General features: G+C 45.3%; 2 protein-coding genes across 6 annotated transcripts; one reads left to right on the top strand and one right to left on the bottom strand.

Moving 5' to 3' along the window:
- Window positions 1-48,938: 48,938 nt before the first annotated feature.
- Window positions 48,939-111,005, top strand: ATXN2 (ataxin 2; the record flags this gene model as incomplete). 4 transcript variants are annotated; one of them, XM_084254310.1, is made up of 23 exons in its annotated part: window positions 49,367-49,414; window positions 49,888-49,959; window positions 51,518-51,668; window positions 68,462-68,586; window positions 70,976-71,067; window positions 71,560-71,757; window positions 73,155-73,333; window positions 75,186-75,395; window positions 77,998-78,180; window positions 81,586-81,783; window positions 82,454-82,561; window positions 82,820-82,890; window positions 86,678-86,982; window positions 87,984-88,047; window positions 89,263-89,415; window positions 89,770-89,830; window positions 97,761-97,945; window positions 98,264-98,396; window positions 101,935-101,988; window positions 106,736-106,881; window positions 107,516-107,743; window positions 109,971-110,139; window positions 110,977-111,005. In XM_084254310.1, exons 1-23 carry the CDS (start codon window positions 49,382-49,384, stop codon window positions 111,003-111,005), a joined length of 3,147 nt encoding a protein of 1,048 aa, XP_084110436.1. In that variant the 5' UTR covers window positions 49,367-49,381. The 4 variants fall into 4 exon arrangements, with proteins under 4 accessions (XP_084110435.1, XP_084110434.1, XP_084110436.1 ...); XM_084254307.1 differs by having other exon boundaries at window positions 89,770-89,836; XM_084254309.1 differs by lacking the exon at window positions 75,186-75,395 and having other exon boundaries at window positions 48,939-49,414; window positions 89,770-89,836.
- A 4,152-nt stretch (window positions 111,006-115,157) lies between these two features.
- Window positions 115,158-130,509, bottom strand: SH2B3 (SH2B adaptor protein 3; the record flags this gene model as incomplete). 2 transcript variants are annotated; one of them, XM_084253598.1, is made up of 7 exons in its annotated part: window positions 115,158-115,453; window positions 115,644-115,815; window positions 115,910-116,124; window positions 116,221-116,315; window positions 116,405-116,496; window positions 116,580-116,681; window positions 129,787-130,509. In XM_084253598.1, 7 exons carry the CDS (start codon window positions 130,507-130,509, stop codon window positions 115,158-115,160), a joined length of 1,695 nt encoding a protein of 564 aa, XP_084109724.1. The 2 variants fall into 2 exon arrangements, with proteins under 2 accessions (XP_084109724.1, XP_084109725.1); XM_084253599.1 differs by having other exon boundaries at window positions 115,910-116,094.
- Between the last annotated feature and the right edge of the window lie 1,291 nt (window positions 130,510-131,800).

The raw sequence follows: 131,800 nt of genomic DNA, 5'->3' as shown, positions 1-131,800 counted from the left end.
AGATGGAAGGGGCGCCTGGATTGTGCAGGTGGGTCCTGTGGGCAACCACAAGGGTCCTTACAAGAGGGGAGGTGATGACGGGGCGGCGGCAATGTCATGTGGCGTTGGAGGAATCAGAACATCGCCCAGAAGAAAGGCCAAAGAACAGGTTCTCCGCCAGAAAGACCAGCCAGGCCAACACCTGGGCATTAGCCCCACGAGCCGCCTCTCGGGAGCAGGAGCTCCGGGGCCGGTAGATGATGCTCGCGTGCAGTTTCAGTCCGCCGGGCTTGAGGCCGTTGCTTGGAGCAGCAGGAGGAAACGGATGTCGGCAGCGGGGCTCTGGGATGAGAACAGAGATCAGATGAAGGTCTGATCCGCCGCTCCGGGCAACGTGGACCTCAGGCCCCGCAGGACCGGGAACGAGAGGCTGGCACCCCGCACCGCTACACAGGGGTCTCAGTAACTCCCACAGGGCCCGGGAAGGATGGGTGGTGCGCGGCAGGGGGCCTGAACTTGGAGACCAGTGAGGCTGCTGAGAAGCTCAGGTGAGAGATGGTGGCCGGTGTCAGGCCGGAGGGAGGGAGAGGCAGAAGCAGAGAGACAGGGAAGTTGTCTCCCAGGGCCTGGATCTGGGCACCCTGCCAGGGGGGCGGTGAGGCATGGGAGGGCAAAGCCCCCAGGCAGCCTGAAGGTGGCTGGGGCTGAGCATGCCAGAGGGGGAGAAAGTGTTATTTAAATTTTTTTTTTTTAAGATTGATTTATTTATACAAGAGCTGGGGGTACAGTCAGAGGTGCGGGAGGGTAAGAGGATTCACCAGAGACAGAGCGGGGAGCAGAACAGGCAGACTGACCAGACACTGCTGAGGGGAGCAGCGGGCGTGACAGGAGAGGTCTGCCGTGCCATGTGGGTGGCTCCCTGGCTGACCGGGAATCAAACCAGTGCTGCAGAGGCTGCAGACAGCCTCATAGCGCGGCGCTCAACCCTCTGCACCACCAGGGAGGCCTTGTTATTTAAAATTTTTGTCAGTAAAACTGACACCGATGGGCAGTACACAGGCTGCTTGCCCATGTCTCTCCTGCTCCGCCGCCCTGCCTGCTACTCAGCTACTACCCACTTGTCAAGCTTTGGGTTAGGCATTCGGCAAATATCATGAAATAACGCCCTTGCTCAAATCTGCAAGGCACGTGCAGTTATCTCCATTTTATAGATGCAGAAACTGAGGCACAGAGCAGCAGAATGACCTGCCCCCGTCACATGGCCGCAAGCGGAAGTGGCCTCAGCCCCTGCCGCCCTGTCTGCGAGTTCGGCTCAGCTGGCCGGGAGGAGGGAGGTTCTGTGAACAGCTAGGTGGAGGTGACTAGGAGGCGGCTGGCAGGTTGGGCTCAGAACTCACACTAGGCAAGACTTGGGGATCTGTCACAGTGAAGGGGTGGCCGAGGCCATGGGAGTTAGAAAGAATGGCCTGAAATAGTGTAGGGGACGTGCACACAGCCTGAAGAGCAGCGGCCGTGGGGGCAGGCGTGAAAGAGACAGAAAGTGCCACTCGAGAGGTTGCCCGGGCCAGCTGGGCCGATGCCCAGACCCAGCCTTATCGAGGGAACAGGGGGCGATGGGCAGTGGTTTAGTATGGGGCGGGCGGGGCAGCCAAGCGGGGCAGAGGTGAAGGGAGGCCAGCACGCCGGGTCACCGGTGCCTGCTGCCAGGGCCCCCGGGGAGCCGGGCCCGCTGGAAGCCTGGCTGGCCTGGGCTGGGCAGGACGCACAGTCGGGGAGTGGAGCCGCCAGTGTAGACTGGAAGTTTGGCGGCAGCAGGGAGGAGAGTGATCTGCAGACGCTTAGGGAGCTGCAGAATATTCTGCTTTATGTGTAAGTCGGGGGAAACATGGCCACGTTCGCAGGAAGCAATAAAGAACAACCGGGAGGAGATCTGCTTTCTCTTTCTCGGGCTCCTAAGTGCCATTTCCTCCTCCCCTCTCCTGGGCCCACAGCCATCTGGCTGGGAGCGACCACGTGGCGCCGGCCTGGCCAATCCGCGTTCTACTCCCCTGGCCACGGGGATGGGTCAGTGAAAGAACACGCGGCCCTGTTCTGCCCAATGAGCATTGGCCCCAGGACTTTTGCTGGGACCCTGCCTTGGGGCTCACCCAGATGCTAAGAGTGGAAGCCCTGGGCTGGGAGTGCCCTGGAGAGGGAGGTCTGCCTCAACGTGAGGATCCTGGGGCTGAGGCCTGGGGAGGGCCTGGGGCCCCCTGGCAGGGCTTCCGTCTCAGGGGCCACTGGAATCTGAGAATCCTGCCTCGGGGGAGGGCAAGAGGCGCTGGTTTCTCTGGGATAGGGTGCTGGGGGTGGTGCTTGCTCTTCTCAGACACACTCGCAGGCCCAGGCTGGCCGGGCTGCTGACGGGAGGCCTTGAGCAGAGTCTTCTGTCGAGGAACCAGCAGCCATGGCTATGGCAAGACCCCAGGGAGCAAGGCGGGAAGGGCTTTCAGAGGAAGAGGCGCTAAATGCCGAAGGTAAGTCCCACCTTCTTTGAACCGGTGGGTATTTACCAGAAGAGTAAGATGCAGTTTCCCGGCCCTCTTGAACCCCTGTTTTGTTCTCTTTATCCTAGAAAGTTTGCAGTTTGCATTCTCTACTGAGACACAATCCTTCTTACCACTGAGTCTTGGAGAAAACGCTATTTCATGTAGAAAGTCAAGGTTGTGCCCATTAAAGAATCTAACCTTGAAGTCAGAACAGGGTTGTGTTTTTTTAAGCGAAATTCACCCAACATGAAATGAGCCCTTTTGAAGTGAACAGCACAGTCGCACTGAACACATTCACAGTGTGGTGCAAGTATCACCTTTGTTCAGTTCCAAGACCTGCTCATCACCTCAAGAGGAAATGTGGTGCCTATTAAGTGGTTCCTCCCAATTCTACTCCTCCCTCCCCAGCCCTACAACCACCATTTGGCTTTCTGTCTCGAAGGCATTGCTTGTTCTGGACATTTCATAAATAGCTTTTTGTGTTTGAATTCTTTCACTCAGCATCATGTGTTTGAGGTGCATTTGTGGTGGTGTGTATCAGAATGTCATTCTTTTTTGTGACTGCATAGTAGTCCGCTTATGGATGTACCATATTTTGTTTATCCATTCACCCAACTATGCACGTTTGGAATATTTCCACCCCTTATAGCTAATGTGCACAGTGCTGCTATGAACATACACTTGCATATAATATTAAGTGCCTATTTTCAATTTTGGGGATATATATAGAGGAGAGAAATTGCTGGGTCATATGGTATTTCTGTATTCATTTTCTTTTTTAAGATTTATTTATTTATGCATGCAAGACCTGGGGTACAAGCCAGAGGTTCTGGGCAGTGAGAGGATTCATCAGAGACACAGTGGGGAGCAGAACAGGCAGATCCACTGAAATACACTGCTGAGGGGAGCAGCCAGCAAGTCAGGAGAGGTCTGCTGCACCATGTGGGTCAGCTTCTGGTTGTGGACAGATTTCAGGCCGCAGTGGCTGGTGATAGCTTGACAGTGCTGAGACTTTAACCCTGGCGCCACCAGGGAGACTCATTATTTTCTTCTTCTTTTTTTTTAAAGATTGATTCATTTATGCATACAAGAACTGGGGTACAGGCCAGAGGTGTGGGAGGTGAGAGGAGTCACCAGAGAGAGAGCAGGGAGCAGAACTGGTAGATGTACTGAAATACACTGCCGAGGGGAGCAGCCAGCAAGTCAGGAAGGTCTGCTGTGCCCTGTGGGTTGCTTTCTGCCTGGGGATTGAACTCGTGCTGCCGCGGCTGGCCTGGCAATAGCTTGGCAACACTGTCTTTAACCCTTGTGCTACCAGGGAGTCCTCTCATATGGTATTTCTATGTTTAACTTCTTAAGGAACTATACTTTTAAAAAACAGCTACATCGTTTTACATTCCCACCAGCAATGAATGAAGGTTCCAATTCCTCCACATCTTTGCCAATAATTGTTATTTTCCATTATTTTGGATGTGGTCACCCTAGTGGGTGTGAAATGGCAAAATAGAGTTCAGAGGTGCCCATGAATCATGCATGACAGGCCTGGAATTTTGCTTTTGGTTTTTCTAAAAAAAAAAAAAAATTCAAGGGGGAGAAGGGTGGAAAAAGGTTTCTACCATTAAAAGACTTGGCTTTTACACAGTTTGTGGTTGGAAATACCCTCATAAGTGCCTGTAGCAGATTAAGTTCACTGAGATGTGTTTAAAAACAAAAACCAACCAAAGAAGAACATGGAAACCTACACGGACAACATGAAAGCAGCTCCTGGAGCAGCGTCCTAAAAGTAGAAGAAATTGTCATCTTTTTGCCACACGGAACAAAAGAGAAAAAGGAAAAACAAGAGGAAGCCCCCTACCCCCCCAGACAAATTTGCATTATTTTGACTAGTTTAATCGACACAGGGCCTCCCCTGGTGGTGCAGCGGTTGAGCGCTGGGCTGCGAAGCTGCCTGCAGCCTCTGCAGCGCCGGTTCGATCCCCAGCCACCGGCGAGGGTCCCACATGGTGCACAGACCTCTCCCCTCTGCAGCGCCGGTTCGATCCCCAGCCACCGGCGAGGGTCCCACATGGTGCACAGACCTCTCCTGCTGCACCCGCTGCTCCCCTCAGCAGTGTGCTTCGGTCCTTCTGCCTGCTCTGCTCCCCGCTCTGGCTCTGGTGAATTCTCTCACCCTCCCGCGCTTCTGACTGTACCCAGTGCTTGTATAACTAAATAAATAAATCTTTAAAAAAAAAAAAGAATAATCGACACAGACCCAAATGTATCTTTTATTTAAATTAAATACAAAGATCTACATTTAAATGCCGATATATCCAAATCTATATTTACATACAAATATAGGTCGGCAGGTGTAGACATACAGGTAGAGACCAATGTAGATATGCTGGGGCACCTTTTTTAATTAATTTTTTTTCCTCTCACATGGTTGCCGTCCCCATAGCTTGCCCACCACCATGTCACCCGAGAACCATCACTGTATCCCTTTGTGCTCATCCCTCCCCTGTTTTGACTGCCCCCATTTGCTGTACGCCTCAGTGCTGTGGTCAGTTAGTTTCGACATTTTCTTGACCTTTTGTTTGATTTCTCTATATTCCACATATAAATGAGACCATCTAATAGTCACCTTTTTCCTTCTGACTTATTTTGGCTGAAATAATCCCCTCCAGCTTGATCCATGTTGCTGCAAATGGCATGAGTTTGTCTTTTTGATTGCTGAGTAATATTCCATTGTATAAATATACCAAAACTTCTTGATCTGTTCATTGATTTTGGGGCATTTGGGTTGTTTCCATATTTCATATTTCAGCTATCGTAAATAGTGCTGCAGTAAACAGAGTGCAGGTTTCCTTTCAAATTAGTGTATTTTTGTCCTTTGGGTTGATTCCTCGGAATGAAATTGCTGGATCATATAGTAGAGACCATTTTTAGTATTCTGAGGAATCTCCACACAGCTTTCCATATTGGCTGGACCAGGTTGCATTCCCACCTGCCTGGGCCCACTTTTGATTAAACTGTTGCTGTGCTGTACTTACACAGATAGGCAGGTAGATGTAGTAATGGATAAATATCTTTTTTTCCCAGGCCTCCCTGGTGGTGCAAGGGGTTAAGCACCGCACTATGAAGCAATCCGCGGCCTCTGCAGAATGAGTTCGATCCCCGGCCAGCCAAGGAGCAACCCACATGACCTCTCCTGTCTCCCCCGCTGCTCCCCTCAGCAGTGGATTTCAGTCAATCTGCCTGTTCTGTTCCCCATTCTGTCTCTCGTGAATCCTCTCCCCCACCCCACATCATTTAGAAGCAATTAAGGTGAGGCTAAAACCTGATTGAAGTGAAGAACTGAGCCAGGTGGATACCTGGGCGAGGGCATGCCAAGCAGAGGGCGCAGCGGGGCAAAGGCCCTGAGGCAGGTGTGCTTGGCATTTTGGAAGACTCCCAAGGAAGGTGGTATGTCTGGGCTGGAGCGGATGGAGGACTGAGGAGGCGAGAAGGGCTGGATATTTATGACCTTGGCAAGCAAGCTCGCCGTGTGGCATTTACTCTGACATGGGGGTCCTTGGAAGACTTGTGTCTGTAGAGGATTATTCTGGATATTATTTTGGAAAATCAACTCAATCAGGATAACAGCGGAAGCAACAGAACTCATCGGGAAGGCCCAGCAACCATGAGGCAAGGATATTATGGTGGCTGGGACTAGGCTAGGAGTGATGGAGGGGCGATAAATAGAAGCTTCTGGATATACCTGTGATACCGGAATTGTCAGGCCTAGTCTCCCAGGCAGGAACGGATCTCAGGCTGCAGGGCAGCGCTGAGTCCCAGCCACTAGACCCCCCAGGGTTGGTGTCTCAGGAAGCCGCAGCAGGAACTTCGCAGACGCTCAGGCAAGCAAGCGAGAAGAGGCAGGTTCGTTTATAGAAAGAAAAAGTTTATTGAGGAGGAAAAGAGCAGAAATAAAGTGGGACTCCCAGGCCAGGGAACCAGGCCTGGGAGGGGCAAGGAAGCCAAAGTGGAGTCGTGTCTTAGGGAATATAGACCTTTTTTTCCTCATTATTTTAAAGCTGCCCCAGTCTCTTTGTGATTGGTTAGTTTTCGGCTGTCTCACTTAATTTGCTACTGAGTAGGGGGATTTTTACGTTCCTTATCTAACAGCTTTTTCTTTCCCCATTTGTTGCATCTTTAAAGTTATGGCCCAGTCCTCTGGATGGACATCCCTGTATTGAAGTTAAACAGCTGCCCTTCTAATGTGACCATAAATTAAACCACTCTTCATTTCTCCAATTTCCACCTCCCTTTACCACCTGAAGGAAACCAGGACCAGCATTAACAATGTTGTCCTTGGTCCTGGCATGTTTGTTTTTCCTAATGGAATGGGTTACTTTCCCTTGCTTGTCCTTATCTCTGAAGCCTCCCTAAATTTTTCAGAGGTCCCCTCCTGCACTATCCCTAAAACTGCCTAATAACCCTAGCTTGCCCTGTCTCACCTGGAAGTCGAGGCAACAGGATTTGCTGATGTACTGAGGTGGGGAGTGATGAAAAGCAGAGCTGAGGACAGTGGCGGCAGTGGCTGTCTCTGAGCACCTGGAGGCTGGAGTCGTTTTCTGAGGTGGGGGAACTGGGGGGAGCAGAGCTGAACTCCGCTCTGGCAAAGGGCCTGGAGGTCCCCAGGGGCAGGGGCTGGGGGAAACCCTGAGGCATCCTCTGGGGAGGGTGGATGGGCCGGGCCACAGTGAGGGCTGTGCCCTAGTGGAGACTAAACTAGGTGGCGTGACCAGTGAGGGAGGGGGTGAACCCCAGAAGGTCAGGGTCAGGGAGCCAGGAGAAGCAAGTGTCTCAGGAGGAGGCCGGGATCAGCGGGGACAGACTGCTGACAATCCAGGAGGCTGACACTGGGGTTGTGCAGATCTTGATGAGAGTATTTCTTGAAGTGGTGGGGCTCATGGTTGCTGGGGGACAACTGTCCGCTCGGTGGTGGGCGGCACGGGGGTAGGTTGCCCGAGTGGGAGGCGAGCGTCGGGAGAGGATAACTTTTGTGAAGATGAGCGAGGTTACAGCACGTGGGTGTGCTGGAAAGAGTGAGTCAGGAGCCAGCAGGGCCCTGGGGGTGTCCTTCAGGGGGAGAAAGGCCGACGGGACCTAGAGAGAACACGACAGACGGTCGGTCGGCGCCGGCCGAGCACCCTGTGACGAATGTGAACACTTTCCCCGGGGATGAGCTGCTCGACTCAGCTTGGCATTGGAGCCTCTCAGTGTCGATCTCCTAACCTAAGCGCCTCTCCCGTGTTCTCTTAGCGCCGAAGCTAGCTGACAGCGGCGTGGCTTACTGCAACTTCGCCTTTGATTGGGGTACAGGGTCTATACATCACACAAACCATCCTCACCGCCCTTCAGTGTGCAGGTCATTGGCACAAATGGCACCCACGACACCCTGCAACATCACGACTACTTCTGAGATTTCTTCACCAACCCACTAAACAGGAGCGCATATTTGCCAGTGGCGTCTGCTACCTCAGCCCCCTTATCACTTACAGATCAGCAGGGAGCAGATAAAGGCCCTGGGGGTGTGGCAAGCCCAGAGGAAGGGAGCTAGGATGTCAGCATGACAAAGAACAATGGACAGCGTGTGGGCCTCCTTGCGTCTTCCACAGGTGGGGTCAGCGAGAATAATTCATGAACAGTGTTTGGGTTGAGAGTTTTTGAACCTCGCTCCTCAGTTCCTGGCCACCTAGTGCTTTCCCAGCAGACCAGCTGACCCCAGCCATTCCTGGGGTTGGCTCTAGTGGGCAGGTCCCTTGCCTCGGTTGCTTCTTGTCTGTCTGAAGCACCTTGAACAAAACACTAAGAATGCTGACTGCCAGGAGAAACATGGCCACACCAGGCCTGGGGTGGAAAAGGCCAGAAGAGCATGGCCCTGACGGAAACATAGGCACAGCCTGCCTTCCACACAGCCTCTTGCCTCTCTTGCCCCAGTGGTGCCGTAGAATTTAGAGGGATAAGCTCAGCCTAACTCATTTTCCATTTGGGAGGGGATAGAGCTGAATAAGTCCAGGATTCAATTACTAGAGGTCAAGGTGTTACGGAGCAGCCCCGATATTAAACGGGTTGCCTGGCTGTGGGTCCTCACCCGCGCGCTTAAAAGGGACTTATGAATACTCCACTACAGGCACATACAAAAGGTTAATAAAAGGTTTATTTACAAGGGAAAAGGAAAGAAGGAAAATGTACAACTCAGGGAGAAAATAGGGAAATAATGTCTTTAATGTGTCCTACCCGATCCGCCGACCTGGAAACCCAAAGTCACTCTCAGAGCTGGCCGGACGCTGCGAGCTGGCGGAGAGCCAAAATGGGGGGCCCCCAAAGCCCACGTGTCTGCCTTTTATATCCACCTGGCTGCTGAACCCCACCCTCAGGTCCCAGCCACCTTCCTTTGGTGATGATGGGATTTGGAGTTCCCAGTGTCTTTGGCTTTGACCTGGGGTGGGGGTGGAGTCCACAAAGCCTGTATGGAATTAGCTTTGGGACATCCTTTTCCCCCTAACAAAGGTACAAAAAACAAGTCCTGAAGCTTGGTATCTATTACCTTGAGTTAAGTGTGATATATCAATATGATGGAACATTACTCAGCCTTAAAAAAGGAAGGAAGGGAATTCTTTACTATGCTACAACATGCATGAATCTTGAAGACATCATGCTAAGAGAACAGTCAGTCACAAAAGGATAAATGCTGTATGATTGCATGTATGTGGGCCTACAGTGATCAAGTTATAGAGACAGAAATTAGAGAGGGCCTCCCTGGTGGCACAGGGGTTAAAGACAGTGCTGTCAAGCTATTGCCAGCCACTGTAGCATAAGTTGGAGCCCCTGCCGGCCAGGGAGCTACCCACATGGCACAGCAGACCTCTCCTGTCTCTCCGCTGCTCCCCTCAGCAGTGTATTTCAGTCAGTCTGCCAGTTCTGCTCCCCACTCTGTCTCTGGTGAATCCTCTCACCCTCTGTACCTCTGGCCTGTACCCCAGCTCTTGTATGCATAAATAAATAAATCTTTAAAAAAAAATTAGAGCAGTGGCTGCAGGGGCTGGAAAGAGAAGAAATGGGCCGTGAGTGCTTAGTGGGGACAGAGTTTGGGTTTGGGATGAGGAGAAAAGTCTGGAGATGATGGACAGAATAGCTGCGCCATGATGAGGGTGTGCTTGATGCCATGGGAACGCACACTTATGAATGGGCAGAATGCTGCATTTGATGTTATGTTATGTAGTGCGGAAGAACTGGGGTGCAGGGGTGACAGTGGGGAACAGAATAGTTGGATTTTACTAAAATACACCACTGAAGGGAGCTACGGGTGAGACAGGAGAGGTGTGGGTGAGCGCCCTGGCCGGGGGTTGAACTTAGGCCTTAGCAGTGGCAGCGCTGAGACTTAACCTCTAGGCCACGAGGGAGGCCCTGATATTATGTATGTTTTACCACAATAAAAAGAAATGGCACAAAGCAGGTGAGGGATGGCAGGGGCTGGAAGAAGTAGGGGGCAAGGGAGACAGCAGATGGGGACGGGGTTCCCTTCTGGAACGATGAAGCATTCTCAAATTATAGCGCGTGGTGTTTGCACAACTCTGTAAATACACTCACCACCTTTGCATTGTCTGTATTTTGAAAGGGTGAATTATATAGGTTGTGAATTATAGCTTAACAAAGCTGTTAAAAGCATAGTCTGAGACATCTTAGGAAATGGGCTAAATAAAGACATTCTCTCCATTCATTTGCCTTCCCTTCCTGGCCTTCATTTCTGTGAACATGTCCAGGCACCTACTACAGTGCTGCCCTCTGCTTCTGCAGCTCGTGTTGCGTGTTCTGCTCACTATGAATGCCCTTCACGGCGTGGGGGAGAGGACAGGCTTTTAAGGTCAGCCTGGAATAAACAGTGCATTTGTGAAAGTCGTGTAATGATATTGCTCAATAAAATGAGATCAAAAGGTTTAAACAGACCTATCAGGAGAAGGTGAAAATCATAGACTCACAAACCATGCCAAAAACCTAGGTGAAAACTGAAAATTTCAGCCCCAGCCGGGCTGTCTTATCGCCACACGTGGCCTGCTCTTGCATTTCCCTGCAGCACAACTTCTGAAAGTTCCCTGCAACTTGAGAATATGTGGTGCAGCCCTCATTGTTGCTGAAGGACAAAGAGGGTGACCTTTCCAAGGTCATGCATCTGCGCTTGTGGAGAACCAGAGAGCTCAGTAGGGCTCTCCGGGAAAGAGAACCAGTGGAGACACACTTTGAGGACCTGGCTCACATGATCACTGGGCTGAGGCCGGGATGCCCCACAATCTACCACCTGCAGGCTGGGGTCCAAGTCCAAAGGCCTCAGTCCCAGAGAGTCAATGGTATAAATTTGAGCCCAAGTTCAAAGATCTGCGAACCAGGAGCCCGGATGGTGTAAGTCCCAGCCTTGAGGGCAGGAAAAGATCAGTGTCAAGCAGAGAACATTTTCCCTTCCTCAGGGGTGTGTCCTCAGCAGGCCGGAAGGTGCTCACACAGGAAAGAGGGCCAGCGGCTTTCCTCAGTCTGCTAATTTAGATGGTAGTCTTTTCTGGAAACACCCTTGCAGACACACCCAGAAATACCGTTTAACCGGATGGCTGGGCATCCCGTGGCTCAGTCTGGTTGAGGAAACTATTTGCAGAAACACCTGCTGCCATTTTCACCAGGACGACTCTAGCATCCTGAGTGAGATGACTGAGAACCTGGAGGCTGGGAAGTTACAAGCAGGCTTCTCAGTTGCCTTCTGAATACAGGGAGGCATCATGTTAAGAATTTTTTTGGCATTGGGCCTCCCCTGGTGGCGCAGCGATTGAGCGCTGGGCTGCGAGGCTGCCCGCAGCCTCTGCAGCGCCGGTTCATTTCCTGGCTGCCAGTGAGGGTCCCACAAAAAAAAAAAAAATAATTTGGCATTGATTTTAAATATCCCTTCTCACTGTGATTGGTTACTGAAAAGGGGTCACAATTCTTTTCTCCATGCATGCCAAGCCTTTAAAAAATGATTTTATTTTGCAGCTTAATCTATCCAGGGATGGGGTCTATTCCCCCGCCCCTCAGCCCTGACCTTGGCCGTATGTCTTTCTTGGGCTGATGTGATGTGACGTTGGGAAATGTGACACAAGAAGAAATCTGGAACGTGCCTATGCCTTTGAGGCTTGTTATTTCTTGCTGCCTTTGGAAAGCTTGTGACCCCCCCTAACCTGTGAATTAGCCCAGGTGGTCTGCTGGGCCTTTAGGGACTTGTGACCAAGTTTTGCTCTTGCCCCCAGATGACACAGAGCCAGCTGCCAGGCGTGGGGGCAATGAGGCCGTCCACCCCAACTGAGCCAGCCCAGAAGGCTTGATCAGCCAACACGCAGAATTTTAAGAAATGAAAACAAGCTTTGGGTTCCTTCACTGGGGGAGGGTTGTTACACAGCAGATACTGACTGATACACAAATAGTCAGGACAGTCTTAGAAGATTTGTGTCACTTTTAAAAATCATGTGTGAGGATGTGAATCATCTTTGGGATAGCAGAAGCTGGCTCACTGCACATTGCTACATGAAGATTTGTCCTGAATTGAGCCTCTGGGGACAGAAATGAGTCACATGTGCAAGAGGAGAGACTAAGGTGGACCCTTAGCATCTCAGCTCAACCTTCTCCAAGCCTGCTGGCTTAGCTGCCCAGGGGGCCCCGTGGTTCATCGGTGCCAGTGCCTCCTAATGAACTGGACAGACACTTTCCCAAATGCCTACTGGGCACATCACAAGCTACTGAAAGAAGTGAGCTCTGTGCAGTGGGTGGATACAAATTCTGCCCAAACCACGTGGCAGGAACACGTGGGTAAAGAAGGCTGCTGGCCAACTGTCGCCCTTACTGCCTGGAAGTGCTGGGGTCGTTAGGGGGCCTTTGATGCTGGTCCCATCACTCTGGCCCACAGCTGGCTGCCAGTAGTGGGTCGAAATAGTAGGTACATGCCGTCTTGGGCCCAAATAAGCCAAACAAGTATAAGCTGAGAATTATTCTCTATTGATCGAATCAACTCCAGTTTATTAATGCCCGCTCTGTATAGACTGACCTCGTAGGTGGTGGGAGCAAGGGGTCAGTCGCTGCCTCAGCCCCTGTATTCAGCCAGGATGACATTTCAGCAGCAAACAATACAAAGGGGCAGGAAAGTATGAGGGTGTCTAATTCCGGAAACAGGCCCTGCTTTCTCTATTTCTTTGTGACCCAGGAGTTAGGCCCAAAGTGAGAATGGCCAAGTTTGTGGTCGGATGAAACAAAATGAAAGTGGTAGAGACAGCGGTGGATTCTACGTTGGGAAATGAGAAAGGGGGGTCAGGCCTGAGTGGCTGGGGATGCATGCCATGTCCTGCCTGGTGTTGCCATCTCTGAAGTGGGTGTGTGTGCCAAAGGGAACAAGGCAAGTAAAAGTGCCGTGAACCACAAGTCACTGTACAAGTATTAGTTGCTCCCGTGATGTCCTAACATTTTATTTATTTTGGGGAAAGTTAACATGTATGTGGTAAAATTTTCAGTTTAAAGGGGATATGATAAAGGGTTTCCTCCCCCCTTGTCCCCTAATGTCAGTTTTTTGTGTCCCATCTAGAGACATTCTGTGTATGTGAACACAGTAAATTATATAAATATTGGTTTGACACAAGTAGGTATGATGCATACAAAATAGTCTACAAAGGAGGCCTCCCTGGTGGTCTAAGTCTCAATGCTATCACTGTGACAGCCTGAGTTCCATGCCTGGCCAGGAAGCTACCCACATGGTGCAGCAGACCTCTCCTGTCTCGCCCGCTGCTCCCCTCAGCAGTGTACTTCGGTCAATCTGCCTGTTCTGCTCCCCACTCTGTCTCTGGTGGATCCTCTCACTCCCCAGCCCCCTGCATTTCTGGCCTACACCCCAGTTCCTCTACATAAAAATAAATAAAATCTTAAAAAAAAATTCAATAGCCTACACATTACTATTCCTATTTTCTGTTTTTCTTAACAGCTCAATGAGGTATGGACAAATAAAATGAAACACATTTAAAGTGTACAATGGGATGATTTATATATGTAGACACTGAAATGATTATCATGGGTGAGTAACAGCTCACAGTCACCATTTTTTCTTTTTAACAGCAGGTCTTAAAGATCTCTTTGGGTCACTGCAAGGATCTACCTCTTTCACATTGAACAGCGGCGAGAATATTCCATTATTCCACTGCATTTCGGACGTCCTACAATTCATTGAACTTTCCCCTACTGGTGGAGTTCCTATTCCTTATTGCATTCATCTTTTCACCCTTGTTGGGCCAAAGGGAAGGTGAGTTTCCCTGCTGATGGGCACTGCCAGCTCATCCCCAGCAGAAGGTGGCTTTCACAATTGTTACCTCTCTAATCACCAACAGTCCTTATTGGTGCGACTGCACTAAAACCTTGCATTTGGTGAAAAAAGCCAAGAAGAGAAGTTTCTTTTTCCAAGACACTTGCTTCATATAACAAGTGGTTTGGAACCCAGGTGTTAGAGACAAGCTGCCTGGGTTCGAATCCCAGCTCCACCTTTTAATGAGTTGTGACCTCAAAGCAACTCAATTTCTCTGTGCCTCAGTCTCCCCATCTGTCCAATGGGAACAATGGACCTATCTATTTCAGGACTTGTCAACCACCCTTGGCACTACTGACATTTAGGGCTAAAGAACTCTTGTTGTGGGGAGCTGTCCCTTGCATTACTGGGGTATTTAACAGCATCCCTGCCCTCTATCTACAAGATGCCAGTAGCATTTTCCTTTAGTTGTGACAACCAAAAATATCTGCAGACAATGTCTAAAGACCCTGAGGGTGGGGGGCAAAATTCTCTTCTTCCATCCAGAATTGGTGGGTTGTTGTGAGGATTAAATGAGTGACTTTATGTAGAAAGCACTGGAAAAGAACCACACAGTGAATGCTCTATCAGGACTGACAATTGTTATCAGTATCATTCTCTAGTCCTGGCCTAGCTTCTGGAAAAGAAACAATTTTGATAACATGGGGCTTAAGCAAGACAACGAGTATTGTTAAGCCCATATCTGATTCCACTGCGGCACAGCACGAGGAACCGAGCCCCAATTCTAAGCCCATAGGCCAGCAATGTCAGCGTTAGTTATAATCTGACCCCTCTGGGCTGTCGGGTTCACCATGTCCTGTAGCGAACTCAACAAGGTCCCAAGCTAGCGGCCGCTCAGCTGGTACTGGCGTCGCACACATCCATGTTAAATCTCCTCCTGCATTCTCCAAACGCTGCCTACTTCAGATCTCTAAGTTTCTATAAATCTGCAGCCTGAAACAACAGGCTGCCCACAAAATTCACCCCCAAAAGGGGAGGGGGGAGTGAATGAAAACAAAAAGGGAGAACAAGGAAAAACAAAAGGCTGGGTTTCTTTAAATGTCTGGCTCTGCACAGCACAAACATTCCCAATGAAAAATAAAGAATTCTTTCTTCTGTGTCTATTTCAGCTGGCATCCAGCTCTTGTCTCGCGAATAATGTCACCACATCATCATTCTGTTCCACAAGGTAAAACCAAATGAACGACTTAACAAGCTGAAGTGTGCTGGTGCGCAGGAAACCGCATGCTGAAAAGCTCTTCAAAGAATGTGCAGCATTCCCCACTATTTTGCCACACCCCCATCAGGTTTTTCAAACCTGTGGGAAAGTTGTTACAAGGTGTGTAGATAATGTCTTCCTGGAAGTGCCCCCACACCATGAATTTTTTTGTAAAATTGTTTTTTATCTTTTTGGGATTCCTGGAGTATCTAAAATAGATTAGCCTCTAAGAATTCTGAGTAGCCACCGTTAGGAAAAAATCTCACTGGTTTAATTAGCCACGGTCCTATTTTTGAAATTACATCTGCCTTTTTTTTTTTTTTTTTTAAATGAAGCTTAGTCTGTGCAAAAACTTGAAGATGGTTTTTTTTTTTTTTGGGAGGGGGTGCATGTTAGTTTTGATTTGAATTAATTTTCAGGCTTTTGAAAGCAAAATCAAGAGTATTGAGTGAATAATGTATCATCATACATTAAACATGATCCAATGAAGGGAGCTGAAAAGAAATGATTGCAAAGAAATGAATTGCTGGAAATACCAGACCATCTGATGATGCGGGCTGTTGTACTGGGAGTGAGCAAATCACTCTTCACATTTCTGCTTTGCATGGCCCTTCAGTCTTCCACCTTCAAATCTTCAGGCTTGATTAATCATTGAGTGCTGAAAATGAAAAGGCCATGTGGCTTGCTGAAGGGTCATGGAAAATCAGAAAGCAAGTACAAGCTCCTTGCAAGGACTGGATTCCCGGGATTAAAGTCTTTCTCTATATGGTTTCTCACTTCCGATATATATATATATATTTAAAGATTTATTTATTTATGCATACAAGAACTGGGGTACAGGCCAGAGGTGTGGGGATAAGAGGATCCCCCCAGAGACAGAGTGGGGAGCAGAACAGGCAGACTGAAATCTGCTGAGGGGAGCAGCAGGAAATCAGGAGAGGTCTGCTATGCTGGTGGGGAGCTCCCTGGCCGGGAATCGAACTTGAGCTGCAGAGGCTGTGGGAGGCTCCCCAATATATTTTTTTATGTCTGAAATACCAGTGGAAAAGACTGCTACTATTTTTTTTTATTATTATTGGAGGGAATATGAGTTACATCACTGTGGGTGCCAGGAGTCCACTTCCTCACCACACCCACCACCAAATGCTCAGTTACCCTCCAGCACCCACAGATCGATCGGCCCCTCACCTCTCCCCTGCTGCAGCTGGCTTTGAAGTTTGCACTTTTGCTCTACATCTCGGAATGAGCACACTCTCAGGATGTTCTTCATGGCCTTTGACGACAGCTCTCCAAGGACACCTGTTGGTTTTGTTTAAATGGCTGCCGGAAGATCATCCGGGGTGAGGGGCGCATTCAGAAACTTAACTTTCCTGGAACATGCTTAGCTCCGGACTTCAGCATTTGTCTTTAAAGAATTCTGAGTAGATAAGGGAACCACAGGAAAAGGACTTTTTTGGGGTCATTTGTATTATCTATTGTTGCCTAACAAATTACCCACAACTTAATGATTAAAGAATGAAAGGGTCAGGAACCTGGCAGGGCTTGATGAAGCACCGCCACTGGTACCGCCACCGGTATCTCCAACAGGGCCCGTTGAGGTGCTGCAGCCAGGACTGCGGTCCCATCAAGGCTTGACTGGGGGATGATCTGCTCCCCCAAGCCATCAGTGGTATAGTCAGCCATCAGGGCCTTGTTTGTGTGACTAGACACATTAGTTCCAGGCCCCACGGGTCTTTCCGTAGGCGGACTTTCTTCAAAACCAGTGAGTGAGAGAGGGAACGCCAAAATGGAAGCCACAGTCTAATTTTGGAAATGAAAATTCACAATTTTTTCTCACTTTTCATTATAAGCTACTAGGTGCAGTTCATGTTCACATGGAGGGGAACTCAAAGGGGCTGAACACCAGGGGAACAGGATCAGATGGTTGGAAGGTCATCTTAAAGTGGGCCTGATATACCATTTTGGCTTAAGGTGCATTATCCTGACATTTTCATATAAAGCCAATGCCCTCTGACATCACAGTTTCTTTTTTTAAAGATTTATTTATTTATTTATACAAGCACTGGGTACAGTCAGAAGCACAGGAGGGTGAGAGAATTCACCAGAGCGGGGAGCAGAACAGGCAGACTGACGAAATACACTGCTGAGGGGAGCAGCGGGCGTGGCAGGAGAGGTCTGCTGGCCATGTGGGACCCTCGCCAGTGGCTGGGGATGGAACCGGCGCTGCAGAGGCTGCAGGCAGCTTCGCAGCCCATTGTTCAACCACTGGGCCACCAGGGGAGGCCCTAAAGATTTATTTATTTATACATACAAGAACTGGGGTACAGGCCAGAGATGTGGGGGGTGAGAGGCTTTACCAGAGACAGAGTGGGGGAGCAGAACAGGCAGACTGACCGAGATACACTGAGGGAAGCAGCGGGCGAAACAGGAGAGGTCTGCTGCGCCATGTGGGCTGCTCTCTGGCTGGGGATCAAACTTATGCTGCAGAGGCTGCGGTTAGCTTCATAGGCCACGTCTTAACCCCTTGCGCCACCAGGGAGGCCCTGATATCACAGTCTTTTAATAATATCTTCAGAGGTCTAGGATGCAGGTGAAGAGTATGCAATAGGACATGATCCTGGGTGGAGGGTCCCTGGTGGCACGGGGATTAAGTCTCAGGGCTGTCACCTCTACAGCCTGAGTTTGATCTCTGGCCAGGGAGCTGACCCACATAAGGTGCAGTAGGCCTCTCCTGTCTCGCCCACTGCTCCCCTCAGCAGTGTATTTCAGTAGACCTGCTTGTTCTGCTCCCCACTCTGTCTCTGGTGAATCCTCTCACCACCTGCACCTCTGACCTATACCCCAGTTCTTCCATGCATGAATAAATAAACAAACAAACAAACAAATAAATAAATCTTAAAAAAAAAAGATTCTGGGTCTTGGGTGGTGATCCTCCTTCCCATTGAGAAGCAGAGGGGCTCTTGGTTTCCATTTTTATGTAACATCAGAAATCAATTCTTAATCATTAACCCTCAAACATCCCAGGTGTGGATGTAAATAGACACAGACACTTAGGAAAAGAGTTTAATAGTATCTTTCAAAAATTAAATATAGATTTATTCTCCCACCCAACAATCCAATCCCAAGCTCTATTCAGGAGAAATGGAAACATATGGCCACATAAGCACATAAGCTTGTAAATGTTGATAGTGACATTCTTCAGGATAGCCAAAAACTTGAAACAACCTAAACGTCCAACAACCGGTGAGTACATGAAAAGTGGTTTATTCAGCCAATGGAATAAAACACAGTAATAATAAGGAATGGAACAGTAATAGATACTATGGCCTGGGTAAACCTCAAAAACATTATGTTAAGTGAAAAAAGAGAGAAAAGCCACCTATTGTAAGATTCCATTTATAGGAAATGCCCAGAACAGACAAATCCATCAAGATAGAAAGTAGATTTCTGGTTTCCAGGGCTGATGGGAACTTGGTATAAAGGACCTTTTTGGGGTGATGGAAATGTTCTGAAATTAGTAGTGATAGTTGCACAGCTCTAAATTTACTGAGAATCACTGACTGTACACAAAATGGGTGCATCTCAGAGGTGTACTCTACTTCAGTAAAGTCGTTGAAATACTTTTCTAATGAGAGTGGGTGAAAACTTGAATTTTTCAGAGTAAATGAATTCAAGCTCAGCTCTGTCAACAGCAGGTCTTCTTATTCTACTCCCCCCTTTTTATTTTTAAAGATTTATTTATGCATACAAGAATTGTGATACAGGCCAGAAGTGCGTATGTGGGGGGTGGGGGTGGTGAGAGGATTCACCAGAGACAGAGTGGGAACAGAACAGGTAGATGTACTGAAATACACTGCCGAGGGGAGCAGCGGGGGAGACAGGAGAGGTCTGCTGCGCCATGTGCGTGACCTCCCAGGCTGGGGATCAAACTCGTGCTGCAGAGGCTGTGGATTGCTTCATAGTGCGGTGCTTAACTCCTTGCGCCACCAGGGAGGGCTCTGTGGGTGTGTGTGTGTGAATATTTTATTTACTTTTCTTAAAATATCTGGGGTGTAGGCCAGAGGTGCAGGAGGGAAGAGGATTCAGTAGAGACAGAGGTGGGGAGCAGAACAGGTGGATCTACTGAAATGCACTGTTGTGGGCAGCAGCAGGTGAGACGGCAGAGGATCATGTGCCTTATGTGGATTAGCAAACTGGCTGGGGATCAAACTCCACAGAGGAGATAGCACTGAGACTTAACCCCAGGCCACAGGGGAGGCCCCCTGATTGTATTTCTATTCTGGTCCTTTTTTTTTTTCCTCCCCTCACGAGGGTTTTTTTTTTTTTTTTTTTTTTGTATCAATTTCCTTTGGGTTAATTTTTAAAGGATTTTGTAACCATTGGTTTAAAAAAAAAAAAAAGCTCTCCCCCACCTCCTTTTTTTTTTTTTTTAACCTTAGATAGGAGATAGAACTGATTTTCTACTTTGTAAATGTTTGCAGAATATAACAATCATTTTTGCCTAGCTATGAGATTAATATCATTTCAGTTTGGCTACTGGAGACTCTAGCTTAGTTATTCTCCAAGTTCTTCTGTCTTTATCTGTCAATTCTAGGGGCTTGAGGGGAATCTTGGTTTCCCCCATCATCTCCAGAGGTGATTTCACTTAAAAAAAAAAAAAAAAAAGCAAAACAACTAGGTTCATTTTTAAAAAGTTACTGATCTACTTGCTTCCAGATTCATTGCGACACATGTTAAAGCCGGGACTACTGTGCTGGTTTGCAAGCGAAGTTAAAGCAAAACTTCCAAAGGGACCAAGGTCTAAAGTTCGCACATTCTTGGGAGGTCTGGCGGGCCTCGCCGAGGGAGACCCCCATTATCCGCAGCTCCACCAATCCCGGGCCCGTCCCTTTGAGTCTCCTGAATGAGGAAAAGAAGTTCAAGTGGGGGAGACAGGTTCAAATGAAGGTCAGAGACCCAAAAGGGCTTTCTGGTTCCTGCGTTGCCGGGGTGGAAAAGTGGGGAAAAGGTAACCAGCCGCGGGGGGCCCGGGGGGCTGCGAGCCCCCCGCGGCCCCCTCGCCGGGGCAGGAACGGCGAGGCCGACGCGCCCCGAGGCGCCGGGCGCGCTGCGGGCCTACTGTGCGCCGGGCGCCGCAGCCACAAAGGGCCCCGGGGCGCGCCCGCGTCCCCGCGCCGAGCCCCAGTCCCCGCCCCGAGGCGCGCGGCGCCCGCTCCCCGGTTGCATCAGGTGGGGAGCCGCGGGCTCCGCCGGGCGGGGAGGGACGGTGCAGGGATATCGGCGGGGCCGGTGGGAGGGGCGGGAGGGACGCTCCCCGCGGCCCGCCGCGCAGGCGAAGACGGACACGCCCTCCCCGAAGGGCAGGCCCGCCTCGCGGAGGGCGGACCCGGGCCGGGCCGGCCGCCGGGCCCTCGCTCGACCCCCGCGAGCGCGGCCCAGCGCGGCGCCCGCTCCTCACGTGTCCCTCCCGGCCGGGCCGCCGCGCGCCCCACTTCCGCCCGGCCCTTCCGACTTCCGGTAAAGAGTCCCCGTCCCGCGCCTCCGCGCCCCCCGGCCTCGCCACGCGGCGCCTCCGTGGGCCCCGCACCCGATGCGCTCGGCGGCCGCCGCTCCCCGGGGCCCCGCCGCGGCCGTCGCGCCCGGCCGCTGGGCCGCAGCCCGCTGGCCCGGGCGGCGCTCGCTCCCGCGCCGGGGCGGGCGGGGCGGCGGCGGCGGCGGCGGCGGCGGCGCGCCCGGGCCCGTATCCCTCCGCCGCCCCTCCCCCGCCCGGCCCCGGCCCCCCGCCCTCCGGGCCGCGCTCGCCTCCCTCCTCCTCAGACTGTTTTGGTAGCAACGGCCACGGCGGCGGCGCGTCCCGGCCCGGCTCCCGGCGGCTCCTCGGTCTCGGCGGGCGCCCCCGCCCCTTCGTCGTGCTCCTGCTCCCCCTCGCCGGCCCGGGCGTGCCCCCGGCCGCGCCGCCCCGCGCCGCCCCGCTCGGCGCCCGCGCGTCCCCGCCGCGCTCCGGCGTCCCCTCGGCGCGCCCGGCTCCCGGCCGTCCCCGCCCGGCGCGCGGGCCGGTGTATGGGCCGCTCGCCATGTCGCTGAAGCCCCAGCAGCAGCCGCAGCCGCAGCCGCAGCCGCCGCCCGCGGCCGCCGGCGCCCGCAAGCCCGGCGGCGGCCTCCTCGCGTCGCCCGCCGCCGCGCCGCCCTCCGCCTCGTCGGCCCCGGCCCCGGCCCCGGCGGCGGCCTCCTCGACGGCGGCGGCGAGCCCGGGCGGCGGGCGGCCCGGCCTGGGCAGGTGGGTGTCCGCCCCAGCCCCCTCCGCGCCGGCCCGGCCCGGCCCGGCCGCCGCGTCCCCTCCCCCGCGGCCGCGCCGCCTCCCGCCGCGGCCGCGGCCTGGGTTCGGGCCCGCCGGGTGGGCGCCCCGGGGCGCGGGGCCGGCCGGGAGCCCCGGGGTGTCGGGCGGGCCCAGCGCCCGCGGCGTCCCCACCCCCTCCCCGGGCGGTCAAGATGGAAGGACCGGGCAGCTCCCTCGCCCCGAAGTGCTCGGGCGGCGCGCGGGGCTCGCGGCTGTCAGCCCCGCTCCCGCGGCCTCGGCCCCCGCCCGCGTGGGGTCCGCGGGGCCCCGCCCCCGGGTTGAGCCCTGAGGCGGGGGGTCTTCTGGTTTTGGGTCCGACTCCCGAAACTTGCCAGGTCCCCTCTCGGGGAATGGCGAGGGAGGGGGAAAGTTGGGGCCGCGTCCCTCCTCCCGGTTACGGGGCGGCCGCGGGGTTCCCCCGAAATCGGCGGGGTCTCCCGAACCAGCCCCTCCGGCCTGGGGCCGGGTGGGGGGCCCGGCCGAGGGTGGCTGTGGCCCCCGCGCCCCGCGCTGGCCTGGGCGGCTGCGGCGGCCCCGGCGCCGTCCCCGCAGCGCCGCCCCCCACCTGGGCCCGGGCGGGTGCCGGCCCCCCGGCCCCGGCCCCCGGCCCCGGCCCCCGGCGCGGCCGAGCCGCAGCGCCGCTCCAGGCCCGGGCGCGGCGTGCTGCAGAGGCCGGGCGGGCGGGCGGGGGCCGGGGCTGGGCGGCGGCGGGGCGCTGCGCATTGCACCTCAGTCCCCCGCCCCAATTTTGGAAATTTCCGGGGGCGAGGGGTCGCCGCGGGGGGCACGGCGGGGTGCCCGAGCGCAGAAATGCGGGTGCTGACTCGGCCGCGGCTCCCCCCGGCCCCTCGCCCCCGGGGGGCGGCGGGGACGGGCCCTCGCGGCGCGGGGGGCGCCGGGCGGGGGGCGCCGTGGGGGAGGGGCCGGCTGTCAGCCGCGGCCGCGGCGGGGGAGACGCGGCGCCCCGCGGGCAGATGTCAGCGGGCGCCGCTCCTTTGTGGCCGCGTCCTCCGCCGGGGAGGCCGCCGGCGCCCGCCAAGGGCACGCGGGGCCGCTCCGGGCCGGCCTGCCGGGGCCTGAGGCCCGCGCGCGGGGGTGACCGGGCCCCCGGCCGGCCGCGCCGGGCTCTCCCGGGCGGCGTCGGGGTGTTTCCCACGCAGAGTTTTCTTTTTGGAAATAGGTGTCGGCGGCCGTCCTCGCCCGTGGCGGGGTCCCCGGCCAGGCAGGCAGGGATGATTTTTAAGGAATTCTGTTGCCTGGGAGGGGGGGGAGGGGAAACATTTTTTTTTGGACTTCTACCCCGTTCCCGCCCCCCCCCCCCCCCAGTTTTCCCTTCTCTGAAGCATCCCCAAAGCCACTTAGTGAAACTAACAGAAACGAGGTGCTCAGTTTCCTAGTTGTGGCCACTGAGGATTCTGTTGCTTCAGTTTCCCTTTTCAGTGGCCTCCAAGGTGAAAAATGGGAAATTTTTAAATATAATATTTATAGAAAAGACTGCTCTGTTTTTCCCTTCTCTTAGGTATCCCATAAAAATCTGGCAGATATATTTAACAAGCTAAAATAACCGAAAGTTAAAACTAAGACTTTTAAAGTTGCATGGCTCTCCTTAGGCTTTAAAAATTATTACAAAGAATTTTGTCATGAAAAATATTTGGGATGTTAATATCCCAGCTCTTCCTCTGTTTCAGAGAGTTTGCAAACATGGTTGAATTAGATTCGTTAAGTTCGTTTACTTAAGTTCGTTTACTTATTTTAGCCCGTATTTTTAAATAAATACAAAGTTTTATTCATGTATTGAATTCATGTAATGTGAAATTTTATTCTTGTGCAGACCTTTAAATGTACTTGTAGAGTTACTTTCAATTTTAGATCACTGTCACTAGGTTCTTTGTAAACCAATTCAAATTTCTAGCGTCCTAACTGCTGTGTGTTTCAGCAGTTAAGTTTTTGGGACCAGGGGTGACCAAAGAAAATACAGCACGGGTTTGACATGTTCAGAGAGAGGAAAAAACTCTTCAAAGTCTAGAAATTTATCTCTTTTAAATATATTTCATCGTGCTTCACTTTTGGTGAAAGTGGATTTTCTTGACTTTCAAAAATTCTTTGTTACATTTTGGAGTGTTCTCTTAGGATAGTGCAATTAACAGTGTTACTGTTTTAACATAATTTTAGCTTAACTCTGAGTTTTTTCCTGGTTTCCTTTTTAGTTTTTATGTAGTTGTAGTGATTGTGTGCTTTGTGTTCAGCTTTTTTCTCAACATTGTATTACAATTTTTTTTTTAGTTTTCTGCTTAATTCTATTGTTGAGATTCATGTTTGCACATTCTGCTCTTATTGATAGTGAGTGGTGCAGTAAACATTTTTATACTACCAACTTTTTGCCTCGGTGTATTTCCTTAGAGAAAGTTCCCAGGAGTGGTTTTACTGGGTCAAAGGGCTTCAAGATCTTTATGGCTCTTGTTGGTTGTGCCATATTACTCCTCAGAAGATTTGTATTAGTTTTCAGTTCCCAGAAGGTGGCTTTTCTATAGAATGTTATCTTTGTAGTTTGTCAAACATGGTGGGGGATTTTCAAGGGAAAAGTCGCATTTACTTTCGAGTGCATTCATTATTGAGTGCTTTGAAAAATGAATTTATTACTACTGCGGATACGCGGTGCATCTGTTGTGCTAATACTTCTGAGTTAGCAGAGGAATGGAAGTCCTGAGGACTTGCTTTCAGGCTTTCTGGTGTTTCTGTTGTTGTTGACCTTTCTCTTTCATCTAAAAGTGTTTTTTATTACATACTAGCCTATGTCCATGTTATTTTTGGTAAATTTTTTTGTAATTTCGTGGCACATTTGAGAATTATCACTGGTTAAACCATGTCTCTTCCTCGTCCACATTCCCTTCCCCGTTTTAAAAAATGAGTTCTGCCCTTCAGAGTCTTTGCCAGTGAGACTGAATCTGTTCGGGATTTAAATGTCAGTTTGTATAAGTAGAGCAAAGAAACATGTTCAGCTCCAATTTATAATGTCACTAAGCTATACATTTGCTGCATGTGTTTTTTATTTTACAATAACAAACAAAAATTTAAAAAAAAAAATTGGGTTTACAATCCTATTACCCTTTCCCAGACCTGAAGAACTTAACAGTAGAATTTCTTTGAATACAGGATTTGGTATGAATAAAACCTTTTTATGCCAGTAGATTTTATTTTAGTAGTTTTACTGCTGCTTTTGAGGTGTTGTGATTTAGAAATTATGCTGCAATTTAGTGTAGTTCATCATGCTTCCATTTAAATGTCAGGCGTTCATTTTTTACAGCTGCGTTTAGTGAACACATTGAAAATGCTGGTACAAAACAGGTGTAAGTGCTTGGGCTGTATCACTGACTATAACCAAGCTGCCCTCCTGGTGCTTCCATTTTATTTGAAACAGCCAGTAAATACTAAAAAGCCACAATGTTAGGTAAGAACTGTGGGATTAGAGGAGAGCAGATTACAGTACACCGAATTGGGGGGGGGGAGTGGGCTGCAGTTTTAAATGGGCTTCGTTGAGGTGGTTAACTTCTGAACACAGTTTTGAAGGTGAGATAGCCATTTGCTTTTTACCTAGCTTCATTAATCATATGGTCTCATTTGTAATTTATAAGGTTTAAAATGTATCATCTTTTGTTAACGTATTTTATGTAAGCGTTGATAACCAAATTTGAAGGTGGACCAAGTTGACCAATATTTAGGTCGTTAAGGTAAATCACAGATGGTTGTTAAAAGACAAAGCATTTTTGTTTCTCTGTTCGTTTTATTTATTTTATCTAATCAGTTTGTTTTTCATCCCAATATCTGGAGAAAATATACTTTTTAAGACTGGGCAAAAACCTGCATTTCCTTATCTGTTTTTTTATCAAAGCAAAAAAAGCAACCGATTGTTGCTTTAAAATTTTGCATTCTGAAAAAAAGCATTTTGGTATCAGTCATGGCTTTTCTTTTTTGGTTAAAAGTAAACTTGTATTTTCTGTGTTTCTGTAATTAGAGAGACAGTTATAATCTTACACACAGGGGATGTTACCTCATATCATAGCTATTTAATAGCCATATGTTTCTACTTAAAGGAGGATCTGATTTTTTTTGGTCCTAAATAGCTACAGTTGTGTTACAACCGATTTTCACCTTAGCAACGTGTTTTCATACCTTGAAAAATTTGAGTTTTTAGAAGGTTTTCCCCTAAAAATTTTTCTATTTGGCTAGATAATAAAAATATTTTGATATTGCATAAAGGGTTGAACCTCAGCAAAACCTTATCTTTGTAGCTGTTTCAAATGATGTGATAACTTCAATGGAGATGTAAGGAGATGTAAATAGCTTATTCACAGGCCTACCTGCTACTATATTTTTGTAAGTGAAAGTAATTTTTTTTAAGCATGTCTGGGTTATCTATGATTTTTACCATGCCAAGGTTTTTAGGGGTCGATACAGTGGTCTTTGAGCAAGAGTCTTGCTAGCGTTAGAATGCTCTTTCCTCTGTCTTTTTGCTTGCTTAGATGTTAGAGACAGACTTAAAAAAATAGGTGTGTTTTCATTAACAAAATTGTGTGATAGAGGTACAATGAGGAAGAAAGGAGGTGTTATAGGAACATTGAATTCCCCAAGTTTGGAATTGAAAAGCCAACAGTTCTGTCAGTTGGCAAATCAAGAAATTGAAGGATATAAAGCATATATTCTTGAAGATACAACTATCAGAAAAAGATTAAAGTGAAGAAAATTTACTCACCAGAGAATGTGACACGCATATAGAATTTGTAATGTAGACATTTTGAACCTCACATTACTTTCCATTGGAAATAGGTTGAGCTGTATGTTAAATGTTGAAATATCCTTTTAAGTTTTTGTATTCAAAAATATTTTGCTTTTGAAGATGAGTATGTAGAACAGTATAGTATATTCCATTAAGATGCTTGTCAAAGATTTGCAATTTTGTAGGCAGTTGTATCATCATTGACTTTCCTGTTATTTATTTAAAGATTTATTTATGCATACTAGAGCTGGGCGTAGCCAGAGATGCAGGGGGTTGAGAGGATTCACTATAGATAGAGTGGGGAGCAGAACAGGAGGATTGACTGAAATACACAGCTGAGAGGAGCGGCAGGCTATACAGGAAAGGTCTGCTGCACCTTGGACAATGTGGGTTAGCTCCCTGGCCAGGGATCGAACTCATGCTGCAGTGACTGCTGATAGCTTCGTAGTGCTGAGACTTAAGCCCTTGCACCACGAGGAAGGCACCCCTGTTATTTAAAACATCAAATAATTAAGGATATTTTAAGTCATATATATGATTTTGTGCTTTGGGGCATATAGATATGTGTGGAATGTGGTCTCTAATCTTAAATTGCTTCTAGTGATCTCGAGATATGAGATGTACCTGAACCAGTCCAGGACAGATTTATTCTTGAAATTAATATTGAATACATTGAGGAACAGTCTAAAGACAAACATTTATATATGAAACTTCTTATCATTTGAGAAAACAGTAAGTTTTAAATGTTCACTGTAGAAGTGTCAGAGCACAACCAGAAAAAGTTTAAAAGCCCAAATTCCTTTAAAATTAAAATCATCTGCAATCTCCTGAGATAACTTTTCACTGTTAGGAATTTGCTATCTTTTCAGACTCTTATATAATATGCACATACATACATACATATATACATACGTTAGACAAAGTGGTTTTATTACATGGTGTAAATTAGTTGGATTCAGCAGTATATCTATTTTCTCTTCATATATACTTTTTCCTCTTAAAACTATGGTAGCGTTTTTTAGAGCATGAAGAAACAACAGATCTCTCTAACAGGAGGCAAGAAAACCCAAAACTTTGAGAGGTTAAAGGACTTGCGCAAAGCAACATATTTGTAGAATTTTGTTACATACTTCCCTTTAAATAAATGCAGGCATAGACATAACCAAATTGGGCTGTGTATTTTAAAAGAATACACAGTCACACAGTGCTTGCCCTTCAGGATGTCTATTTGTAACCTTGAGTTTGACTCACCACTTCAAAAAAAAAAGATGTAATTTTGTTCCTATGTGGTGTGAAAACTTCTTAAATGCTAAGTCCTTGGTTTTGTTATTTTTAATGGTTTTGGTATTGTTGTGGATCTGGATTTATGACAGTTTGCCACAATATTAACCTTAGGTTTTATTTGCAGAAAGTTATTAGTAGCTTATTCATATGAATATTTGACATTACCTTTAATTAAATTCCTATTTAGATTGTTTTGAATTTAAGCCTTGAAGTTGAGTCAAGTGACTATAAAATACCAATTTCATGCCATGTTTAATAGCTAACTGCTTTGGAAACTGGATAAAATGGCATTCTGTAGTGGAGTTTTTGCAAATCCCATCAGTTTGTGGTATGAAGTTTGTCTTTGAAGTAATTATAATGAATGTGACTTATTTTTTTTATGTGTTTCAGAACTTTAGAATGTTTTTGAAAGTATTGCCTTGAGAGGCTTTATTTGTTAACTGTCATATATGTTGATTGCTGCTTTATATTACATTTTTATAAAGCATTAAACATATTTTTGTGTTAGCAATCTATAATAAAAGATATGTAAAATAGATAACTTTTGTAGCACAATGTAGTTAATTAATGTGCTCATAATGGTGACTCAAGACAAACTTAAATTGTTTTTCATATCTTTCAAAGAAGTATTTTTCAAACCGCAGGCTATGACCCTTTAGTAGATTATAAAATCACTTTAATGGGTTATGACAGCATTTTAGAAAAGAGCAAAAGAATAGATACGGGCCTCCTTGGTGGCACACGGGGTTGAGCGCAGCGCTGTGAAGCTGTCCACGGCCTTTGCAGCGCGAGTTCCATCCCTGGCCAGGGAGCTACCCACATGGTGCAGCAGACCTCTCCTGACTTGCCCGCTGCTCCCCTCAGCAGTGTACTTAGGTTTGTGTGCCTGTTCTGTTCCCTACTCTGTCTCTGGTGAATCCTCTCACCTCCCACACCTCAGGCCTGTACCCCAGTTCTTGTATGCATAAAAAGAATAAATCTTAAAAAAAGAATAGGAGATACTAGAATGCACTGCACTGTTAAGGGTAAAACTTGTTTTAAAGACCTTCTGTTTCACTTAATGTATATATACTTGTGCTGAAATGTAAACTAATTTTGATTGGTGTAGTCCAGTTGATTTAGATGCAGTAAAAGAATTGAAGAATGGCTTTGTACTAGAAAGGTGTTCCAGGTTGCATTGAACAAAATTATTCTAAGGCTTATTAAGTTCAGATTCAACTGAGCATCCTTTTATTTATTTTATCTGCTAACCCCAGTCTAGGCTAGAATTGGGTTCACCCCTTGGTAATCAAGACTTAAGCTCTGTGAGGACAGGGACTTAATTTTATTTTGGTCACTGTTACATCTCAGTGTAACATCTCAGAATGATGCTGGGCATATCATAAGCGATCAGATGTTTGAATCAATGAATGGCCGGCCAGTCACGCTCAGGTTTACCTAGTATCTGTTAAAAGGAGAAAAGAATGCCTTCTTCAAAAGTATGATACTGAATTTGTATCACATCCCGTTCTTGGCATGCAGAGGCACTCAATGTTTAGAACCGTACATATTTGGAGTTGCAAGTGGCCCTGGTGTGTTTTAGTTTAGGTTCCCTCTTTGCAGGCAAGGAGGGTAAGGCCACAGAGATGGTGTGGCTGTGCTCTCCCGTAGTTAGCTGCATGATTGGCTTAAGAACCTTGTTTGCTGTTCCTTTTAATATGTCTTAAGACTTGTTTTCAAAATTTGATGGTTATTAATTTAAGAAAAGATTCACCTATCCAGAAAAAACAAACCATTTAAATGTTCCACTTAGCAAAGGTTCTACTTTGCGATATTTTGTTTTCTGTCAGAAATATATTGAACATTTGAAAGAGTATCTCTTTATTCCTTTTAATTTAGGAACTTGAATCTAAAATCAAGATCTCTGAAATGTTTCTGTTAGGCATTCCTTGCCTTTAGGACTCCTGTTCTGATCCTTGACCTACATGGCAAATAAGTTTTGCCTTTTGCCAATTCTAGTTGATTAGAATACATTGTAGAGGTTTCTGAGATTTCCTTTGAATAGAGGATGGGGTGGAGTGACTCTGTCTTGGGCATCAGAGGGCATTCCTAGCTTAGCATACCGACTGACCGGTCTCTGTGTCCAGATACTTCTGTATTCTTTTGCCACAACAATCTTCCCAAAACGTTGTTCTTTGTGTCCCCTTCCTATTCAGAAACTTTTAGTGACTCTAATTAGTAGCTCAGTCAAATGTAGACTATTCAGCCTGGTAGTCTAGTCCCTCCAAGGATTGCACACATTATATTTATCCTCCAGCATAAATCAAACTCTCCCAATTTAGTTATGTCCTCTTATACATAGCTCTTGAAAGGGTTATCTCAGATCCTTTCTTGAATAGCTTCTTACCATATCTATCTTGGGAAAATGGGACTCCTCCTTCTTCTGTGCTGCTGTAGCTTTGGGCAGCTATCATTTCTGTGGCCTTTAATACACAGTGCCTTCTCTTTAAGCGCAGCAGCTCCTCCACATGCAGATTTTCCTTAAAATGAACTATGAGATAGGAGCTAAGCTATTCCCCAGAACAAAAGTGGGTAAACTCTACCAACAGATGGCTTCTTATTGGAGGGTTGTTTATGGTCATCTTGGTACTCCATCCCAGGTACTTCAAAATTCTGTTTTTACAAATGTGTTTGGACTTTTAGTTAAAACTGTCTTTTCCAGCAAGTTATGCAGCAGTGAATAAGGATAGTGCCATTCAGAGAAAGGATTTAATTATGGTAGAAATGAGCAATTAGAAAAAAATGTAAGTATTAGGAAAATGATTTGGGACTGAAAGAATTATTCTGAAGGACAAAGCCAAAAGTACTATGTTTAGTCAGTCAGTCAGTAGTAATCAGCAAACAGTAAAGAGAATTAACAGATGAAATGGAAAAGTGTGGTCATTTGCAGTTAAAGGTGTTAATTTGGGAAAAGGCTAAAGTAGTTTAAAAGTGTAACTGCTGAAACTTTGTCTTACAAGCAGGACTACAGGTTTGCAATCCATTGAAAATTGCCTAGGGAATCTCCAGTGTTACTTAAGATTAAGAGAGGGGCTTCCCTGGTGGTACAGGGGGTTAAGATGCAACCTATGAGGCTCACCGTGGCCACTACAGCACAAGTTCGATCCCATGCCAGGGAGGTGACCCACATGGTGCAGCAGACCTCTCCTGACTCGCCCGCTGCTCCCCTCAGCAGTGTATTTCAGTAGATCTGCCTGTTCTGTTCCCCGCTCTGTCTCTGGGGGATCTTCTCACCCCCCACAACTCTGACCTGTACCATAGTTGTTGCATGTGTAAATAAATAAATCTTTTTTAAAAAAAGATTATTAAGAGAAGGTTGTCTTTTAGGAGAAGATGCGCAACAAAATGTTTATATACTGGGTGTGCAAGCTTCAAAACCTTTCTGACCACTTTTTTTTTTTAAGATTTATTTATGCATACAAGAACTGATGTACAGGCCTGAGGTGCAGGGGGTGAGAGGATTCACCAGAGAGAGTGGGGAACAGGCTGATTGACCGAAGTACACTGCTGAGGGGAGCAGTGAGGACAGGTTCATAGGTTGTGTCTTAACCCCTTGCGCCACCAGGGAGGCCCTCTTTCTGACCACTTTGGATTTAGGAACACATTTTTACAAATGTGTTTGGGCTTTAGTTAGAACTCAGCTCTTGTCTAGACCACTGCTTCCCTAAGAAGTGTATTTCAGTAGATCTGCCTGTTCTGTTCCCCACTGTCTCTGGTGAGCCCTCTCACCACTGTACCCCAATTTTTGTATGCAAAGATAAAAATCTTAAAAAAAAATTCTTTGCTCACGGCTCTGTGATAAAGCTCAAATCCTAGACAGTTACTCCTTATGGTAGATTGTATTTTAATTACTTATACTGAGATGTAATTTACATAAAGCTCACCCTTCTTAGTGGACAATTCTGAGTATTCACTGTCATGTAGCCACCACTACAATCACTGTCACCTCATGGTGTCTTTTTGTCTCTTTTCAGGCAGTCCCCTGTATCTAGCCTGGCAATCACTGTCCTATTTCCTATGGGTATAGTTTGTTTTTTTCCTCGAATGTCATGTACTTGGATTATACAATGTACAACCTTTTGTGATTGGCTTCTCATGTAGCATAATGCTTTGAGCTTCATTGGTATTACTGCATGTAACAATAGTTCTGTTCTTTTTTCCTGCTAGTAGTTTTTATATATGTATTATCAAGTGATGAACATTTAACTAATGTTTCTGACTACTATGAATATTTCTGTACAAGTTTTGTATGGTCTTAACCGTTTCACTTGGTTAAATACATAGAATGGTATTTCTGAGTTCTATGGCAAGTGTTTATTGTAAAAGTGATTGCCAAACTGCTATAGTGACCATTTTTTATTTCTCGCAATTAGATTTCTAATTCTTCCAATTCCTTGGCAACTTGGTGTGTTAATCATTCATTTTAGCCTTTCTAGTGACTGTGTAGTGGCAGTTCATTGTGGTTTGAATTTTCATTTCCTTAATTCCATAGCTTTTCTTTCATATGCTTGTCATTTGTATATGTCATAACTGACAAAGTATTTGGAATCTAACTTGTTTGAAAGTAAAGGAGCGTCTGTATTTGTATTGCATTTTATTTTATTTTATTTATTTTTCTTCTGTAACTTTTGACCTTTTAATTATTTGTATATATTGTCTATTCAAAAACAATTAAAACTTGAGAACAAATAGCCTGTGAATTTCCAGGAATTATAGAAGGGAATGCAATCCACAAAATATGTAGAGAGATTGACCTTGAATATTTTTTTTGTTTCATATTTTTTATTATAAATTTTATTTTTATATTCCCCATACAATTGCAACCCCCTTATTTTGACCCCAATCCCTCCCCTCCCCACCCTCCACCCCCCTGCATTGCATTTTAGATTTAGAACATTTGGAGGAACAGGGACAAGTGCTTTGTACAGCCTTATGTTTAGCGAGTGGTAAATTATTTATTGACATTATGAGAGCATTGGTTTCATTATTAAGCAGACTAGTTTACCTAAACTGCCAAAGAATAGCTCTTCCAAAAGGAACATGGTATTTATTTTATAGGCATGCCATAGTTGAACTTTTTTCTTTTAAGTACCTCCCGCTTTACAGGCTCTGGGGATAGAGGAGTGAACAAGCCAGATGAGGGCTCTGTCCTCCTGGAGCTGACTTGCTAGTTAGACAAAGCAAGCTGCCCCTGTAACTCATGAGCTGTTCAAGTATCTTATCTAATGCTTCGTATCTGTCTTATAAAATATTGGAAGTAGAGTCTTTTAGTCGAGGAGGGGAGACCTTCCCGCTTCCATTGGAAGAGAATCCGTCCTGTGGGTAGTCTGGTATGTTGCTGTGGGTCTTATTCCTTATCATGTGCTCTCATGACAGCCTCTAGGTAGTTTCAGAGTCAGTGTTTGCAAACCCTCCTGGTCCAAGCATGTGAAAACTGACTTTGGGTCATAATTCAAAGGGAGGAGAAAAAGTTGTTGAGCAGATCCTACTGTGATCTTCCTGTTTTGCTATGTGTGTATATACACATGCATGTAATAGGTATTATAATATATATATATATATTTATCATAGCTGATAATCTGTTGCCCTGGCTTTCAGGAAACCAAGGCTTTAGAGAGGCTTAAGTGACCTGTTTAAATTTAGTCAGCTTATATGTAGAATTTCTGAAAAGGTATGTGCAAATGAGAACAGGAAAAGAAAACTGGTGCTAGATTTAAGGAAAGTTATCATTAATTTCTTTAATGGACCAGGAATGTTAGTCACTAGCTTTACTGGCCAAGGAATGTGCTTCGGCAGACTCCTTAGGGTGAAAAGCAGAGAAAGGAGTGAGACATTTGCTTTTGTGACAGATGTGAAATTTAGTTATTCAGTCTTTGAATGTTATGAGAATTCTGCATATTTTATTTTTTTGAATTCTGCATATTTTAAATTCAATCTAAAAGGTAAGAATAAGAGCTATTTATTATGAAGCTTTTTTCCTTCTATAAAATATACTAGAAAGAAACTAGTATTTTCGGAGCCAAGATGGTAGGATTATCCATTTTTCTGATGGGAAAAAAGTTAGATATCTGTGATGTGAAAAGAGTTTGTGAAGAATTTTCTTTTCATAGAATGGTAATTACCATTTTTGTGTGTGCCTGTTATCTGTCAGGAACTGCCAAGTGCATTACTTATCGTTAACCCTGTAACAGCCCAACCTGTAGGCTTGGTAGTGCCATATCCATCTTATAGATGCAGAAGTGGTGGTTCAGAGAAATTAAGAACTTGTCCAAGGTCAAAGAACTAGGACGTGATGAAGCTGAGATTTTTTTAATTTATGCATGCAAGAACTGGGGTACAGGCCCGGGGTGCAGGGGGCTGAGAGGACTCACCAGAGATGGAGTGGGGAGCAGAACAGGCGGATCCACAGAGATACACTACAGAGGGGCACAGCGGGTGCAACAGGAGAGGTCTGTCTGCTGCACCATGTGGGTCACCTCCCTGGTTGGGGATTGAACGCCTGCTGCAGCAGCTGTGGATTGCTTCACAGTGCTGACGCCCAATCCCTTGTGCCATCAGGGAGGCCCATGAAGCTGAGATTATAACCCTGTGAGACCTCAGAGCTTTTGCTTTTAATAACTGCTCTACTGCTTCTAGTGTAGATCTAAGACAAAACCAAAGTTGATAGAAATCAATGAAGAAAACAATTCAGTCTTTATTGTTATTCATAAAATGGCTCATTTACCCATGTTTTAGTGCTGGCAGTTCTCAATTTATGATGAGTCTGGATCAAAAGTTAGATTTTTGTTTTAAAACTTGGAAACAATGTTAAAAATGTGGTTAGTTTTCTGCACCTCTCACAGGCCTATGCTATCAGATGTCAACTGTAACCCATAGTTAATTTGAACTAAGCGATATTGTACCACATCACAGGTTAAGATGGCTTTGTGGCTTGATCTAACAATTCCAACACCACATAACGATGTTTCTGTAGGAAAATTAAGAGTATAGAGCCCACTTTTCCACTCTCCCTGTCTTAGGACACAGTGAACGAGACTTCAGCAGCAAACATTAATCCTCCAAAAAGAATCCTTCAAAAATAATTGAAGAAATGATTTCTGTCCTCTGTGTCTTTAGGGGCAGTCCTGTCTGTGCTGAAGGTTATTTGTATAGGCCTTAAAATCTTGTTAGGTGATAATGTATTTTATTCTTAATTACAGCAACATATATTTTTTTATAAAGATTTATTTATTTTTTATACAAGAACTGGATACAGGCCAGAGGCATGGGAGGGTGAGAGGATTCACCAGAGACAGAGCGGGGAGCAGAGCAGGCAGACGGACCGAAGACACTGCTGAGGGGGAGCAGTGAGTGAGGCAGGAGAGGTCTGCCGCTCCATGTGGGTATCCCCCTGGCCGGCCGAGAATTGAACCCGCGCTGCGGAGGCTGCAGACAGCTTCATAGCACAGCGCTCAACCCACTACGCCACCGGGGAGGCCCATTACTGCAACATATTAATTGCCATAAGTTTTAACCTAGCTTATCTTTTTTTTTTTTTTTTAATAGAGGCATGTTTTTTTATTTATTTATTTGTTTGTTTGTTTGTTTGTTTTGTTTATACATGCACTGGGTACAGTCAGAAGCACGGGAGGGTGAGAGAATTCACCAGAGCCAGAGCGGGGAGCAGACCAGGCAGAAGGACCGAAGTACACTGCTGAGGGGAGCAGCGGGCGGCAGGAGAGGTCTGCGCGCCATGTGGGACCCTCCTCCAGTGGCCGGGGAGCAGCCGGGGATCGAACCGGCGCCGCAGAGGCCACGGGCAGCTTCGCAACCCAGCGCTCAACCTCTGTGCCACCGGGGAGGCCCTAGCTTATCTTTTGATATTAGACTTAATCTATACTTTTGTTGGGGCATGCCTCTGCCCAAAAGTCACTCTATTCCCAAACCTGAGTTTGTCTTTGCTTTTTTTTTAAAAAAAGATTTATTTATGCATACAAGAACTAGGGTACAGGCCAGGGGTGTGGGGGGTGAGAGGATTCACCAGAGATAGAGTGGGGAACAGAACAGGTTGATTGACTGAAATCCACTGCTGAGTGGAGCAGCGGACGAGACGGGAGGTCTGCTGCACCATGTGGGTCAGCTCCCTGGCCGGGGATCGAACTCGTGCTGCAGTGGCTGTGGGTTGCTTCATAGTGCTGCTGCTTAACCCCTTGCGCCACCAGGGAGGCCCCTATCTTCACCTTTAAAACCTTTTGTGATCTAACCTAGAAGTTGGTAACCTTAATGTAAAGAGCCAGATAGTAAATACTTTAGATTTTGCAGACCACAGATTTGTGTGTGTTTGCATGTTCTATTTTTTTTTTAAATTCTCTATAAAAAGCAGGATTTTTTTGTTTAGATTTATTTATTTATACAAGCACTCTGGGTACAGTCAGAAGCACGGGAGGGTAAGAGAATTCACCAGAGCAGGGAGCAGAGCAGGCAGACTGACAAAATACACTGCTGAGGGGAGCAGCGGGCGGCAGGAGAGGTCTGCGCGCCATGTGAGACCCTCCCCCGGTGGCGGGGATTGAACTGGTGCTGCAGAGGCTGTGGGCAGTGTAGCAACCCAGCGCTCAACTGCTGCGCCATGGGGGGAGGCCCTATAAAAATCACTCTTAACTCCTGGGCCCTATGAAAACAGTTCAAAGGATCATAGGCATTTGCCAGCCTTTTATAAAATCCCATTTTACCTTTGTGCCATGTTTTCTCTCAACTATTCAAAATATGACCTCTATTTATTATTTAGTTTTTAAAGATTTATTTTTGATTTATTTTTTGAAGATTTATTTATGCATACAAGAGCTGGGGTACAGGCCAGAGATACAGGGGGTGGCAGGATTCACCAGAGACAGAGTAGGGAACAGAACAGGCAGAGTGACTGAATTGCACTGCTGAGGGGAGCAGCGGGCGAGACAGGAGAGGTCTGCATTGCCACGTGGGTTTCTCCCTGGCCTGGCCGGCCGGGGATCGAACTCGTGCTGCAGAGGCTGCAGATTGCTTCATAGTGTGGTGCTTAACCCCTTGCGCCACCAGGGAGCACCCGTGACCTGTCTTTAAATACAGATGATCTCCTTTCTCATCACCTGCAGGTACCGAGCTCAGCCTCCACTGCTTGCCTGCTCTTCCATCATTATTCTGCCTTTTCCAGTCCTTCATTCTTAATCCTCTAATCTAGCCCAAATCTTCCATGAAACCAATTCTCATTTTTTCATTAACCCCTGTAGAACTCAGATTTCCCATGCAAGTTATGTTTCTTGAGAACATGTTTTTTCATAGTTGTTAGCTATAAACTAAGAATAAAAAGATTCGTGTTTTTCCTCTCACTTTTGTGGAAGAATACTAAAGTAACTTTCTTTTTTACAAATCATTGTTCCTTCTATTCGGCATCACCCACTCTCTGAATTGTAGAATTGGAAGCTTGCCCCTGAGGTCAGTATGATTCATCCTCTTTATTTTACAGGAACTTTATTTTACAGCAACAGGAACTTTAAATGATTTACCCAAAGTTGCACAATTCATTTAGCAGCCTCTCTCCTTATATTGTAACATAAGGCATTAATTCATTTGTGTGTGTTTCTTCCTCTGGTGGAAAGGGGTTGATGAGGATTAAACAAGTGACATATGTGAGGTGCTTAAATCTTTGCCTGGCATGTACTAAATGCTCAATAACTAAACTGTTGATATGTAAACCGTATACATGTTTGGAAGCCAGAAAAATACATGAGCATGTTAAGGCTGAAAAGTGAGTTTGGTGGATTTGAGGGAATACTGTATGAATAGAGGCAGTTAAGCATTTCATTGAGATTGTATGTATACTGTTCATTAATTCAGTAAAAGTTTGAAGCCATCAGACTGCATCAGTTAAAAGTTGAAAGAAACAGGGCCTCCCCTGGTGGCGCAGCGGTTGAGCGCTGGGTTGCAAGGCTGCCCGCAGCAGGAAACACCCCTGCTTCCATGTTACCCAGTGGAGTGGTAAAGGCAGGCATGGAAATTGTATAAACTGGTAGCACTGAGGAGCAAGTGACTGCCTGCCTTAGGTGGGTGGTGAAGACAAAAGTTTCAGAGAAGCAGTGAGGGTTGAGATGGGTCTTTGAAGAATAATAAGCAGTTTCCAGTAAGAAGAAAGTTCAGGCAGGGAAAATTTGTGTTAAATCACAGAGACCCTACACATCCTATAGGTATGTGCAGGAAACTGTGGTTGACAGTATCATAAAAGAATTGGAGGAAGTGTGTCTTGAAGGAGGATTTGGAGCCCTTGTTTTTGTTTTTTTAAGATTGCTTTATCTATGCATACAAGAACTGGGGAGCAAGCCAGAGGTGCCGGAGTGAGAGGATTCACCAGAGACAGAGTGGAGAGCAGAACAGGCGGATTAACTTTGAAATCCACTGCTGAGGGGAGCAGCAGGCGAGGCAGGAGAGGTCTGCTGCGCCATGTGGGTTGCTCCCTGGCCAGCCTGGGATCGAATTTGCTGAACTCTTGCTGCAGTGGCTGGCAGTAGCTTGATAGTGCTGTCTTTAACCCCTGTGCCACCAGGGAGGCCTTGGAGCCATTGTATTTAGAGAAGAAATGAAGTGAACTTTGAGGGAAAAATGATTAAGAATTTATTCATTAGAAAATTTTAAGATGTGTTAAAGAAGTATACCTTTGTATATCACGCAGCTCCAGCAGTTATAAATTAATGGTTCGTCTTATTTCACCTATATTTCCTTTTTCCCTGTTATAACTTGTAAGACTTAAAGAGTTTTAAAGTTATTTTGAGGCCCCAGAGTAAGATCACTGGGAGAGAGATTGTAGTTCACTATAAGGGAATACTCTTGGGGTATAAGTCTGAGGGTATGAATGCTTTGGAAGGTAGATGGCATCTGAGAGAACAGAAACTGCCCTGTCTAAATATGGTGGCTGCTAGCCACATATGCTTATTTAAATTTTAAATTAAAATACATTTCTCGGTTACACTAGCCATATTTCAGGTGCTCAGGCAGCCTCTGTGTCCATTGATTTCTATATTGGGCAGTATGCATATAGAACTTTGTTTTTTGATCATTACAGAAGGTTCTGTTGGATAACCCTAGACTTGAGTCCTGAGATCCTTTGTTATCACGCCTTTGGAACTTTGAGTTATCTAATTGTTCCTGGCTTTATGTCAACCCCTTTTCCCTTGCTCTGAGTACAACTTTATATGATGAAGAGTTTTTTTTTTTAATTCTAGTGTATGCTGAAATAGGAGGAAATAAGTTTATTAGCTGAGAATTATTAAGCACTTAGCCAAACTGCTATATGGAATATCATTTAATTTTCCCAACCTTATGAAAGATACTAAGTTTTTGAATAAACCTGGTCTGAATAGTCACAGTCCTTACTTTTGGGTGAATTACTTGGGAGTGGGCTTGCTAGGTAGTATAAGGACGTTTAACTTTATAAAACTGCCAAAATCTTTGCCAAAATGACTGTACCATTTGCATTCCGTTGCTTAGCATCCTCACTGGCACTGGTGTTGTTAGTCTTTATTTTATCAAATACATTTTGTTAAATGATTGTCTTTTGTCCACATATTGGTCTTCTTGTCTTATTAATAGGTTGTGTTTTCTGTATTTTCTCAGTGTAAGTTCATTATTAGACATGTATTTTGCAAAAATTTCTTCCCTGCCTGTGGACTGACTTTTCATTTTCATTTTTTTTAAAGACTTATTTATTTATGCATACAAGAGCTGGGGTACAGGCCAGAGGTGGGGGCGGAGTGAGGGGAGAGGACTCACCAGAGACAGAGTGGGGAACGAAGCAGGCAGGCTGACTGAAACACACCGCTGAGGGGAGTAGCATGTAAGACAGGAGAGGCCTGTTGCGCCATGTGGGTTGCTCATTGGCTGGCCAGGGATTGAACTTGTGCCGCAGAGGCTGTAGACTTCTTCATAGTGCTGTGCTCAACCCCTTGCACCACCAGGGAGGCCCTGACTTTTCATTTTCTTAAGTGTCTAAAGAACAGGACATTTTAAAATTTGAAGTATTGTTTATCAGTTGTTTACTTTTATAGGTTTTTGCTGTTCAGTCTGAAGCCTCTGTTTAGCCCAAGGTCACAAAGATTCTCTCCCATGTTTTCTTTTAAAAAAGTTCCATTGAGGGCCTCCCCGGTGGCGCAGCAGTTGAGCGCTGGGTTGCGAAGCTGCCCACGGCCTCTGCAGCGCCGGTTCGATCCCCGGCTGCTCCCCGGCCACCAGAGGAGGGTCCCGCATGGCGCGCAGACCTCTCCTGCCGCCCGCTGCTCCCCTCAGCAGTGTACTTCGGTCCTTCTGCCTGCTCTGCTCCCTGCTCTGGCTCTGGTGAATTCTCTCACCCTCCCGCGCTTCTGACTGTACCCAGTGCTTGTATAAATAAATTAAAAAAATAAATTAAAAAAAAAATCTTAAAAAAAATAAAAAAATTCCATTGAAACGTTTGCGATTAGGGCCTCCCCTGGTGGCGCAGGCGGTTGAGCACCATGCTGTGAAGCGGTCCGCAGTCTCTGCAGCGCCGGTTTGATCTGGCCAGTTGGTGAGGGTCCCACATGGCGCAGCAGACCTCTCCTGTCTCACCCTCTGCTCCCCTCAGCAGTGTATTTTGTCAATCTGCATGTTCTGTTCTCCCCCTCTGTCTCTGGTGAATCCTCTCACCCTCCTGTGCATCTGGCCTGTACCCTGCTTCTTGCATAAATAAATTTTTTTTTTAAAAAGAAAAACTTTTATGATTAAATTATTGGCCCAAGAACTGGGGTACAGTCCAGAGATGCAGGGGGGCAGGTGTGAGAGGATTCACCAGAGAGTGGGGAGCAGAACAGGCAGGCTGACTGAAATACACTGCTGACGGGAGCAGCGGGCGAGACAGGAGAGAGGTCTACTGCGCCATGTGGGTTTCTCCCTGGCTGGCCGGGGATCGAACTTGTGTTGCAGAGGCTGCAGGTTGCTTCCTAGTGTGGTGCTTAACCCCTTGTGCCACCAGGGAGGCCCGATAGTGCTGAGTCTTTAGCCCATATGCTACCAGGGAGGCCCTCTACCTCTTTCTTTTAATCTTTGATATGTTTTGAGTTGTTATTGATATGTAATATGAGATAGGGGTCTACTTTATTCTTTGCATGTGGATATCCAGTTGTCCCAGCACTATTTGTTGAAAAGATAGACTGCTCCTTTGCTATTAAAGTGTTCTGGCATTCTTTTAGAAAATCAATGGACTGTCAATGTAAGTTTATTTATGGACTGCCAGATCTGTATGTCTTTATTGCCAGTACCAAATGTCTTGATTGTATAGTCTCCAGATTATTTTGACGGAATTCAATGACATCAGGTCATTTCTTAATATTTCAAACATGTCTAAGAAAATTGAAGTTTAAAAAAATACCATTATCACATGTAAAGAGTTAAGATTATTTGTTTAATATCTAGTCAATATAGATTTTCTAAATTGGGGCCTCCCTGGTGGTCTAGGGGTCAAAGCTCAGCACTATCACCCCTATGGCTAGAGAGCTAATCCATATCCTGTCTCGCCGGCTGTTCCCCTCAGCAGTGTATTTCAGTAGATTGATCTGTTCTGTTCTTCACTCTGTCTCTGGTGAATCCTCTCAGCCCCCACACCTCTGGCCTACACGCCAGTTCTTCTACACAACAATAATAAATTTTCTATATCAACTATCTAAAATCAACTTTACTGAGGTATAATACATATATAGTAAAATTCACCAATTTTAAGTATACAATATGAGTTTTTAACATCAGATTTATTCAGTTATATAACAAATTTTTAGGCTACATTTTAGTGATTTGGATCTGTGTTTTTAGAGAGTGGCAGGCTTATTGAGATAATCTACAGACAGTAAACTCACCCTATTATAATGTAAAATTTCATGAGTTGTAACAAATGTTTGTAGTCATATCACTACCACAATTAAAATGCCACCCTACAAAGTTCCCTCTTAAGTTTTATAAAATCTCGTCCTTTCACACTCAGCCCCAGGCAATCATTGGTCTGATTTCAGTTATCTTTATGGTCTTGCCTATCTGGAATGCCACATGGAATCATGCATTATGTAATCTGTAGTGTGGTTGTGTCTGCTTTCACTTAGCACAATGTTTTTGAAATTCATCCCTTTTATATGTAGCATGTGTCAGTAATTTGTGGCTTTATTATTGGGTTAGCATTCCATTAATAAGGATGTATGTACTACAGTGGCTAGTCTAGTCTTTTGCACAAAAATTTAATTTTAATCAAGCCCTGTTTTTTTAAAACATGCCCTATACTTTTGTGTCAATTAAATCATTGTCAAATTCAAGGTCATAAAGTTATTGTTTTTGCTCTCAAATTTAGATCTCTGGCCCATTTTGAGTTAGTTCTTATGTACAAGTATCTATTTTTCTCCCCAGAATTATTGTTGAAAAGACTGCTCTTCACTGAGTGGTCTTGAGCCCTTTGCTGAAAATCATCTGATCACATACATGAGCCTCTCCATTTTATTCCTTTATTTTTTATGTCTTATACCAATGCCATACTGTTTTGATTACTGTAGTTTTATAGTAAATTTTGAAATTGAGAAACCACTCTTTTGACTTTGTGTCTTTAAATTTTTTGTTTTCCTGCCCTCATTTTTTTTTAATCACATACCATTTATTTGTTGAAAAAACTGTCATTTATTATGTAGTTTGCCACATTCTAGATTTAATTGTTATGAAACCCTATGGTATCAATTTATATACTTCTACCCCATGTGTCCAACAAATTGATAGACTGTAGGTGTGATTAAATCTGGGCACTGATTGTATTATATCAGAAGACACTTTTTTTTTTTTAATTTTCTAGAGGCATGTCTTATTTATTTATTTATTATTTGTTTGTTTGTTTGGTTTATACATGCACTGGGTACAGTCAGAAGCGCGGGAGGGTGAGAGAATTCACCAGAGCCAGAGCAGGCAGAAGGACCGAAGTACACTGCTGAGGGGCGCAGCGGGCGGCAGGAGAGGTCTGCTCGCCATGCAGCCGGGGATCGAACCGGCTGCAGAGGCTGTGGGTAGCTTCGCAACCCAGCGCTCAACCGCTGCGCCACCGGGGAGGCCCCAGAAGACACTTTTTTTTGCCTTGGGGAAATTGTGAAAAGCAGGCAGAATGCTGTAATGAACCCCTGCACATTGACTACTTGGTTTCAACAGTCTTGTTTCATTTATAACCCTTCTATTTCCTATCTCCTGTGTTATTTTGAAGTAATATAAGCTATTATTTTAGTAAATTTCTTATTAATTTGATAGGCTTTTTTTAAAAAAAAAGATTTATTTATGCATACAAGAACTGGGGTACAGGCCAGAGGTGCAGGGAGTGAGAGGATTCACCAGAGACAGTAGGGAACAGAACAGGTGGATCGGCTGAGGTACACTGCTGAGGGGAGCAGTGGGCCAGTCAGGAGAGGTCTGCTGCACCATGTGGGTAAGCTCCCTGGCCGGGGATCGAACTCGTGCTGCAGTGGCTGTGGGTTGCTTCATAGTGCTGCTGCTTAACCCCTTGCGCCACCAGGGAGGCCCTGACTGTTTTTTTTAATCACACTTTAACATATTCAGCAACCATTAGAAGCTTAGGATAGTGGCTGTTGTTTTGTTAAACCTGAAGCATCTAATCCTAAGTATACTTAGGACTAGACTGTGATGGCTATTTTTGAAATTCCTTTTTTTTTTTTTTTTTTTTTTTTTTTTTACTATGTGAAATAGTCGAACACTGTGCTAAACCACTAAAGGGAAAAAAAAAAAGTTAAGTCTAATCTAAGTAGAGTGGATTCAAAAAGAAAAACCAGGAAAAGATTTGGGCTTTTGTCAGTTTTAGATAGTGCCTCTGTAGTATGTGAACATTCCCCTTGGGCCTTCAACCACCTACCAAAGCAGTGGAACTTGGTGCTTTCTACATGTTGTATACTTTATACCACTGTTAATCTTTTATTTTCCCTGTTAACTATATAATGTCTAAATAATTGCTCTTTATTAGTCAAAAATATAGCTAATCAATAAAGAAACTAGTTTGACTTGTATAAAAGAATTTCGTGTTTTAAACTTTTAAGTGGCTTTGTGGGAAGGCCACATGAGTCTAAGGACACTTAATTGATATTTGTTCAAGTTGTAACTGACATCTCAGCAACCAGTAGGATAAGATAATTTTTCTAAACAGGATTTACTCTTTGGTTACTGAATAAATAGAAAAATCCAATGAAAAATTTGGAAAAAAATGTAGAAATTGGGGCCTCTCTGGTGCCTCAGGGATTAAAGTCTCAGTGCTATCAAGCTATCACCAGCCACTGCAGCATGAGTTCGATCCCAGGCCAGGGAGCTGAGCCACATGGTAAAGCAGACCTCTCCTATTTTGCTGGCTGCTCCTCTCAGCAGTGTATTTCAGTAGATCTGCTTATTCGGCTCCCCACTCTGTCTCTGGTGAATCCTCTCCCCTCCTGCACCTCTGGCCTACACCCCAGTTCTTGTATGCATAAATAAATAAATCTTTTAAAGAATGTAGAAATTGACTTAATTGTGAAGTTAATTTATTCCTTGTGATGCAGTTGCAGAGAGGCAACATAACCTAGAAGAGAATGGACTTTGGATCAGATATACCTGGTTTTAATACCAGTTCTGCTCATAAACTGGATAATTTTGTCAAGATTTAACTGCTAAGGTTCAGTTTTCTTACCTGTAAAGTAAGGGTAGGAGATTTGAATGCATGTGAAGTATTTCTCATGGTGTCTGGTATGTAGTAGGATCTGTAAATGATAAATTATTGGTCATATTCCTGAGACTTTAGGACTTTTTCTTTCTCACTGTATGTGAGGCAGAGATCTACAGAATCAGAGAGTTAGAAGTGGATGGAATCTTAGCTCATTTGGTCCAAGACATTTGCTAGATGAGCAAAGGTGACAGAGTTGGAAACCAAACCAGCCTTGGCCTTGGAGTGTTAAGATCATGCTACACTGCTGGGAATTGGCCCCATTCATGCTGCTACACTTTTCTGGACCTGAATTGTGTGTCTTGTTGAATGTTTTAAGTTTGTGGCTTAGTTTGAGTGTAATGATTATTTTATAAAAAGGAGATTCTAGTCCTGTTATTCCAGAGTAATTAATATTTAAGAAGAATATAAAATTTCACTTTATTAACAATGTTTTTATCATTGCACAAGGGCCTAATCTTTTCCAGTGGCTCAAACCTTAAGGTGTATTATATTCTATAATTAAATTCGTTTGAAAATAGAGTCTGTTATTGGGAATTACTTGACAGCCAAATTTGGTTTTCTGCATTTTTTTCAGGGGGAGGGGTTGACAGGGGTTGACACTTGTTATATAGATCTCGACTGATGGAGGCACTTAGTTGTTAGAAGTGAAAATCTTTTGGATGATTTAACTTACTTTGAAATATTTTTTCTGCAGTTGTAAACACAACTAAAAGAAAACACAATTTTTAGAGGCAAGGGGGAAATATAGGAGGTGACATGATGTCACTCAAATATGTCAGTTAAATCAGGAATAGAATCTATATTTTGCTCCTGAGAAGCTTTTATTCACACAGTAATATGAAGACATAACTGACATGTAACGCTGTACACGTTTAAGGGTTATAGAAAGATGGTGTAAGTATATTGTGACATGATTACCACAACAGGTTCAGGTAATATTTATCTTCATATAGATACAATAAAAAGGGGGAAAAAGGAAAACTTTTTCCTGTGTTGGAACTCTTAGGATTTATTCCATTGACAACTTTCCTGTATATACATACAGCGGTATTAGCTGTCATCATCCTGTCATACATCATGTGTCTAGTATTTATCTGAGAAATGACAGTTTGTGCCTTTGGATCACCTTTCTTCAGTTCTCTCACACACACTCTATGGAGTTTGGTCTTTTTTTTTTTTTTTAAGATTCCATTTATAGGTGAGATCATACAATATTTGTCTTTCTCTGTGACTTGTTTCACTTAGCATAATGTTTTCAGGTCTATCCAATGTTGTCACAAGTGGTAGGATTTCCTTGTGGTGGTGGTGGTGTTTTTTTTAATGCCTGAGTAATAAACAATCGCACATACCTGTGAGCCCTGAATAATGTGGGAGTGAGGGGTGCCAACACCTCTACAGTCAAAAACACACATATAACTTTGGACTTGCCAAAAACTTATTGCTGATGTAGCTGAAAGTTGTCTGTTAGTTGTCTGACGCTGGCTTACTGATAACATACTCAGTTAACACATCTTGTGTATGTATTATATCCTGTGTTCTTAGAATGTAAGCTAGAGAAACAATGTTAAAATAGATGTACAGTACTACACGGTATTTATCATATTTTTGTATTATCTGTTAACAAGAGAGTCTACTGTAAATGGACCTGTGTAGTTCAAACCTGTGTTGTTCAAGAGTCAACTGTAAATGCACCACAGTTTCTTTATCCATTTTTGCATTGTCTGTTATAAATAATGCTACAAGGAACATGGGCGCATATATCTTTTCAAGTTAGTGTTTTCATTTCCTCTGGATATATTCCCAGAAGTAAAATTGCTGGCTCATATGGTATTTTTATTTTTAATATTCTGAGGATCCTCCATACTTTTTTTAGTGGCTGTACCAATTTTATTATCCCAACAACAGTACACAAGTGTTTCCTTTTATCCACATCCGCACCAGCGTTTGTCTTTTTTTCTGATGGCCATTCTAACAGGCATGAAGTGATAATCTCATTGTAGTTTTATTTATTTATTTTGCGTAGAAGAACTGGGGTGTAGGCCAGAGGTGCTGGGGGGGTGAGGATTTACCAGATACAGAGTGGGGAGCAGAACTAGTAGATTGACTGAAATAACACTGCTGAGGGGAGCAGAGGGCAAGACAGAAGAGGTCTGCTACCCCATATGTGGGTTAGCTCCCTGGCTGGGGATCAAACTCAGGTTGGCCATAGCAGTAACAGCACTGAGAGTTAACCCCTAGGCCACCATGGAGGCCCAGATTAAAACCACAATGGGGTTTTTGTCTATAATGACTGGTGATGTTGAACATCTTTTCATGTACCTGTAGGCTGATTCATTTTGTTCTTTGGAGAAATATGTTTAGATCCTTTTTCCCTTTTAGGGTTTTGCTTTGTTTTTGCTATTGAGTTATGAGATCTTTATATATTTTGGCTAATAACCCCTTCTCAGATACTGGTTTGCAAATTTTTTTTTCCATTCCATACATTTTCTTTGCACATTTATTCTTGTTTTCTCAGGATTTCTTTGGCTTTTCAGGGTCTTTTTTGGTTCCCTATAAATTTGGGGAATGTTTCTTCTACTTCTGTGGAAAATTACATTGATACCTTTAATAGAGATTTCATTGAATCTATAGATGAGCTTTGGTAGTGTTGACAACAGTATTCCTCCAGTCCTTACACACAGGGTACCTTTCCATTTATTTGTATCTTCAGTTTCTTTCATCAATGTCTTGCAGTTTTCAGTATAGAGATGTTGCATGACCTTAGTTATATTTATTCCTCAGAATTTTTTGTTCCTGATGCTGTTGTAAATGGGGTCTATTTCTTTTTTTTTCCAGCAATTTTGTTCTTAGGGTTAAACTACTGATTTTTATGTTTATTTTGTGTCCTGCATCTTGACTGAATTTGCTGATTACATCTCAATTTTTTTAGTTGAGTCTTTAGGATTTTCTATATATAAAATCAGGCATCTGCAGTACACACAGTTTTTCTTCTTCCTTTCCAATTCTGGTGTTTTTTATTTCTTTTTCTTGCCTGGTTGCCCTTGTTGGGACTTAAAGCATTATGTTGAGTAGGTGTGGTGAGAGTGGGCACCCTTGTCTTGTTTCTGATGTTACAGGAAAAGTTTAACCATGGCTGAGTATGTTAGCTGTGGGCTTGCTAATATATAGCCTTTATTATGTTAAGCTATATTCCTTCAATGCCTAATTTGTTATACATTTTTAATCATGAATAGATGTTGAATTTAGTCAAACTTCTTTCCATATCTATTGAAATATGATTTTTAGTCTATTAATGTGTAGTGCATTGATTAGTTTACATGTGTTAAACCATCTTGCCACCACAGAGAAAAATCCCAATTGATTTTGGTGAATGATTCTTTTAATGTGCTGCGTAGTTTGGTTTGTTAGTATTTTATTGCATCTCTAATCATCAGGGATATATTGGCCTGCCTGCAGTTTGCTTTTCTAGAAGTGTCCTTTTTTGGACACATATATCTAGGCTATTTCTTTCAATAAGCTATTATTTTTAAGACTTATTTAATTATGCATACGAGAACTGGGGTACAGGGCAGAGGTGTGGGGATGAGAGGATTCACCAGAGACAGAGTGGGGAACAGAACAGGCAGACTGACTGAAATACACTGCTGAGGGAAGCAGCAGGTAAGACAGGAGAGGTCTGCTGCGCCATGTGGGTTACCTTCCTGGCCAGGGGTAGAACTTGTGCTGCAGTGGCTGTGGATAGCTTCATAGTGCTGCGTCTTAACCCCTTGTGCCACAAGGGAGTCCCCCAGTAGGCTATTTTTTATTTTTATTGCATTTATTTGATTTTCATCACATTCACATCCTTTCCACCTTTCTCCTTCATGACCATTACCGGTTTGGGTCCTCTGAGCCAGCTGAGAGAACCATACTTCAGATAGCGTTATACTTAATAGTTAATGAGCCTTCCTCGCAGATAACTAATGCTTTAATTGGATGGAAATATAAAATATTTTTAAATATGCAAAATTGTTAGCTTGTTTAGCCTGTTGAATTTAATAAGGGCATTGTTTAATTTTTTCCAGAGGTCGAAATAGTAGCAAAGGACTGCCTCAATCTACGGTGAGTAACTTTAATGCTATTTGTTTGCAAACTAAAATATGTTTCTAAACCATAGGCCAAAAACTAAGACAAAGACAAAGTCCCTTTTCTTGAATTTTGTGTCTCAACTAACCTGTACAGATCAGTTCTGTTTGGTATAAAAAGATCGACTATATATGTTACTTTTTGATGATGACAATGTAAGATCTGCAAATAGTGTTTTTCATAATAATAAGTCATTTGTTTTACAAATGGCCTCTACTGGAGTTTGTGGAGTTCTTTGAGTTTTTGATTTTGAATTAATGTACTGCCTTTTTCCTGTCATTTTTCCTCCTTGGAAAGAATCTCCTGGTCTTAAATTTTGGAACTTTATCAGTAAAACTAAACTGGGCATGAAGGTCATAGGTACCACATGATGGAAGGAATGATGAGAAGCTGTTGTAGTTTTTGAGACTTTGCCTTTATTAGACAGATTTTCTTCATTAGTATTAGGAAGACAGGTGCTTTTATAGTATGTAATAAGTAGTGATGTAGTCAGTTAGACCTTAGAGCACCATCATTGATTCAGATACGTAGAGAAGGTAGTCAAGGTGCCTCTTAGCCCTATTTAGTGTACACATTTGTGCGTTTCGATGCTTGCAGTTGTTTTAACCACAACAGTCAAGCTGAAAGAATAATTTCATCACCTCAAGCCACTTGGTAGTGTGTATCCTCTACCTTTGCCGCCCAATCATTGATCTCTTCCTGTAGCTTTGTCTTTCCTTGTAGATGGAAGTTGACTTTTGCTTTTGCATATCGTGTGTAGTGAGAACATTCTTACTCATTTTCATTTTGAAAATTTAGAATTTTATTCCCTAAGGAAGCAAAACATAACAGCAAGCCACATCTTTTTTTTTTTTTTTTAATGCATGTAAGGTATTGTAAAAGCTAATCTAACACAATTATAGAGAGATAAGTAATAAATTTAATGTGCAGGGATACTGATTGCTAATTTTTTTTTTAACATTGCAGATTTCTTTTGATGGAATCTATGCAAATATGAGGATGGTTCATATACTTACATCAGTTGTTGTAAGTTATCAAGATTATTGGGGAGAAGCTACCTTGGAAATGGAATAAAGTAATTTCATGAAGTTAAATGTAGATGAATGATTCTCAAAGTAGCATCCTCTGAATCAGGATGATTTAGAAAAAAGTATTAGAACTTGAAGTAATAAACTCTCAACACATTCTTGTTAACTCTCCTATGTAGAAAATAATATTAGTAGTTGTTTGTCTTTAGCACATTGTTTGACACCTAAAAAAACTAGGGTCAGAAATATGTACTTAGAGAATTTAAGTTATCACTCAAAATCTCTTGAGCAGGGCTGCCTGAAGAATTTTTAGAATTCAACATACTGTTAATGTTTTAAAATTATTATCTGTCAGTGAACACTGCTATTTTGCATGAAGCCTGATAAGCTGTAACAAGTGAAATGAAAACAGTTATCCCTCAGGACTGGGTCGCACACTATTTCTTTGATAAATTGCTTATATCATTTTAGGGATCCAAATGTGAAGTACAAGTGAAAAACGGAGGTGTATATGAAGGAGTTTTTAAAACATACAGTCCTAAGGTAATTTTTATCTCATCTTTTCTATTGTAAAATGTAAAACCCCATGAGTTGTCAACTACTGTATTTTTGTCTAGTTTCCTGACTTGTGTGTGTTAGTTTCTGATTTAGTGATTTATAGTTAATGAGGTGGGTATGATTGTCACATATTCATGCTCAGTACTTTGTGAGTAAAGCACTTTTTAAAACCACTTTGAGGGCCTCCCCTGGTGGTGCAGTTGTTGAGCGCTGGGCTGCGAAGCTGCCCGCAGCCTCTGCAGCACCGGTTCAATCCCCGGCCACCTTTGAGGATCCCACATGGTGCACAGACCTCTCTTGCCCTGCCCGCTGCTCCCCTCAGCGGTGTATTTCGTGAGTCTGCCTGTTCTGTTCCCCGCTCTGTCTCTGGTGAATCCTCTCACGCTCCTGCGCTTCTGACTGTACCCAGTGCTTGTATAAATAAATAAATAAATAAATCTTTAAAAAAAACAAAACAAAACAAACTTTGAGTGATGTTGCTTTCTGGTTTCAAGCACTATTTATTTTATAAATTGGTTTGAGTAATTAAAGAGATTTCTTTAAAAAATTTTATTATAATTAGTGAAGTAGTATTGTTTTACATTCTTGGTAATTTTTTTGACAGTATAGGATTTCTCCCCCAAAAGATTTCTTGATCCATATGCTTAATTAAAATATTTTGGCCCTAATTTTTAAAGATTATTTATGCATACAAGATCTGGGGTACAGGCCAGAGGTGTGGGAGGTGAGAAGATCCACCAGAGACAGCGGGGAACACAACAGGCAGGCAGACTGAAATACACTGCTGAAGGGAGCAGTGGGCGAGTCAGGAGAGGTCTGCTGCTCCATGTAGGTTGCTCCCCGTCCAGGGATCGAACTCTTGCTGTAGTGGCTGCAAAAGGCTTCATAGGTTGCTTCTTAATCCCTTGCGCTACCAAGGAGGCCCATTTTGGCCCTTTTAAGCATAATGGACCAGAAGAGGGATAGCGTGACTCTGTTTTTTCCTCTTTGTCACTATTTTGTGCCCAAGACAGACCACAATAACAAGGAACAACTTTTTTTTTTTTAAATGTTGATCGAGTTTTTGTTTTTTTTTTTTTAAGATTTTATTTATTTATTTATTTATTTATACAAGCACTGGGTACAGTCAGAAGCACGGGAGGGTGAGAGAATTCACCAGAGTCAGAGCGGAGAGCAGAGCAGGCAGAGTGACGAAGTACACTGCTGAGGGGAGCAGCGGGCGGCAGGAGAGGTCTGCACGCCATGTGGGACCCTCACCCGATGGCCGGGGATGGAACCGGTGCTGCAGAGGGTGCCGACAGCTTCGCAACCCAGTGCTCAACCGCTGCGCCACTGGGGAGGCCCGGAACAACTTTTAAATGCAAAGATTTTTGAATGACAACATCAGTCTAGATCTCATTTCTGAGAAAAATAGGATTATATCTTGAGGTAGATTATTTTTTGCCCAGTACATGCAAGAAATTATACCTTAATGTGTTGAAGAATTCCTGCCAAATTTGATGTTACAAATGTTGTAAATATTTGCTCATGTTTTTCATTTTAGTGTGACTTGGTACTTGATGCAGCACATGAGAAAAGTACTGAATCTAGTTCGGGGCCAAAACGTGAAGAAATAATGGAGAGTATTTTGTTCAAGTGTTCTGACTTTGTTGTGGTACAGTTTAAAGATATGGATTCCAGTTATGCAAGAAGAGGTGAGTTTTGATTTCCTAAATATGCTTCATGATTTATTAGATTTATTCACGCAAAGACTTCTTAACACTGATTAGACTTTTTCTGTTTTTCTTTCAAAGAGAAATGGGCATTTTAGAATAATTTGATTAAGTGGGAATTTTAATGCATTTTTGTTGGAAAATATTTAAAACTTAAAGAGATGATTCTTTGGTACTTTTTGTAGAATTAATGACAGTATTCTACTAAAAACTAATTTGTAGGGAATTTTCTAGCATTTCATGGTCAAGAATACTACTGACGATAAGTAGTTGAAAATTTCTTGTCTCATTTGACCTTACAATGTTTTATTTCATCAATTTTTGGTTTCATAATGTTTCTAAACAATGCTAATGTGGTTTAATTATGTGTATAGTTTTATAATGCTTTAGATTTATCATTTGGGAAAAAATCAAACATAGGACTCAGGACACAGACAGCTGTGATGATTAATGAAGTTGTAAAAAGTATGTAGAATATTTGGTTTTTGAGAAACAGTATGGTACTGTGCTTTGAGAATATAAAAGTGATGATATAGTTACATTGAAATTTAGTCTGTTTCAAGTGTCCATTGAGGAGGAAAATAGGAGAATTGCTATCCTTTGAAGAGTGCACTCTGCAGTGCTGAGTGTTTACTAACACATTAAATGTTTGTGGACATTTTTGACTTTCATTCTAAAATTAATTTTGGGGGGTCAAATTCTATAGTCATTTCTAAAATCTTACTCTTGGACCTCTTAACAAGATTCTCACCTTTAGTTAGCATGGTTTCTCAGCGGCTGGCTGTGCAAGATTCACTGACACTGCTGTGCAGTGCTGATAAGAGTGTCGTGTTCTGTTCTTGTAAACTCAAATGTCTGTCTTTGACTCACAACTCTTTGTCTAAGATTCCTTCACTGGTCCATACAAGGAAGCAGGTATTTTAGATGCTACCTTTGGAGTTGATCTTTTTTATGTCTAGGAGCACAATTGCTACTCTATTTATACTTTAAATGTTGAAGTATTCCACTGTTATAAATTTTAAAATTGATGTTGGATCATAAGCCATAAGGGAAAATAAAATTTTGGTTGAATAAAATTTCTGGCACTCTTAGAGAAAGTATTCACCACCTACCACAATGAAAGGATACCAGTTCTGTTGGGTAGCAGATCATGTAACTCATAGCTATTCACAGTATGCTCTTCATTTTTTTCTTTTCAAAGTAAATGGGCATTTCTCAAATTTAGGAAGGTAAATATTAGTTTTAGATAATTTATGGTGTCTCATTCATTGATCCTCTTCAAAATTAATTTTTATTTATCTCCTTATGATCTATTTCTCAGGTAATTTGTGTTTCTTTGTAAACCCCCCCCCCCCGAAAAAAAATACAGATCAGAGCAACAGCTTTCACAATGTTCAGTACACTCATAAGGGAATGGATATATTTTGCTGTATACATAAAAAGCTAGTTTATTTGATGAAGACACCTAATAGTGGAGTTCTTTCAGATATTTTATTTAAAGACTGGTGGTTTAGTGAATTACACAATGGTGTCCAGTACATAGTATCTTGATAATAGTATTAAGTCATGTGTTTAGGATTTCAGGCTCTTAAGCCAGATTCTTAACACTATTCTGGCAGCAGAAGTTGCCTTGTGTAAAAGAAAAGTAGTATTTTGGAGATATGATTAGTATAGACAAAAGTTTTTTAGAGGAGTTGATTGGCATGGTTGATTGATTACAGAAATTAAGGTATTTAGTACTGCTTTTAGATTAAGTTTAAATTAAAGACTTATTCAGATTTTTAGTCCCCCTGAGTAAAGGAAGGTAGGGTTTAACAGGTAGATTCGTAAGGCTATATTCACATTTTTGTCACTCTTGGTTTTTGGAATCTTTGGTTCTCACTCCTAGAAACTTTGGTTTAATTATAATTAGACTGGGTGAGGCTCTGGGCATGTGCTTCTGAGATGCAGCCATGAGTGAACAGGTGATGAGATCCTAGATGTGACTTGTGTAAATCTCAAGAAGAATTTTTACTTTCTTTGCTTCATAGTATCCTTTCTGTCTCTTAAGTAGAGATTATTTCAATTAATAGTCTCCACTGTTGTCAGTTTGATACCACTTTCTACATCTTATCTGGGTGTATGGATTGAGGTTTCCTTTAAGCATTGATAGACTGAGTGATAAGAACAGTATTACATTTTAGCTTCTTAAAAGAAGAGGGAGGGCCTCCCCGGTGGCGCAGTGGTTGAGCGCTGGGTTGCGAAGCTGCCCGCGGCCTCTGCGGCGCTGGTTCGATCCCCGGCTGCTCTCCGGCCACTGGAGGAGGATCCCACATGGCGCGCAGACCTCTCCTGCCGCCCGCTGCTCCCCTTAGCAGTGTACTTCGGTCCTTCTGCCTGCTCTGCTCCCCGCTCTGGCTCTGGTGAATTCTCTCACCCTCCCGCGCTTCTGACTGTACCCAGTGCATGTATAAACAAAACAAACAAATAAATAAATAAAACATGCCTCTATAAAAAAAAAAAATTAAAAAAAAAAAGAAGAGGGAAATAAACTTTCTTAGGTTTTATCTTAGGGTTTGCTTTTATAATATTATCAGATTCTTAGTTGAAAATATTAACTGAATTTGAATGCATATTCTGTGTCACACAGTGCTGTTTTATCTATATTTCATTTAACCATCACATTTTCTTTCTTTATTATTCACATGTTGTAGATGAGGAATCTGCCAACCAGTTTGGTAAATTGGTAAAGTGAGAACACCAACCAAGTGCTCGCTAAATCCCAAGTCATATGCTATAATGACATAAATTGTGGTGATCTGATTTATTGTTTAATTAAGCTGTACAGAATAAGTCTGATTTACCTTGAAGAATTTCAAGATTCTTCTTTAATTCTGAAATTATTTTTTGGGGGAAACTTTTAAAATTAATAAGGTCAGTATGGCTTTAAGTTCTTAATGCTAACTTTATTGATTCAAAAAAATACTAAATTTGTCTTCATGTATACACATGTACATGATAAAATCCTAGAAATAATTGATACAATTTAAGATATGGTGAATAAGTTTTTTGATCTCTTGAATGTTACACATGTACCAATTTGATTTATGATGAAAATAGGCAAAATGTAAAATTAGCTTTATATATTATAAGGTGTGAATTCCTTTTACATACAATTAGAAGAGACCATCAGATTATCACTGAAAATTAGCATGTGGTTTATCCTTTATTTGAGTTACAGTGTAGACAGATCTACAGTGCTGTTATTTTTTTCCCTTTTCATTTCGCCATCCATTTTTTTTAGGACGGTCAGCTGCCTTTGTCTCTTATCTCTATTCACCTTTTATTTGGTTTCCTCTCTCTTTCCAGTGTCCCTTTCTTACCTACTTTTCTCTTTTGTTCTCTTTCTTTACTCTTCATATTGCTCCTTGAATCATATTTTGCTCTTTGATTTAATACCCTAATTAAGCTATATTTTAGCTCTGTGACTTTTCTTCTTCCTTATTCCATTCTCCCTCATGCTTCTTTCTACTGCTTTATTTCCTATTGTAGTATTCTCAGCATGGTGGGTGGAGGTGAGCAGAAGTAAGGCCTGAGGACCAGATCCACTTACTAGTAAATAAAGTTTTATTGTAGCACAGGCCCAGTTCATTTATGTGTTGTCTGTGACTGTTTGCATGCTATAGCGATAAAGTTGAATGGTTGTACAGGGACTGTATGGTTTGCAAAACCAGATATATCTGTTTGCCATTTTGCAAAAAGTATTTGTCATTTCCAGGCCTAGATCATTTTTCCTACTGAATTTGGGCTTTTACGGCTGATCATAAATACTGGCTTTGGTAGAATAATACAGAACATACTTTCTTTAACCTCAGGCTTTGACTCTAATACTGTGTAATTTCATGTAATTATTTATGACTATTCCAGTTGGATTTAGTCTGAAGAATCATTTTTGCTTACCAATTCTTTTGTCACAATAAGTACACAAATCATGTGTGAGAAAATTTGTAATTGGGAACCCTTTCCATCATCAACAGTCTGCTCCCTGCACTACCTGGAAATTTATCTTTCCCCATCGTCATCATTATTCTCTTTCCTTTGGTTTGAGTAAAAGGCATGCCTCACTTCTGTTCAGGTCCATCTTCTCTCATCATGCCATTGGTGGTGTGCATTGTGCCAGTCTTGGGCTCTTGCTTTTTTATATCAACTGTTTCCACACTCTCACTTTCTCCATTTGCTTCTTCCTTTTAGCCTGAAAGCCTGTTCAAGTCCCTCTCATTTTAAAAAGAGTCTTTTTTTTTCATGCTGACTTATTCTAGTTACTATCCTGTCTTTCTCCCTCTCTTATCCAACCAAACTTTTTAACTCTCATCTTCTGTGGCCTCCAAGGCCCATTGTAATCTGCCTTTTCTACTCACCCTGGGAACCTGGAGATTCTGAGGTTACCAGTTAACCTCTCTTTGTTGGGTCTTTTTTTTTTTTTTATTTATTTATACAAGATCTGGGGTACAGGCCAGAGGCACGGGAGGGTGAAGGAGTCACCGGAGGATGAACGGAGTCACCAGAGACAGAGCGGGGAACAGAACAGGCAGATGGACCGAAAACACTGCTGAGGGGCGCCTCATCACTGCTGTATATGAGACTGTTGATTCCACCCTCCTTCAGAAGCTCTGCTGCCTTTTTTCACATCTTCTTAATCATTCCTTCCCTAGCTTATACTCGGCTTCATTTCCATGACGTGGCCATTAAATGTGTTTCGATTCCTAGTTTGTTTCTTTTCCCACACATCAGTTGTTTCTGTACTCCTCATTTCAGCTACCACAACAGGCACCTCTCCCAACACTGCTGTATCGTTGCTCTTATACAACATGCTTTACTGTGACTGCATGTTTCTGTCTCCACCATTATGCTTAGAGCTCCTTGTGTGCGGGTACTGTCATTATTTTTATTGTCCTGAGCCTGGCATAGTGTTTTGTCACATAGTATGGGGTCAATGTAAATGTCTGAATAAATGAAGACCCTTTGAATTAGGGCCTTTTCATACTTAAAGAAGCTCTATTTTGGGACTCCCTGGTGGCTCAGGTGGTTGAGCACCTCACTGTGAAGCTGTCCACAGCCTCTGCAGCGCGGTTCGATCCCGGCCTTCTGGCAAGAATCCCACATGGCACAGCAGACCTCTCCTGTCTCTCCCGCTGCTCCCCTCAGCAGTGTATTTCATCAGTCTGCCTGTTCTGTTCCCCACTCTGTCTCTGGTGAATTCTCTCACCTTCCCGTGCATCTGGCCTATACCCCGGTTCTTGTATAAATAAATAAATCTTTTTTTTTTTTTTTTTAAGAAGCTCTATATTTATGTAAAGAATGAGAAAGCTGTAAGTGGTTTTATGTATACAAGCAGTCAGCAAATACCTAGTGAGCGCTGGAATGTATTCATTGCTGTGCTTGTTGCTATGGACAGTACAGAGAAATTTAAGACAATCTATTTTGGTTCCTTTTTGAGAACTTACTGAAACAATATACACTCACCCTAGTCACATAGACTTACATTTAATTTCATGGAGTTGATGCACTCTATGTTAAGAAGCTCTCTTCTAGGCATTTTCAGAATTGGAGATACCAAGGCATATGAAAGAATTCAAGAAAAATAGAATACTGAAATTGGTGGCATTGAATTCTAAATGGATGTCAAAGAAATGAAGAATTGTACTGATTGTAGTAGATGGAGGAAGTTGGGGGGTGTGTGTTTAGAAAACAATGAGAAAATCACAGAGATTACCTTATTCTGGTTTTATACTACTATGCTCTATGTAATGTGGTTGGCCAGTAGGTCTGAGAGGGCAAGGTCCTGCAAGTAATAGAAGGGGCTCTCTTCTGAAAGGTGTGACTGTGGGAACGCCATTTTAGCATCTAGAAAGAAGCACATTCCAGAACAGGAGATGACCTGGGAAACCTTGAATGCTGAGGAGTTAACTGTGTTCCAAATCCGTTCATGGGTAGTGCTTTAGTAGAGCAGGCAGCTGAGCAGGCACTTTGTTGCAGCTAAGGGTGTATTAGGCTCTGTAGGTGAGCAGTAAGTGATAAAGTTGGAGAGGAGGGCAGCTCTGAAGCTCAACAAGCAATCAGGACCTGCAGTCTGGGCAGGTGCGAGGGAAGAATAGGCTTAGGCTGTCTGTTCTCCTCAGAATAATCTTGGAAGGTAATAATCCCTTTTTTTATAGAAATTGACAAAATGATTCTAAAGTTTATGAGATTATATATAAAATTTTTGGTAATTTTTTCCTCCAAGAGTCATGAGGGATGACTTGCCGTACTAAAAATTTGAAATGTATTAGAATTAAAACAGTTGCCAAATAGACTAAACTTCCATTAATATTGTGTTAATCTGGGCCTCCCCGGTGGCGCAGCGGTTGAGCGCTGGGTTGCGAAGCTGCCCGCGGCCTCTGCGGCGCCGGTTCGATCCCCGGCTGCTTCCCGGCCACCGGAGGAGGGTCCCACATGGCGCGCAGACCTCTCCTGCCGCCCGCTGCTCCCCTCAGCAGTGTACTTCGGTCCTTCTGCCTGTTCTGCTCCCCGCTCTGGCTCTGGTGAATTCTCTCACCCTCCCGCGCTTCTGACTGTACCCAGTGCATGTATAAACAAAACAAACAAACAAACAAACAAACAAATAAATAAATAAATAAAACATGAAAAAAAAATATTGTGTTAATCTATAGTAACAATAACACTTTAAATCTGGAGTAATGGTGACTTACTCGGTAAATGGTGTTGAGATGATCTTTGGGGTCTTAGATTGCTATTTTACACTTTTCACCAAAATAAAACCTAAATGAGAGGCCTCCCTGGTGGTGCAGGGGTTGAGACGCAACCTATGAAGCTATCTGCAGCCACTGCAGCATGGGTTCGATCCCCGGCCAGGGAGCTGCCCACATGGCGCAGCAGACCTCTCCTGACTTGCCAGCTGCTCCCCTCAGCAGTGTATTTCAGTCCTTCTGCCTGTTCTGTTCCCTACTCTGTCTCTGGTGAATCCTCTCACCTCCCACACCTCTTGCCTGTACCCCAGTTCTTATATATATAAATAAATCTTAAAAAAAAAAAAAAGCCTAAATGGTGAGAGAGAGTAGTATCTTAAAAACGTGATTTTTCATGTATCAGCTTGCTGAAAGGTAAAAATGAGGATTAATATTATCCGGCAATAGTGAAGGAATCAGAAAATGACACACTGCTTACTCCTGGGGTGGTTTAAGTAAAGTTCTTTTTTTTTTTTTTTTTTTAAGATTTATTTTTTATTTATACAATAGCTGGGGGGTACAGGCCAGAGCGCATGGGAGGGTGAGAGGATTCACCAGAGACAGAATGGGGAACAGAACAGGCAGACAGACCGAAAGCATTGCTGAGGGGAGCTGTGGGTGCGACAGGAGAGGTCTGCGCCTTGTAGGAATCTCCCTGGCCGGCCAGTAATTGAACCTGCACTGCAGAGGCTGCAAACAGCGTCATAGCGCTGTACTCAACCTGCTGCACCACTGGGGAGGCCCACAAGTAGCGTTCTTGAATGCAATAGTAGGTAAGTAATTCAGTTGACTCCGTGACATTTTCAGTAAGGTAATTTACCTGGAAGTATCAATAATATGTAACTAGTGTACCACTAACTGGCTTTAGTTTTATTATCTCTCTTGCTCTGCTGTTTCAGTGGAGTCATATGAATAGCAAATACATTAAAAGTAGTAATGCCGGGCAATGAAGGACTATAGATAAATTGTCCCAATTTTAATTCTTAGTCCATTTAACTGTAACTAGAAATTGATTGCCTACAACCTGTGGCCAAGAGTTTTCACTTAGTCTTAGCCAAAAGGCTGAGAAGTGATCTGACAAACAGTTGTAAGTGAGCATGTGCTCTTGAATAGTTGTTCTTCTAATTTATATTAGAAAAGAACAGTCTGAATCTGATCTGTACTATACATTTGCTAAGGAACAAAACAGTATTTGTGCAGCTGTAAGAATGGGAATGAACTTCATTTTACTGTTTCATGATCTGTTTCTGAACACTTTTACTGTAGGTTTGAGATTAAGTTGTTATAGAAGACAATAGTAGTTAGCTAATAGTATGTGCTGTATAATTCCTAATTGTGTTTTTTGATTCCTAGTTGCTGAATTCTGTTTTTTGATTCCTGTATGTTTATGAATTGTTTTCAGCCCACAGCTTCTACTTAATCACTCTCCATTTCCTTTCTAACTTTGAGTTGAAAACAGTACCTTTATTTAAAAAAACAAAAAAAAAGCTTAATCAGTGATTGGAGCCCACATCATTTTTTCCAGATGACACAGACTAAAGGCTTGTCCTCTTCCCTCAAAATGAGGTTGTAAATTATGAGTTTAATGGAGAAAGATGACAATGGAGATTGTTCATCTCCTGATACCCCAGCTCACAAAGTCTTTCTGTTGGCATCTTTGAATTTATTTTGATTTCTTTTAGAGATAATGTCGGAATTAGAATTCTAATTTTGTATCATCTTTTTTAAAAAAAGTTCAGCAAACCTCAAAAGTAGGCTTCCACTTTTTCCCCCACTTGTTCTTCTCTGTGTTACACTTATCTGGCATTGCTGTAGAATTTGGTGTTCTTTTGATTCTGTAGTTTCGACTGTTGATCTTCATTCTAATCTTTCAAAGCAATCTGATGGTTTTAAATATTTTCCCCTAGTGTTTAGTTGATTTTATTTATTTATTTATTTATTTTAAAGATTTATTTGTACAAGCACTGGGTACAGTCAGAAGCACGGGAGGGTGAGAGAATTCACCAGAGCGGTGAACAAAACAGTCAGACTGACGAAATACACTGCCGAGGGGAGCAGCGGGCGTGGCAGGAGAGGTCTGTGCGCCATGTGGGACCCTCGCCAGCAACGGGGAATCGAACTGGCGCTGCAGAGGCTGCTGGTAGCTTCGCAGTCCAGTGCTCAACCGCTGTGCCACCAGGGGAGGCCCCTGTTTAGCTGATTTTAAATGATACCATTTCGTCTCAGATTTTCATTTAGCTAATTTAGATGTTAAGAAAATTGTTAATTTACTAACTCTAGCACCTTTTATATTATGTAGTGGGCTTAGTAAAGCTAAGATGAAATAGTTTGTCTTAAAATTATTTTGCCTGAAGTTTTTACTAGAGAATCTCACCGAGTTTATTAGTAGGGAAAATAAGAACTGCTTTTTAACATTTAAGTAGAATATATTTTTCTATTAGGGGTATTTTTTCCATTCTTACCTAATTTTGTCATAGTACTGTGAAATTTATCATTTGTTTTATATAGGAAGAAAATGATGTTTCTTCATTATTAAGGCATTCTGATACAAATTAGTGCTGCCTAAATAAAGCTTTTGGCTCCAAGTACTTAAACTTTTGATCAAATAATTGTGTGTTCTAATTCTAACTTCAAACAAGGCATTGTGCAAAGATGTTATGTAGATAACTTTATTTTACCTCAGTATGAAGCAGGTGATTTTTTTTTTAAGATTTATTTATGCATATAAGAACTGGGGTACAGGCCAGGGGTGCAGGGGGGTGAGAAGATTCACCAGAGACAGAGTGGGGAACAGAACAGGCAGGCTGACTGAAATACACTGCTGAGGGGAGCAGTGGGCGAGACAGGAGAGAGGTGTGCTGGGCCATGTGGATCACCTCTCTGGCCGGGGTGCTGCAGTGGCTTCAGATAGCTTCATAGTGCTGCCCCTGAAGCAGGTGGTTCGGTAGGGTTTTATTTCTCATCAGTCACATTACATATGTATCAGTCTGGATGCTCAGCAGTGTGCATCACGGGAGCAGCCATGTGTATTGTGACCTTTGTGACTTGAAAGTTGTCAGAGGAAAGCTGCCCACATGGCGCAGCAGACCTCTCCTGTCTCCCCGCTGCTGTCCTCAGCAGTGTATTTCAGTAGAGTTGCCTGTTCTGCTCCCCACTCTGTCTTTGGTGAATCCTCTTAGCCCCACACCTCTGGCCTGTACCCCAGTTCTTGTATGCATAAATAAACAAATCTTTAAAAAAAAAAAGTTAGAGATTTATTTTTGTGCTGATGAGAGTATAAACAACCCCCGTTCTCTCCTCATGGGTCACAGGAATTTTCCTTGTTCAAGTGCCCTAGAGGAAATGCTATGATTAGGAGGTGCTTCTCTGGAATAATTACATCCTTTTCTAGTAAATTATTTAAAATTTTGTATAAACCGTGGACATTCAGTTGGTTGGCCTGTTCTTAATTTGTTGTGTAGGTCTGCCCTGTGCTGCGGAATGCGGTGTTAGGTGTTGCATCACTTCCAGCAACAGTGCTCTCATTTGCAGTAACATCTCCATCTACTGGAAAGTGATGGTTTTGCCGCCACTGGCTTTTATTTACACAAAAGTCTTTGAGAATTTCAGCTGCTGGGGCAAGAGGAGATTACAGGCTGGGAAGGAAGGCTCTGTTCCCGGTTTGGCAGGTGTGGCGGGGTGGGGGTACATGCACTGCAGAGAGATGTTGGTTTCCTGTCCTGACCCAGAATGACGTATGTTTTGTTGCTAATACTTTACACAATCTTTTTTTTATTCTTTTTTTTTTTTAGTGTTTTTTTTTTTTTTTAGAGGCATGTTTTATTTATTTATTTTGTTTGTTTATACAAGCACTGGGTACAGTCAGAAGCGCGGGAGGGTGAGAGAATTCACCAGAGCCAGAGCAGGGAGCAGAGCAGGCAGAAGGACTGAAGTACACTGCTGAGGGGAGCAGCGGGCAGCAGGAGAGGTCTGCCCTCCATGTGGGACCTTCGCCTGGTGGCCGGGGAGCACCCGGGGATTGAACCGGCGCCGCAGGGGCCGCGGGCAGCTTCGCAACCCAGCGCTCAACCGCTGCGCCACCGGGGAGGCCCTTTACACAATCTTTTTTTCTGATTCATTCTCCTAAAAATTTTCCAGTTGAAGGAAAACCTTTGGGACTAACTTTTGTGGCTCTAACCTCAGAATTGAATTTTGAGGTTATGTAAGTGTCATCTCCGTGATGTAGTAAATAAACTACTTCCAGTATTGTAAGCATTAAGTAATTCTGCCTGGTATGCCCAGAATTACAATGAGAAAAGAATTGTCATTCAAAATGGACAGTATCCACTCCTGCAGTTTTTAATTGACAGGTGGTGTCTGGTATATTTTGTGGTGCAGTTGTAATGTCTTGGTATTTAGAATAGGAGGGCGTATGTCTTTGGGATGCATTCGAATTTGTCATTGTTTAATGGCTAGAACCCTGATACCTTCAGATGTTATTGATAATTTGCAAATGGTAAATGCTGCAAAATTTTATTTTCATGTTGATCTTTTGGAAATAAGCGTATTCTTGTGGAACCGTAGTCTTCTAAGCTCTGTTACTTCGATACCTGTCATTTTAGCAGTCTGCTTCCAGGACTTGTCATCACTGCAGCTGCTTCTCTTCCAGAATACCTTACAAACCCTACGAAGACCATTACAATGACCCAACCTAACCTTCCTTTACTCTAGTTCTACCTTCTTTCTTCTTTGCCCCCGCGAGTCCTTTCCAATTTGTTTAAGTGGAAAATTGTGGTCATTTGTTTGATCCTCCTCTGGCTGTCCGATTTTTAAATTCTTCTGTTTACTCCTGTAGCCTACTTGCAGGGAATGCTGGGGGAAGTCTCATTGTGGTGCTTAGTTATGAATTTAAGGTTTCTCATTTTTACTGGAGCTTCAGATCACAGCGGAGCTTTTTCTAAAAACCTGTTTCTGCAATCTTGATGACTCCCGCCTCTGATTCATACTCATCTATTTCCTTTCTCCGCAGCAAAATGTTCTTTCTTCTGCTTTTTGGAACATAGAGACAGAGTCCTTCGCCTGGATTTGTGGATTCCCAACTGGCTCATGGAGAATATTTAGGGCATTGATGAACTTGAATGGAAAAAAAAAAAAAAAAGACATCTTTATATTCATTACCTTTGATTAAAAATTAGCATCTCTTGCCATTATTAATGTAGGCAACAAACAGCTAGTATTAACAATATCTGATTTCACTTGTCAAGCTCAGTTAATTTCGTATCACTTGTATAGATATGGATATCTTAAAATATTTATATTCATCCTCTCTTCAAAATGTTACTAGACTTGCTGTGAGATCTTAATTGCTTAGTGCATCAATAAAGAAGCATAAGTATTACTATGGCACAGATTTAACTCTAGCTTTTGATACTGCATTTCATTGTTATTTATCTTTTTTTGACTTCCTGTGTATTTTATGCATTTAAACACATCCTGAGAATGGATCCATAGGCTTCCCTAAAATACCAGAGAGGTCAGCGGGGCAAAGAAAAATGGTTAATAATCCCCAATCTGCAAGCTCTTTGTACCCCTTCTCTCTGTGGTTCTCCTTTCCTCCTTTTTTATCCCTTCCTACTTGAGGACAGTGTCTCCATTTCTCCTTTGGGTTTGGTGTTCCTGGCCACACTCCTTGGCCCGTTACTACAGTCATTATCCCTGCCTTGTTTCTTTGTTATTCTCTAATTTCATCTGTAGGACATGGTTTAGAATATGCTAATAGCAGAAAAATCCAAGTAAAATCAGTATAAAATCTCCCTTCTAGGTCCAAATTCTGTTTCCCCAGGGGAGCCTAGATGGTACAATTCAGAAAAAAATCTCATTTTTATTGCTCCTCTAGTCCGTTTTAGAGCCCCTTTACTTCTCCCTTACTTGATGGCTGATTTAGGCCTTCAGAAACACAAGCAGCAGTCACTTTTAAAGCCACAGCCTTTTTTGTTCCCTAGAACTTTGCGGGTAGCTCCCTGGCCCGTCAGGGATTGAACTCATGCTGCAGAGGCTGCGGATAGCTTCATAGCTCTGTGCTTAACCCCTTGTACCACCAGGGAGACCCTAAAAACAATATTATTGAAATAAATTTTCTTAAAGTTTCAATGTTGGGCCTCCCTGGTGTAGGGGTCAAGAGCTGTCAAACTGTCACCAGTGCATGAGTTCCATCCCCAGCCAGGGAGCTAACCCACATGGTATAGCAGACCTTTGCTGTTTCACCTGCTGCTCCCCTCACGAGTGTATTTCAGTATATTTGCCGGTTCTGCTCCCTGGTCTGTCCCTGGTGAATCCGCTCACTCCCCGCACCTCTGGCCTACACCCCAGTTCTTGTATACATACATAAATAAAAATCTTTAAAAAAATAAAGTTTCTGTGTTCAAGAATAAAAGCAGATTTAATAGAGCAATCAAAAGAGTACCTGAGGATTTGAGTAAAAGCTTGTCGAAGCACATTTGAGGGTTTCTGATTTTAAGTCTGTTAGCAATTTCAAAATTTTGTCTAGTTTTATGTCATTTGTAGTTTCAATAAACTTGTATTAGTTATGGTGGCATTGGAAACAGTTTTATTTCTGTCACCACTATTCTGATCCTCTAAAAAATTCTTAGACAGTTTTGAGTGAGTTTTCAGTCATAATTGATTAAAGGGTGATAGAGCAAATGTTGAGCAGAGCACAGGTCCAGTTTTCTGGATTTTGAGACTGAGGAGTGTTTCAGAGAAAGTGCCTATTTATTTTTGATCACCACCAGGTGGCACTACCGGTGCAGAACCATTGGTTTCTGCCCTGAATCAGAAGGAAGAGATTTTGAGTGTTCACTGGTGTGAGGTGTCACAGGAGGGCTAGCTGGGGCAGTGGTGATATAATCTCGTACCTTTTTTTCCTCTAATTTAGGGGTTTTTATAAGTTGGATATAAGGCAGGGAAGGAATAACAAAGATTTTAAATCTTCCATCTGTTAAATTGTACTGGTTTTCTTTTTTTCTTCCTATAATGGTTCTTTCAGAAAAAGATAACATTTTCCAACAGCCACTTTGTATTCTTGTATTTTGCTTTTATAGTGCCTTTTCTTCTTACCATAGAGGATAATATGCACTGGGATATTAATAGGCACTGACTTATGGCATTAGAAAAGTTGCATGCACAGTCCCACAATTACAATGAGATTATAGCCAATTCATTTTTTAAACTTTGCTGAAATTCCTGCTACAACATTGTACCATTTAATACCAATAGTGGGTTTTTAAATCCAAACATGATTGTTAATAAAATAGCTACTAGCGTTTTCAGAATTTGCAGTAGTGGGTGATGGTAGCAGTGTAGGAGGAGTATCCAGGTCAGCCTGTCTTCTTGCCAGTGATACAGTCTTGATCTGAAACACAGTGTTTATGACCAGGCTTTCCCCTAGCATCTTGATGCTATAGCCTCATTTTGTGCTGACTCCATTTCTGCACATTTTTCACAGGTAAAGTAACTCTTTACTTACCTTTTACAAGAGCTTTTCTTTTGTGGAAATTTTAAGATCAGGGAATATCATTCCTTATTAATAGAAACATATTTTAGTGTATTCCTTTCCCTCATTTCTTCTTTGAAAGAAAACCATAGGACCTACCTGGTGGCGCAGGCGGTTGAGCACCACACTGTGAAGCAGTCCGCAGCCTCTGCAGCACGGGGTTCCATCCCAGCTGGCCAGCGAGAATCCCACACAATGCAGCAGACCTCTCCTGTCTCGCCCACTGCTCCCCTCAGCAGTGTGCTTAGTCATTCTGCCTGTTCTGCTCCCCACTCTGTCTCTGGTGAATCCTCTCACCCTCCCGCGCATCTGGCCTATACCCTGGTTCTTGTATAAATAAATAAATCTTAAAAAAAAAGAAAACCATAAGGCTACGTAGCAATATGTGAATAGTTGACTCCTTTATAAGGTTGGTCTTGTTAATATAAGGTTTAAAATTAATATAGAAGTATTGAAAAGAATAGACTGCTTAATAATGACCTTTTAATGCAACCAAAATGGTATAGGAAAACCGGTTTCAGTGAAGTTGTAGATGCTTGCTTTTTTACATTGGCTCCTGTTTGGAGCTTCTTTTTAAGTTTTGCTTAATAACCAAATTAATACTCATTAATAATACTATACTAATTGCTTTACTGCTAAGCCCATAGGTGCAATTATGCTTTTATTCCCTAGTGTGCGTGCACATGCACATGCACACCTATCCACACCTAGTTTGGGATGAAAGGAAGCAAGTTCTGGCTAAGCTTCTGGTGCCATGTATTTATTTGCTGGCTTGAATTTCTTGTTTTGTCATCACCTTGACAACTAGGGAGAGGATGACTGTCACAGAAGCAGTACCAAATAAAAAATCCTGTAGAGTTGTCTCTTTTGAAGAAGACACAGCTGTTCATGTTTCTCTTCCTCGTCCTTTTTTGTGGCTGCTTGCAGTGAGGCTGAGGCATGGTGGCAAGGAGCCTGTACTCTAGCAGAACCAGATCAGCAGAGGCATTCCTTCCTAGTCTCGTGTAAGGTGCTAGCCCATGAGTCCAGCTACTTACTGCAAGCCTGTATATCTCCAGAGCATTTCCTAACACTATCATTGCCTAAGTGGGCCTTTATTTAGCTGGATTCTAACTCCCAATTATAGAAAAATTTCCTTTGCTGGATGAAAACTATGAGCTAGTTTCTGAATGTTAACTGATGCTGTGTTGCTCTCCCTAACATTAGTAGAGGAGGAAAGGACACAAATGAGTGACAAAGTGTTAATAGGATATCCAGGTTGTACTGCCACCTGAAGTTTCTGTGGGCAGGTAACACTGTAAGGTCTGAACTTTGTAACAAAATGGCTGTAGGAAAGAGTGTGTTGTAAAGGAGTAGGTCATTCGGAATGACTTCTGGTACTAATGGCAAGAGTGTTAAGATACCCCTGCACATAGAAGTGATTCAGAAAATTTAAAGACGGGCCTCCCTGGTGGCACAAGGGGTTAAAAGCACAGCACTGTAAAGCTGTCTGCTGCGGCCTCTGCAGCACAAGTTTGATCCCCAGCTGGCCAGGGAGCACCCCACATGGCGCAGCAGACCTCTCCTGACTCGTCCACTGCTCCCCTCAGTAGTATATTTCGGTAGATCTGCCTGTTCTGCTCCCCACTCTGTGTCTTTTGAGTCCTCTCACCCCCTCCCTGCACCTCTGGCCTGCACCCCAGTTCTCGTATGCATAAATAAATAAATCTTTTTTTTTTTTTTTTTAAGAAAATTTAAAGAGGGGCCTCCCCGGTGGTGCAGCGGTTGAGCGCTGGGTTGCGAAACTGCCCGCAGCCTCTGAGGCGCCGGTTCGATCCCCGGCTGCTCCCCGGCCACCGGATGAGGGTCCCACATGGTGCGCAGACCTCTCCTGCCGCCTGCTGCTCCCCTCAGCAGTGTACTTCGGTCCTTCTACCTGCTCTGCTCCCCGCTCTGGCTCTGGTGAATTCTCTCACCCTCCCGCGCTTCTGACTGTACCCAGTGCATGTATAAACAAAACAAATGAATAAATAAAAACACATGCCTCTAAAAAAAAAAAAAAAAATTTAAAGAGGTCTGCATACGTTTGACTGTGCGAACCCTGAGGGCACATCTAGTTAGTGGGTCCATTAAACAACAAATCTTGTTTCAGATGAATCAATAGACATTTTCTGGGTCATTTCTGAAGCACAACATAATTGTTCTCAGTATAATTCAATGAATTGTGTGAATATTTTAAACTACATTTTATGTAGCTTAAAATTACTTGGGAAGGACATATCTATTAATAATCATATGATGCCATTTACTAAAATTTTTTGAAGGTTAGTGTATCAAGTGATACACATCTGAAAGCATACTATTAATGGATGTTATTCTATTTTCGAAATTCCCTTTTCATAATTCTTTTTTAGCATACATCTTTGTTGATGATTGATATGCGTGTTAGTGTAGTCCATTGTCTGGTTGTATGATCTTTTCACCAAAACCATTCTCTGCAGATGCTTTTACTGACTCTGCTATTAGTGCTAAAGTGAATGGTGAACACAAAGAGAAGGACCTGGAGCCGTGGGATTCAGGTGAACTGACTGCCAACGAGGAGCTGGAGGCTTTAGAAAATGATGTAGTAAGTAAAATCTTATTAATTAGTATCAGACTGTAAAGTCATGTGTTAGAACATCCTATCACTTGGTTTTAAGTATGTTTTTGTTATTGTAAATACATTGGCACGCAGACCTCTCCTGCTGCCCGCTGCTCCCCTCAGCAGTGTACTTCGGTCCTTCTGCCTGCTCTGCTCCCCACTCTGGCTCTGGTGAATTCTCTCACCCTCCCATGCTTCTGACTGTACCCAGTGCTTGTATAAATAAATAAATACTGTAAATACATTTAAAGCAAATTTCATTGTGTAAGTAGAGACTTCGTATTGGTAAGGAAAGTATTTCTCTAGGATGCTTCTGAACTGTTTCTGTGCTTTAAGAACTAAGTCATAATAAGCAACTTACTGAAATTGGAAACTGGGATGCCAGCATGTTTTGCTTTGAATGCGCTGCAGAATGCTGCGATGGCCCAGGGAAGGCTGCTTGCGCTCTGTTGACTTCACCTGGAGATGAACCAAAGTGTTACTTCTAGGCTTAGGGCCTGAAGAGACTCACTGTTAAGATACATGGTTAGGTTGCATTAGAGCTCTTGGCGTCTGTTACATTTTCGCTCTCCCTAGAATACATCTTCTATAAATTAAGTCCTTACTACTGTTAGGATTCTATAAATTAATGTTTCTGAAATGTAGAGGTATAAAAAGCAAAATCTTGTGTCAAAAATGAGCGCTTTCATTGCAAATTTTAAATGGATAAGGAATTTTCCATTGACTATTACAGGAAAATCTTTATAACAAGTCTGCATTTGATGTATAAGTCATTGTCCAATTAAACTAGAAATACATAGGTAAATTATCATTCTTAGATTTCAAAGAGTCATATGTAACCCAGTGTGGAGATTGTCAGGTCTATACCACACTGTGTATAGGATATGGAAAGGTGAGCATTCATTTTTCACTGATAGTGAGGTGGATATATTGATATGTCTTATAAAAAGAATTCTGGCAATGTTTATCAAAATTTAAAACACTTTGATTCAGCATTTCTACCTCTGAAAATTTACTTTGTCCTGATGTAGCCACAGGACATGCAGATAATTATGTGTGAAGATATTTGTTACAACGTTTTTCTGATAGTTGGAAGCATCTTAACTGTCCATCAGTAGGCCAAGTACAATTAAATAGATTTATTGTACTTGCATTCAGTGGAAATACTATGTGTCTACTAAAAAGAACAGTGTTCTAATATGGGAAGATGTCCATAAAAGAAAAAGCAAGGTGCAGAACAAGACCCTATTTGAGAACTGATCATAATGATCATATTATTATATATGCATGGACACTGTCTGGAGCTGTGCTGAAGGAGATTTTAATAGTGGTTATCTTTGCACACTTGATTTGGAAGACTGACTTTTTGCTAGATATCTTTCTGCATGATTATGACTTTTTACATAATGAGTGTAAAGCCTGCATAGGTAACTGATTTCTTGTGGAGTTAAGTCTGTGGAGTTGCTTTACTGGTGGAATTACGTTATAGTCTTATCTAGCTCTCAGAAGGACCCAAAGTTGATGACTGACACCTTAGAAGTAAGGTTCATTGTATGGTGGACAGGAGATGATGCAGTGTCAGGATGACAATAATGCGCTGATTTTTGCCTCATTCCACAAGTCATGCTTTAAAAGAGAGAGGATTAGAGAAATTACACAGACATTTATACTCACTGGTGAAGATTCTTCCAGCCTATGCCCCAATTGATTATTACAGATTAAGGAATGCAGGGTAGTTTTAGAGAGTAGTAATTTTCTCACAGATTTGTGGAGCTATCTACATTAAGTTACATGTTAGGGCACCCAGAATTGTTCTTGCAGAGGACCCACAACTGTTAATGGAAAAACCAGTTCTAAACCCCAGCTCTTGTGACCTTGTCCAGTAATTGTTACACTCATGCTGCCTTCTCTTTGGGGGTGCCCAGGAGGAAGGGCAGGTGGCAGGGATCTAGTACCAAGCTCGCACCTGACATGGCCATGAAGCAGGGAATGCTTTAGCACCTTCTTTCCTCTTTTCCCCTCAAACATGGAAGACATGTTTGACTGCAGGATGCACCCTTGTTGCACGCAGGCCTAATGATCAGTCAAAGGTTTTAGGTAAATACCCTGTGGAAAGGTGTCTGTTAGGGAGAAAAAATGCACATCTAAAGGTTTTTATTTTATGAAGTAAACTAAAATAATTGAATTTTTACTAAAAACCTCGTTATAATTATTTTGTGTTATTTACCAAATACATGGAAGAAAAACTTTTCCTTAAAACATTTTTAAAGGACTTTTGTTCACTAGTATAGTATGATGTCGTTAATATGTTTTGCGTGAATTAAAGAAGATAAGTACTTTGCCATTTTGAAAAATGAACTTCATTTTCTTCTAGTCGAATGGATGGGATCCTAATGATATGTTTCGATATAATGAAGAAAATTATGGTGTAGTGTCTACATATGATAGCAGTTTATCTTCATATACGTAAGTTTTGAAAGTTTGCTTTTATTTTAGTGTATTCATCTTGATTTTTATCAACTTAAATTGTGATGCTGGAAAAGTGTTTCTGTTGGATTTTTAAGTCAAACAGTGATGGGAAAGTAATTCTGTTACTACTTAGGGAATAAATACAGTTTACCTATACCCTAATTTTATGCTCTAAATTTAGACATTCTGTTTTTAAGTTGTAAAAACTAAATTTGCAAGTGTAGTGATTATGGGGAAATAGTCATTTTAACTGTTTTAGGAAATGTATTCCCTCAGGGAAAAGGTCACGGGAAAAAAAGTCAAATGTTGATCCATAAATAAAAAGATCAATTGTAACTCTTTACAGTTTTACTAGATTTCAGATTCTAAAGTCTCTTAATAATTGGTCGTGACACATACGTGTCTTTTAGAATACTTTCAGAATGTGTGTTTAAGAATAATGTGACTTTCAGAATACTTAATCTGCTTTTTGTTTTCGTCATGTTTCAGGGTGCCCTTAGAGAAGGATAACTCAGAAGAATTTTTAAAACGAGAAGCAAGAGCAAATCAGTTAGCCGAAGAAATTGAATCAAGTGCCCAGTACAAAGCCAGGGTGGCCCTGGAAAATGATGATAGGACCGAAGAAGAAAAATATACAGCAGTTCAGAGAAATTCCAGTGAACGTGAGGGCCACAGCATAAACACTAGGTATTTAAAGGAAATCATGATGCAGTATTTTGGATACACAACTCAAGGTCTGTGCGAGAAAGTGTATTGTTATATTTCATCTTTTAATGTAGCTAGGAAGAGAATGCAGATGGAACTGATTTAGGAGTGTGTTAGAGAAAGGAAACTTAGAAAATATTTTTTGCATGTGAACAGTTAGGGAGCCAAGCGTTAGATACACAGGGATGAACAAGTGAAGGTCTGGAAGAGTTTCTTAAAATGTAATGATCAGATGGAGAATGCATACAACACCCTAAGCGCACTCTGATTTATTGCATTAGAAGTATGTTCAGAGTACTAGGAACTCCAGAGTGAGGAGGATCTAGCATACTCTGGGGTTAGAAAAAGCATCCCAGAGGAGATGTTGTTTTGTGATAGAATAATAGGTCTATCTGCTACTCAAGGAGAAGAATTCTTCATGTGGAGAAAGGACCTCACGTGGTAAAAAGAGCCCAACCAACTCAGGCTGCATGTTTCATATGCCTTGAATAAAGGGTGTGTTGGGGAGCAGTGGATGGCAGTAAGGTGTGCAGCGAAGGACTGGGCTTGCCATGTTCAAGAGCATCCTGTAGGCAGGGCATAGTATGAACAAACTTTGGGACATTGAGAGCTGACTGGAATGTGGAGATCAGTTAGTGTATTGAAATAGTTCAAATGTGAGAACTTGGTAACCAGCTAGACCTGGTTTAGAAAAACCAGGGGTTACTCAGGTTTAATTGATAACTAACTGGATTGATGATTGTACCAGTAATGGAGACAGAAAACATGGAGCAAGTTTAAGGGGGATACAGTGAGTTCATTTGTGCAATTGCTTTGGAGGACTTGGAGGGCTTTCATTTATTCACACAGTGAGAAACACCTACATATCTGGAAGGGTAAGATTTACAACCTCTCTCTAAGGCACTTACCACTTAGGGTCTGGTTATCTGAATGACAGTGCTAACTAAGAGATACTGAGATGGACTGGCTGGGGGGATTAGGGTTTTGTCAGTATTGATGATAATGAAGCCATGACAAAGCAGTGACTAGCCACCGAGAGAAAATAAGAGCACAGATAAAGTAGGGAAAGTCAAGGAAGAAGGAAGTTTCAGGAAAACAGACCATGGCTGATAGAATTAGGTAGGATGAGCCTGAACATACACATTTGTCAAACTTTTGGGTTTATGAGGAGAATCTGAGGGAAGGGAAAATCCAGAGACTGGAACGCAGAGTAAAATGGAAGAATTGGGAGTACCTGAGAGCGAGGCTGAGGCAATTTGGTTTAGTGTTTGACCTTTTTCCAGCAAGAATTCCCTTATGCCTAAACTACTTTTAGGTATGTTTCATAGATCTGGTTCCTCTATTAGAATAAAGTGATTTATGGTATCTCTCATTTTCAGGGAAAATAAATATATTCCTCCTGGACAAAGAAATAGAGAAGTCATATCCTGGGGAAGTGGGAGACAGAATTCACCACGTATGGGCCAGCCTGGATCAGGCTCCATGCCATCAAGATCCACCTCTCACACTTCAGATTTCAACCCGAATTCTGGTTCAGACCAAAGAGTAGTTAATGGAGGCAAGTATTTTGACCAAATTTGTCAGTGTCATCCATCAGATAGATAGTTTTCTAAATATTTGCATGTTTACTGAATTGTTAATAATGTAGACACCTTTAATGATTTCTGGGAAGTAGTTTTCAGGCAAAATTACTTACAGTTTGCCTTTGTGGGAATCAAATTTAAAAAATGATTAAAAATCAGCATAAACTGTTTGCATATACATTATCTAGCATGATGAAATATTCATGTATTAAGATAAAGTGGTAAATTTAACCAAAGACCTTCACTTAGCCAAAAACATTCCACATATAAAGAAATTGGAAACTTGGGGTAGGTTCTCAGTATTAAAAGCACTGAATGATAAAAATTATTTAGACTTAGTTATAAGGAAAATTGTAATTTGTGTGAAATAATAAGTGGTTAATGCAGATTTATTTTCATTAAATGTATATTTAAATATTTTCTGCTTACTTCAAGAGAGGATTGAGGTAATTCGCAATATAAACATGACCAACAACCATGCTAAGAAGGTGAAGAAAGAAGTGTGCCTCAAGAAAAGAAAATAGCTCTTTGTATGGGTAGATATTGTAGGTTAGCAAGTTAAGTAAAAGAAACTTGCATCTTTGGTAGGAAGGTATTTTTCTACTTTGCCTCTAATTCAGGTTGAATATAGATCGCACACATCATGGGTCTTTCATTTGTAAGTCAGGGATATTAGTCCACAGTGTGGTAGATAGTATGGAGACATTATTATGTTACCCATGTAGAGAAAAGATAGATTCCATTTGAGGTATTTGGAAAGCTAGAAAGAAAAATAGAGAACACTGAGTTTCCAATTTCATTTGTTTTCATTGAGTCTTTCTCCAGAATTCCTCTCCAAATGAACACTCTTGAGTATTTTCTATACTTAGTATTGGGGGTAAAATTTCTTTGCTCACTGAGTAAAGAATTTAGTTGTTCATGAGCAGAAATTTCAAAGCAAAAAACCTAAAGGGGACTGGGACATGTATGATACTCAAGTGTGTGGAATCCTGTGGAGAGGAGACCTGGACTGTTTCCTAAGGTGAAGGTGAGTGATCTGTCATGTTACATGTTAGCTGTGTTTTGACCTGTGCATATCCAGCAGTGTCAGTTTTACTTGGCGATGACTGCTATGTAGTTGCATCATTTATTAAGCAGTCATTTAGATAAAGTGTTTAATTGCATAAATTATTTAGAAGGTTCCCCCTTTTCTAATTTGATCAGATTAAAATGTTTTTTCAAAAGGCAATTAATACTAACTTTTGTCACTCCTGTGACTCCAGGTAACAGTAGAAGTAATGTTTTGTATTTAATTGACTTGCCTAATGAGATTTCAGACTGAACCTTCTGTTCAAGTATAAAGTAGATGAAAGTCATGGATGGTTATAAGAAATCAGCATTTTTATTGGGATCTAATTGCTGCTTATTTTCATTATGTTTCAAAAGCTAAAACTAATAAATATTTCATTCCTGAGTTTGTGATTTATTATGTAAAATTATCTAGTGTATATTGTCCTCCTTTTAATAATTGATTACTGAGAAGTAGTTATAGAAGCAGGGTTAGTAGGCAGTCTTAACTGTCTTCTTCAGTAGTATGTGTAGATCCTAATTAACCCTTTGGGAACGTGTATTCATTTAAACAGACTTAATTTTAAGGAGGCTAAAGTAAAATGGGAATTAATGTCAGTTAAGTTATGATAAAACTTATCACAAATCAAATGACTGTCCTCAAAGGGTTAAAATGTACAAGAAATCATTTTTGTCATTTTACTTTTTTTTCTGTTTACTTTTTTCCCTCATTTTTTTCTTTAGTTTTTATACTTTCCTTCATATCATTTGTTCTGTCAGGTGTTCCCTGGCCATCGCCTTGCCCATCTCCTTCCTCTCGCCCACCTTCTCGCTACCAGTCAGGTCCCAACTCTCTTCCACCTCGGGCAGCCACCCCTACACGGCCGCCCTCCAGGCCCCCCTCGCGGCCATCCAGACCCCCGTCTCACCCCTCTGCTCATGGTTCTCCAGCTCCTGTCTCTACTATGCCTAAACGCATGTCTTCAGAAGGTACAATACCACAATTTGTTCATGTTTTTGTCTTTGTTTAACTCCTATGTGAGTTTATAATTACAAAATAGTTTCCTCTTCATTATTTTATAACCTAGAATTTCCGTGTTTTAACTTTAGTTTGTTAAAACTATTTCTATTAACCTTTTTGTTCGTAAGAGAGAAATTTTTAAATGCTGTGTGAAGCTATATAAACGATCCTGAATTGTGAAAGTGGGGATTTATCTCTACCTGGTAATGATGCTCTGTTGTAGCCCCAGAAAGTCTTCCCAAGGGCCTTCTTCCTCCCAGTTTACACTGTATATTATGGTGATTAATGGTAAAAAAAAATTTCTTCACCTAGATTTATACTTACTGTAGAACCTATCATTTTACAGTTTCTGGCCAAGGTATAGCGAACCCACCTGTTGGTAGTGGTTTCGGGGTCCTTTCTGAGAGGGACACTCTGTGTACTTCCCTGGTGTGTCTATCCTTAGATCACATTACAGGGTTTGGTTTATGGTTGGAGAATTAGAAAAAAAATTAGTTTCACGTTTTTATACACTAGAAGTCTACTTTAATCTCGAATTTTTTCATCTAAGATAAAATTAATAGAAACCATGTTATAAAGTTGAGTCTTTTTAGAGTTTTTTTTTTTGCTCTTGTCAAATATAAGAACAAAATTCTGTAATTCTCATTCAGTGATTAATGCTAAATCTAACATTAACATATCAGCTACATATCAGCTACATGGATGTGTTATAAAAAGGTCACAGTTCAATTCAACTGCAGTATACGATTAAAAATCTGTCTTCTGAATGATAATGTCCTTTGATGCTATTTCAGAGTACTTGTGTTAAATTTCTTCATTAAAGTTGCAGTTTTTATAGCTTATGTTGAGACTAATAACAGTTTTCTGGCATAAAATTCATACATGGAGAAAAAAAACTATGTTGACTGCTTTTAAATAAATTGTTGCCTTCCAGGCAGAGAGGTCATGTGATCTTGATTGCTGGCTAACCTTGAACAGCAATTTGCACTGATTTTCAAGGTGACTTCCTTTTTCAAAAGTACCTGTAATGGTGGCCACTAAATAAAAAGTTAAATTCCATTGTTTGAATTAAGTGGTGTTCATTTCATCAGACTATGCTAAATAAAATTCAATTTGTTAAAAATTGTGGATATCTTTACTGCAGTAAGACATAAGGACTCCTTATGGTCGGATTTGACTGTTCATGCAGAAGAATGCCTTTTGCAAATTTAGGGATGCTACATTTTTACCTTTTTAGACAATTTGAGTTAAAATGTTTTCTGGTCATGTAATTAGGTGATGTGGAGGCATTTTTTTAAATGTGAACTTAAAAAATTTGTTTCTCCAAAAGTTTGTTTTTGACAGTGTATTTTGCTTCCATAAGTATTTTATATTAACAGAAAGAAAGAATTTTCTAAAGTTATAATTTGATTTCTGTTATGCCAACTAGCTTTGTTTTCATTATTCGTGTCAAGGGATAAAAATTGTATATGTATTTATGTGTGTGTATATAAATATACAGATATTCGATTCTTAAACCATTCTTTGATAATGAATGGTTTGTGTTAAATTTTTAATTTCATTTGCTCATTAAAGTTGCATTTTTATAGCTTGAAAATTATATATAATGAGTGTTCTTTCTAAAATCATATCCATGATTAAATTCCTGCTGAGGACACACATTAATTTGATGTTCTAAAGAGTTTGGCAGCAAGGTGAGAGTGGGGAGCCTTAGTTTTGACCTGAACATTTTTTTCCTGAGTGGTTAGCATCATCAGGCTTCTGTAGTGAGAACCATTTTTGTCCACTGTTTTCATTTGATTGTTTTGTTTGAATACACAACAGACTTCCTTAGAAATAGAAATTGCTAATGGGGTGACAGGATTATTGATGTAGTATTTTGATTATTTATATAGTGCAAATTTCTTCCCCAAATGTCACTTATTCTAGTCTTACAAGTTAGGCCTTAACAATGGGATTTTCAACTCAGTCTGTTAACTCTGAGAAACTGCTTACAGGTGAGGACTGTTTTAAACCATGGGTTGTAAATTTGATCACCATGGCAGAAAAGTTAGATAAACTAAGATTCTGGAGAAACTTAAGAAGGGTATGTACATATATTTTCAACAATATAATGGTAAATAGAGGTTTATAGTCTTGTTTAAAAAATATTTTCCTTTATTTTAGAAGTAACATTGTAGAAAATTTGAGGAGAAAAGCATGTGGTAGAATAAAAATTATGTAGCTATAATGTCTAAAAACATTGATTATAAATAATGGATATATTAAATAAATTGCTAAGAACCTTTTAGGAGTTGATGACATCTTATTGTTTGATTTTTTTTTTTTCCCCACCAGCTTCATCCCTCCTTGTCTTTAAAAATAAAACAATATTTATGAAACTTTATAGCATTCCACAAAATAATTCTGAAAGAATACAGCCAAAAATATATATTACCTTTTTTAAGCCAAGGATAAACAGAGGGAGTCTGTGAATGGAGGGTGTGTGTGTGTGTGTGTGTGTGTTTTAGCAGGACAGTAGTACTGGTGTACACTGTGGCATTTATGTGGTGTTCCCTATTCCTTTTTTAGGACCTCCAAGGATGTCCCCAAAGGCCCAGCGACACCCTCGAAATCACAGAGTTTCTGCTGGTAGGGGTTCCATTTCCAGTGGCCTAGAGTTTGTATCCCACACCCCACCAAGTGAAGCAGCTGCTCCTCCAGCAGCAAGAACCAGTCCTGCTGGTGGCACATGGTCATCAGTGGTCAGTGGGGGTAGGTAATGCTTGTCTTGGAACATAATGATAGTGTTCATTTTATAATTGTACTAGATGTCAGAAGAACTGAGCTCAAGCTCTATTGAGGAAAGTGTCCAGAAATTTAAAAACCTATATTCTGGGCTACATTTATTCACCATATATTGCAACAAATCAGGTGATTACTCTTAATTTCCATTTTCTCAGTGAATAAGTAGTTTTTGCCTGTTCTACTTTGTGGACTTATGGTGAGATTCATAAGTATGACTTTATTGTTTTATAAGTAAAATGAGCACAGAACACCATTTGGAGGGATTGTATTTCCTATCTTAAGTACTTTATTTATTGATTCATTTTACAGTTTTATTTTATTTTATTTTTTTTTATTTATTTTTTGTTTTTGTATTTATACAAGCACTGGGTACAGTCAGAAGCGCGGGAGGGTGAGAGAATTCACCAGAGCCAGAGCGGGGAGCAGAGCAGGCAGAAAGACCGAGTACACTGCTGAGGGGAGCAGCGGGCGGCAGGAGAGGTCTGCGCGCCATGTGGGACCCTCCTCCGGTGGCCGGGGAGCAGCCGGGGATCGAACCGGCGCTGCAGAGGCTGCGGGCAGCTTCGCAACCCAGCGCTCAACCGCTGCGCCACCGGGGAGACCCCATTTTACAGTTTTATTTTGTGTTTCTCTAGCATCTGTATATGGCACTGGTTCTTGACTAGATTTCCATTATAAAGAATATCAAACACACATTGGGGTTGGGAGTTTATCTGTCACTAGATTGAGGAATGTGCAGCCAGCAGCTGTAAAAGTGTAAAAAATACACTCTGACAGGATTTTACAATTAGACTAAGTCTGTTTTTGCTACTTAATGTTTTCCTTCTATGATAACTGTAAGAGCACACAGTGACTGAGTTTTTACATACAGTGATTGAGTTTTTTGGATCATGGATCTGTCTTAATTCATAGAACCATTAAAAGAAAAGGAATCTTTAAACAAACAAAAAACATACCCAGCTATATTAAATGTTTTTAATTGATATCTACTGCTCAGCTTCATGTAACGTGTAATTTTCTAAATTCCTTTGCATTTTCTATTTTCTTCTTTGGATTTTAATTACAAGGATATAATAATTCAATGAGGGCCTCCCTGGTGGTGCAGGGGTAAAAGGCTCAGCACTGTCAAGTTATCACCACCCACTGCAGTATGAGTTCAATTCCTAGCCAGGGAGCTAGCCCAAAGGGCACAGCAGACCTCTCTGTATTGCTTGCTATTCCCCTAAGCAGTATATTTCAGTAGATCCATCTATTCTGCTCCCCACTCTGTCTCTGGTGAATCCTCTCAACCCCTGCACCTCTGGCCTACACCCCAGTTCTTGTATGCATAAATAAATAAAATCTTTTTTAAAAAAATTCACGAACCAAGGAAATACAATTTCCAAGTCTTTATTTCTTCAGTTGATGCTACATTAGTCATTTGATTAGTCAGTTGTACTATTAATCTCAGGTGATCTGAAAATGAATTTTGAGAGTAAAAACATGACTTTAGATATGAAAAATAAAAACATAGTTGTAGAGGTACACATAATACATTAGTTTTATTCTTTATACTAATTAGAAAAATGATAGTTGTTGAAGAGTAGTTTCCTTCCATGACCCTTATGACTTAAAAAGTGAAGAACCACTAAAGTAAACCAAATTAAACTAGTTTCTCTCAATCTTTGAACCTCAGGTTTACAAATAGGTTTATGGACTGTTAAACCTATTGGATGCTTACTTTGAAATTGTGAAATATAAACCCCTCCTTTCTTCGCTTTTTGCTAAATTGGTCCCCAAATGTTTTTTTTAAGAGGCATGTATTTTTATTTTATTTATTTGTTTGTACATGCACTGGGTATAGTCAGAAGCACGGGAGGGTGAGAGAATTCACCAGAGCCAGAGCGGGGAGCAGAGCAGGCAGAAGGACCGAAGTACACTGCTGAGGGGAGCAGCGGGTGGCAGGAGAGGTCTGTGCGCCATGTGGGACCCTCCTCCGGTGGCCGGGGAGCAGCCGGGATCGAACCAGCGCCGCAGAGGCCGCGGGCAGCTTCGCAACCCAGCGCTCAACCGCTGCGCCACCGGGGAGGCCCGGTCCCCAAATGTTTGTAATTACTGGAGAATGGATCTTGATATTCCAAGAAAGATTAGTAGGATTGATTACAAACTGTTAAAAGTGTTTTGAATTTATTATTTGGAGGAGCAAATAGATCTCTTCTTAGGGATTCCTCCCCTCACCTTTTTTAAAAGAAACAGAATCACTTTCTAGTAGAGAATGTTATCTTTTAAAGTGACATTTATTCTGCTTTAGAAATATAGTTTCTTAACTTCATTTAAAATATAGTTGAGGGCCTCCCCTGGTGGCGCAGCGGTTGAGCGCTGGGCTGAGAAGCTGCCTGCAGCCTCTGCAGCCCCGGTTCGATCCACAGCCGCCAGCGAGGGTCCCACATGGCGCGACAGACCTCCTGCCGCGCCCGCTGCTTCCCTCAGCAGTGTATTTCGTCGGTCTGCCTGTTCTGTTCCCACTCTGGCTCTGGTGAATTCTTTCACCTTCCCATGCTTCTGGCTGTACCCAGTGCTTGTATAAATAAATAAATAAATCTTTTAAAAAAAGAAATAAAAAAATAAAATACAGTTGACCCCTGAACAGTGTAGGGAGTGGAGTAGTTAAGAGTACAACAAACTCTCCCCTCCACCCCCCACCCCAACCAACAGCACACAGTCAGAAATTGACTTGTAGTTGGTTCTCAACAAGCATGGGTTCCACATCCATGGCCTCAATTATCTGATTTCCCTGGTTGGTTGAATCTGTATGCAAAACCCTCTGACAGGGGGAAAAAAAAGAATCTGAGTATAAGTTCACTTTGCAGGCCAAACTTGTGTTTACAAAGTCAGCTGTACTGCTTTTTATAATTAATCATTTAGTTAGGAAGAAAACCTACGTGGAATTGTAGGTATTAGTAATTGCTGTCATTCTTCGGATATTTATATTCGTAATCACCACTATTATTTCTAAGGCTTTAGAAAAGAAAACAGCGGGGCCTCCTGGTGGCACAAGGGGTTAAGTCTCTGCACTATGAAGCTATCAGCAGGCATGGCTCAAAAGACCTCTCCTGTTTTGCCCACTGCTCCCCTCAGCAGTGTGTTTCAGTAGATCCACCTTTTCTGCTCCTCACTATGTCTCTGGTGAATCCTCTCACCTAGACCTCTGGCCTATACCCCAGCTCTTGTATGCATAAATAAATAAAATAAATCTTTAAAGAAAAAGGAAAAGAAAACAGGGTCATGGGCTAAAGAGTAATTGTGATTTTACTTAGTTCTTCAGAGAAGCCTCTTTGAGGAAGTGACATTTGAGCTGACAATGTAAGGGATAACTTTTCTCTTTCTTCCTAGTTCCGAGATTATCCCCTAAAACTCACAGACCCAGGTCGCCCAGACAGAACAGTATTGGAAATTCTCCTAGTGGGCCAGTTCTTGCTTCTCCCCAAGCTGGTATTATTCCAACTGAAGCTGTTGCCATGCCTGTCCCAGCTGCATCTCCTACACCTGCCAGTCCTGCATCCAACAGAGCTGTTACCCCATCTATTGAGGGTATGTAAGAAAGGGTTTCCAGATTCATAATGCTGTTTGTGAAGTTTAACATTATATGGAAATACTGTGTTGTTTTTATTCATCGGTTTGTATTTGAGTGCATGTTTAAAATTTGACATAAATGGACCTCCCAGGTGGCGCAGCGGGTTGAATGCCTTGCTTTGAAGCTGTCCTCAGCTTCTGTAGCTCGGGTTCGATTCCTGGCTGACCAGATTCCCACATGCGGGTTCAATTCCCATGGCAGACCTCTTGTCGTGCCTGCTGCTCCCCTCAGCAGTGCTTTCGGTCCGTCTGCCTGTTCTGCTCCCCGCTCTGTCTCTGGTGAATCCTCTCACCCTCCAGTGCCTCTGGCCTGTACCCCCAGCTATTGTATAAATAAAAAATAAATGCCCCCCCAAATAAATAAATAAAATAAAATTTTACATAAATGTAGCTATTTAATACTAATTTCATTTACATTGTCTTGAATTTCTCATTCAGATGGTTAATGTTCCTGGGTAGTAATATTAATATAAATAAAATTGGTGTTGCATATATCTGCAAAGGAGAAGAACCTCTCTTTAATGGAAATGTTTTTCCATGAACATAGAAAATCAAAGTTGTTGAATAATTTCCCCTTTTACTTTTCCACCTTCTAACATTAAATTTTTTATAAAAAATTATTTTCTAGCTAAGGATTCCAGACTTCAAGATCAGAGACAGAACTCTCCTGCAGGCAATAAAGAAAACATGAAGGCAAATGAGTCATCTCCTAGCTTCTCAAAAACTGAAAATAAAGGTTAGAACTTGCAAGTCTTTAACTGTGGAAATAGGAAAGAGTATTTCAAATCTCATGCCCAGTACAAAGTATATTTGGCCAACACTTTTTCTTAGTACTGTGCGTATTAAATGAATAATTTGACAAATATCAAAATCTGTAATTAATTGAAATTTTATTTCCATAATAGATCTTAATTTCACTTCTGAGATTCCATCCTAAAAGTCTTAGGTTAAAGATTAGAAATAAATCTGTATCTAACAGTTTTTAATTTTACAGGTATATCACCGATTGTTTCTGAACATAGAAAACAGATTGATGATTTAAAGAAATTTAAGAATGATTTTAGGGTAAGTGTTGTATTGACTAATGAATTAGAATTAAAAAAATTAGATCCTAGGAATTTATATCATTCATTTACAAAAATGCATATATGCAGAGAAATAATGAACCATGTGCATAGAAAGCTAATGTTGTCTTTTCCTACGGTGGGGTAACTAAATTCATGAGGGTTGATAAGAGTAATACATATATCAATGAAGAGAATGTGATTCTGAGATTTGAAGTTATTATAACATAAGTTACTATTTGATATTCATTTGATTACTATAATGGGCAATAGAGGAAGGCCAATGCATTAATTATCTGATGTAGTAAGTAGAAGATACATTGGTACCTGGTGTTCTAAGATGTAGTTATGGATTAACACTCTGTACATGAATGTATTGTTCTGTAAATGTCATTTCTCTGTCTTAATACTTGCTGCGTATACTGATTTTCTCCTGAATGACTCTCTTTCTTTTGTACAATGTTTAATATACTGTATAAATCAAGGTATATTTTGAGACCAGCTCAACTAATGATTCTAAAATTTAGCTTCTTAAATGGGGGGGGGGGGCCCTATAAGCCTTTGAAGAAATGGCTGGTTTAAAAGATGAATTTGAATGAATCAAAGTCAAAAGGCAGCATTTTTTCCCAGCCTGTGTTCTGGCTTCCTAAACATCAATAAGTTTGTTTTGCTAATAGTTTAGTTCTTCATTTATTGGCATTATTCAAAATACTGCATATTTTATACTTAAGCATATTTATCCTTTCAGCTTTAATACTATTAAGAATTGTGAATTTGGGCCTCCCCAGTGGCGCAGCGGTAGAGCGCTGGGTTGCGAAGCTGCCCGCGGCCTCTGCGGCGCCGGTTCGATCCCCGGCTGCTCCCCGGCCACCGGAGGAGGGTCCCACATGGCGTGCAGACCTCTCCTGCAGCCCGCTGCTCCTCTCAGCAGTGTACTTCGGTCCTTCTGCCTGCTCTGCTCCCTGCTCTGGCTCTGGTGAATTCTCTCACCCTCCCGCGCTTCTGACTGTACCCAGTGCATGTATAAAACAAAAAACAAACAAACAAATAAATAAATAAAAACCTGCCTCTAAAAAAAAAAAGAATTGTGAATTAAAATTTTTTAAAACTAAGTTTACACATCCAGTGTCACAAAGAGTAATGACTGAGTGCCAGAATGTCCAATACCCAACTTAACACTTGAAACACAGCAACACAGTTGGAGTCCTCCCTAAATATGTCCTCCTCAGCTATATCTTTCTCTTCCCTTTGGGTGGGAAGTGTTTCTTCCTGTGCACTTCTTTCAGTGTATAAGAATAGATCTCTTGGCCTCCCTGATAGTGTAGGGATTAAATTTCTTTGCTATCCCCGGCCAGGGAGCTGACCCACACATGGCACAGCAGACCTATCCTGACTCGCCTGCTGCTCCCCTCAGCAGTGTATTTCAGTAGATCTGCCTGCTCTGCTCCTGACTCAGTCTCTGGTGAATCTTCTTACCCCCTTCCCACTACACCTCTGGCCTACACCCCAGTTCTTCTTTGCATGCATAAATAAATCTTTAAAAAAAAAAGATTTCTAAAAAAATTGCTATTTTATATAATACTCAGTTTGATATAAATGATGTACCATTCTGTAGGTATTTTTGCCCATTTGCTTTTATTTCCTCAACATTTTTGTAGTTAGTCATTTGCAGGACACTTGCATTAAATTTTTACTTTGATGCTTACAACAATTTTTTTAAGTTTTGCTGATAATATTGAATCACTTAAAGTGTAAAGAAGTGGGTTTTCACATATACACAGGCGTGCCACTATTACAATGTATTTTAGGACATTTTCTTCACCCCCAAAAGAAACCTTATACTCTGGGCCTCCCCTGGTAGTGCAGCGGTTGAGCGCTGGGCTGCGAAGCTGCCTGCAGCCTCTGCAGCGCCTGTTCGATCCCCGGCTGCCAGCGAGGGTCCCACATGACACGCAGATCTCTGCTGCTGCCTGCTGCTCCCCTCAGCAGTGTATTTCGTCAGTCTGCCTGCTCTGTTCCCTGCTTTGGCTCTGGTGAATTCTGTCACCCTCCCGTGCTTCTGACTGTACCCAGTGCTTGTATAAATAAATAAATAAATCTTTAAAAAAAAAAAAAAGAGCGAGAAAGAAACCTCATACCCTGTAAGAGTCATTCCTCATTTGCTTTCACCATCCCTTCCTAAACAGCTGCTAATCTGTTTTTTGTCTATCTGAATTTGCCTACCTGGATATTTCATATGAAAGGAACCATCATATAATTTGTGACCTTTTGTGACTGACTTTTTTCTCTTAGCATAAGTTTTTCAAGATTCATCCATGATGGAGCATCAATTCTTCATTCCTTTTTATGGGCAAATAATCTGGGTTTAAACCTTGCCCCTGTAACATACATTTTCTGTATAATTGAAGTGTGTTATTTTCCCAAGCCAAAGTGAGATAATTGTAGAATATTTGTCTTAATAATGTTGCTGTTGGGCTTCCCCGGTGGTGCAGCGGTTGAGTGCTGGGTTATGAAGCTGCCTGCAGCCTCTGTGGCGCCGGTTCGATCCCCGGCTGCTCCCCGGCCACCGGAGGAGGGTCCCACATGGCGCGCAGACCTCTCCTGCCGCCCGCTGCTCCCCTCAGCAGTGTACTTCGGTCCTTCTGCCTTCTCTGCTCCCCACTCTGGCTCTGGTGAATTCTTTCACCCTCCCGTGCTTCTGACTGTACCCAGTGCTTGTATAAATAAATAAATAAATATTAAAAAAAATGTTGCTGTTAAGTAACTATTTACTTAATAGTATTCTTTTGAGAATTAAATGAGATCACTGCCTATAAAATGTTTAACATAGTGCCTGGCATATATAGTGCTTCAAAAAATATATATACTTAAGAAAATATTAACTTCCGGTAACCAAGAGAGATGACCCAAAATTGCACTGGTGATCGACATTTTCTTATTGTCTATGCTGAGTCACATAAGAATCCCAGTTTTCCCGTAAAATGTCCATACTACCCAAAGCAATGTGCAGATTCGATGCAGTCCCTATCATAATTACAAAGTATGGTAATAAAAACAGTATGATAGTGGCATAAAAATACCTAGATCATGGGAGCAGAATACAGAGCCTGTAAATTAACTCACACAAAAATGTTCAATATATGACAAAGCAGCCAAGAATGTACAATGGGGAAAGGGTGGGCTCTATAGTAAGTGGTGCTGGAAAAAGTGAGCCATTATCTAATATTGTACATGAAAGTTAACTCAGTAGTCTCCAGTGATGTCTCATTATCCTGAGAATATGTGTGTGTGTGTGTGTGTACACATATATACATATGTATGTATGGATTTTATCCTGAGGATTTAAAAGCTAGAGTCCTCAATGTAACTTTAAGGTTTCCTTCCTCTTGTCATTTCTTGACTTGGACATATATGCTCATCCTTGCTCTGTCTACTAGTGCTTTTTTGTTTCATGATAGGGCCCATCTTTTATCTTTCCATGGTCTGATATCAGATGGTAAACTTAGGGAGCATAGCAACTACTTCATATTTTCCATACCCAGCAGGTTCAATTTCTGGCCCATGGTGAGCACTCAGTAAAGATTCAGCTTTTGACATTGGGACATTTGAGTGCTTAGATGACTATGATTGGGTTGTATAGACAATCTGTTACTGTTGCTTTATGATAAGAACATTGCTTTTAAGGTATGGAAAAAGCCTTATTCTACTATTTCATGTTTACAAATATGCAGAAAATTGATTGTTAGAGTTATTTAAAATATTTAAATATAATTATTTCTTTTATTTAGTTACAGCCAAGTTCTACTTCTGACTCTATGGATCAACTGCTAAACAAAAATAGAGAAGGAGAAAAATCAAGAGATTTGATCAAAGACAAAATCGAACCAAATGTTAAGGATTCTTTCATTGAAAATAGCAGCAGCAACTGCACCAGTGGAAGCAGCAAGCCGAACAGCCCCAGCATTTCCCCTTCAATCCTCAGTAACTCGGAGCACAAGAGGGGACCTGAAGTCACATCCCAGGGGGTTCAAACTTCCAGTCCAGGATGTAAACAAGAAAAAGATGACAGAGAGGAGAAGAAAGATGCAGCTGAGTGAGTAAAGCTGAAATGTAGCAAATACTCTTACTTATTTTTATGATGTTGAGGGCCTTCCAGCTCAAGAATCAGGTATCTGGACTTTTAGACTGCTTTTAACTTAAAAGCAGTCCGTAACTTAACTACTCTAGACAAATGACAGCTTAAGTAAATTAGATCTCGTACCTGATAGTCTTTTCCCCATCTCCCCCATTTTTGCACCCCATGACATTTATACTCTAGGTATAAATTATGAGGGTTTTTTTTTTTTTTCCTGAAAATGCACAAGAGTTAGAAGTTACTGGTTCTTGGATCCGATATCCCTGGGGTCCATCTCCTGGCTGTGGTGCCAAGACGAAGATATGCCACAGCCAGGAAGAGAGAAGTGTCTGTCACTACTTGGAATTCAATGTGTTTCCATCAGAAACACTATGTTAGTTAATGGTTACATTTATTAAGATAGATTTAATTCTGCACATTAGTTTATTATCAGTTAAAAGGATTTTGTGGGCTCATCTTAGAACCTGACCTAACCACTACTTTGGCTTTCAAACAACCCAGATAAATTGAGGAATGCTTATTCTTGATCAACTTAAAAATTTTTATTAGGGTTTTTCCAAGGTATGTTTAATAGAAAACACTATCACATTAGAAATTCCTGCATGCTAGAGAATTGGTGCATTCTTTTGGAAGGATTACCTTTAAGGAGCTGCTTGTCTTTTCATTTTAAATATCTGCTGATTGACTATGAGATAAGCTTTTGTGTATATTACACTTTTTGAGAACATATGTCCTTTTTTGAACAGTCTTTATCAGATTAAGGAGTGAAAAATATGCGTGTGTTTTTATGAAGAGTATTAATAATCTTCTAATGAGACTTGTTAAATGATCTTGAATGTTTGCCAGTGTCAGGTATTTGAAAGTAGCAGCAATTGTTTTTGAAGGTATTTCATTCTCTAGAACTTTAAAGAAACATAAGTTATATGCAGATATCATTGACCTTTTTTTCTTTGTTTCAGGCAAGTGAGGAAATCAACGTTGAATCCCAATGCAAAGGAATTTAACCCTAGGTCCTTTTCTCAGGTAAGTTTTTTTCTAAAATCTAATTTCTAAATATTAAATCTAGGTATTGGTAAATATTCTTTTCCCCTACCTATCATCTAAATTTAGTTACAGTATGCTAAAGCAACTGTTGGCTTAAGTATGGGTCCTCTTTTTTTTTTTTAACTATGGTTATTTAAAATATTTTTGAGCTATTGAAAAGATTTCTTAGTCAGTGAGAGAGAGAGATCTGGGGCCAACCTTTGAAGGGGGTTGGTTGGTTGACTGTCTGGTCTCTTGTTACTCCACTGAATTTGTAAGACAATAGGATTATTTTTTAGGTGTTTTTCTTTTTTTTTTTTTTTCCAAGTGTTGGCTTACATTGTTGTTTGTGTTTTTGAGGTATAGGATCCCCCTTCAGGTGATGTCACTGTAGTGCACCCACTACCAAAGCACCACAGTCCATTGTGCTGTCTCCCTACTTTATTCTCACCCTTTCCACACTCCCTTCTCCGCTGAACTCACTGGTTCTGTAGTCAGCTTTCAAGGATTATTTTTTAAGTTTAGTTTTTTTTTTTTTTTTGACATTCTCACTTTCCTTTATTTTATTTATTTATTTATTTTTATATTTGTTATTTTCTGTTTTTTTTTTTTTTTATAAATTTAAGTTTAGTTTTATATGATCCCTTTATTTGGCTTCCCCATATTCCACATTTAAACTTCATCTCCTTAAAAATCATTACTGTTGGGGCCTCCCCGGTGGCGCAGCGGTTGAGCACTGGGTTGCGAAGCCACCCGTAGCCTCTGCGGTGCCGGTTCGATCCCCGGCTGCTCCCCGGCCACCGGAGGAGGGTCCCACATGGCGCGCGGACCTCTCCTGCCGCACGCTGCTCCCCTCAGCAGTGTATTTCGGTCCTTCTGCCTGTTCTGCTCCCCGCTCTGGCTCTGGTGAATTCTCTTGCCCTCCCACGCTTCTGACTGTACCCAGTGCTTGAATAAATAAATAAATAAAATTAAAAAAAAAATCATTACTGTTGATATTTTGAAATAGTATTGTTGACTTAATGGCAAAATTTTACTTTAAGTTTTTATCAAAGTATTTTTTTTATCTGAAACACATTAAAGGTTTTTTTTTTCCATTAAAAGGGATTAAGGAAAAATTAAAAATGAATTTTAGAAAAATGGGGAAATAAGTCTCCAAATTATAATGGTTAGCTTTTTACTGTAAGATAGTTGATTTTGATTTTGTTTTTGTAGCCAAAGCCTTCTACCACCCCAACTTCACCTCGTCCTCAAGCACAACCTAGCCCATCCATGGTGGGTCATCAGCAGCCAACTCCAGTTTATACTCAACCTGTTTGTTTTGCACCAAATATGATGTATCCAGTCCCAGTGAGCCCAGGCGTGCAAGTAAGTCATAGAATTTAATGTCATTTATCTTCAATTACTTGTATTTAACACCAGATCCACTACATATGTGCAGATACTTCAGGCAGTGGTAGTATAAGAGAAGTATTTGAAAAGGGAAGGCAGTACTGCTGTGGGGTATTATTAGTATGTGGACCTAAATCTGAGAATATTTTCTGGTGAGAAAGGTTGTTTAGATTTCCCTAGGTTGTCCTTTTAGTTGTGGTGTGATTTTATTTTTTTAATGACTCAGAGAATCGGGAAACCTCAGCTAGCGCTCTATCAATACACGTCTAAGAGTTGTAGAATGTATTATTACCTTGAAAGTCTAATTTTTTTTTTTTTAATTCCCTCAAGCCTTTATACCCTATACCTATGACGCCTATGCCAGTGAATCAAGCCAAGACTTATAGAGCAGGTAAAGGTGAGAATAATCCTGCCTGTGTTTGCTTGTAGTCTGCATGCTGCATGAGTTAAGTAACTCAGTTGATAATGAAGATATACTTTTGGTTCAGTTTTGACTTTTGATGAGGTTGTTTGTTGACTTTTTTTTTTTAAGAAGTATTTATTTTATGCATACAAGAACTGGGGTACAGGCCAGAGGTGGGTTGTGTGAGAAGATTCACCAGAGACAGATCTACTGAAACACTGCTACAGGCGGATCTACTAAAACACACTGCTGAGGGGAGTTAGGAGAGGTCTGCTGCGCCATGTTGGTAGCTCCCTGGCCAGGATTTGAACTTGTGCTTCAGTGGCTGCAGATAGCTTCATAGGTTGCGTCCAACCCTTGCGCCACGAGGAAGGCCCTGTTCGTTGACTTGCATAAGGTATTTACATGCATTTTTATGGGAGAAATGGTCATCAGTTTTGATTGGTCAGGATCCTCTTAAGAAAGGATAATTGAGTTCTGAAGTTTTGGTGTTAAATTTGAAAAGTTTGGTGTTAAATTAATTTACCAGATTGTTGACCCTCTTATTTTATGCTGACTTACATTTTTCCCTCTAACTCCTGAGTTTATTTTTAAGCAGCGCTTAACTCACTTCAGAAACCTTTAAGATCTTACTAGAGGAATGTTTCTTCATCTTTAAAATGAGAATGTTACATAATCTAGAATTTTATGATTGTGTGGTTAAACAACCTTCATAGAAAAAACATATTTACTTTAATTGAAAATCATCTAATGTTGAAAAATGAGAAAAAGGTTTCCCTTTTGCCATCCAGGTAATTGAGAACAATTTGCTGTCATCTTGTTGAAAAGCAATAGAAAGTAGAATGATTTATATAAAAATGACATTTCTCAATGCCCAGTAATTTATCACTTTGGCATAAAATTTTCACTTCTGGACTTAGTAAGCTTTCCTCTGTTTAAAGTAATCATTATATTGTGGATGTTAATAATTAAAACTCTTAATGGTTTTATTTGCTTTAAAGTATTCTTTATTTTTGCCTTAGAACACTAGAACCTATTGTAAGAACTCTAGTTAATTTAAAGTTAGCGAGTTGTAGGATTAATTTTAGTTGCGGGCTTGAAAAAAAATCAAGGAAGTTGCTTTTAGATTCATTTGAATGAGGTTAATTTTAGTATGTTTATGTATTACTGGAATTAATGATTCCTTAAAACAGGGATCATTAAATGTTTTAACATTAAGGTATGAAAAATTATTTCAGTGAAAGCAAATGCCACAGCGTAGCTCACTGATGTGAGAGATGCGCTTTAGCTTCAAGAGGCAGCCTCATTTTAATAGAGGAGAAATGAGGTAGAATAAGCATAGCAAAGAGTGTCAGCTGTAAACACATGCTAAAATGGAAATTATTAGATGCTTATCAGGCTTTTGCCATATGTGCTTTGTTTCTTTGTTAAGTATTTAAGACAAATCCCACACATCATGCCGTTTCACTCCTACATACTTTCTGTCTTTTAAAAGTATAGGGAATTTTCTTAGGTAACCAGAGTGTTATTATCACTGTTTATAAAATAAGCAGCTATTCCTTTTTATCATCTAACAATTACTGGAATCAGATAAATCTGAATCAAGACTGTTTTCACAGTTGGTTTGTTTTGAATATGGATCAAAATAAGATCTGCACATTATTGCATTTACTGTATGTCTTTATAATTCCTCTGCCTTTTTCTTCCCACTGTTAGCTTATTGTGAAACTAATATGTCTTTTATTTTATTTTTTTTAAAGATTTATTTATTTATGCATATTAGAGCTGGGGTGTAGGCCAGAAGTGTGGGGTGGGGGTGAGAGGATTCACAAGAGACAGAGTGGGAAACAGAACAGGCAAACTGACTGAAATAACACTGCTAAGGGAAGGAGTGGGCGAGGCATGAGAGGTCTGCGGTGCCATGTGGGTCAGCTCCCTGGCCTGGGGTGAACTTGAGCTGCAGTGGCTGTGGATAGCTTCATAGTGTTAAGAAACCCATTGCACCACCAGGGAGGCCCTGTCTCATATTTTAGAATTTTTTCTTTACTTTTTATGATATCATTGATTATATTCAGGTTTAACTTTGGGGTGGGAACAATAATACCTAATGTTTTGAGAGCTTTATATTGGATCTGTCAGGAGGCATGTAATATCTGGTCATACTCAGTTCTGGTAATGTGGTAACATTCATTAAGGGATCAGTGATACCCGATCCTTCCCTTTCCAGTTAAGTTTTCTGTATCTTTTATCTAATTCATTAATGATTGATGCTTAACATTTCTTCAGGGCTATGAGGCTTAATTTTTAGTGTGCATCAGAATTACTTGGGAAGTTTGTGATAAACACAAACTATCCCTAGGGTTTCCAGTGTAGTGGGTTTGGGGCATAGTTTAGAATTTACATTTCTAGTGCAATAAGCCAGTCACCAGGTGATGGTCCTGGACCATACTTTGAAAACCACTGCAATTAGGGATTTGAAAATGGCAATTTCTGAATTCCTAGCATTACTTCATTTATTGGCTAGAAGCATTATGGAAGGGAATTTTTTTTTTTTTCATCTAAGGATATATGGTTATCACGAAATAGTTTTTATAGGAAAGGTAGATAAATACTTAAATTCAAGTGATTAAAACTGGTGTGCCAATTTGCAGAGTAAGGAAGGAGTTGTGCTTGTATTATTTCCAGTATTGTCCAGTGGAATTGTTAATTTTTTAAAGGATGTAACTTTCTTCTCCCTCTTAAATTTTTTAATATGATGAATGCAAGGTTTTTTTAGTATATATATTGTACATACTCACTGTGCTTTGGTTTTTTTTTTTTTTTTAAGATTTATTTATTTATTTATACAAGATTGATTGATTGATTGACTTATACAAGCACTGGGTACAGTCAGAAGCGCGGGAGTGTGAGACAATTCACCAGAGCGGGGAGCAGAGCAGGCAGAAGGACTGAAGTACACTGCTGAGGGGAGCAGCGGGCGGCAGGAGAGGTCTGCGTGCCATGTGGGACCCTCCTCCAGTGGCCGGAGAGCAGCCAGGATCAAAGCGGTACTGCAGAGGCTGCGGGCAGCTTCGCAACCCAGCTCTCAACCGCTGGCCCTGCTTTGGTTGTTTTTGCCTCTCATTGCCTCACCTTTGAACGTGGAATACCTCTAAATTGACTTGTGTGCTTTTAATACCACCCATCTGCTTTTGATCACTTCCTTGGTACTGAGGAACTTAGCTAAAGAGTTTCATTGCCTCCTATTTCTGATTCTGGCACACCGTGTCTTAGGTTAATTTTTTTTTCTGACCTTAGACCCAGGTCAGTTATTCCTCCAAGGAACTCTTGATTCCTTTTGCTAGGAAATAGTATTTAGAAGCAGTTTTCTGGACATTACATGTGTTTATTGCTGCTGAGTTACTGCTACTAGATTTTTTTTTTCAGTGGACAAAACTAAGAAATACTACTTTTTTTTTTTTCAAATATTCAGAAATTTATTTTGATATCTGCAATTCAAGTTGACACTGCAAGGTTTTTACTACAGTTTTTGTATCTCTTATTCTCTTTACACTGAAAGCCTTGTAAGAGTACTGACTATATTACCTATTACATAACAAATTATCTCTACGTTTGCCATCTACAGCAACATTATTTCACACAGGGTCAGGAATCTGGTAGTGACTTATCTGGGTGATTCTGCCTCTGTCTTTTATGAAGTCGCAGACAAGATGTTGGCTGGAGCGGCTGCAGTTATCTGGAGGGTTAATTGGGACTGCAGGATTTGCTTCCAATGTCAAAGCTGTTGGCAGGATAGTGCTGGTCATGACATAGCTGTTGGCTTCTCACAAAATGAGTATTCAGAGAAAAGCCATCCTAAATGGAAGCTGCAGTGTGTTTTATAACCTAATCTTGGAAGTGACATAACTTCTGCCATATGCTGTGGGTTGCAAGAATAAACCTAGTATAGTGTGGAAGGAGGAGTACACAAGGTTGTGAATTTTCAGAGGGAGGATCTTCAGGGACTCTCTCAGAGGCTTATTTGTATATTCCTATAGTGTATATATAAAACATTTTTATAATACTTGTTTTCAGATTGTTTGACTACAGTATAAAATTTCTAAGAATTCTTTAAGTGCCAGCTTCAGCGTGAGTTGTCATCATCTTTGTTTCTTTCAAAATACCATCTTCTGTAATCAGTGTTAAGTCAGTGATTTGATAAACAAGTAGGTTAGTCCAGTTGAGTTTGTTATCATTTGTGGGGATAGCTTTTTAAAATTATTGTAATTGGGCCTCCATGGTGGCACAAGGGGTTAAGCACAGCACTGTGAAGTTATCCACAGCTTCTGCAGCATGAGTTCGATCCCCAGCTGGCCAGGGAGAAACCAAAATGGCGAGGCAGACCTCTCCTATCTCACCCGCTGCTCCCCTCAGCAGTGTACTTCAGTCAATCTGCCTGTTCTGTTCCCCACTCTGTCTCTGGTGAATCCTCTCACCCCCCGCACTCCTGGCCTGTACCCCAGTTCTTGAATGCATAAATAAATCTTTTCTAAAAATTCTTGTAATTTGTGTATTTTTTACACAAAGTGGAAAAAACTACATAAAAAGAGATGCTCAGAGGAATCTGCTTCCATTCCACTTGTAGTTAACCATCATCACTTCCATCATCAACTGGAGATCATTTAAAGTTATTTTGTATTTATCTTTATGGTGTTTATTTTTGCAGATATACTTTTTTTTTGCAAATTACATTATTTTTAAAATAGCTTTGTTTAGATATAATTGACATGCCATAAAATTCATCCACTACAAATGCAAAGTTCAGTGTTTTTTAGTATATTCCTACCGCAGTCTAATGATCACCTGTCCGTTTCAGAACATCTTATTAGTCCAAGAGAAACCCTGTACCAGTTAGCAACACCATGCCCCCTTGCACCTATACCCACATCTCTATCTCCTGCTCTGAATATTTCATATAGATGAAATGCTGTGTTTGTCTTTTGTTTCTGGCTTCTTTGACTTAGCATAACGTTTTCAAGCTTCATCTGTATTGTGGCCAGTATTAGTATCTCATTCTTTTTAATACCAAATAATAGTTGTGTATATGCCACATTTTGGAAATCTATCAGTTGATGAATGTTTTTTCTATCTTTTTGGCTATGAATAATGCTGTGTAAATATTCATGTGCTTGTTTTTAATGGATTAGAGTGATAGGTAGAAATGCAAAAATCTTTAAGTTTCTATCAAAAGGTGACTCAATTCCAACCACTTCCATTCATTCACTTAATAGTCATTCAGCCTGCCTGTTCTGCCCCCCACTCTGTCTCTGGGGAATCCTCTCACCCCTCACACCTCTGGCCTACAACCCAGTTCTTTATGCATAAATAAATAAAAATAAATCTTTAAATTTTTTTTGTTACATTCAAGCATTATTTTGTAATTGGAATTTTTTAAACTCTGAGAAGATAGTGAACTTGACTAACTTGTTGGGTTTTGTTTTTTTTTTTAAAGATTTATTTTTATTTATTTATTACACAAGCACTGGGTACAGTCAGAAGCGCAGGAGGGTGAGAGAATTCACAAGAGCCAGAGCGGGGAGCAGAGCAGGCAGAAGGACCAAGGTACACTGCTGAGGGGTGCAGCGGGCGGCAGGAGAGGTCTGCGCGCCATGTGGGACCCTCCTCCAGTGGCCGGGGAGCAGCCGGGAATCAAACCGGCGCCGCAGAGGCTGCGGGCAGCTTCGCAACCCGGTGCTCAACCGCTGCGCCACCGGGGAAGCCCCTGTTGGGATTTTTTTTTTAATGAGGCTCATAATCAGATATCAAAAGAAATAGTGATAATAGATTAATTAAGCTCAGTTTTATGAGTTTATTCAATAAAAATGATATGATTTAGGGATGCATTTTTCTTTACTAAAAGGATATGCTTTTTTAATATGTGGAATCTCAAGGTTAATTTTAGAAAAACTTCCGTTGATTTCTTCTATTTTCAAGTTTGCTTTTCCAGGTTCTTTTTTCCAAGTTTTCTTTTCTAAATTGATGAAACAGTATTCTGTAACTCTCCTAAATTTCATCAAGTCTTTAAATTTTTAGCAAAAAAAAAAAAAAAACCCAAATATTTAAAAAGAAAACTATCTCTAAATTAGCTATTGCTTGGGCCTCCCCTGTGGCGCAGCGGTTGAGCGCTGGGTTGCGAAGCTGCCCGCGGCCTCTGCAGCGCCGGTTCGATCCCCGGCTGCTCCCCGGCCACCAGAGAAGGGTCCCACATGGCGCGCAGACCTCTCCTGCCTCCCGCTGCTCCCCTCATCAGTGTCCTTCGGTCCTTCTGCCTGCTCTGCTCTCCGCTCTGGCTCTGGTGAATTCTCTCACCCTCCCGCGCTTCTGACTGTACCCAGTGCATGTATAAACAAAACAAACAAACAAATAAAATAAATAAAACATGCCTCTATAAAATAAAAAAAAATGATCAATATAAAAAAAAATTAGCTATTGCTTGTATAATTAGTTGTGATGAATTTATGGGCATTCCAGCTTACCTAGCATTTGTGATTCATGCCTTCTTTATAAGTTGTGGTTCATGATTCCTTCCCTCAAGTGGCTTGGTTAACACTGAACCACAAACCCATCATAGGCAACAGTCAATGCTGTCATAGACATGTGAAGAAAAGGCACACAGAGCATGTAACCAGCTTTTTGGGGGGGGGTATTGGGAAAGACATTACAGTTAAATTCTTAGATAGAGCTTTAATAGGGGGAGGAGGATAAGCAAAAATTTGTGTGCAGTAATAAGTAACTTTTTTTTCTCTTTAAGATTTATTTTTATTTATGGGCCTCCCCGGTGGCGCAGCGGTTGAGCGCTGGGTTGCGAAGCTGCCCGCAGCCTCTGCCTCGCCGGTTTGATCCCCGGCTGCTCCTCGGCCACCAGAGGAGGGTCCCACAAGGCGGCACAGACCTCTCCTGCCGCCCGCTGCTCCCCTCAGCAGTGTACTTCGGTCCTTCTGCCTGCTCTGCTCCCCGCTCTGGCTCGGTGAATTGTCTCACACTCCCGCGCTTCTGACTGTACCCAGTGCTTGTATAAATAAAAATCTTTTTTTTTAAATTAAAAAAAAGATTTTTATTTATGCATAGAGGAACTGGGGTATAGGCTAGTGGGGGGGAGGTGAGAGGATTCTACAGAGACAGAGTGGGGAGCAGAACAAGCTGATCTACTGAAATACATTGCTGAGGGGAGCAGCCGGCAAGTAGGGAGAGGTCTGCTTGCTGCACCATGTGGGTAGCTCCCTGGCTGGGGATCGAACTCGGGCCTGAGTGGTGATAGCCCTGAGACTTAACCCCAGCCACCAGGGAGTCCCCAGAGTAACTTTTTAAAAAGCTATGATTTAGGAACCTGCTGCATGGCAGGGTGTGATGCTGTTTAGAAATTGCAAGGAGTTGTGTAAAATTCAATAGTAGGACATTAATGAAGCCAAGATTAAGATGAGTGTTGGATTCTTTGGTCTCTTGGCCATACTTTTGTTTTTCTTTGACTAAATCCAATGCCGGTCTCTACAAGTTACATAATTTGGTGTGTTGGATTATCTGAGAAGTAGTATGCAGGAAACAGCTTTATAGTGCTATGAGACTGTTAGAGTGATCTACCAAGTCTGGGTTCATCATAAAGAATATCTCAGAGTAAGCTGCTCTTGAGCTGATACCTGAAGGATGAGTAGGAATTTGTTCATACTTGGTTTTGGGGAGCGATGTCTATGGCTCAGAAATAGCATGGGTTATAGGAGAATACTCAGAGTGACTGAAGTGGTAGGATTTGGGGGGGGGGGTTGGTATGGTGCGACATTGCAGATGTAGGCAGGAGGGTCATGTTATACAGAGCTTGTGGACCATGTTCCTGTGTTTTGTGCTAAGGAGATGCTCTTTTGTAATACGAGTCACTTTTCTGCAGTACCAAATATGCCCCAACAGCGGCAAGACCAGCATCATCAGAGCACCATGATGCACCCAGCCTCAGCAGCAGGCCCACCAATTGTGGCCACCCCACCAGCCTACTCCACACAATACGTTGCCTATAGTCCTCAGCAGTTTCCAAATCAGCCTCTTGTTCAGCACGTGCCACATTATCAGTCTCAGGTAAGACTGACATGGTCTATCTCTTAATTTTTATTCCATTTAAATAACTTTAAAAGATTTAACTGTTATATGCTAAGAGGGCTTTCCTTTTATACTTGGTTTTATGGTGAGGTTGATGGCTAAGAATTTGGGGGTATTTTTAATATGTATTTGGAGATTGCTCATCAGTATAAGCATTTCAAAGGAAAAAAACAAGGAAACTTAGAATTTTCAGTTATTTCTGGAAAGCATGGAGTAGTTAAGATGCCTAACTAAAATCTGCTTGACTGATATTTTAATGTTTTTTTTTTTTTTTTTTCATTTTTTGTTTAAACACAGCATCCTCACGTGTATAGTCCTGTCATACAGGGTAATGCTAGAATGATGGCACCACCAACACATGCCCAGCCTGGTTTAGTATCTTCTTCTGCAACTCAGTACGGGGCTCATGAGCAGACGCATGCGATGTATGGTAGGAAACACTTTGTTTGTCTTTTTCAGTGTGTATAGCTATTCTTAATTTGGTTTCAGAGCTCTATAAAAGTTCTCTGTTAAAGAATAGCTAGGTCTTTTACAAAAACACAGTGAGAGTCAAGAAACAGGTGAAATCAATTGTCTCTGACCTGTTTTAAAAGTCTTGGCAAATCATTTCTAACTTCTGTATCTGAAAGTCCTCTGTCTTCAAATATCTCTCCTTACTTTAAAATGTAATGATGTGTGTAATGGAAAGCATCTTTTGTGGAGAAAGTGATCTTCCTTCTGTGTATTATCATTTGATATGCCTTGCCTATAGCATGCAGGAAATTTTTATTCTCATGAAAGCCTTTCCAGCAAGAAAAGATTCTGTTCACTCCTTGTTCTGGGGGTAGCTGATTATATATTTTTATTACTATTTGTTGTAATGATACTCTGTGTTCTGAATCGTGCTGTATTTTATGTGGTTGAAATTGTATAATAAATGTTCTCACAGATGAGTCACATTTTAAATATAATCACTACAAACAATGGTCCATGAAAATTTTTCTATATAAAATTAATATTAAAAACTACTGTCTTAGGGGCCTCCCTGGTGGCGCAAGGGGTTAAGACACAGCACTGTGAAGCTGTCTGCAGCTGCTGCAGCAGGAGTTTGATCCCCAGCCAGGGAGGTGACCCACATGGTGAGGCAGACCTCTCCTGCCTCACCCGCTGCTCCCCTCAGCAGTGTATTTCGGTATATCTGCCTGTTCTGCTCCCCGCTCTGTCTCTGGTGAATCCTCTCACCCATCACATCTCTGGTCTGTACCCCAGTTCTTGTATGCATAAATAAATAAATGTTTTTTAAAAATTTTTTTTAATTAAAAAAAAAAAACAAAACAACTGTTGTAGGATTTTGACCAGAAAACTTTGTTCAGGCAACTTAGCAGTTATCTAAAGAATTAAAATAACATGGCTTTCAATGTTGAGCATTTAAAATAAAATTTCACTTATATCTTAGAATTAATGGATTGTCCCATAGTATGTTTTTCAAAATATTCCTTCAGTTAGTACCAGTTTCATTAACTTTTAGGTAGTGATGGATAACATTTTGTAGGTTGATAGAAACAGGACTTAGGCAGCAGTGCTCACCCTGATCACTGGTGACTTGCCACCGTGCGTCTCTCCTGGGGGCATGCTCCTGTCACACAGGCTTACTGTTGGTAGGAATTTTATTATTAAAGGCATTACTTTTTATGTCTTTATTACATCTGTTCCTACAGCATCACCTTAAATATTTTTATTATAGATTATGTCCTTTAAGAAACAGTGTAATTGCTCCTTTTTGGAAAACATTTCTTCCAAGAAGCACATCCATAACATAATTGAAAAATATGCTGCCTGGTTTGGCATATGATTTGGTTATATCACCAGCTGGTTTTCAGTTGCTGTAACCAGGGCTAAGTGTGTCTGAGAAGATATCATTGATCCATCACACAGGCATTTATACAGTTTGTATATATTTCAATAATTTTCCAGTTTGCTAAAGGCTTAGGTGAAAAGTTCATTGTGATTGTTGATACATTTCTGGTGAATACATCATGATTTAACAAGTGGAAAAAACACGTCTCCCTACTGTTTTCTGGCATGCTTCCTTTGGAATAAGATCTGAAACTCTTGAACTAAAATTTCCATTGCTCTTAGAGAAAAGCCCTTTGTGTATCACAACTTTTGTCACAAAGTAGTGATACTGTGATCTTGAGTAGAATCTTTCTCCTCATTGTGCTCACTCACTGTTGACATGTGGGCTTTGTCTTTTGAATGGATGTGTATTGGTTTGATAGCCGGTAGAGTAAACACTGTATTTGATCCACTAATGGTTTTTATATAACTACCTTCCCAGAACATTTCCATTTGAAAAGCAGTTGGCCTTGGATCCTGAAGTCTGTTCAAATGTGGGTAAATAGGAAATATTGCGAATAGTAAAACACTAGACCTAATGTCCAGTGAAATCTGGGATTGAACTAGACCTCAATGCCAATTCTTTATTGCCAGGAGAATGTTGCTCAACCAAATCTGAACCACTCTCTGAAATTTACACAGGTTGTATTTAATTGATGAGGTCAGACTAGGGGCAAGGCTGTGAACTTGATATCTTTGTTGCTGGTTAATCAAGATTCTCTTTTGAATATTTCATAACCTAAAAAGAATACTAAGAGCTGAACTACTTTGTCCTTTGCTGTCATAATTTAATTTAAAGCAAACTCATTAATTCTTTCATAATTTATTTACATTATTTTAGATCCTTTAAATCTTAATTATGCCAAATACACATTTGGAGTACATTTTTTAAACTAAGACATAACTGTTGCATAGAAATGCTAATTTTTATTCATCTCCCATGAACAGTTTGTATTTCCAAAGGAATCAAATATTTTGAGTATGAAGTGTTTGTTTTTAAGCTACATCCTAATAGATTTTATGGAAACAGAAGAATATACTCTGGATATTAGTGACACGTATCTGTCAGCTCTTTTGTCATTAATTATTATGGCTGTAAAAAAAAATGGTTTGAGAATGGAAAGGACTGCTAATGGCAGCAAAATGAAAGACTTTAACTTAAAATAGTGTATTTAATATAAAATGATGACAGATGCCTGAACAGGTAAATTATTAGGAGATTCACTGAAATTATTAATAATTGTTGACCTTTTACTCTTTCTAGCCATCTTAGAACTTTGATTACAAACTTCATTTCTTTCACCTTTTTAATTTTCATCATTACTTCTGCCCCTTCCCTTCGAAGATGTTACTTTTTTTTCCTTAACATTTAGTCTTCTAATTCATTTAATTTTATTTATGGCAGTAGTTTTCCATTACGGTCACTAATAATGAAACTCTACCAGCAAAAACCATCAGGAAGAGTTAGAATCAGAATCCTTTTTTGGTTTGTTTTGGTAGTTTAATGCAGATAAATTAGAAAATAGGTAGAAAGAATTAAATGCATTCATCTCTCATCCCTCCAACCTGACAATCACCTGTTAACATTGTCATACTTAATCCTTACACACACACCCATCCATCCTTCCATCCCTCCCTACCTTTTAATAGGAAACCATACCCATGTTTAATACTACTATTATGTTTTTTCCAAATACCTAATAAACCTCTTATAGAATAACACTTCTATTAATGATTTGCAAAATTGAGTCTTTTGAATCAAAACTTGATAAATATTGTTTTGTTTTGGTACGTTATTCATATGAAGGTTGTTCAGTGGAATGCCATGTTAATCTTTTTATTAGGTAACTTTTATTCCTTTCATGTAAGCAAGTCAGCATGTGGAACTTGATACCCCAATACAGAAGAAAAGTGTCTTTTGGTTTAGCCCTATTTTATAGCAATGTTTTAAGTGCTTGTCATCGCTTATAAAATAAGAAAAATGAATTGTGCATGAATACAAAAAGGAATTACTAAATATGTCGACCTTTCCAGAAAATTAGGACAATGCACACCTCAGAAGGCTAATTTACCTTTCTATTTCCCAAATTCAGCATGTCCCAAATTACCATACAACAAGGAGACAAGCCCTTCTTTCTACTTTGCCAGTGAGTTGGGTTTTTTATACTAATTTTAATTGTACAGTAAAACACTTTTTAAAGAACACATGTTAAGGGAGTAGACTTGTTGAGCAATACTTTCCTTGTACCAGACAAAATCATTTAAAATATGTATATCTGTAAGCAATTCAGAGTTTTTAAAAAGGAAATATAACCCAGCTTAAGAAAGCTGGAGTTAATTAAAAATTGAGTTGTTTCAGAAATTAATTTTTGCATACCAAGCAAACGTGATTGTTTTAGAAATGCCTGATATTTTCCTTTTCAGAGTAAACTTTCTTGAGCGGTTGTGTTTTTTCTTTTTAAGTTAAACCCCAAGCTAAATATGAAAAAGTAAAAAATTAGTTGTTTTAGTAAAGACTTGTCTTTGCAAGGACAGTTAATGGAATAGGGTTGAAATACTATAGGTGAAACATTTGTCTTTTCAGTCTGTGTGACTGAACGGTTTAACCATTCAGGTAGTGGAAACTTCAGGATATGTCTTGAGCATAAGCAGGAAAGCATGGCCAGCATCTTGAGATCTACAAGAGGTTATCTTTAGCAGCACCGACCTTACTCTCACCACCAGTAGAAAAACAAGTGATTGTTCCTATATGGAAAAAGCCTGGACAGGGCTTTCTTTTGGAAATGAACTTATAAATTCATCTCCATTTGTAGCGCAGTTTTAAAATAAGACCTGTCATGACCTTTTGGTATTTGAATAGGAGGGTTACTAATTCAAAGAATCCTTCAGAAATTTATACCAGTAATATGTGTCACTTGATGTAAAATACTATATTTTAGGGAATATTCAGAATTAAAATTATATCAGTGACTAAATTTTGATTTATTTTAGAATGTCTTGATATCTGAATTTAATAAATACCAGATCTTTAAAAAAGCATTTAGAAAACATTTTACCTTCCATTAATTGTTCCATGACTTGGTATCCAAAAATAAGTGTGTGCATACTGTTTTTTTGGTGCTAGGAAATGTTAACAAATTTAATCCTTTAATAGTTGCTCTTTAAAAAGGAGTCTTGCTGTATGTATATACTATTAAAGGGAAACTATGTATGTGCTGTAGTGTGTAAAAGACAGTGTCCGCATTAATTTTATTGTGTACTCAAGCAGATGTCTCAAGCGTAGTTACCCTCACCATCTTACTGTCTCTGTTAGTAGTTTTGGAGTCAGTTTCATGGTAAGTAGCTAAAAGGTCCTTAATCATCACAACTAAACATTAACTACTACCTTGGCAAAACTTTCCCTCAAAAGGAATATCAGCATTAAAAACAAACAAAAAAAAACTAACAGTTGGGCTGCTATTTGTGATTTAATTGGCTGCTTTTTCCCATATCCCCCCATTCTAAGGCAGTTTGTCCATGACTTGGTCTAGTTATCTTTTATTCTTTTAAAGAGTTTTAAACTTTAGTTCCTTTTTTTCCTCAATTTTATATCAAATTTAAAAGTTAGGAGTTTTTTGTTTCAATTTTTTAAAGTTTTGGAGTGCTGGTGAGCTCTTATGACTTGTGTGTCTAAGGTCAAAATGACAAAACCAGGTTGCAGTTTGAACACCCGGCTGAGTGAGCTGATCTGACTTCAGTAAGATCATGGTTTAGGAAACTGACTTTTGGCATGTGGTTATGTTACGAGGATTTGACACATCGCATACTTCGAACTTTAAACATTTATGTCAAGAAATAGTGAATGAGAAACTTCTGAATCAGGTCTGACCCAAAGAAGTGGTACTTGCTTGATCAGCTTGACTTAGTCCAAGTTTTCCTGAGGGCAACTTAAGTTTTATAAATAGAAGTTTAACTAATGAATAGTTAAGTCAGAATTGTGAAGGAAATTCACTGTATTTGTAAGCACTCTGGAATCTTTGAGTGATTACAAACAGTTAAAACAACATTTAGCTCAGGAGTGCTCAGAACTTCCCACCCATTACGCTCTACTCTCCCTTTCTCTCTCTGATTCTGTTGCCATATTTTTCCTCATTTGTTCTATCTTGTTTCCTTTCTCTTGCCTCTCACTTCTCTTCCAACCTTTTCTTTCCCCCGATCCTTCAGTTTCCCTCCTATCCCACCATTCTTAAGGGTCAAACTGTATTTTTGGTTTTAGTATATAAGTATAAATTTCACATTTTCCCCATGCTGCTATCAAGTTTTTTATGTTTGAGTTTCTGGATAATGTACTTGGCTTTATATCTTCTAAGCTAGAAGGTAAACAAAGGGAAATATTTCTAGTTAAAATCCGTTACTTTTATTTGTAGCTTGTAATGTGTAGATTCCATCTGCTTGATTTTTCTTGTAATGCCTGTAGCTTACAGGTGTTTAGGTAGGAGAAGGATGAAGGTTTATAGATGAAAGCCTCAGTAGATGTACTCAGCTTGGATTACTTGAGGTATTTTTGCTATAAATGAGATATAGATTAGGATATTCTAGTTTGATAGCCTTTAAATATTGGTGATGACTTTTGCCAAAAGATAACCTTTAAAATATGAATAGTAAAAAATATTTCTCCAAATAAGTTTTCAATATTTTTCTAATCGATGAATAACAATTATGAGTTATTACTAAACTTCACAAATTATTCTCTTTGTAATTACAGGTCATGTTTTTATGTGTGGAAAATTATTTATAGAGCACCCAGCTAGAGGTTTTTTCCCCCTTAGTGTTACCTTTTATAGTCTCAATACTTGCTTAGAAGGTAATTAAAGGTGAAATTTTAAACTTTTTAGTTGAAAAATTTCTTGAATAAGTTTAAAAAGTAGAATCTGAGATCCTCTACTCTGTTTTTACTAAAACTCACAAATAGAATTTGGGATTTTTGAAATTGCTTCCCCTTCTACCCCAGCAGATTTAGTATTGCTACAAATCAAACATTTAAGAAGTTTGGGGGCGGGAAGGATTTTAATGCTGATAGTTCAAAATTGGGGAGCACAAATGACTCTAGACATCACTATCCAAGACAACAGAACACTCTGTGATCATGGAAATTTCTACAAATTGTGCTGTCAGTAGCCACTTGCTACATGTGGCTGTTTTAATTATTTAAAAATAACTTTGAAAAACAAGAACAAAGTCATATTCAAAATTTATGTGAAGACCTTTTAGACCAACTCATAGTATTGGGGGATCTGAAAGCTAAATTAATGACTATGACAGGAAAGAAAGGCCTTTTTAATAATCAGTGAATTCTAGAAGAAAGATACTGGCTGCTTTTATAAAGTCATGGAACTATGGAGGCCAAGAAAGCATTTTAGCATATCGTTTCCCCTGGCTTCCAGAAAGCAGTCACTGAGTTCTTTAAAAATCCAGAGAATATGTTGCCACAATTTTCCTTGTTAGTAGGTTCCAGTATATGTTCATTCTTGTGGTGAGGGAAATTGCCCAGTGTATAAACACAAGTGCTTTGTTTTATCTACTCTGGGTATTGACAAATATCAGTGCCTGCTGTGGCATTGGCAGTGGATGCATGGGTGATCTTAGTGCTGGCCCTTTCCTCTTCTTAAGAGGTACATTGGCAATGTGGGGGAATTGCCAGTTGGGCTGGAGTATTTGTGGCCCTTGGCCTTATATTGTCAAGCATTACAGAGTTGCTTTGTGTGCCTGTTTCTCTGCATAACTTTTACATAGGACTTACCCAGAGTCGTCTAGCATTGCTAGTCAGACCGCCAGCATTAGGGTGCCCATTTCTAAGCCGTGCTTGCTTCTCCCATCAATCCCTCTCTATCTGTCTTAGCTAACCATCATTTGGAGAATGTAAGAAACCATCTTGAAACTTTCTGTGTATGGGTTTAGCGTCTGGGGAATTTTAGGATTAACTTGAGAGAAGGCTGGGGGTTACAGCGTTCATTGTTGGTATACATTGTCCTCAGCTTATTGCCACATCATTGGTGTCAGTGTGCTGTCAGCAGTCACTGGAAGCAGTGAGACCCATCTTACTTTATTTCTGATTCTCAAATTGCTGCTGTGAGAAGATATGAGTAAATAAATACCCAATCTCCTTGTTCTCTACTAAAGTATGGTCCATTTTTATTCATATTTCCTTTTGAAGTTACTCTAGTAAAATACTTTCTAAAGGATGTGGCACTTTAAAGGGCACTCATTGGTCTACATAATTTTGGTGATTCCATGTTAGAGTTTAAAAAGCAAAAGGGAGAGATCCTTGAGCAGGGAGGGTTGAGGGAATGAACTGAGTTGCAGAGTGGGCTCTGTGACCATTGGAGAGAAATCGTGGTCATTTGGCCCTGCAGATAGAGCCTTGACCTTGCTACATTGCTTGCTTACCCCATACCTTCCCCTGGGGGGGAGGGGGGTGTCTGTGCCCACAGGACACTGTGCCAGCTCCAGGGCAGTAGCATGGTGAGGTTAGCCAATGATGGCCTTGAGCTAGCTTGCATGCGTGACAGACAGAGAGAGAGTGAGAGAGAGAGACTGAGACTGTTTTTGCCTATGTCTTTTTTTTTAAGTTGCCTTTTCAGGAAAACCTAGTGACTATTTTAATGAATACATTTAAATTAATTAGACTTTAAGGTAATGTATATAGTTGTGTTTTATGAAATACTAGTCTGATTGCTAAGCAGAATTTTTTTTTTTTTTTAAGAAAATCAATGTTTTAAATGGAATCAAATATGGATTGCTAACAGCCTAGGTCAGGCATTTTCAGCATCAAGAAAGTTTGGTTGATGTGGCATTAGGGTCAATTAGGATCATCATGCATCTCAATTGTACACGCTTCTTTTTCTTTCACTTCAGTTTCCACTGGCTCCCTTGCTCAGCAGTATGCGCACCCTAATGCTACCCTGCATCCCCATACTCCACATCCTCAGCCTTCAGCAACCCCCACTGGACAGCAGCAAAGTCAACACGGTGGAAGTCACCCTGCACCCAGTCCTGTTCAGGTAGGAGAAACTCAGAGGCTGTCACGGAATTGCCTTCCTCATTCTGTTTACTGAGTGTTTTCTTCAGTGTCAGGCAAGGTGCTAGGTACCATATGATCAAAATACTTGCCTCTTAGAACCAGCATATAGCTCTATAGGCTGTGCCTCTGTCCTCTTCTCCCCGCTCCCATTTGTCACATTGGGATATAAAGAATAAGGTGATTGGGTACATTCTGGAAATATACCAACATTTAAAAAATCTAATGTAATAGTAAGGAACTTGCTTGGCATTGCATTTTTCATTTCTAATGTTTATGAGTTTTTCCCTATTAGTTCTTTAATGTGTTTCTTAACAGAGGAAGAGAAGGATTTTTGACATCTGTCAATTCCCCTGGGTAGTAGTCTTGTTTTACCTTTGCTTGATAGAAGACTTAGAACTGCTGGGCTGAGAATCAGCCTTGACTGGAACATCTCTGAGTAGGAGGCACTGCTCTGGGCCTGTCCTTACCACCCTGTACCACTCCTGTACTTTCTGCTGTCTCACCTTCAGTGGACCCAGGTTTAGCTTATTTTCATGGGCAAAGCTCAGTTTTATCATAATCCTTAAATGCTTTTTGTTAAAGAAGTGGTTTTCTCAATTCTTTCAACTTTGCAGCACCATCAGCACCAGGCCGCCCAGGCTCTCCATCTGGCCAGTCCTCAGCAGCAGTCAGCCATTTACCACGCAGGGCTTGCTCCAACTCCACCTTCCATGACACCTGCCTCCAATACGCAGTCGCCACAGAATAGCTTCCCAACAGCACAACAGACCGTCTTTACAATTCATCCTTCTCATGTTCAGCCTGCATATACCAATCCACCCCACATGGCCCACGTACCTCAGGTAAACCAGCTTTAGCCAGCTTTCTGTGAAGATCAAGTAGAAAATGAAGGTTATCAGATAAACTGCAAAGAGCCAGATGCTCTCCAAGCTAGGAAACCCTGTGTGTGATGCCATTTGCCTGTCTTCCTTTTCCTGCTCAAGTACATGTGATCTGGCCCTCAAGGAATGCTTGTGTGGTTTCGTGATAGAGCAGTGAAGTTGCTGACTGGTTAGTCCTTTAACGTTTCCCAGCTGAGAGCTTAAAAATATCTTTTGACTCTGGAATGCAACCTAGTCCTTTCCTTTCTATGTCTGCTTTGCTATGTCTATGCAGTTTAGTTACTATATATATGTTCACATATTCTTTCTCCTCCCTTCTCCCTCCTACTCCCCACCCCCACTCTCTCTCTCTCTCTCTCTCACACACACACACACACACACACACACACACCCACTACCCACCACCCCTTGCAGGGAAGGTGGGCCTTCACAAATTCTTAGCTCTCTGACGTAACTATTCTGGGCCTGTCAACTTGAATGTTAGTCACATGAGTTCAGAGAAATCTCATCACTTGTTTTCCCTGGCTATCTGTATATCTGCTTTGACCCTATGTTGTACTTCTTGAAAGGGCTTGGCCTTGTACATTGGTCAGTGTAACTAGAAGCTGGAAGCACCCAGGTGTTCCCATTTTTCTGAAAGACAGCGCGGGAAACACTTTGGCGCTCACCTCCAGTGTCAGCTTCTGGCGGTTGAAGGGCATGGTGGCCATCTCAGTGCTTGCTGTCTGCATCAGCTGCTGACGAGAGCCCAGTGCCATCCAGGGTCAAGGTGGATTGTCTCAATGAGGAGAAGGAGCTTCACTGAAGTTGGGCTCTAACACTGTCCGTGAGGCCCTCCTGGAGCTGTTAAGGGTGAATCGGCTGTTCGATGTCTTTATTGGCTGCTTTCGTAACAGAACTCGTAGGCGTGTAGAAGTCAGACTGCCTCACTGATCTCCGTTTCATTTCAAACAGTGCACCATGGAGGCTGTGGCATTGGTGGGGGCTGGAGATGCGACTCAGTTGGAGCTCTCAGAAGGCGACCTTGTAACTAGCGTTCCACCACTCTGGGGAGTTCGGGTGTCCTCCCCTGCGAAAGTGTAGCTTCTGTAGTGTTGCACTGCAGCGGATGGTCTGCTGCTGGTGGTGGGGAGGGAGCTGGCGTGGTCAGGTGTGGGTCAGCATGGTTTGGTTGAATCCGGAGCTTCATGAGAGCTGGCATCCTGTAGCTGTCTAGCAGAGGCTGGTGGCTAAGTAGGTATGTGAATTTACATGTATGTTGGGGTTCCTGAAACCCCACTTGGTGTTTTTGTGCTGAAAGAGCAAAAAGGTGAACACTTAAGGGCCCACTTGAATATGCCATGGGTCCATTTGAATATGTAAGAGAAAACAACAGCATTTTATTCAAGGCTTATCGTGGTCTCGAACAGTGCACAGTTGGGAGGCAGGAAACAAGGGTTTTTCCTGGCCCTGCCAAATCCCTGCAGAGCTGGCATGCAGCTTTTTGGGCTGACTGAAACCTTTCCTACTTGACAGGGAGACCAGGCTGAATTCACTTTCACTTGGTAGAGGTACCTTGGGCTGGCCCAGATTGTTTCAGATCACCCCTCCCCATGTCAGTGGAGCCTTTAGCTGCAACCTCCTCTTCCTGCTGATCCATCAGCATGTCTAGGCAGAATAAGGGGGCCTGAGAGTCTTCTCCTGGTGAGCAGGGTTAAAGCAGAGGGGGAAGGGCAAACGAGAGACTAGAAGTGACAGCCCCTGCTTTTATAATGTGATAATCTACTCTCCTATTTAAAAGGGATATTATCTATAGAACTACTTCAGGCCTCACACGGAAACCAGATTCTGAATTATCATTCCATCTCGCCTCATTAAGTTGAGAAGGCTGCCCTTGGATCAGGGCCTCTCATCTTTGTAGAGACCTTGTCTCCCTCCCCACCCCAATATGTAGAATTCAGTGATCAGAAATATCGAAGGCTGGGACATCGCAGCCCTGACTCATGCAGGCTTGCTGGGTGCCTGCTTCCTCAGCCTTGCAAGATCTGCTAAAGGGTGAACTACTAGGGAGTGTCCCCAGAACACACAGGGCCCTGAGGGCCCACCATTACCCTTTCTTGAGAGCCCCAGCCCAGCAAAAGGAACACAGATGACATGTTGTTTAAGCTGGAGATGTTGCCTGTATGCGTAAAAGAGCTCTCTGTTTCAGGCTCATGTACAGTCAGGAATGGTTCCTTCTCATCCAACTGCCCATGCGCCAATGATGCTAATGACGACACAGCCACCCGGCGGTCCCCAGGCCGCCCTCGCTCAAAGTGCACTACAGCCCATTCCAGTCTCGACAACAGCGCATTTCCCCTATATGACGCACCCTTCAGGTGAGGCGTGTGTGTGCAGGGGCCGCCGGGCACCCCAAAGCATTCTGCTCGCACAGGTCGAATGGCAGGCAGGGCCAGCGCTTCAAGCCCCGCACTTGAGAGCTAGCAAGACCTGTCAGAGTGTGCACAGTAGGGATTGTGCTGATCAGTTCAGAGTCAGGGCCTGAAGCTTCCAGGAGCTGAGTGTGTGTTCTGATGGTATACAGGATTTGGCTTGATGAGAAGCAGCAGCAGCATTCTGTGTAGCTGATGCATGCTTAGGACTCAGTTGGCCTTCCTTGTTATGATAGGCTGGACAGGGCAGCGTTTTCCTTCCTGAGTCCCCACAGTCTGACATTGTGGGGGATTATGACCATGGCAGAGTCTGATTGTAGCTCTGGAGACTCTACTGATGAGAAAGTGCTGTGTGTGGATTGGTTCTGAGTGCAGTCTTAGCTCCAGCCTATGCCCTGACAGGTAGAGAAGGCCCCGTGATGGTGCTCTAATACTCGATGGCTGCCATGGCGACTTTCAGTCTAACCTGTCACTTTGAAAGCAGTACTGGTGCTTGGCTAATACGTGGGGAGGGGATATGTTAAGGCCTTTTTTCCTACCCCATGAGCAACAAGTCTTCTGGGAGCTTTATCTGAAGTGGTTTTACGTCTGACCGGTTTGTTTCTACCCACCCACCTACCCCTTCCCCTGTTGGCACAGATGGGAGTAGGGGCAAGTGAATGAAACCGTGGGTCTTGTTCAGCTAGCACAAGGGTAGTTGACAGTCGTGTGCTGCAGAGACAACTAGGCTAATGTGCGGTGTTGCCAGTTTTCTGTTTAAATATTCACTTTTCTTTTTTACAGTACAAGCCCACCACCAACAGCAGTTGTAAGGCTGCCCTGGAGGAACCGAAAGGCCAAATTCCCTCCTCCCTTCTACTGCTTCTACCAACTGGAAGCACAGAAAACTAGAATTTCATTTATTTTGTTTTTAAAAAATATGTTGATTTCTTGTAACATCCAATAGGAATGCTAACAGTTCACTTGCAGTGGAAGATACTTGGACCGAGTAGAGGCATTTAGGAACTTGTGGGCTGTTCCATAATCCCCTCCGCTGTTTCAGAGTCCCGCAAGTACCCCGGCTCTGCTTGCTGAAACTGGAAGTTATTTATTTTTTAATGACCCTTCAAAGTCATGAACACATCAGCTAGCAAAAGAAGTAACAAGAGTGATTCTTGCTGCTATTACCGCTAAAAAACAAAACAAAAAAAATCAAGACTTGGAACTCCCTTTTACTAAACTTGACAAAGGTTCAGTAAATTCTTACCGTCAAAAAACTGATGGATTATTATTTATAAATCAAGTTTGATGAAGTGATCACTGTCTACAGTGATTCAACTTTTAAGTTAAGGGAAAAACTTTTACTTTGTAGATAATATAAAATAAAAACTTAAAAAAAATTAAAAAATAAAAAAAGTTTTAAAAACTGACACCAAGTTAGTGTGTGTTTGTGTAAGCTAACCCTGTTTATAGGATACTTAATATCAAGGTAAGAGGACTAAGTGTGCTTTCTTAATTTTCTGGAAGAGTAGGTGTCCAATGATTTTTCTTCTTCACCTTTAGTTCTGGTTGAAGGTATCTAGAAAAAGACAAGACTGAGCTATTCTCTTTGGTGGATAGACTTCTGCTTCAGGAGGAGGGCTGGCCAGAGGTGGACAGCACTGAATGAAAATCCACATCCTCGGCCTGAAAAGGATCTGTAAGCTGCTTCTTTTTTAATATCTGCACCCTGAACCCAAAATGAGTGTTACTCAGAAGTTGTCCTGATTCAGGCATCTGTCTGTTTTACCAGCAGGGGGCAGGAGACATTTTCTTTTTAAGCTGACAAAGGAATCCAGAGGGCTGAAAAGAGGCAGCGATGTACAAAGCAGCTTATTGCTGTAGATTCATAAGCATTTGTTCATGTCCCTAATTTGTGAGAGGAGTTTCGAGAAAGGGAAAAGCCAAGTATTTGAGCAGGACTAGGGTGCCTCAGAGATCAAAGTTGTAATAGATCGAGCCTTTGAATAGTGTGGCAACAAATCAAGATTCTGAAAATTTTTTTAATTCACATGTAGCATTTTGTACATTATAGCAAAATCTGCATTATTCAAGAATAAGTTACTTGTACAGTACATAAACAATACATAAAAATTTGGCAAATACATTCTGCCTATAATAACAAGACTTAATCCATTTCTATGTTGTCATTACAACGTGCTGCTTATTCCAACCAAACACTGGATGTCAGGTGTGTCCTTGTTACGAGGCAGTGGGTGATATACCCTCAAACTCCTAGCCAGTGGGAGATGTTAGCGCTCACATGACATTTGCAGGAAGAGACTTGGCCCTCAGTAAAAGCAGGAAGGAATCTCAGGCAACCCTTGGGGCTTGGTTATAGGTTAAGAAACTGTTATGTAAAAATAGTGTTCTCTGGCTTAAGATTTTAATGATTGCTATTCCTTTTTCCTACATGGTCCAGAAATGATCAAAGGCAGAAGATTTATGCCAGATAAAGCCATATGGATTGCTGGTCTAAAATTCAAGGCAGGTTAGTTAGTTGACTTAATTCTTTGGTGCTGGTGACTGTTAGTTTGTAAAAAAAGTTCATGAAAGTCAGATGAAAGATGTGATGGTGCCGAAAGTGAGGCTCTCCTCATCTGTAATGAGAGATAACTGTTTGGCACTCAGAGCCCAGGCTCTCCGTGGAGGCCTGTGGTTTGGCCTCTTGCTGCCAGCAGTGGTCATACTGGGACTGGAAGGAGGGTGGTGCATGTGCTGTGGCCATGGCGGGCTGGCTGCAGCCTCACACCACTGCCTGTGAATGCGGACCCTTCCTACCACCTCCGACTGCTCTAGCAGAGGAAAGGCACTGGCTCAGTGTCACTTCTTCCTGGCCACCAGGGGCTTTTTGCTGGACTGTAATTTGATCTGTCTCGGTAACTCAGACACATTTAGAAATGTCTTCTTGACCATTTTACACTGAAACAGTCTGGAAGTGGGTGGCTCCCAATTCTCCCGCCAGAGTCTGAGCTTATACTTTGTAGCCAGTGGGTCAGAGCTGCTACTCTGGCTGTGCCTGGCTTGCCTCTTGGCATTACCTGAGAAATAAATGTTGAGAGGCTGCTAAGTGAGAGCCCCTGGCTTTAAATGGTCATATTCCAGGTGTTCACACTTCTGGAGGGAGGGAACTAACTAGGTTCGGTTCATCATCTACTTGTCCCTTCTCCTGTGCAACAAGGGGAAAGTGTGCACCAGTGACTTACTAATGAGCCTTTCTCTCTGAAAAGAAACCCAGAATAGTGTCTACTCCTCTGGTTTGCACTTTGCTTAACATTCAGTACCTGGAGAAACCTACTTGATGTGTAGAAAATAAAGGCAAACCTCCTTAGAAAAGGACCAGAAAACTTGCTTGGTCCGGGTTGCATCTGCCTTACAATCTGCAAACACCCAGGAGTATTGGTTAAAAAGTGGTGAGGCGGTGGCTATGTGCCCCGCCCCGCGGGTATTCTAAAAGCAATGGTCTGTCCTCTTGGAGTACAGAGAATGACTGGAGGGAACAGACCAAACCTCACCTCAGATAAGGCAGTCAGTAGTTCGTTTAGGCCGAGGTTAGCCTTGGTGGTGGGTCTGTGCCAGATAAGCTGTGCTATACGCCACTTTCCTAGAAGCCGCCGCGGTGAGCTGGTGGCTGTGTTGAACAGCTCCACTGGCACAGGGAGCAGCTGACTCCACAGTCACTGCCCCCCTTGTTTCTGAGCCTCCACAGGAAAGTTCTGGGAGGAGCCAGAATTCTATCACTTGTGAAAGGCAAGTATAGATGGAGAGTTGACTGCAGGGCCTCCCTGGATGGTGGAGATTGTGCGTGCCCACGTGTGCCTGCACACACATTCGCCATCAGATGAGGCAGTAGCCAGCTGGAACAGAACTTTGATTGTGGGCTATGAAAGGAGTTTCTCATTAGCTGTGGCACCAGATTCCTAGCTTCCATTTTGGCTCAGGAAGGAGCCTAAAACCGACTTGTGGGATAATTTAATAAGCCGTTAGATGCGTGGGAGGCTCTGAGCCAGCCCTGTTGAAGGGTTTACTGGAAAGGGCTCAGGAGCCCTTCTTCCCTGTTTGCTTGTCCCTCCCTCACCTCTCAGTTTAACTCTCACCATAAAGCTGCTATAGATCAGATCCAGTTTGTTTATGCATAAGGCACCAGGGTAGGACTGTTCCTTGCCACCCCCCTATGTCAGTAATTGCCTGGATAGCCCTGAAAGGGTAACAGTGCTGAGGAGGCACAGACAAGGCCGCCAGGCGTGCTGGCTCCAGCTGGGAACGAGTCAAGTAGGGTTTGCATAGCTTCCTCTGATGACAAAACAAATCGCACGGGTATGAATTCAAACAGTGCAATGAAATAAGCAATGGTTTGGTTTTGAAACCTGAATCCTTGGAACAGTTAAATCTGAGGTAAAATGTTTAAAATAATTATCGAGCTTTTAGCTTGTCCCTCTGCCGGAGCTGTCCTAAAGCTGAAAGTCGAAGCGGGATAGGTGCGGTAGGCCTGCCGCGTGGACTGAAGCTAGGGCAGGGAGACCAGGGGAGATTCCAGGCTGTTAGTGTTTTGGGCTTCCTGACACACCCTCTTCCCTCCCCCCGCGTCCCCCGAAAGTCTGTCAGCAGCTGTGACAGTGTCAGTGAAAAAGAACACATTTCCACTGCCAGCTCCTCCCCCCGCCACCTCCCGAGGGTGAAGGGGTCTGGTCCGAGGGCCTCGGCCGGAGCTGGCGGCGTCCGTGAACAAGAACTACATCTGTAAACAATGAGGAAAAGGCCGGCGGTGGGTGGAACTTACAGGAGGCCCTTTAACAGGCCTAATAGAAGGGTCACGTCCAAACTGGAACAAGCAGTTGCCAGTGTCCCTTACTCTCTCTCTGGAAGGAAGGAAAGAAAGTTACATTCACAAGTTCACGCCTCTGCTTGCTCGGGTGCGGCGTCCGCGAGCCTGAGTCCTCCCCCCGTCAGAGGGGTGTGTACTGGTTGTCTATGGCCCGCAGGTGGCTCCGGGAGGAGGAGTCCATTTCGTAGTCTGAGTCCCGGGCTCGGCTCGCAGGCTCGGGCTCCAGGCGCCGCAGGCTGTTGGCCAGTTCCTCAGGTGAAGGCACCAGGTGGAAGATCTGCTCTGGGGGAGAGGATCGGCCCGGGAGACCCTCTGGGCTGAGCCCCCGGGGACAGCCAGAAGAGCCGAGGTGGGGAAGGCCCAGCTCGGAATCCCAGTGCGAGAGGGAGAAGGGGAACAGGACAGTGTTGGAGGAACCTGGGGAGGGGAGGGGAGGGGGGCAGGTGACCAAGAGAGAAACCACACGGTCAGTCCCAGGCAGGCGGGGGTGGGCGCTGACAGGACACGCGGCAGGAGCTCTCGACCCTGTGGTTGGCTGCCAGCCTCCACCCCACCCCCACCCCCACCCCGGGTCACCCACCCCGTATCCAGGGGTCTGGAGACCCACCTGGGGGCTGGGAGACGACCACCACGTAGCTGGACAGCCGCACGTCGCAGGCAGCCCCGCACTCGAGGGGGATGGGCGAGCGCTGGAAGTGGTGCAGCATGTCCACGACCGAGGGGAAGTGCAGGTGCTGCACTCGGCACTGGCCCCGCTCGGTCAGCGACAGGCGCAGGTGCTGGAGGAGGAGACGGGGGAGACCAGACATGGGTCGCGGAGGGCTTGGAACTTGGGGTGGGGGGCGTACAGCTCCACCTGCCTTGCCCCCGTACCTTGGCTATGCCCTGGAAGTTGAAGGTGAGCACGTACTCCCCGCGCCGAGTCTCGCTCTGCCGTACCAGGAACACCCCGTGAGCGTCGGGGCCCTGCAGCTGGACCAGCTGAGCTGCCTTCACGCGGGAGATGGGGCCGTGGAACCAGGGGTAGCAAGACAGGAAATGATCCGTTTTTTGGCAGGCTGGGTCCAGCAACCCCCCGGGAGAAGCACCTGGTAGACAGATGGGTGATGATGACCGCGCTGGGTACCCCTGGGCCAAGGCGGGGTCCCCATACGCCCGCAAGACAGAGGCCTGGCCCTTCGCACCTTGGTCCAGGGAATCCGTGCTTCCCCTTGGGGAACTGGACACGCCTGGCTCTAGAGCTGAGGGAGCCTGCATCTCCGGCTCCGGGCCCTCCAGCCTGCCGGGGAAGAGCGGGGGGTCAAGGCTCCGTTCAGGGGTAGCGGTAAAAGCTGTGCCAGGAGTGGGGCCCTTGGGTCTGGGCCTCACCCTTGGCCTGTGCACTCCCGGAGCTCAGCCATCCACGAATTCAGCTGCTGCTCATCTCCCACCTCAAAGATGATGTCTGTCCGGTCCTTCACCTGGTAGGGAGGAGGGGAAGAGCTGTGTGGGGTCCCCGGGGCGCCTGGTAGTCCCCCAGGGCAGGGGAAGCTCTGTCACTCACCTTCAGCACGAAGGTGTAGAGGTTGTCGGGCATCTCGAGGCGCGTGCACCGCCGGACCTCCTGGATGCTGGAGCAGGCCGCCTGGATCTTGGGCTTTGAGCTCTGGGAGACCAGGGGGCAGGGGCGACACTCAAGACTCGTCCCTGACAGCCCTTCGCCCAGGCCCCTTGAGTTCTCCTGCATTCTCCCCCAGGGCCTAGCTGCCTGAGTGAGCACCCCAGTCCCGGACTGAAGTCCAGCATTGGCTTGCAGGACCCCTCCGAGGGCTCTGCACCTCTAGAACGCCGAGGCACTCTCCCCACCCTGAGGCGCGCGACTCCCAGAACCCTGTGGGGCTCAGGGCCAAGCTCCCTGGTCACCTGGACCTGGGGCCGTTCCAGCCGACTCTGTTCGCCTTCTGACTTCTCTTTCTCTCCATACTTGGCCGGTAAAGAGCTCCCTACCCCGGGCAGGGCAAGCCCAGAGAGCACATGAGGGTAACCCTCTGGGGTGCCAACTAGGCCAGGGGTCCCCTCCCCCATTAGTGACCCTTTAGTTCCCCTTTTAGTACAGGTCTCTCCTGGCCTAACAGCAGCTCTGGGAAGCAAATCACCGTTTAGGAAGAAACAAATCCTGCAGCAAAAGTCACCTGAGGGCCGAGCAGCTTTTGCTCCCGTACCTGAACACTGTGGCCTGCTGCCCGGGCTCAGGACACAGAGGGGCGGCGTGGCCTGCAGGGTGGGGACTGGCAGAGCAGCTTAGCCGTCGGCCCTTGGGGCATTTGCCAGTGGGGAATTGCCAGGGGCAGTTCAACTAGACCCCTTTCGGCCCCCGCTCTCCCTGGGGGCCGGCGAGAGGGCCGGGTGCTCCTTGGAAGCCCCCCCCCCCGCCCTAAAAAGCCACCACCAGTGGGGTGGGCGAGGAGAACGAGCAGCAGTCTCCACGGCATGGGCCCGGTGCCCTGGTTTAGGGGGCTCCAGCCTCCACCTCCTCTGCCGGAAGGGTGCATCCGGGGCAGGAGCGGCCTTTGCCGAAGGTGGGGCGTGAACCAGCCCCAGCCCCGTGGTCCAGCGCCCGTCGGCTGCGCGGCGAGGTGGCTGCCCCGTCTGGGCCGCCCCGAGCCCGTCTCCCCGAACCCCGCTCGCGGCTCCGGGGGCCACCGGCGCTTCTCAGTGAACCGCCGCTCGCTCGGAGGGGCCCAGCCCGGAGCACAGCGCGAGCTGCCCGCGTCCCCCTCGGGTTTCTCCCGCACCTCCCCGCGCAGCGGAGCCCGACAGCAGGTTTCCCGCGGCCGCCCCGCCAGCGCCCCCTGCCGCCTGCCAGGGGGGAAGCTGGGGCCGGCCGCGCCCCTCCGGCTCCTCCTGGCGCGCCGCCCGCGGGACCCCGGGGAAGCGGGGCAGGCGGGGGCCAGGCCCGTCTCCCTTTCGGTTCCGCTCCGGCCCCCCCGGTGTGGTGCCGGGATGAGCCAGCCAAGCCCCGGCCTCGCTCTGGTGTGGGGCGCCCGCTCTCTGCCAGCCCCGCGGGCGCGCTGGCCGGCAGGCGGGGCGGGCAGAGGGTCCCTCCTCGCGGCCCGCCCGCCTCGCCACCGAGATGCAGGCGACGCCCCGGCTGTCGCCGGCTCCTCGCGGGGGGGGGGGGGGGGGGGCTGGGGGCGCGGCTGACGGCGCAGGGCTGCGGGGGGCGCGCCGGACCCAAGCCCCGGGCCCCGGGGCTGCGTCCGCAGCTCAAGGAACATGTCACCCGCCCCGTTCGATCTGCTGCCCCCGGCACCCCGGAGGGCACCCCGGAGGGCACCCCGGAGGGCACCCCGGAGGGCACGCGGCTGTTCTCCTGCCCGCCCCAGTCACGCCCAGGTGGTCAACGACCAGGCCAGGCCAGGGGTCACCACCCCGTCCCGCATCGCCCTCCTCGGGGCAAGTGTCCTCAGCTCCGCGCATCGGCACCGCTGGCGCCTCGCGGCCGCTGCAGCCCAAGACGCGCCCCATTTCTACCTCCTCCCGGCCGCGGGCAAGCTCCGACCCGTCCCGCAGCAGGGCCGGCGGCCGACAGCTGGCCGCGGGCTTCGGGCCTGGCCCTGGACGGCGGACTCGGCCCTCCCTGGGCCTTGACGTCTCCTCTAGGCGGGGACGGCCAAGGTCCCCCTCCCACGGGCGCTGTGGCGGCGCAGCCCCGAGCGCCGGCCGCCCCTGTCCAGGCTGGGGGCTCCGGTCAGCCAAGGTGGGGAAAATTCGGGTGCGCGGCCGCGTCCCCCCGAGGGCCCGGGGGCTCCTCCGCCACCCCGCGGGAAACGCTCGCGCCCGCAACTCCCCGCGCCAGCCCCGGGGCCGCGCCGAACCGCCGTCGGCGTTACAGGGTTTCCCGGCGCCGGCCCAGGCTCGCGAGCGCGGGTGGAAAGCCCCGGGCCGGGCCGGGCCGGGCGAAGGGCGGGCCGGACCCTGAGAGGCCCAGCGGCGCGGCGAGCAGCGCCCAGCCAGACCAGCGCCTGCCGGCTCCAAGCTGGTGGCCGCTGCGCGTCGCGGGGACCTTGGAGCGGAGGGCGGCGTGGACAGCTGGGCCGCGCCCCTCCGAGCCCCCGGGCACCGACCCCCCCGGCCCCACCTTTCTCCCGCCAGCGGGACGCGGGGCTTCGCACCTTCCCGGGAAGACCGAGCCCAGCGCCTGCTCGGCGGCCGCGCATCTCGAGGGCGGCCAGAGGGCCGCGCCGCGGCTGCCCTGAGCCCGGAGAGCGGCGGAGACCAGGCCCTTCGGGGCACGCGGGCGGGACGAGGCGCCGCTGCAGGGGCAGCCACGAGGCCGGGCTCAGGCCCTCGCTGGGCCGTGGTCGCCGCGCCCCGCCCCTCGCGCGCCCCCCGCCCTGCGGAGCCTCCAAGCAGCTGCCCCCCCACCCCGGGCCGCGCTCCCCAAGCCTTGCTCCCAGCGGGGGCCGGCACGGGCCGGAGGAGGTACCGGGAGAGGGTGTGTCAGAGGATATGGGGTGGGTGCCTGGGCCCCGGCCCTCAGCTCTTGGGGAGCGGAGGGATGGGGGGTGTTACCGCACCCCCTTGGAGGGCAGGCCGACGGCAGTGCCCGTTCCGGGGCCTGAACTCGCGGAACTGCGGCCGCAGGTCGCTTCCTTCCTCGGCCCGCGCCACAGGCCCTGCACGGCCGCCCCGGGCCCGCCTTCCGCGGACGCGAGCCGGTCCCTGCTCCTCGCTGCGCTGCTGCCGCCTCGTCTGCGCAGCGGCCAGGGCGCCGGAGCCCACCCTGGGGCCGCCTCTCCACCCCTGCCGGAGCCCACCCTGGGGCCGCCTCTCCACCCCTGCCGGAGCCCACCCTGGGGCCGCCTCTCCACCCCTGCCGGAGCCCACCCTGGGGCCGCCTCTCCACCCCTGCCGGTCCGCGCTGCTCCCAGACTCGCCGCCCCGCGGCCACCCCCGCCCGCGGGGGAGCGGGGAGAAGAAGCTTCCAGAAAAGCCGCACGATCGAGTCCGCCTCACACCCCGCCCCAGGAAGGGAGACTCAGGAGAGGCGCAGCCCCCAACAGCCCTGCGCACAGCACCCCCATCTTGAGCCCCTCTGAGTTAGCGGCACCCGCACTTCACACGCTGAGGGACCGAGGGGTTGGGGGGGCCTGCCCCTCCCCCACCCTTGGCCCACAGGGCCCCGCCGCGGGGAGACTGGGCCGAGGCTGTCGGGACGGTGGGCTGGGGGCTGGCCTAGAGCCCCGCCTGCAGCGAGCTCCCCCTCGAGCCCATGAGGGTCCCCCCATGTCAGAAAGACTCACAGTGACAGACACAAAGCCCCTCTCAGAGACAGAGACCCCCCCACACACAGTGGCGGGGACACAAAGCCTCCCACACGCCGAAGCAACCTTCCCCCGAGAGACAAACATCCAGAGACACCCCCATACAGAGAGAGACAGCCCCCCAGCACGCACAGGACGAGGCTGGGATACCCCCAGCGGCCACCGACCCCCTCCTCAGAGGCGGGCGCCCCAATGCACACCAGATGCGGGTGGGCCGGCTGCGAGGGTGGCCGTGGGGTGCTCCCGAGATGGAGGGGCTGCGGCTTCAGCGGAGGCACCCCGGGAACCCTGCCCTCCCCGGGGCTCCCCCTGGGCGCGGATGAACCTCGAGTCCAGGCGCTGGTGGAGCCACAGGCCGTTTCCCGGCTGAGCTCACCGCCCGCTCCGGGTGGGTGAGGCCGCCCGGCTGGCCCCGGTGGCCCGTGAGGGCCGGGGCGGCCGGCGGGAGCGGGGAGCGGGGCACAGGCGCCCCCCCAGCCCTGCTCCGCCTGGGCCTCCACGCGGGCCACGGCTCTTGCCCAAGCCGGGCCGGCGGCCGGATCCTTGAGGCCAGAGCGGCCTCTGCCGGGGGGTGCCCGGCTGGCGCCGGCGCAGGTCAGGGCCCAGCCAGGCCGGCTGCCCCCCGCGCCCCGCACGGCCGCTCCGGCTCCCGGCGCCCCGGGTTCTGCCCGCCCCCGCGGCTGCACAGCCCGGCCCGGCGCCCTCCCTGCCCGCGTCCTCGCCCGGCGGCCCTGCCGGCCCGCGGAGCTGCTCGCGGCGGGCTGAGCCTCTGGGCAGGAGCCCGGCCCGCGGCCACCGCGCCCAGCGCCAGCCCCGGCGTCCTGCCGGCACGAGGGGCCGTGGGCTGGGAAATGGCGCCCCCAGAAGCAGCCGACGGGCGGGGCCCGGGGGCGGCGGGCTCGGGCCGCCAGGGGCCGCCCTCCTCCCACAGCCGTCCTCCCGGCCTCCTCCCGCCGTCCTCCCGCCGTCCTCCCGCCGTCCTCCCGGCCTCCTCCCGGCCTCCTCCCGCCGTCCTCCCGGCCCGGGGCCAGGCCCAGGGCGCCCTCGCGGGGCGGCCGAGGAGCAACGCGCGCGACCTCCGGCAGGGGGCGCCGTGGCCGAGAGCGCAGCGCCCGCCGCCTGCCTTCGAAGAACCGCGGTTCCGGCTGGCGCGGGGCCGGCCCGGGTCGGGCCGGGTCGGGCCGGGTCGGGTCGGGCTGGGCGGGGCCTCCACAGCCCCTCGCGACGTCACGCGCCAGGGGCCACGCCGGCCCGCCGGGTCCCGCGGTTGAAAGTGAAGAACAAAACCAAGACGAAAGGAACAGGCGGGCGCGGGGCCCGGCGGGCCGCGACCTCGGACGGGCCAACCCGGAGGCTGGAGGCCGGCGCCGCTGCCGGGGAGGGCGGCGCGCACAGGACCCGCCTGCGAGCGGCCTGTGCCCCGAACCTCGCGAGTGCCCCGAACCCGGGTCCCGGGTCCGGGGGGGCGTGGGGGGGCCGGGCCGGGGCTGGAATCGGGGCTCGCTGGTAACCGCGCACGGCCGCTGTCCGGGCTGAGGAAAACGCTCCGAAATTAATACCGGTGACGGGTGACGGCCGCCCACAGAGTTACCCAAAAAAACAAAAACCCTACTGAGTCGTACATTTAACATGATCAGTTACATTGTGATTGACTTAGTTTAAAAAAGGGGGGGCCTCCCCGGTGGCGCAGCTGTTGAGCGCCGCGCTGTGAAGCTGTCCGCAGCCTCTGCAGCGCGGGTTCCATTCCTGGCCGGCCAGGGAGCTACCCACATGGCGCGGCGGACCTCTCCTGTCTCCCCGCTGCTCCCCTCAGCAGTGTCCTTCGGTCCTTCTGCCTGCTCTGCTCTGGTGGATCCTCTCACCCTGCTGCGCATCTGGCCTGTACCCCAGTTCTTGTATAAAAAATAAATAAATCTTAATAAAAAAATTTTTTTTTAAAATAATAATGCCCAGTGCTGGCACCACAATCTCGCTGGAAGACCATTTGAAAAGGATTTCTCAATAGCCTTAGAACTAGGCAATGAGGATGTAAAGACACTCAAGGTCATTGCCAGCAGGGGGACACAAGTCAAAACCACACGGACACCCCTTCACCCCTTTTTGTCATCAAAAAGTCACCATCAGGAGCCTTGGTAGGAGGCAGAGAAGTTGGAAACCTCACCTGTTGCTGCTGGGAATGTCAGGTGTGGTGCTTGGAAGAAGTCTGGTGGCTACCCAGATGCTAAAACCCAGAGCGGCCGTAAGATAGGGCAGAGCCACTCCTGGAGAGATTAAGAACATTTCCACAGGGGGATTGGTCTGGGGGTTCACTGCAACTACGCAGAAGAGCCCCAAAGTGGGACGGAGCCACGTGGTCTCCTTGACCTGGAGTCCCAGAGGCCGCGCCTCACCTGGCTCTGGGAAGAGCAGAAGAGCAAATCTGCAGACGGAAAGCAGGGGGAGCCCGTGCCAGGGGGCGGGGCGGGGCAGCTCCAGGCACGGGGGTTTCTTTTTGAGGCGATGAGAATGTTCTGAAATCAGATTGTGGTGACAGTCGCGCAGCTTTGTAAATACACTACAACGCACTTCAGCAAGCGGAGTTTACCCGATTTCACTTTCACCGAGTTACTCACTGAGGCGGGGGCCACCCCTTCTGGGAACTGAGCCCGAGGTGGGGACCGGCAAGGAGGAACAAGCAGCTCGTCGCCGGTCACCTATTTGAGCGAAATAGATCCAAGTGCAGGAGGAGCCTGGGAAAAGCACAGCTGATGTACATCTGCGGGAGGGAACACCGGGTGCATTAAAAAAAAAAAAAAGACCCTCTTGAAACATATTTCAGAACAAAAAAATAGCCAGGACATGGTAAGTACAAGCAGGTAACAGGCATGTCCGTCCCCCAAGGGCTGGGGTCCGCCTAGAATATTCCCAGCGGGGCCGGACACAAGGCAGAGTCCAGAGAGGACCTGCTCAGCAGGTGCCGAAAGAACTGCAATTTGGGGGGAACCGTAGAGAGATCACAGACGTCGCGGGGGGGGGGGGGGGGGATGCCGCTTCTCTCTGGGTAGCGGGATGGGGGGGTTCTCGGTGCCTTTCCTGTCACTGCTGTCCTGAGCTTAGTGTACTGGGAAAAACCCCAAGGTGCAGGCCGGAGGTGAGGTCGACCCTTTTCCTAGATTACACAAGGACGGGCCAGGAGACCTGGGGGTCTCTCGGCGCCGGGGGCGGGCCCAGCCCCAGGAGGAGACCCGGCAGGCAGCGCGGGGCCGGGCTGGTCAGGGCTGGGCCGTCTGCAGGGCCCGGCTGAGAACAGCGGCCGCCTCCCCAGCTCAGAGGGGAGATAGGAAAAAGGGGTGTGGGGCCCCAAAAAGGAAGCTGAGGCGGCCCCTCCTGCCCTGGGGGAGGAAGCGCCCCCCACCCCGGCGAGGGCAGCCACTAGCCTGCAGAGATCGTGCGTTTTGGTTTCCTTTTCCATTCACAAAGCCGGGGGTGGGGGATTTCCTGCCGCGGCCTCGGCTGGCTGGCGGGGCGCTCAGCGGCTGCCCGGGCTGCTGCCCCCGCGGGGAAGGCACCGGCGACCTCTGGGGTCTGGCGACTTCCTCGACAGCAAACCCCTGCCGCCTCGCGGGCCCGCGCCCGGGCCGAGTCCTCCTGCCCCGGGGGCCGGCCGGCCGGTCCATTTTCCAGACCGGGAAACTGCGGCTCCGGGAGGCCACGTAACAAGGACGCGAGAGGCCAGGCCCGAGCTCACAGCGCCCCGCGGCCCCGGCCCCGGCCCCGGCCCGCACGCCGGTGACAGCCTCGCCCAACAGCCGCTTCCCCAAACACGCGAAAGCCGGGGCCGCAGGCAGGCCCTGCGGGGGGCGGGGGGGGGTGCCCCAGAGCCCGAGCGCGCGTCATTCCCCTCCCGGGCGGGACGGGGGCGCCTCTAGGCCGGAGCCGGAGCCCGAGCTGCCGGGAGCGGCCGACACCACCTGCCGCGGCCGCAGCGGGTCGGGGCTGCTTCCAAGACGCAAAGCTCTTTTCAAAAACGGGCTCACACGAGCCCCAGCAAGGGGCGGGCGGGCGGCAGGGTGTGCGCTGGACCCCCCCCCCCCCCCGCCGTCCCCGGGGCCGGGCAGGTCCTGGTCCTGCCCCCAGACGGCCGGGGGGGGGGGGCCTGGCCCGACCCCGGCCTCCGGATGACCCCGGGGCTCCCGCCTCAACCCCCCCCCCCCCCCCCCCCCGGCCGTGAGCCTCGCGGCCTCAGAAGATGGCGGCGGCGGGAGCAACCAGGAAGACGCGCGCGCGGGCAGGAGCGGGCGCCCCAGGCCGCCCTGGTCCCTGAGGCCGGGGTGCCGCGGGGGGCGCAGCACCCGGGGTCGAGGCGGGACTCCCGCCCGCCCTGTCCGAGCCCCGCTTCCTGCCGCCGCCTCTTCCTCCGCGCCCCCCGCCCGCGAGAGGAAACCGCGGCCTCCGGCCCTGGACGTCCCTCTCTCCCCGCTTCCTCTTTCCCACACTCGGGAGCCGGCTCCGCCCGCCCCTCCCGCCTCGCCCCCACGGGGGGCAGCCCCCCAGCAGTGCCCCGGGGACCAGGGCACCGTCACACCTGCCGCTCCCGCCGACCCCCGGGCCGAAGCGGTGCGCCCCCCCCCCCCCCCCGCGGGCAGGCGGCGACCACCCCGTCGAGCTCCAGGCACAACCTCCGCACACCCTGCGACCCGCCACTCCCCCCAGACGCTTCCCCCCCCCCCCCCGGGGCCCCTGCCGCCCCCTCGCCACCCCCGCGCTGGCCGGCAGCAGAGGCTAAGGGCAGGTGTGCCGGCTCCCCCGACTTAGCTTCTGGATGTCCCCACGAAAGATGGTGCCCCCAGACAAGGGAGGCTTTCCTGGTGTGAGAACTAAACACAGCTCCCCCCGAGAAGGAGCTGCTGCTTGAACCCCAGCACCCCAGTCACAGGCCTTCCAAGGCCTCACGAGGCACCAGGCCCTGCCGCCTGCTGGGGCTCCAGTCCCTCCTCGGCCCCTCGGGAGCCGCGAGACCTCGGGCGAGTCACCCACCCTGGCTTGGCCTCAGCCCCCCACCTGTGAAATGGGGGTAATCACAGCCGCTCCCTCACCAGACTGCCGTGAGGACCAAGGGAAGGGAGGGGGCGAGGTGCCCAGCGAGCACCAGGGCACGGACGCGCCGGGGGGAGCGGCACCTTTCCCCGGGCCAAGCCGTCCCCACCCTCGCGAAGCAGACTCGGGACACCGAGGCGGCCCCAGACCCAGCAGGGCTGGCAGGGCTCGGAGACCATCCCCGTCAACCAGGCTTGGGCCTGCAGGGAAAATGACACCCCAGAGAGCAAAGGGCTGGTCACCGGCCACGGTCCGCCTGGCGAGGCACCCTTTGGAAAGGGACCCCCCAGATCTCAGGAAAGCCCTGGCCAGGTGGCTGCTTCTGTGGATGCCCCCTGCCCTGCGCCCCCGCACCCCCCAGCTCGCCCTCGGCAGGACCCGGGCAGAGGCCAGGCTGGATCCGCGCCAGTGAAGCAGGCCCGGCGCTGCCAGGCGCGCTGATTTTGTAAGAGAAACCAGGAATCTGGATTCTTCTGCAAAAAACTCTCCAATACATCAGCCAAAATACTGGCAGCCAACCCCCCCCCCCCCCGGCTTTCCTCTTAACTGCTGAGCGGGGCGGCGCACCCCAGGCTGTCCGGATGGCTCAGGGGAGCCGCCGACACTGCGGCCGCGGCTCGCGAGCGGAGCCGCCTTGGGATCGGGGTTCACACCTCAGCTGCACGACCCTGAGTCCCTCTGCTTCCGCCAGCCTCGGTTTCCTCCTCTGTCAAATGGGCCAGTGAGCCCGACCTCGTGGAAAAGCTTCAAAGTCGAGTGTCTCGGGTAACACCTGGCGCATTGTCCGTGCCAGGCAGGCGGACAGGGCCACCCCGGCGTCTCCTGGGAAGAGAATCCGGCCACGCTGCCCCACAGCCGGGCTGATGCCGAGGACCCCAGGGGGCCCACAGGGCTCCTCCAGCCACTCCCACTGCCGGGTGATCCTGGTGCGTGTCTCAGCCCCGTGGGGCCTCAATCTCCCAAATGCGCCCCTGCTCTTCGTGGAAAGCCTGAAGTCCTCACAGTGGTCCGCAAAGCCCTCCGGGGCCAGCCTCCCCACCTCTCTCACCTCATCTGCCCTTGCTCCCTTCACTCCAGCCCCGGCCGCCTGGCTGTTCTGACAAGTCTCCTGGTTCATGCCTACCCCAGGGCCTTTAGCCTGGGACTTCTTCACCCAGATCTTTCGGGACGGGCACAGTCTTTCATCTCAGATGTCCCCGAGGGCCTCTGATGACAAGCCCCAACCTCCGCCTAAGAATGGCAGCCCTGAAGGCGAGGCCGCCCCTCCCGCCCACACCGGGGTGCTTGCTGACGCAGGAGAAAGCCATGCCTCCTCTGCCCACCTTGAGGCCTGTGAAATAGCCTCGGATGTCTCCTCTGACCCACCAGTGCGGCCGTCTGCCCCGGGGCCTCGCCTTACACACACACGCCCCCCTCATGGCAGCCTCGCAGCGACCCTTCAGGCGGGCCCTGGCGTCACCCCCGCTTTACAGGTGAGTAGACCGAGGTTCTGAGTGGGGCAGTTGCCAGCCCCGGGCCACGAAGTTGGTCAGAGGCGAAGCTGGAACCAGCTCCGGGCAAGGCTGACCCATGAGCCCCAGGCAGCTGCCCACTGGCAGAGCAAGGGTTTCTCCAGGCTGCTCCTGGGCCCCTGCAGGGACACAGTCCGCAGCCCAGGTCTTCAGCGGTGACCTTCGGCCCACCCTTCCTTTTGCTTCTGTTTAAAGCTGTCTCCCCGCTGCTCCCCTCAGCCGTGTGTTTCAGTGGACCCGCCTGTTCTGCTCCCCGCTCTGTCTCTGGCGAGTCCTCTCACCCTCCGCCACCTCTAGCCTACACCTCAGTTCTTCTAGGCATAAAGAAATCATTTTTAAAAAGTGAAATTGCTGGAATTCTTTTAAAAAATAAAGCTGCTTGTGTAGGCAATTCAGAGGTCAGGGGTCAGAGGTCAAGGCTGCCCCCTGGCAGGCGCACTCCTGATCCTCAGCCCAGAGGCTGTTGGGAACCCCACGGGAAGCTGCTGCAGGCGCTGGAGCGGAGGGTGGCTTTGTCAGGCCAGACACTTCATGGGGAGGCCCCGCGGGGCTCCTCGCTTTGTGGGCAACACCCCGGGTCACACAGCAACCACCACATCTATGACGGCGCCCCAGGCAGCCGGGGCAGAGGGGGAGTCCCGGCAGCCTGGGGCCAGAACCGCTCTCGCCAGCCTGGGGCCGAGACCCGGTGCCCACCACCCGGGGAGTCCGCGGGGCACCTCCCCGCTGGGCGTGGAGATGGATTCTCAGCCCAGTCCCGAGCAGGCACCCCACTGCAGAGGCTGGAGCCGGCGCAGAGGCCAGGGCACTCGCGGGCGGTCCCGGCCCCGGGAGGGAATCCACGATCCACTCGGGCCTCCTGACTCCCGACGTCGAGGCTGATGGCAGAGCAGCTGTTTGCGGGGAAGTCTTCTGGGCCCCTCCGCGTGCGCACGCAGCTGCGCTGGACGCATCCTTCACCCCTCGTGGCGGCTTCGCCTCCCGGCGCTTCCAAAACAGGGAGAGGAAAGTTTCTCTCCCCACTGGCATCGCCCCGACAGCTGCCGCGTGACTCCCCCACGGAAGCCTCTTCCCGCGCATGTCCCCAGCCCCCCCCCCCCCCCCCGTGCTCCGCCACGCTGGCCTCTTTTTTTTAAAACTCGCCAGAAGTTTCTCTATCGGGCCTTTGCCCGCGCTGTCCCCGCGGCCCGGCAGGCGCGAGTTTTATCTGGAATAAAGAACTCAGGCCGGAGCCTCCAGACACGCTATTTCCCGCGCACTGTTTGGGCGAGGAAGGCGGTGCGGCGGGGGGCGGGGGGCAGGCGCTCGGGCGACAGGACAGACTGGGGAGCCCAGATGCACCCCGCGGACGGGGGAAGCAGCACTGCCCCCAGGAGGAGACACGCGGCCGGGACTCCGGGAGAGCGGGCGCCCTTCCTCGAGCTCCACTAGACGAACGCGAGACGGGTCAGGGTCCACATGAGACGCCCCAAACATGAGCGCCCCTAGGAGACAAGCAAGGGCGTCACGCTCTCGGGCAGACTAGACACAGGCAGAGAAGCCCGAACCCGAACAGAGCGCAAGTGACTGACGACGTCACCAGACTCCAGCGCCTGTTCATGGAAAGACTCCATTAAAAGAGTGAAAAGTCAGCCCCGCAGCCGACACCCCCAATACAAAGCGTACCCAGAATATACAAAATCTCCACAGATGACTAAGACAAAGACAGAAGGATGGTTTAATAAAAATAACTTGTACTGGGGCCTCCCCTGGTCGCGCAGCGGTTGAGCACCGGGCTGCGAAGCTGCCCAGCCTCTGCAGCGCCAGTTCGATCCCTGGCCACCGGGCGAGGGTCCCACAAGGCGGCACAGACCTCTCCTGCCGCCCGCTGCTCCCCTCAGCAGTGTCCTTCGGTCCTTCTGCCTGCTCTGCTCCCGGCTCTGGCTCTGGTGGATTCTCTCGCCCTCCCGCACTTCTGACTGTACCCAGTGCTTGTATAAACAAGTGAATAAATCTTAAAAAAAAAAAAAAATAACTAGTACTTCGCGCAAGTGTAAGTGCTAATGGCCAATGAGCATCGACCATGATTCACCCGGGAATCGCAGGTAAAGCCACCCTGAGACACCAGCACACGCGCTAGGAAGGCTGAAGTGAGAGAGACTTGCCTCACCGCTGGGGGGACGCAAAACCCCGCAGCGCTTTGGAAGATGTTCACACAGTGAAACGTGCCCTTGCCGTGAGGGCAAACGCTGCCCCGGCCCGCCGCTCACTTGCGAGAGTGACGGCCGCACAGGCCCGCCCAGAGGCCTCCGCCCTCGTCTTGGAGCAGCATTATTCACGAAAGTCCCAAAGTGGACACGACCCAAATAGCCATCGACAGAGGGACGAGCTACTCGAGGGACAGCCGCAGGGCGGAATACCAGCCACAATGAAACGGCAGCGCCCCATCCCCTGGGGCTGTGCACGCACCACGGCTCGTCAGGCTGGGTGAAGGGCAGCGCAACTTTCAAGGCCATGTTCTGCGAGTCTCCACTTGTGTGGAATTCACCAGCAGAGAAAGAGAACATGGGGAACTGAAGCTGGGCTGTGGTAGACGGGGGGCCAGTACTACACGGGGGTGGCGGGTGGGGCCCCCTGGAGCTTCAGGTGCAATAATCCACTTCACGTGTGTGCAGGTTCTGCCGCGACAGAGTTTAAAGACTCCTCCTCCGAGGCTTCTGCGGCAAAGCCCCATCCAAGCAGCAGCTCAGCCCCTCAGGCGGGCTCCGCGCTGGGCCAGTGCCCGCACCACCTCTGCCCCGGGGGTTTAGGATCTAAAGGAAAAAGCTCGTGGGAAGCCTCCCTCCCCCGGCCCCGGCCCCGGCCCCCGGCCGCTTACCTTGGGCGGGTCGAAGAGCTCCAGCACGCGGTCCGCGCCGTCGGGGCCGCCCGCCCGCCGCAGCGCCAGCCGCCCGCGCTGCCAGCGCGCCCCGCTGTCCATGGAGGCCTCGTCGGCCAGGCTGTACCGCAGCGCCGCCTCCTTGAGCGCCTCGGGCGGCGCCTCGCGGCCCAGGCTCCAGGGCAGCAGCTTCCGCGCCAGGCCGGGCCGCGCGGGGGCCTCGCCCGCGTCGCCGGGGCCCGGGGCGGCGGGCAGCTCCCCGGCCGAGCGGCGGCGGAAGAGGTGGCGCAGGCTGTGGCGCCAGTGCTGCAGCGCGCAGGGCCCGGGCGGCCGCGGCGGGGCCAGCTCCTCCGAGCTGCGGGCCTTGGACAGCGCGAGCGGCGCGGGCGCGGGGCCCGGCTCGGCGGGCGGCGCCTCGGCCTTGGGCGGCGCCCCGCGGCCCGTCTCCCGGTAGTCGCGCGCGGGCGGCCCGGGCGCGCGGCCCTCGCGCACCTCGCGGCAGAAGTAGCGCTGGAACAGGTCGGTGAACTGCAGCGACACCAGCTCGGCGCGCAGCGGCGCGTGCTGCGGGTGCTCGCGCGCGAAGAGCCAGTACTGGCGCGCCAGCTCCCGGGCCGCGGCCGCCGCGTGCAGCTCGCAGAACTCGCTCCAGCCCCGCGGGGCCGCCGAGGAGCCGCAGGGCGCGCAGGGGGCCGAGGAGGGCTGCAGGGTGGGCCCGTTCATGGCGGAGACCGAGGAGGCGCGGCCGGGCTGAAAGACACGGGGGACACAGTGTGAGCGGTCAGGTGCGCACGGCCCGCCCGCCCCGCCCAGAGGCCCCGCGGACCGCGCCCGGCGCCGGAGGGGGGGGGGTCCCCCTCAGCAGGCGCCCCCCACTGTTCAGGGGCATGGCCTTTGGGGGGGCACTGGGGCGGGCTCCACTTCAGACCCGTAACTCCCATTTTAAGTCCTCGAGCGAAAGACTTGCTCAGATGGGCGGAGGCTGATCCGACCTAAAGCCCCCGTGGGTGCCAGGTGAGACACCAGAGGAGCCCACGAGAAGGGCCCGCTTCCCCTCCAGGCCCCCCAGGCCTCCAGGCCCCCCAGGCCCTCCAGCACACGCAGCCCCAGGAGCAATGCCAACCGGACAAGCACACACAGAAAACCAAACCGAAGGTATTTAAGCGCTGGGCCGGGGGCCCCTCCAGCGCCCTGGTGCTGTCTGGGAAGGAGCCAGAGGCGGGAGGCGGGGAGTAACCCAGGGCGGTACCACCTGTGCGAAACTGTGGCTCACAACAGGATCTGGAGCCTGGGCCCACACCCCGTATGAAGGGTGTGACCCTGAGTGAGTATTTTGATTTCTCGCTGCCTTTCTTCCCTCATCTTTAAATTGGGGTCAATGATCAACAAACAACTATAAACCAGAGACACACTATGGGGGGGGGGAGGAGGGATTGGGGCCAAAATAAGGGGGGTGCAATTGTATGGGGACTAGAAAAAATAAATAAAAAATATTAAAAAATTTTAAAAAATAAAATAAATTGGGGTCAATGATTGTACCTCCCAGGAGTGTTATGAGAATCGACTGAGTTATTAAATATAAAAACCGCAGACCCTGGGGAAAACTGATAGCAGCAGGCTGGCTGCTGCTAGTCTTACTTGAATGTTAAAATGGGAGGGTGGTGTTGGCGCCAATAAAAATATAAAACAACAGGGCCTCCCTGGTGGTGCCAGGGGATAAGTCTCAGCACTATGAAGCTGTCCACAGCCTCTGCAGCACGAGTTTGATTCCCGGCCAGGGAGCTACCCACATGGTGCAGCAGACCTCTCCTGTCTCCCCGCTGCTCCCCTCAGCAGTGTATTTCAGTAGATCCAGCTGTTCTGCCCCCCACTCTGTCTCTGGTGAATCCTCTCACCTGCCCCCCCCCCAGCCCTCTGGCCTACACCCCAACTCTCATATGCATAACTCTTTAAAATATATATACATATATATATATGTCAACAAATAAAAAGGAATCGAGACTCCTACGGCTGC

This window comes from Talpa europaea (genome assembly GCF_964194135.1).
Source record: "Talpa europaea genome assembly, chromosome: 14".
Classification (NCBI taxonomy): domain Eukaryota; kingdom Metazoa; phylum Chordata; class Mammalia; order Eulipotyphla; family Talpidae; genus Talpa; species Talpa europaea.
Note: the sequence above shows the minus strand (reverse complement) of the source record. Positions and strands in the feature narration are given on the sequence as shown.